This window comes from Triticum urartu, chromosome 5, assembly GCF_003073215.2.
Source record: "Triticum urartu cultivar G1812 chromosome 5, Tu2.1, whole genome shotgun sequence".
Taxonomy (NCBI): domain Eukaryota; kingdom Viridiplantae; phylum Streptophyta; class Magnoliopsida; order Poales; family Poaceae; genus Triticum; species Triticum urartu.
The window spans coordinates 234,592,309-234,736,487 of record NC_053026.1 but is presented as its reverse complement, the minus strand read 5'-3'; positions in this window follow the sequence as shown (position 1 = coordinate 234,736,487).

The window sequence follows — 144,179 nt, the reverse complement described above, 5'->3', positions numbered from 1 at the left end:
CTCCAGGAGCAACGTTGGGGACATCGCGATCTATCTCTCCCTTTCTCCGGCACGGACCGCTTGCACGTTAAAAGGGGGGCGCCTGAGCATCGCGACTCATGGGCTCCTACTGGCTCTCCAGCCCTCACCCCCTGGCCTTGACCCATGGCATCACGACCTGTCATACCAGCGGCGGCTGAGCTTGCTCGAGGGCCGGGACCTGAGGATGTAGAGCATTAAGGAAAGTGTGGGGAAGTGGGAAGAAGCTCGCGAGGACCTAACCCAGCCGCGCCTCAGCTACCGCCACTCGGGTCGAGCGCCCCGTCGAAGAACTACCCCAAACTAAAAAGAAAAGTCACGCCCTTACAGGAGTTGGACCAACGCAGCACCAAACCCTCGCCTAGTGTAGCTCTGTCACGACGACGTTGCCTTCCTTTCTCGCCCAGCGAAGGCTGCTCGAGCGCTAAAGGGGACCTCCCAAGCATCGCGACTCGGGGGCTCTTACCGGACCTCGGGCCGCTCACCTCCTGGCCTTGACCATGGCATCGCGACCTGGCATACCAGCGACGCTGAAACCTACCTGGGGACTAGGACCTGTCAGCGTAGAGCGCCAAGTCCTCGTGAGGATAGAAAGGGGGAGCCGAGCCGGGACAGGACAAGCATCTCGCATCAATTCATATTAGGGATATAATGTTCAAAAAAGACATGGCAGGCGCCTTACATACCCCCGCGGGGTGTTGCTTCGATTCCTCGCAGGGAACAAAAGGTGCTAATCCTAAGGAACATTGATTGCCCGCGCCTTTGCAAGCGACACCATCATCAAAAGTGGACTGCCCGGCGCCGGCGCCAACCCCACCTAGATCAGTGGTGTCGGCGGCCCGATGCAGTTGCCCTACTCCGAGCACGGCGCGAGCTCGGAGGCTGGTAGCTATCGTCGCTCGTCTTCGGAGTCACGAGAAGCTCGGGGGAGCCGCTGGACTCCCCAGCTCCTCCGCTGCCGCCTGAAGAGCTGCTGGAGGGCCGATGGGCAGGCCAGGTCCTCGCCAGTCCGATGCCCTTGCCGCTTTCCTTGGGGCAGCACTCCATCCAGCGTCCGTCAGCATCAAAGAACTTGAAGAACATCAGGGAGGCGCCGTCGTATTCAAGATGAATTACAAGGGCACCCTCCGTGCGGCAGACCCGGGCGATCTCACCCCAGCCCCGGGTCATGTAGACCTTGCTCGGAGCGATGACCGTGACCTCCGCTCCGGTCGTGAGGGTGCTGCAGTCGGCGTGCTGCAGCCAGAGCTCCAGAGACCCGCTCGGTGGCATCTCGAAGGCAAAGGAGGGAGGATGACGGATCCAAGAGCATGGGGGCATTGCGGCGTGAAGCACGAGCTCACAGGAGGAACCCTCGGCGTGGACTCCAGGAGGAACGACGCGCACCTCCGTGACTCACCGGCGTCGGCGGCGGCACCGTCAGTGTCGCTCGACGCCCTCTTCCCCAGGGCCCTCGATTCGAGCGTACAAGGGCAGTGGAAACCCAGGCGGCGGCCGCTCGTACCAGGGCCTCGGCGCCTCCTGCCAAGCACCCTCATCTCTGCGGCAGGGGACTAGTCGTTTCTTCGGCGGAAGAGGGTCAGGGCCTTCTCGGGGGGCCTTTCCTTTCTCTTCTGCAGAAAACTGACGGATTGGTGCCATTGGCGTAAAGAGAAGCAATGACGAGGAAGAGGGAGGAAAGGAGTAGCAGGAAGGGATAAGCTAACGAGGCTCAAGCGCCCCGTACTTATAGCCGGAGAAGGCCAATAGCCAGCCACCACGATCACAGGTAATCATGACCCATTTCTCTGCATGTAGGGACTTGACAAGTCGAGCGGTTGTTGAGGCGTCATGGGGAAGCGCAGACGCCCGCGTCCAACCAATTGCCACGCGGCGCCCGAGGCCGCAGGCTATTGGGGCCTGCGGTGCTTCGCGCTTGCCCCTTAGCTTCTCTGCTATGCCAAGCCCGGGTGCGCCTTGGGCCCGGGGGCTACTGTCGGCGTTCTGGAAATGGGGGTCCCTAGACTTGCCTGCCTGCGGCCTGCGGCATGGCTCGAGTGGGGGCCCAGTGCGGCCCAGCTTCATCAACTCAAGCTCAAGACCCTCGCAAGGGGCCAAGCCTTGCGGGGCAGATGACAGGAGGCTACCTCAGGAGCAGCCTCATTAGGCAGGCTCGCGAGGAGGAGGAGAGATCAAGGCAGGGGTGCCTCGCGAGGAGCCCGTGACGCAAGCCATGATGATCGAGATTAGGCGGGCGCTAGGCGAGTGCCGGCTTGCACAGTGTCCTTGTTTCCCCTTCGGTGCAAAGGGAGCAAGCACAGGCCAAGGCATCGGGCAAAGGTTACCATTCCGGTGCAACGAGACCATGACCAGCAGAGCGGCAGGATGGAGGTCATCGTGGAGCCCAAGACGGCGTCATCACCAGTGCTTTTGGCAGCCGAAGACCACCTTTGGTCAGGATAGCTTGTACTAGATGTTCCCCTTCAAAATGGCCAATTGTTGGCGCCCTTGCTGCTCGCATTTTGGGAAGAGGACCAGGGCCTCTATAAGTAGGACTAGCCACCATGGAAGGAGAAGATATAGAGAAAAGAAGAAGGAGGAAAAAGGAAGAGAAAGAAAGAGAGAAGAAAAAGAGAGAGAGAGAGAGAGATCCAGACAAAGCAGAACATACCACACCAGCTCAAGAACACCTCTCGGGAGGCCGTTCTTCCCCCTGTATTGTTCATCATCAGCCCCTGAGGCAATCCACAACACCACACACTGGAGTAGGGAATTACACCACATCGGTGGACTGAACCATTATAAACCTTGTGTCCTCTGTGTGTTCTTCTTTCCAGCCTAGATTTCTTGCGAGCCATAGAAGTGCGAGTCGGTAGGGGAAAGATCTCCGTGCGCACCCCGGAGTTCGAACCTTAAGGGTCTGCTGGAACCCGAAATCCGACAGCGAACGAAAAACCTGGCAAGCATCCCTTTTTCATTAAAAACGTCCCATACACGTACAGTTCGTGCGAGATGAAAAACATGAGCAAGGGGATTACAAGTTTGAAGTTTAACAAAGGCCCGCAGGCTTACAAACTAAAAAAGAGATAAGATGCTCATAATCCCTTTCTTGTCCCTCTCCTCAGGAGGCAGGTCAAGGAGGCGAAAGGGCAAAAGGGGCACCTAGGGGAGCTACGAGCAGTAGATAGCACCAAGAGAACATCTCGGTGGCCACCCACGGGCGGGCCAGTGATGACGGTGCCGAGAAAGGAGCTGGAAGACGAGGCGGCAGGACTGACAATACGCGATGAAGGTGTTGGTTCCCGAGTACTCCGAGTTGACAGCCTTGATGCCCGCCCTCTTCCTCTTCCACAGCCTCACGACGCCAGCCGCCCAAGGAGACAGCCCCAATAAGTTCAAGGAGCTGGCCCTGCCCCCGGCTAGCTTCTGCCAGAGGAGCGGCCAGGTGCAGATGCTGCTGCTGCCGCACCCGCCCAGGCGCGGGGCGTCCGATGCCTAGTCCGACTCGTCCCCGCTGTCCTCCTCATCGCTCTCGCTCGAGGACGAGCTTCCATCGTCAGAATCTCCATTAGAGGAGCTCTCCACGCATCCTTTCAGACGAGTTCCAAAATCTCTGAAGACCTTGATGGAGAGCAGGCCATCCTCCATTAACTTGAAGTAGAGGACGAGCCCCGCCGTCAGGCTGTGGATGCGGGCGAACGTCTTCCATCGACGGCGGAGATACATAACTCGAGGAGCCGGGAAGTCGACGTCGACCCGCGTGCCCCCATTCCCGCAGCCCCTCATGTGCAACCTGAGGGTCTTGGGCGGGGCACGCTCCATCACCCGAGCGAACGGAGTGGGGAGACGAAGACAACGACGCGGGGGCCGGCGGAGCCTGATGAAGAACTCGCAAGGCTGGTCTTCAACATGGCCCTCTATCGGGAAGGGCATCATTGGCAGGGGCGAGGCCGGCGCGTCGCCCCATCCTCCTCTTCCCCGAGCGCTACGGCCTCTGCCCCGGCCTCGCCCACGGCCTCACCCCCTCCCCCTCCCCCTCACGGTCGGTTCCACCACCACGGGTTCAGAAGGGGGAGGGACGCACAGTTGAGCGGCAACCCTCGCCGCCACCGTCGAAGGACCGGGATTCCCTTTCTCCATGGCGGGTGAGAGGAAGGAGCAGAAGCAGGGGGAGATAGAAGATGGAAGAATGCGGGGTGCCATCCCCCCCTTTCCTCCTCTTTATAAAGGAACAGGGTTGAGGCTCGGCCGCCCCGCTCGGCCAATCCAGACACCCGAGGCGCGGGGAATCAGGACCGACCAGCCGCCCCAACCAGCGGCAGCCCGGTTTCTTGCCTCCACCGTTTGCCACCACAAGCGCATGTAAGACGCATGGCAGACGTGCAGAGCTGAGGGGACGGGTGAGGCGACCTCTTCCCACCCCATGATCGTGGGGAGTGGATGCCTTGAAGACCGCACCCCGACCCCGCTCAGTAAATGAGCCGCACCTCCACGCCTCCCTCTTTTTACGGGGAAGACGTGAGCCGCCTCTTTACTGCGATGTGACGCATGTGTGTGGAAACCGCCCCACGCATGCCTCCCACGTCACGCACACCCCTCCACGCCACGCCACGCGCGCGGGTCGTGGGGCGCGGAGCGCGTGAAGAATCTTACCACGATAAAAAACGCCCCACCTGCCCGCGCACCGTTTTGGGCCTGGCCCAACAACGTGTTGCGCTTATGTGTGGCCCAGGCCCGGGGGCTCCTGCCGGTGTACAAAAATAGGGGTGCATCTTTGTACCCCTTTTTCCTGTGCACGGGCAGTCAGAGCCGCGCCCACGGCCACACCAAGCAGAAGGAGGGAGGTGAGCCAAAGTAAGATTGAAGCCCAAGACAATCAAAGCAATGCCAAGGCCTAGACCACAAAGAGCAGAGGGACGAAGAAAGTTCCCCCGGTGAGACCCTTGTCAGGTGGCCTCAGCAGCCCCGGCAAGACTCTTGCCGGGACAGCTCGCCCCGCACCAACAGAGTGAGCCACCCTTGAGACCACGGCCCCCAGTGCCATCATCAGCATGGGGCCTGGGCTCGGGAAGGCACCCCTGTGGTGGCGTGTAGATCTTTGTGAAGACATATTCAAGATCAGATTAGAAGATGACGATTCTCGGCAAGATCCTTGCCAAGGAAGGCCACCAGACCCCCGGCAAGATCCTTGCCGGGGACGACAACACGCCATGGCGAGACCCTTGCTGGGCCACCCGACAAGGCCCTTGCCAAAGACGTCGGTAAGCCCAAATCAACCAAGCTTCCATCGCCGTTCACATGCAGCTGCCAGCCCAACCAGCTGGGCAGGCACCTGCGTAGCAACATGCAGCTCCCAGGCCAACTCATCAAGCGCCTGCGTGGCGGCATGCAGATCTTCGTGAAGGCTCCACCACTGCACCAACTCAGCTGCTCGCCTGCCTGCCTACATGGCACCGCACGCATCCCTGGCCAAGGCGCATGTCGAAGCGAGGAGCAGTGGCGACGGACGGGACAGCATCGCCCCCGTCCCCAATAAAGCAAGAGGACACCTAAGCGATGCATTAAATGCACCTTGTCCTGCAATACGAGGGATAACCTCATGTCACTGTAGACCTTTCCACCTCCTGTGTGCCACTGTGGCAACCCCTTTTTCCTATAAAAGGAGGCCTGAGGCGACGAGGAGGGGGATTCGGCTCTTTCGAACCACACGCTGACCACATCTAGTTCGAGAGCTTAAGAACTCTCAGAAATACACCCACCAAAGCAGGACTAGGGTTTTACGCATCCTCACGGCCCAAACCTGGGTAAACGATCCTTGTGCTTTCTACTAGCCCTGCTCTACTCGCAACCCTGCACCCCGGCAACCATAGTAGGGATTCTTGTGATCCCATAGGTGTCGTTCCACACCAACAATCGGTCACTCACGATAGTACATACTCCGTGCCATAGTACCCTCTCTAGCTAGGCTGTTTTATAGATTGTCGTTGTGATGGACGATATACATGAGCAAGGCACCGAGTCACGAGTATGACCATTGGTGTTGAGCCAGGTGAATACATGCTCGGTGTTCATGGAGGCCTCTAGCAAACATCTAAACAGTAATGTCACGCACCACCGGGGTGTGCAGGTGATGGGCTCGCCGTTTGCGTTGCGCCATGAGCAGGACCTTGATTGAGAGGGTGACGTGCATGCATTGGTTTGACAGCGTGAGTGTGAGTGTCTGCACGCGTACATGCTACTTTCCTCTATGGACGGTGTGCGCTAATGTGTGCATCACGTATAATATAAAAAAACCATTTGTGCATTTAATGTAAAGTATTTCATTTTCATTTGGATGATGAGTGTGCGTTGTAGTGACGAGTCTTTGGTTTTGTTCCTCACATAAGCATAATTTTGGTTTTTATTTCTTTCTACGCTGACAGGTAGGCCCGCATAGATAGATAGATAGATAAAGAACACGAGCTGAGGAGGCGCATGCGGACTGTTTGACTGGTCAACCAGACAAATACGGAGCTATACGCTGAGCGAGTGACCGTATAATCACCATATCTTGTATACAATGATCAAAGTGAGCTATCAAGACAAGTTCAACGACCGCCAATGCATTTTACTCGGTAATAAATGACCAGGATTGAAGGGGAATCCAAACTTCCTTCATCTTCTGTCCTTGAGCTCTTGACAAACCAATGCACTATGTGGTTTTCCGGCCACTCCACCCAAGAGTTGTCACCAAGCATCGTTCATGCCACCGCGCCGCACACTAACCGGTAAGGAAGTGATGGCATCCCACTGCGCCGTGTTCCTCACCGCCCACGACCGCACACAGAATGGTAGGGAAGCGATGGCATTCCGCCGTGCCAGGTTCATCGCCGCTCGCGACCTCACACCTATATGGGCGGAATTTGAAGCTGCCATGGCCGAATGGGAGGTAGAGCAAGAGGCGGCCAAAGTCATACAGAGGGAGCGGAAAATTCAGAAAGCACTCAAGAAGAGAGAGGCCTGCCGCCGCAAGAAAGAAGAGGATGCACGCGCTGCTGCGGAGAGGTCGACGGAGATCCAAGCACGGTGGGGTGTCGCCGACAAAGCCGAGTAGGAGAACGACGGTGTCTGGCCAGCATGTGAGAAGTAGTAGTACTAGTAGTTAGTGTGTGTGTCTGTGTCGCCCGTACATTTGTTTAATTAATTACGAGCATGTACCAATACTAGTTACTACTGTAGTTTTTAGAGCAAATTGCCAGTACATTAGCCTAGACTCAATGGAAAAATTCCTATCCTAGGCATCAAATGGCATCTCTTTCTCTATAGGAATTGAGATGCATGTCATCTCACTTCCTATGGTTTTCATATTCCTATAAAATTCCTATCCTATGAACCAAATGAGGCCTCTGCGGGAGTAACTACGGTAGCTAGCAGTACTAATGGTACAGTAGTTTCCTTCAAGAAGCGGAATTCAACGAAGTCACGATGGTTCCTTCGTTTGAGCAACTTCACAGTGGGAAAGGTTGGGCCTGTGATTTGATGGCTCATTAATAATTATTGTGGCGTGACGACCGAGGTGACTCTCCCTTGCAGTTCTGCGGGCATGGCAAGTGGACCAGGATGGTCGACGTCCCACATGTCGGTGAACGGAAGTATTCTTTCCGATATCGAGGAGCAAGTAAACCGTGTGGTATAGTATCACTACTGATTTATATTTATTTTCTATTTCTGATGAATGCTAGCATTTTAACTCTTACGACGAAGGAGTGCCAAACACGGCATGTGCTGGATGTCCCACATGTCAGCAAAAGGAGTGGGACATGAACAGCGTGGTAGAGCGTCTCCACTTCTTCCACTTCTAGGTTGGAGACCACACGTAGTAGTACTAGTGGTATGAACGATACAAAGTGCGACCCGGAGAGAAAGACAAATCTAGTTGGAAGGTCTCAGGGCGTACACGTAAACAAATATAAAACCTAATATGTGCCTCCAATTGATATAGTAGTAGTAGAGTACTTAGGCACGTACCACATAACATCACCGGGCATTGCACGTACAACATTTAGTGGTAGTAAGAGACAAATGCCTATATTCCACGCATGTTCATACTATTTGTGCCTTTCTACTTTACTTTTGCGCTACATTACTCAGGTTCATACGTCCACTCCTAGGTACATGTCCGTCTCGTAGTTCCAGTCCCGCGTGTTCTTCATAGATGGAACGATCCATAACTATGGGCAATGGGAGTCCATATCATCACTGTTAATGTGGCTCCCCACGATGGAGACTCATCCAAACTATGGCCAGCGTCGACGCGGAGCAGTTGCGTGCACCGGGAAGCGGCGCTCTCTCAGCCGCCGCGCTACTTCAAAGCCGGCGCCAGTGAGAGGTCGCCTCCTCTCTGGCCGGGCATTAATGCGGCACTGATGTTCCACGGCGACGCTGACCATTACACACGGGAAGCGCGCACCGGCAAGGGAGGGGGGTTGGGTTGGCCAGGGCGGTCAGACGCGGGCGTGGTGGTGGTATTGGTTTTGAACCGTTTCAGGTGTAGTACTGGTAGTTTACAAAACTACTCAATTATTGCACTCAGTTTCCTAAGAAAATGTGGTAAAGAAAGGTTACTCCACAGCCCGCTTCCCTTCTCCTTCCTCTTCCACCGCCCGTGCACGTCCGCGGAAAGCGACCAATCAACCCTTATATAGGAGTGCTAGCACAAAAAGATGCATGCATGACCACTAAAATTTCCAGATTAAAGCGCCGCTCCAGCGGGAGTATGGCATATGTCATTACCTTCAGTCGGACCATGGCTACCGGGCTACGGCAACTAGAGAAGAGGCGGAAGGAGGGGAATGAATGCAGCTTCTGTTTGGGTTCGTCGTCCAGCTTAAATAAATACGCACCATCATGTGTACCCGCGGGTGCACAAATTGTAACATACGTGTCTGCTTAAGTGGGCGTCACGCAACTTGTGTGTGAGAGACATTCTGAGAGACAGAGTGTGTGTGTGCGCCTCTACTCTTCGGACATGTACTCAACCTTTTGCATCGGGATATAAGTATAATGGCATTACACTTTAGCTAGTGATTTACATGCCATGTTGACGTGGTTGTGTAAAAAAATGTCACTTCCTTCTCGTGATTTGCGTTATATAAGTACTTGAAAGATGCTCGTGCATTGCATGGAACATCAATATGCATTTTTTTACAAAACACCTGTTGTGACTGACCCATTCAGGAGTAATCCCATGTGTAAAAACTAAAGATATCTCGAGAATTTTATCGAAAAACTGGTATCTCGACAATTTCATCGAAAAAAATGAAAGATGAGAGATAAGGTGAGGAGGAGTGGAGCGTGGTGGTGACTAGAGGTCGGACTGGGCTGAGGCATGGGGATGGACGGCGCCGGTAGGCGGCAGTGGCCACCATGCTAGATTGTTCCAGAGATTTCCTTTTTTAATTGCTTAGCAATGAGGTTGTGGGAGATAAGGATGAACGAGGCAAGGCCTTGTTTGTGCCAAATATAGACATGCCAATGTTTGGCACTACGCCAAATATTCGCTACTACTTGGTTGGTTACCGAGTTGTCTTGCCTATCTCACATAAAGTTGCCAATATTTGACAAGTATTGGTATTGCCAATATTTGGCTAGCCAAATATTGGCAGCAAACCAATCATGCACTAAATGTGGAGAGAGGTGCGGGTATCTTTTGTAAAATTGTCATAGTTTGCTTTCTACTCCTCAGATATAGATCGGACGGTGTATATTACAATATGGCAGGCACACCATCATAAACAACTCGTTTCTTTATAAGAGTAGAGATGATAAGTTTGCTAACTACTAAAGTAAAGTGGAATTTGTCCATGTTATACAAGTAAATTAAGGTGATTTCTTATCATACGGGTAAGGTTGGACGAAGGGTGGTAGGAACAAATGCTCCGCCTAGAGCATGTGTGTGTGAGAGATGGAGTCTTAGTGTGTGTGGGGGGTGCGTGTGTGTGTGTGTGACGCGGGGTCCTCGGTGGCGGATGTAATTTAAGTGTGTGTGGCTTCATCATAGAGAGGTGATTTGTATGGCAGAGGCCACCAACGAGGGGGTGGGAGAGAGAAAAGGCTCGTAGAGAGGGAAGGTGTGTGCGCGTGAGAGGAGTCGACATCGAGAGAACGTGTTTGTTCGAGAAACCCCGAGGAAGACTACTATATATCAATGGTGCATGTAGTAGGGAATTAAAAGAAGGGATGGTCTTATTGGTTTTGGGGATATAGGGGAAGAGTGAGAGAGGGGGGTAGCTAGAAGGAGATTGTTAAGTGTGAGTGTGTGTTTTGCCCATCTAGGCGGAAGTTATGTGCACACAAGAAGAAAACAATTCGATGTGGCATTAGGGTTGAGGGTAATTAACTACGTATGGAGACATAGGAGACCTTGAACGTGCATGTGCGAGAGGTGTACATGTATACGTGGGATGTGTGTGTGCGCGCGAGCATGATCGAGATAAAAGAAAGAAGACATAATTTATAAGATCAACAACATGGGAGAGACGGATCGGTGTGACAATACGCATGCATGTGAGGGTGCATGGAAGAAGGCTCGATAATTGAGCATGCATTTTTGTCTTTAAGAGATAGTGGTGTGGGCTGGAGCATGTATCTATGGCGAGTAGGGAGCGAGACACAACGATTGTGCAAAAGAGATCAACCTATAAATGCATGTATGGAGAGACATATATAATGTGGGTGATAGGAAGCAAGAGTGCGTGCGAGAAAGAAATGTTGACGGAGAATCTACAGATAGATACAGAGATAGAGATGCAAGCTAGAGGGACATCAGCTAGTTTGAGCATTGGAGATGACCGTCGGATGGTTCAGAGGGTGAAGTTATGTGTATGTGAGAGAAAGATAAAAAGAGGGCACTTGACTGCATGTAGAGAGAAACATATATAGTGTGCGTGATAGGAAGCAAGAGTGGGGGCGAGAAAGAAGGTTAATGCAGAAACAGATAAATAGAAAGATAAAGATGCTAGCTAGTGTGTAGGAGTCGAGTGGATTAGAAGGCTGAGTTATGTGTGTGGGTGTGAGAGAGATAGAGAGAGGGTGCATGTGAGTCACATACAAACAAATATCAGAGAGAAATGAGATCCTGACAGACGGAGTTTTGTGTCTACGAGAGACAAAAATATTTCACAACGAGAGTGATAGCTAGAGAGACATATGAGGGAACGCAAGATATCTCCACGGAGAGTGTGTGTGAGCGACATACAAGAGAATGGCGGAGATATATGACACCCTGGGAGACGGAGTTTGTGTTTGTGTGTGAGAAAGAGATATTTAAGAGGAAGAGTCGTAGCTTCTCATACCGAAGGAGCGAAAGACATCTCTGTGTGAGAGGGGGTGTGCGAGTGGCACACAGGGGAATAGTAGAGAGAAATGAGACCCCAGGAAACAATGTTTGTGTTTGTGTGAGAGAAAGAGATTTCACATGAAGAATCATAGTTAGAGACACATAGCAGGGAGCAAGATATACTTAGAGAGAGATAGAGAGATGAAGGTCGAGGGAGAGAGTACCGTCAGTGTGTTGCGAAGATAAAAGATCATTGTCGACATACAGGTAGCGCAGCAGATACCCGACAGACAATGAACACGTATAGGTCTAGAGAGATACTCCTATATAAGCATGGGTGATAGCTATATGAGACAAATATCTGGACTAAAGGGGATTGAAATATTTAAACTAGAGATCACGACATCGATAATATCATAATGCAAATTGGTGTATCAAACATGCATATTCATTTGAATTTGGGGACACGTGTAATGTTATATAGTTTATCAATATTAGTGATCCATAGATTCTTTAATTAGAGACAATGCATGATTTATATGCAATTAATGTCTAAACAGGATTACACTATATGTTGCGTGTGTGAAACACATTATACATGTTTGAGAAGTAAAAAAACACATGAAACACACATTAATTGGAGACAGTTAGCGAGGAATGCATACATTGGATTTCAACATAAAGTGGTTTCAAATATTTGGAAATCCAAATTAAGATGGATACAGCCTTATGAATCTGAGATCATGCCATTTGTAAACCATATTTATGTATAAATGGTGTTGTGCTTTTGAAAGTATATATAAAAACATGATGTATATAGAATTTTATTCCAATCGAAAATGGATCCTGCCCGAACAAAAATAGAATACAAACTGGATTCGAATTGATTTGGCACGGTAAACATGCACTCTTGCTCTGCAAAAATTTGAACGAAGCGGGGGAAGTCACAGTAACCGCCAGAAACTAGAATCTGCGAGATTGAAATTACTGCCTATCCCTGACACGCAAAGCCTATCGGCTTGATTTCGATATGTTTCGATAGGGGTAGGTTTGTAATTTCACTCAAACGTGACATAACCGCCTCTCACTCGGATTCATACACAGTGGGTGCCAAAACACAGTGTCTCCTCGGCCGAAATTGACTCCCTCCCCGATTCATACATGGTGGGCGCAAAAAACAAACTCTCGTTGACAAATATTTGGTGTATGCGAGATTACGGTCCTATCCCCAACCAACTAATATTGCTGTGATGTAGGAAATTTTAAATGGGGGCTAAGTTTGTAAATTTCCTCGCATTTGAGACAAGCGCGCCCTGAAGACATGGTTCCCCCTTCCTCTGTCCCTCCATTTCCCCATTCGTACTCCGTGGGTGCCAAAACACCCTCTCCACCCCAGCCTCCTCCGCCTGCCACCCCATGCACCGTTGTCCTCCTCCACCATGCCGGAGCTAATACCCCGACGCCATCGTCCATTTCAAGAGATCGACCTCTCTCATCCATAGCTTTGGACCGGGATCCTTGCATCCCGTCCTCTCGCTTCATCCCCGCCGTCGTCCACCTTGCCGGCGCCTCTCCTACGACCATCTCGTCCACTGCGCCCCGCCGCCACCGCCTACCCTCCTAGATATGCTTCCACGCCACCGACAGCCATCATGTAACACCCTCGATGCGGCTATATCTCCTATGTGTCGAAGCACGACTTAGAGGCATAACCGCATTGAAAGCAATGTCGCAAGTAAGGTAATCTTCACAAAAACCCATGCAAATAGATAAAAGGGGAAAAGGTACATAGTTGGCTTACACTCGCCACGTCACACAAATACATGAATACCATTACAATCATCCAATACACTCATGGTCCGACTATGGTACCAAAATAAAGATCAACCCCTACATGCGACAAAGTCCCCGATCGCCCCAACTGGGCACCACTACTGATCATCTGGGAAAGACACATAGTAACGGCGACAGTCTTCATCGAACTCCCACTTGAGCTCAAGCGCATCGTCTGGAACCGTATCATCGGTCCATGCATCTGGTTTTGGAAGTAAACTGTGAGTCACGGGGACTCAGCAATCTCACACCCTCGCGATCAAGACTATTTAAGCTTATAGGTAAGGCAAAGGTATGATGTGGAGCTGCAGCAAGCGACTAGCATATATGGTGGCTAACCTATTCGCAAAAGAGAGCGAGAAGAGAAGGCAAAGCATGGTCAAACAACTATGATCAAGATGTGATCCTAGAACAACCTACGTCAAGCATTACTCCAACACCGTGTTCACTTCCTGGACTCCGCCGAGAAGAGACCATAAAGGTTACACACGCGGTTGATTCATTTTAATTAAGTTAAGTTACAAGTTATCTACAACCGGACATTAACAAATTCCCATCTGCCCATAATCGCGGGCACGGCTTTTGAAAGTTCAAATCCCTGCAGGGGAGTCCCAACTTAGCCCATCACAAGCTCTCACGGTCAATGAAGGATATTCCTTCTCCCAAGACATTCTGATCAGACTTGGCATCCCGGTTACAAGACATCCTCAACAATGGTAAAACAAGTCCAGCAACACCGCCCGAATGTGCCGATAAATCCCGATAGGAGCTGCACATATCTCGTTCTTAGGGCACACTCAGATGAGCGCTCCATACAACTAAAACCAAACCTCGAGTTTCCCCGAGGGGGTGCTGCACAGGGCTCTAGTTTGGACCAACACTCAGAGGAGCGCTGGCCCGGGGGGGTTTAAATAAAGATGACCCTTGGGCTCCGGAAACCCAAGGGAAAAAGAGGCTAGGTGGCAAATGGTAAAACCAAGGTTGGGCATTGCTGGAGGAGTTTTATTCAAGGCGAACTGTCAAGGGGTTCCCATTATAACCCAACCGCCTAAGGAACGCAAAATCCGGGAACATAACACCGATATGACGGAAACTAGGGCGGCAAGACTGGAACAAAATACTAGGTAAAAGGCCGAGCCGTCCACCCTTTACCAAGTATATAGATGCATTAAGATAAACAAGATAATATGGTCATATCCCAACAATAAACAATGTTCCAACAAGGAACGATTTCCAGTCTTCACCTGCAACTAGCAACGCTATAAGAGGGGCTGAGCAAAGCTGTAACATAGCCAATCAACGGTTTGCTAGGACATGGAGGGTTAGAGGTTTGACATGGCAATTTGGGAGGCATGATAAGCAAGTGGTAGGTATCGTAGCATAGGCATAGCAAAAGAGCGAGCATCTAGCAAGCAAAGATAGAAGTGATTTCGAGGGTATGATCATCTTGCCTTCAAAGTTGTCAGAGTTGACTTGATCCTCGTAAGCAAACTCAACGGGCTCCTCATTCACGAACTCGTCTCCCGGCTCTACCCAAACAAGAACAACAAGCAAACGGAACACAATCAACCACGTGCAATGCTCAAACAACATGATGCAAACATGGTATGATATGCGGGATGCAGGATGTGATGCATATGCAAGATTTGACAAGGAATGATTGAACCTGGCCTCAACATGGAAATCCAAGAGTGCCACTGGAAAGGTGAGGTGATTTCGGTTGAAATCGATATAAAGATCACCGGAATCGGATGCACGGTTTGGAAATGGCAAGCAAACTAAATATGGCACCGGTCTGCGATAATCAGCAAGTGACCAACTAAATGCATCAAGGTAAATATTCTACAACACTCAAACATGACAACAAAATACATGGCAGGGATCCACTCATGAAGCTTAACAAAAGATGAACACTGAGCTACGGCTAATTCATCCATTAACAGGTTCAAACAAGCATGGAAAAAGTGCAAATGATAACAGGTTTCAGACTTAGTGAAATTAACACAAGTCTGGAATTTATCATCAGGAAGCACACTTTAGAGCATGAAAACTACATGCTACAGGAACTTAACATGGCAAAGCAAGGAATGGCATGAAGCAAGTGACCAACTAAATGCATCAATATAAATATGCTACAACACTCAAACATGACAACAAAATACATGGCAGGGATCCACTCATGAAGCTTAACAAAAGATGAACACTGAGCTACGGCTAATTCATCCATTAACAGGTTCAAACAAGCATGGAAAAAGTGCAAATGATAACAGGTTTCAGACTTAGTGAAATTAACACAAGTCTGGAATTTATCATCAGGAAGCACACTTTAGAGCATGAAAACTACATGCTACAGGAACTTAACATGGCAAAGCAAGGAATGGCATGAAGCAAGTGACCAACTAAATGCATCAATATAAATATGCTACAACACTCAAACATGACAACAAAATACATGGCAAGGATCCACTCATGAAGCTTAACAAAATATGAACACTGAGATATGGCTAATTCATCCATTAACAGGTTCAAACAAGCATGTCAAAAGTGCAAATGATAACAGGTTTCAGACTTGGTGATATTAACAGAAGTCTGGAATTTATCATCAGGAAGCACACTTTAGAGCATGAAAACTACATGCTACAGGAACTTAACATGGCAAAGCAATGCATGGCATCAAGCTACTCAAAGCACTTAACAAAAGTCCCTTAGTGACCTTGAGCCAAAAGGGATCAGAAAATACAATGGCAAGCATGTGAACATGGCAAAAATATTAACAGATTCAGATTTAGTGAAAAACTGGAGCATGCAAAACAGTTAACGAGTAGGCATGTTTACGAGCTCGATGCACTCACTACAGAGCATGGCATGACAAACTAAGAATACACCCATCAAGAAGACATGTCATAGGAGCTAGACATGGCAAGAACAATAACATAGCATGCACGGATCAATAGCAACATCATCGGCAAAATCGCTAAACATGTCAACAATCTGCCAGGATTCACTTTATAGCAAAAGTAGAGCTCGATTGACTCAAGCTAGGGTGCTCCATAAATGCAAAAAAAGACATGGCTGGATGCAGCACCACAATTTTAACAAATCATCCTTACTGATCATCCTCAAAAGAGGCACGGATCACTAGGGAACAACATGAACATATGGCATAACAACAAAATCAGGACAAGGACTTAGTGAAATTCTAAGTCCCTGAAATCAGCATTACCGATTACGCTACGTTGTAAGCTTGTGCTAGTCACCACAAATATCAAAAAAATACATGGCAAGCACCTCTGTAAAGAAGGCATGGCATATAACAAAACACATGTAGAGCTCAGGATCATAGCATGCACACATTAAACATGGCAAAAATGACAAATAGCTATTTGATGAAATAGATCTGACAAATTCATCACATAGCCCTCTTCCAACAGCATTTCGGGCATCAAGACAAGCTCAAATAAAAATAAAGTAGTGAGATGAAATTATGTACTCGTCGAGACGAACATTTTGATATGCTACACGCACAAATCGGAGCTACGGATGCAGAGTTATAGCATGCCAAAGTTTGCAAAGAAATTAGGGTTCGGGGAAGAAGTCAACCGAGGGGAGTTGACCAGATCTGGATCCAGGCGGTTACTGTAGCTTCGCGTGTTGCCCGAGAACTCCGGCGAGGTTGCAGGGCTCCGGCGAGAAGTAGAGGCGACGAGGAGGTCGAGGGGGCGCCGGAGAGGTCGACGCCGACCGGATCCGGGGCCGGTAAGGTGCGGCGGCGAGGCAGAGCTCGCCGGCGTCAGCGGGCGACAAGTACGAGGCGGAGAGGCGGCTGACTCCGGCGATGTCGACTCGAGGCGTGCAGCGGCGTGGCGGCGAGGTCGACGCTGACGCGAGGAGGCGGGCGGCGCGGGCAAGCCGGGCAGGCGGCGGGGCGGAGCGGGCCGCGGGGGCCGCGGTTGGGCCTGGCGGGCTTCGTCGATGTGGGGCGTGGAGGCTCCACGTGGCGGCTTGCGGTAGGTCGAGCGGCGGTGGGCGGACGTGTCTGGTCCGATCCGGACGCATCCGGCGGCGGGAGGAGGAAGAGGCTAGGGTTAGGGTGGATTTTGCCCGAAATTTCGGAGGGGGAGTCCTATTTATACATAGAAGGAGCTAGGAGGCTCCAAATGGAGTGCGGTTTTCGGCCACATGATCGTGATCGAACACTCTAGATGATGGGGGCGTTTTTGCTGGGTTTTGGGCCAAATTGGAAGGGTGTTGGGCTGCAAGACAAACGAGGCCTTCTCGGTCCCTCGGTTAACCGTTGGAGTATCAAACGAAGTCCAAATGGTACGAAACTTGACAGGCGGTCTACCAGTAGTAAACCAAGGCCGCTTGGCATGTCTCGGTCCAATCCGGAAATGTTTAACCCCCACACACGAAAAGAGGTAGAAAGGACCGCCGGAGGACATAGGAGCGCCGGAATGCAAAACGGACAATGGGGAAAAAGCTCGGATGCATGAGACGAACACGTATGCAAATGCAATGCACATGATGACATGATATGAGATGCATGACAAAGGCAACAAAACACGGAGACAAAAACCTGACACCGATGAAATAAAATAACTTAGCGCCGGAAACGGCAAGAGTTGGAGTACAGATAAGGTAAATTACATCCGGGGTGTAACAACACTCCACCACTACGAAAGGATCTCGTCCCGAGATCTAGGAATGGAAAAACGCCGGGTACTCAGAACGGAGGTGATCCTCGTGTTCCCAGGTGGCTTCAGGGTCGGAATGGTGTGACCACTTGACTTTGAGGAATTTGATTAACTTATTGCGAGTCTTGCGCTTAGTTTCTTCAAGAATAGCAACGGGGTGCTGACGATAAGAAAGGTCTTCTTGGAGATCAATGTCTTCGAAGTTGATGGTGCGGTCAGGGGTCTTGAAACACTTGCGGAGCTGAGAGACATGGAACACGTCGTGCACGTTTGCAAAGTTTGAGGGAAGCTCGAGTTGATTGGCGAGATCTCCTCTCTTGCTAATGATGTTGAAAGGACCCACGTATCTAGGGGCAAGCTTCCCTTTGATACCGAAGCTACGAGTACCTTTCATTGGAGAGACGCGGAGGTAAACATGGTCTCCGATCTCGAAAGCCAAATCACGATGCTTCCTATCATAGTAGCTCTTCTGTCGCGATTGCGCTGCTTTGAGGTTATCACGAATGACTTTGCACATCTCTTCTGCCTCTGTGATCAAGTCATTTCCGAGAAGTTGACGTTCACCGGTCTCTGACTAGATAAGAGGAGTACGACACTTCCTGCCATTGAGAATTTCAAATGGGGCCTTGCCTGACCTCGCTTGGAAGCTGTTGTTGTAGGAGAACTCGGCATATGGAAGACAATCTTCCCACTTCATACCGAAAGAGATAACGCAAGCCCTGAGCATATCTTCGAGAATCTGATTGACACGCTCGACTTGGCCGCTAGTTTGAGGATGAAAAGCTGTGCTGAAACGGATGTTGGTGCCCATGGCCTTCTGAAAAGAATCCCAAAACTTCAAGGTGAAGATGCTGCCACGATCTGAAGAAATAAACTATGGAATACCATGCAAAGAGACAATCCGAGAGGTATAAAGCCCTGCCAATTGAGCTGCTGTGATAGACTCTTTGATAGGCAGAAAGTGAGCCACTTTAGTGAGTTTGTCGATGACAACGAATATAGCATCATTGCCATGCTTGGACTTTGGAAATCCCGTCACGAAGTCCATCTCAATGTGGTCAAACTTCCATGCTGGAATGGCAAGAGGTTGGAGGAGACCAGCTGGTCGTTGGTGTTCTGCCTTCACTCTTCTGCAGACATCACATTCATTCACGAACTGAGCAATCTCGCGCTTCATTCGAGTCCACCAATACGACTGCTTGAGGTCCTGGTACATCTTTGTACTTCTAGGGTGGATAGAGAGGAGAGAATTGTGAGGCTCGTTCATAATGACTTTATGAAGGTCACCTTTAGGCACCACAATGCGATCCTCGAAGAAGAGAGTATCCTTGTCATCAAGGCGATAGCACTTATACTTGGATTGAATCTTGGCAATCCCAATCTTCACCTTCTTCACCATAGCATCAAGAAGTTGAGCCTCACGAATTTGATCTTCCAAAGTAGGAGAGACTTGAAGGTTGGCAAGGAAACCTTGAGGAACAACTTGCAGATTGAGTTTGCGGAAAGCTTCACAAAGCTCGGGTTGGTAAGGCTTGAGAATCAAACTGTTGCAGTAAGCCTTCTTTCTCAATGCGTCAGCAATTACATTGGCCTTGCATGGAGTATATTCAATACTCGGATTATACTCTTGAATCATTTCGACCCAACGAGTCTGCCTGAGGTTGAGATTAGGCTGAGTGAAGATGTACTTGAGACTCTTGTGGTCAGTGAAGATGTCCACTTTTCTTCCCAATAAGAGATGTCTCCAAGTCAAAAGAGCATGCACAACTGCCGCCGACTCGAGGTCGTGAGTGGGGTAGTTCTTCTCGTTGGGCTTCAACTGGCGAGAGGTATAGTCACCACAAATATCACAAAAATACATGGCAAGCACCTCTGTAAAGATGGCATGGCATATAACAAAACACATGTAGAGCTCAGGATTATAGCATGCACACATTAAACATGGCAAAAATGATAAATAGCTATTTGATGAAATAGATCTGAAAAATTCATCACATAGCCTTCCAACAGCATTTCGGGCATCAAGATGAGCTCAAATGAAAATGATGGAATGAGATGAAATTATGAACTCGTCGAGGAGAACATTTTGATATGCTACACGCACAAATCGGAGCTACGGATGCAGAGTTATAGCATGCCAAAGTTTGCAAAAAAATTAGGGTGCATGGAAGAAGTCAACCGAGGGGAGTTGACCAGATCTGGATCCGGGCGGTTACTGTAGCTTCGCGCGTCGCCCGAGAACTCCGGCGAGGTTGCAGGGCTCCGGCGAGAAGTAGAGGCGGCGAGGAGGTCGAGGGGGCGCCGGAGAGGTCGACGCCGACCGGATCCGGGGCCGGTAAGGTGCGGCGGCGAGGCAGAGCTCGGCGGCGTCAGCGGGCGGCGAGGACGAGGCAGAGTGGCGGCTGACTCCGGCGATGGCGACTGGAGGCGTGCGGCGGCGGGGCGGCGAGGTCGACGCCGGCATGAGGACACGGGCGGCGCGGGCAAGCCGGGCAGGCGGCGGGCCGGAGCCGTCCGCGGGGGCCGCGGTTGGGCCCGACGGGCTTCGTCGATGTGGGGCATGGAGGCGCCACATGGCGGCTTGCGGTAGGTCGGGCGGCGGCGGGCGGACGTGTCAGGTCCGATCCGGACGCGTCCGGCGGCGGGAGGAGGAAGAGGCTAGGGTTAGGGTGGATTTTGCCCGAAATTTCCGAGGGGGAGTCCTATTTATACATAGAAGGAGCTAGGAGGCTCCAAATGGAGTGCGGTTTTTGGCCACGCGATCATGATCGAACGCTCTAGACGATGGAGGGGTTTTTGGTGGGTTTTGGGCCAAATTGGAAGGGTGTTGGGCTGCAACACAAACGAGGCCTTCTCAGTCCCTCGGTTAACCGTTGGAGTATCAAACGAAATCCAAATGGTACGAAACTTGACAGGCAGTCTACCGGTAGTAAACCAAGGCCGCTTGGCAAGTCTTGGTCCAATCCGGAAATGTTTAACCCCCCCACACAAAAAGAGGTAGAATGGACCGCCGGAGGACATAGGAGCGCCGTAATGCAAAACAGACAGCGGGGAAAAAGCTCGGATGCATGAGACGAACACATATGCAAATGCAATGCACATGATGACATGATATGAGATGCATGACAAAGGCAACAACACACGGAGACAAAAACCCGACACCGATGAAATAAAATAACTTAGCGCCGGAAACGGCAAGAGTTGGAGTACAGATAAGGTAAATTACATCCGGGGTGTTACACATCACTACTGCAGCACTGTCAAATTCTCAGCAAATGCATATACGGCACCGCACCAAAGGCGGTACTCTTTCGTATATGCTCAACTTATTTATCGCATCAAGAAAATAGATCACCACTGCTTTACTCTGATTTCTTGTCCATCACTTAATTTTTAGTTGAAAGCAAACATTGGTTGTGAAGTTGCCTTTGTCCGGTTTGCACCTTCAGATCCGCCATGGCACGCTCAACACTATACTAGCAATGCTTATGGTTTTCCCCTTTTATATTCCACACTAGTTAAATGACAGTACACTAAATTTCAAAATTGGGTCAGTCGATTTTTGAGAGCTCGCCGGAGTTTGCCGGTGCGATGGAAGGGGCTTGGGTGGGGACGGTGGTTGTGGGGTCGGTGGTGGGGCCTCGCCGAACAAAGAAAACTCGACGCGGGTGGGGGCAGGGGTGGGGGTGGGGTGGCGGAGGTACACAGGCGGTGGGGGCGGTTTAGGGGAGGGCGGGGGGGGGGGGGGGGGGGGGGGGGGTCGGGGCCGGTGGTTCGGCCAGCGGCCCGTGTGGTGTTCTGTATGGGAAGAATTGGAGACAAGGAAGAAGAATGGCTAGGATACGTAGGATTTTCATCCAACTGCCTGAAATGGTCGACTGACCCAAATGACAAAAGTCACGCGACTTGCATACAGACATGCAGAATATGCTTCCTCTTATGTTCTTGAACATGTTCCTCTTCTGTTCTTCTTTAGTAAGCACAGTATGTTCCTTGTCAGGAAGGGGAGCAGGGACATCTATAGCCGACACCTCTATTGGGCCGGTTCTGCTAAATGATTTCGCACTTCGAATTGGTCCGCCATAATACCCTAGAAATGGTGGGAGCCGCGTGGTCTTTGATAGAGTAAACTAATAGTAACAGTTGTGCGCCTTCAAATGAATAGAGCTGGCCTGTAGGTGATCGATAGGCTGCATATTAGTAGCGGCAAAACCCTATGTTTTCCAGCCAGTTCTGCTTTCCCAGTTTATTTATGGTGGTTATGGTGCGCCCCTATTATGTACACTATGATCTGCCTACTGGCTATGCGCTCTCGTTATCATGGTTTGGCAATAAACTTTCTATACGGTATATTGTGAACCTATCGTCTGCCAACTATCCTTACATCTGGGGGCCCCAACTGGGAGCTTATTTTTTGTGTAGTTGTGCCAGATTATATTAATCTACACACCATATTACAGCATACATGGGCTCTCTCATCAGAATCCACTGATAGCACACAAGGGTTTACAGGAGCCTCTATTATATTACAATATCCTCTGCATTACAAAGATAATCTCACTACTATTTGTGTTTTCATGCTTAACAGATATTGTACGTAATCACAATGAATATAAGAATGTGCACATCAGAAGAATATTGCGGAATATTTCAACGGGTAACAAACTTGGCATCAAGGGATTGAGGTCCATTGTGGATGAAATGAAACCCACATGCTCCCAACCTATAGATTCGTATTCAGAATATGATCCTAATGACTATTCTGAGCTCAAGGAGTCAAAGGTAGATGGCCTATCCTGTTCACCCAATAAGGTGCTTGTTCTAATTTGGCAAGGTTTTATTGGTTGCACATATCTTACATAAGGTGTCTTGCATTTCTTTTTCTTTGTTGCAACGCCATCTGCTTAATTTACTCATGATATATGTGATGATGCCTGATGTCTACTACGCAACTTTATTCTTGTAGACACGTGTTGGGCCTCCAAGCGCAGAGTTTTGTAGGACAGTAGCAATTTTCCCTCAAGTGGATGACCTAAGGTTTATCAATCCGTGAGAGGTGTAGGATGAAGATGGTCTCTCTCAAACGACCCTGCAACCAAATACAAGAAATCTCTTGTGTCCCAAACACACCCAATACAATGGAAAATTGTATAGGTGTACTAGTTCGGCGAAGAGATGGTGATAAAAATGTAATATGGATGGTAGAAATATATTTTTATAATCTGAATAAATAAAAACAACAAGGTAGTGAATAGTAAATAGGCACCAAAACGGTGTTTCAATGCTTAAAAACAAGGCCTAGGATCCGTACTTTCGCTAGTGCAATCTCCCAATAGTGCTAACATAGTTGGATCATATGATTATCCCTCAAAGTACAACAAAGAATCACTCCTGAGTTCCTATTAGCGGAGAACAAAAGGTAGGAATTGTTTGTACGGTGTGAAGCCACCTCAAAGCTATTCTTTACGATCGATCTATTCAAGAGTTCGTACTAAAATAACACCAAGCTATTGTTTCCGTTCAATCTATCCTAGACTTCGTACTAGAGTAACATCAAAGCATATTCATATTCATAATACTCAATCCACACAAAGAACTATAAAGAGACCGCAAATTTTCCGTCGGAGAAAAACGTGCATCAACCCCTATGCATAGATTACCCCAATATCACCACGGGAATCCGCAAGTTGAATGCCATAACATATATCAAGTGAATCAATAAGATACCCCAATTGTCACCTCAAGTATTCATACTACAAGACATATATCATGTGTTCTCAAATCTGAACATTCAATCCGACATGACCAAACTTCAAAGGGTAAAGATTCAATTCATCACAACGAGAGTATAGAGGGGAGAAACATCATATGATCTGACTATATTAACAAAGCCCATGATATAGATCATGAGAGAGAGAGAGATAAAACACATAGCTGCTGGTACAAACCCTCGGCCCTGAGGGTGGACTACTCCCTCCTTATTGTGGTGGCCGCCGGGATGATGAAGATGGCCACCGGAGATGATTTCCCCCTCCGGCAGTGTGCCAGAACAGGTCTAGATTGGTTTTCTGTGGCTACAGAGCCCTGCGGCGGCGGAACTTCTGATCTAGGTTACCCCCAAAGGGTTTCGGATTATTTGGGACTTCATAGTGCAAAGAGGGGGTGCGGGAGGCCACCGAGGTGGGCATAGCCCACCTGGGCGCGCCAGGGGGGCCCTGGCGCGCCCTGGTGGGTTGTGCCCCCCTCGGGGCACCCCCCCAGGTGCAGCTCTGGCCCATTGGGTTCCTTCTATTCCAAAAAAATCTCAATAAAGTTTCGCGGTGTTTGGACTCCGTTTGATATTGATTTCCTGTGATGTAAAAAACAAGCAAAAACCAGCAACTGGCACTGGGCAGTGGGTCAATAGGTTAGTCCTAAAAAATGATATAAAGTTGCTATAAAGTGATTGTAAAACATCCAATAATGATAATATATGGGCATGAATACTTCATAAATTATAGATACGTTGGAGACGTATCAGCATCCCCAAGCTTAATTCCTACTCGTCCTCGAGTAGGTAAATGATAAAAGAAATAATTTATGAAGTATGAATGCTAGCAAAGTGCACAAGTTTGATCAATGATAATTTCAATCACTTTTCCTACCATCATAACAGCAATTCTTTCTTATGGAACTTCTCATGTTATAGTGGCAACCAATTCACGTGTTAAGGTTCAAACAATGAATTCTCTTGAATCTCAACAATTTATGTTCTTAGTCACCAAGCAATTGCAATTCAACTTATTCAATAGAGTTTAAGTAAGAGCTCCACATACTCAACCATCATATGGTCTTCTATGATTTCTAACACTCACCTTGTACACATGAGCAAAACATTTCAACTGGACACATAGAAAGATAGGGGCTTATTGTTTTGCCTCCCAACGTATTCACCTCAACGGTGATGTCAACAATAATAACTCATGCCACCCATATTCAACTGGACATATGTGCCTAGATCTTTCCTCACCACATGATGCTTACCAAAAGAGAAAATAAAAAGGAATAGAGAGGAATATTGTGACTCTTTGCATAAAAGTAAATACTGAAAAGTAAAATATAGGCCCTTCGCAGAGGGAAGTAGGGATTTGTAGAGGTGCTAGAGTTCAAAGCGAAAATTGAGAGATAAAAACATTTTGAGAGGCATACTTTTCCCACCAACGAAAACTACTTAAAGCTCCAAACACTTTCCATGCTAGATATATCATAGGCGGTTCCCAAACAGAAAATAAAGTTTATTCCTTTTTCCACCATACTTTCACTTTCCATGGCTAACCGTATCCACGGTGCCCTCCATACCAACACTTTCCAAGGAATTTATTATTTGACAACATAAAGTAAATTCATCTTTCATTTCGGGACTGGGCATCCCTAATACCTTTCCCATACTCTCGTGCAATGACAAGTGAATAAACACTCATTGTGAGAATAACACATCTAGCATGGAAAATATTGGCCACCCCTCACCGCCTCACGAGTACGAGCACACAAAATAGAAATTTATTTTGAAAATTAGAGATGGCACATGCAAATTTTCTTAGAATGGCAAAAGAATACCGCATATAGGTAGGTATGGTGGACCCTTGAAAATAAGATTTGGGTTTAAGGGTTTTTGGACGCACAAGTAGTATCTCTACTTGGTGCGGAATTTTGGCTAGCAAAGATGGGGGGCAAGCACCACATGTTGAAGGATCTATGACAATATAACTTCTGTGTGAATATGAACAAACATAAATGATTATGTTGTCTTCCTTGTCCAACGTCAGCAATTTTGACATATAATATTTTGATGGGGCTCACAATCACAAAAGATTTCCATGATAGTGTATTTATATGTGAAAGTTCTCTTCCTTATACTAATTATTCATGAATTGCTTGTATGACCAATATTGTGATTGTCAAGCCTCAAAAGGTTTCACTTTCTAAACCCAATGTGAAGCTACCAATAGGCATGATATGATTTCAACTTCATGACATTCAATTTATTCAACAATTTACTCATAGGATATAAGTGAAGCACAAGAGTAAATGACATAGAAAAGAGCTTCATTGACGGGATGTGAATGCCGCTTACTTAGCCTCTCTGGCAACTATTTGAGGACTCTATTTTGTTTAGAAACTTTCAGATCTAAGTATTTTATTAAAACAGCAAGCAAAACAAAAATGAAATGAATTTCTAACAATATCACAACTCATGTGAAGAAGCAAAAACTTAGGCTCAACTGATACTAACCGATTATTGTTGAAGAAGAAAGGTGGGATGCCTACCGGGGCATCCCCAAGCTTAGATGCTTGAGAATTCTTGAAATATTATCTTGGGATTCCTTGGGCATCCCCAAGCTTGAGCTTGTGTGTCTCCTTAATTCCTCTCATATCACGGTTTTCCTAAATCTCAAAAGCTTCATGTTGGGGAACGTAGTAATTTCAAGAAATTTCCTATGCCACACGCAAGATCATGGTGATGCATAGCAACGAGAGGGGAGAGTGTCGTCTACGTACCCTCGTAGACCGTAAGCCGGAGCGTTATGACAACGCGGTTGATGTAGTCGTACGTCTTCACGATCGACCGATCCTCAGTATCGAACGTAAAGCACCTCCGCGTTCAGCACACGTTCAGCTCGGTGACGTCCCGCGAACTCACAATCCAGTAGAGCTTCCAGGAAGAGCTTCGTCAGCACAACGGCGTGTGACAGTGTTGATGAAGCTACCGATGCAGGGCTTCGCCTAAGCACCGCTACGACATAACCGAGGTGGATTATGGTGGAGGGGGGCACCGCGCACGGCTAAGAGATCTAATGCGGAGGATCCTATGTTCATCTCCATGTACACCTTCATAGCACATCAAGCCCCAAGTGGACCTACCGGACTTAAGGTGAACCCGCTCCTCTTCAAGATTTACATGAATATCTATGGGACTTGGTCGCTACCTCACCACGGAATGTTGTGCATCATTAGGTACGAGGGCGACCGCCGCCAAGCTGCTAGGGAGCTTCCCGGAGGCCAAGGAGAAGCACCCCAAGGCCGAAGAAGAAGGAGTGCACGAAGATCAACTCTGCACTTCCCAGGCGACCCCGTGCCCACGTCCTTCGAAGACAACGTGCGCACGGGCTACACAGAGAGCTGGCTCTGGAGCACCCCATGCGCACGGGCCTGTACCGTGCCCACGGGACCCCCGTGTGCACGGGCCCAACTTACCCCGTGCGCACGGGCCCTGCAGGATGGACAGCTATGATTGTTGTTTGTGCCTCCTCTTCATCCACCTCGTCCCTCACCTCCATCCACTTATATATTCCGTACCTTGACCATTTGTTAGGGTTAGCAAAGGATATGACATGATCTATGTGAGCTTTGCTCCTTGTACCACTCCTCCTCTTGAGAGAGAGAGACCTCTCCATTGGAGATCAAGACCTCCTATGGAGAAGATCCCTAGTGGATAGATCAAGACCTCCTATGGAGAAGATCCCTAGTGGATAGATCCCCATCGTAGGATCACCAAGACCTCATTCCTCATAGGATTGGGATGAACTAGTACCTTGTATCTTTCCTTTGTTGTCTTTGAATCATTGTATCTCTGTTTGTGTGATTGGATCTAGCATATGTGTGATTGGATCTAGTCAATTGAGTGTTTTCCCTCTTGTGTTCATCTTGTTCCTGGGGATTCCCCCTCCAATTCATGAAAGATCTCCACTTAGGGTTCCACCCTATACCATTTTGGTATCATGAGCCATGGTTTCTCACTAAATTGGAACCCCCCTCTTTGTTTTCTAGCCTAGTTTTGTTGATTTTGTCATAATTCGAAAATTCCCCACCAAAAATAGCCCCAAATTTTTTTGTGATTTGTTGGTTTTGATGATGTTTTGTTGGATTTGATCCATGGATTTTCTTGGTTTCAAGTGGATCTAGCTTTCCCACATCTTTTCTCCACCATCCATGCCCAAAAAATCTCCCCACGGCTTTCTCACATTATGATTGCCTTGTTGCACCTATTTCCATGTCATCCCTGATATATGAGCTTGTGCATTTCCTTAGCAAATTTGTTGTGATCTTTCTTGATGTCATATTCATACATCATGATCATATTGCCTACCATCACTTGCATGATAACTCATTCATATTGAGCATTCATTACCATATTCATGTTATTGATAAACCGTCTAACTATGACATCATTTTGCACCATGGTTGCATTGACCATATTCACAACACATTTGTGTGCACAATGAATGCTTTTCCTCCCATGAATGCTTTACATGTCATTTTGCATAATCTTGATAAGCTTCATGCGCTTTGTCCCGAACAATCTTGCCGCACGGACTTATACTTATTTGATGGACACCTTGTGTGTGCTAACCATTGTATTTCCGAGTGTCGCCTGTGTTTGCTCTTTTTGCATGTATACCACTTAGGAGACACCTTGGAGTACATGGATTGTGCAATGTCTTCAAATCCGTCCAACTTCAAGTCCGTCCACGACAACTGTTTCCATGGTGATGTGGATCATGATCCGAGGTCGGATCTTTCCCACGGGAGGGGAGATGATGCGGAGCATCCTACGTTCATCTCCATGTACACCTTCATAGCACATCAAGCCCCAAGTGGACCTATCGGACTTAAGGTGAACCCGCTCCTCTTCAAGATTTACATGAATATCTATGGGACTTGGTCGCTACCTCACCACGGAATTTTGTGCATCATTAGGTACGAGGGCGACCGCCGCCAAGCTGCTAGGGAGCTTCCTGGAGGCCAAGGAGAAGGACCCCAAGGCCACAAGGAAGAAGAAGGAGTGCACGAAGATCAACTCTGCACTTCCCAGGCGACCCCGTGCCCACGGCCCTTGAAGACCCCGTGCACACGGGCTACACAGAGAGCTGGCGCCGGAGCACCCCGTGCGCATGGGCCTGTACCGTGCCCACGGGACCCCCGTGCGCAGGGGCCCTACAGGATGGATGGCTCTGATTGCTGTTTGGGCCTCCTCTTCATCCACCTCGTCCCTCACCTCCAGCCACCTATATATTCCATACCTAGACCATTTGTTAGGGTTAGCAAAGGATATGACATGATCTATGTGAGCTTTGCTCCTTATACCACTCCTCCTCTTGAGAGAGAGAGAGAGACCTCTCCATTGGAGATCAAGACCTCCTATGGAGAAGATCCCTAGTGGATAGATCAAGACCTCCTATGGGAAGAACCCTAGTGGATAGATCCCCATCATAGGATCACCAAGACCTCATTCCTCATAGGATTGGGGTGAACTAGTACCTTGTATCTTTCCTTTGTTGTCTTTGAATCACTTTATCTCTCTTTGTGTGATTGGATCTAGCATATGTGTGATTGGATCTAGTTAATTGAGTGTTTTCCCTCTTGTGTTCATCTTGTTCTTGGGGATTCCCCCTCCAATTCGTGAAAGATCTCCACTTAGGGTTCCACCCTATACCATTTTGGTATCATGAGCCATGGTTTCTCACAAAATTGGAGCCCCCCTCTTTGTTTTCTAGCATAGTTTTGTTGATTTCGTCCTAAATTCGAAAATTCCCCACCAAAAATAGCCCCAATTTTTTTTGTGATTTGTTGGTTTTGATGATGTTTTGTTGGATTTGATCCATGGATTTGCTTGGTTTCAAGTGGATCTAGCTTCCCCACATCTTTTCTCCACCATCCATGCCCAATAAATCTCCAATTTCCGCCACGAAATCGCAAAATTTCCGCCCACCCTGTGCCCACGGACCCCAGACCCCGTGTGCACGGCCCCCCTGAAAACTCTCTGGACACCCCGTGCCCACGGACCTGTACCGTGAGCACGGGACCCCATGCCCACCGGCTCCTACCCCCGTGTGCACGACCCCCCAGGACAGTCACGAGTGCTTCACCGTTTCGGCCATAACTTCCACATCCGGAGTCCAATTTTTGCGTTCTTTAGCTCATTGAGTAGCTATTGACATCCCCATCCACCTAGATAGGCTCCAACACCATTTTACTCCATCAAAGTTTTGAAATTTTGGCATCTTTGCATAGGCCTTACACCATACCATCCGCAAAATCCACCATAGCCTTCCGCAACCTAACCCATTGTGCTCCATTTAGCATTTTTGGTTGTTTGAGTTGTGACTTGAGTCTCGTAAGGGGTTTCGGATAATTAGGGACGGTTGTTTTTTCATCAACCACAACCACCACTTCCGCATAGGCTTGACCACTATACTCTTCCGCCACCCCAACTTAACCCAATTTTGTTTGTGTTGTGACTGGTGTCTCCTAAGGTGTTTCGGCTACTTAGGGACCGTGCTTCCAACTCCGACTCACATAACCCAATAACCCTCCACTTCTGCATTGCCTACTCGCATAACCCATCATTGCATTTCTGCAATCCCATTGAGCTTCCGCAACACCACCACCGCATCCCTCTACTGCCATTTGACATTTGAGATTTTGAGTTCGCGGGTTTTTACCATTTCCTAAGGTGTTTCGGCTACTTACAGACGAGTCTCCATCATCTTGGTATCTACATCAAGAACACCGCAACTCACCATCTTCATGGACGGTAACCTCGACGACACCATTGTACATTCCCCTTGCAATTGCATTGATAACCCTTAGCCATTTTTGCGTCACTTGCCTATCGAGACTAGCCATTTAAGTATTGCCGGCAACGTTACTTGTGCACATTAGTGATCTACACCTCCCATTGCATACATACCATATCATATTGGTATCACATCATTTCTTGTGTCACAAGATTGTTCCCGCATATACACAATTGCTATCTTGGTTTGTGCATTTCGCATAGTGTCCATATCAAAAAAAAAGAGCAAAGAGCTTGCAAGCAATAGCCATAGCATCTTACCACATTGCATATAAGATTGTCATATCCAATCATCTTGGATCATCTTGAGAAGAACAATAGGAACATCATACACATTGCATACTTGGGATAGAAAGCTCATACATTTTGCATCTTATAGGTTGTGGACAAGTGTCGTATCCGCCTATTGAGCAATCGTGCTAGCGTCTCTCTTGAGTTGTGCAACACGAGTGTTTTCCGTGGATTCCACATTTTGTGCTCATTCATTGGTTGCACGACCCCACTTATCTATCCGTGTGTGTGTTTCCGTGTGCCACATATTGCTATTGGTCTACTTGTTTCACTTGCGAATTTGTGAATCTTTTCCAACATTATTGACTCTTGCTAACATTTTGCATCAAATTTTTGTGCCACTATCCTCACCGAGCTCCACCATAAGCCTTATTTGTGTAGGTGTGAGAATTGACAAGATCCGGTACCAATTGTGCTATTTCCTTGATACATTATTGAGTGATCTTTGATCCATCCTCAACATTGGATAAGGTACATTGGTCTAGTTCCTTTCTTCCACTCATATTTGCGCGAGTCTTGTGATGGATAGGCAAGGCATTTCATCTCCGGTCTTCGACAACAACGATGGCGTGAACAACTAAATCACCAAAGCGTCCATCTTCAATCTACAACGACAAATGCAAGGCATGCAATCTACCTTGCGAGATCGCCTCGACAACCTTGCCATCGACATACACCACTCTGAAGCAAGGAAAAGGGACTACATCGACACCAAGTTGGGTGAGCTAAAGGATCAACTACGAGACTTGGTGGCCGACTACAAGTCTTCTTCGCCTTCATCATCCTCAAGGCGGTGGCGAGCAAGTCGATCATCTTCGGAGCACAAAATAGATACAAGTGCAAGTCGTCCACGTCCACATCTCCATGGCGACCATCACCAACATCGTCATGAAGGACAAGACACCTCCAAGCATCATGTGCACAACGACAACGAACGACATCTACTACGAGCTCAAGCACGACAAGGACATCATCAACAGGAAGATGCTCAACAAGCGCAAACGTACAAGTCCGAACAAGCCCTACTTCATGCCAAGGACAAGCTCCATGAGCATAAGAGAATACCGCGAGACGAGCACCACCAAGATGGCGCTACGACTACTACCACGACCACTTTGGCATCTTCGCCAAGTGCTATCAAGGCATCTTCGCCTTTGGACGTACGGCATCTTTGCCTACTTCCCGTGAGTTCACCTACATCGACATCTTCACCAACGAGGCGACCACCTACAAGCGAGGGTGACACTTCCAGCTTCGGAAGCCCCTCAAGGAAGATGGCCGAGCATGGGAATTTCCCTTCGGTCATGGAGACGAGCTATGAGGTGCCACATCATATGGACCTCCTACAACAAGACGGCGACAAGAAGGTCGAGCTAGGGCCATCCCCTTCGACCACGGCGACGAGCATGAACCTCTTCAACAACATGAAGACGGCGCCCATATTGGACTCATACTCCGAGTCAAGCTACGAGACCGCACATGAGACCTTATCTTTGGTCTTGGAGGAGAGTGATGATGTGCCATCTTCGGCCTTCATCCACGGCTACGACCACGACATGATTGAGCATGGAGACATTTGCACCTACATCTCTCCGACACCCACATATAAAGAGATGCCCCAATTCCCATGTGAGGAGAGCCACCCCACCATGAGTGATATGAGTGACTCCACCATTTTTAACATTGAGTGCATTTCCTATGAGAGGATGAGTGTGACCACCACTAGCCCCACACTTGAGAGCATCCAAGAGGGAGTGAGTGAGCCACCACACTTAGTGAGTAAGGTAGTTGACACGGCACGTGAGGCCACTATGATTTCTAACAACTTAACCTCTACTCCGAGTGTGTTTTCTTTGGTGCTAGGTCTCCTACATGACGACACGCCTATCCTCGACGAGTCCATACCTACAACGATGACGATGGCCATGGTGAATGATGATGCACCCCCCACATGGTTCCATCAAGATTAAGATGACCACGACTTGGTCTTCGACACCTCACCTACAACACATGAGCGATGCTCCAAAGGTAACATAGGTGATGGTGCTTCTCTTGTCCAACTAGTGGACTATTTTACGAATGATTGCTTGCATGATGTTGACACACCTATACCCATGCTTCATGCTAGTGCGACTTCTTCATGTCATGACTTACCTATTTATGATAAATATGATGATGAGCATGTTGAGTTGCCTAGTTGTGATGCTATGCCCCATAGGATATCATGTGAAAATTCTTTTGGTCACATCATGTTTGACAATCCAATAACCTTGTCATATGCTATGAGTGAGATATCCCATATTGCATCATTTCAATCTCAACATAGTAGCTATGCATGCCCCATTAAAATCAATCCCATTTTCACTTATGGCATAGATGACGAGATGTTGGCCATTGGCTTTTTTTTCTCTTGCGATGATATTGCTATGCTTCCTTTACATGATTTGCGCAATTCATCTACTATGCCATGCCATGATCAAATTGTTCCAAATATGCATTGTTTGGGATGTTGTCAATCTTCTCCGTGTGATGTTTCCATTAATGCTCATGAGGAGACCCCCATAGTTTCCTCATACATATTAGGAGATTTTGATGCATTCCATACATTGCATGATTATCATAATTGCTTGCACCATATGCATTCCATGAATAACAATGCTCTACATATTTCTTGTGATGCATTGCACAATTTGAGTCTCCATTATGCTATACATAACAAGAAACCTATAATGGTGGATGACATGTTTCTATATCATGCATCTCATTTATTTGAGCATTGGCTATTTTGCGCTAACCAACACAAGCACGTGCGCATCATGATGGATGATGTGTACATCTACCACGCACACACAATTTTCCCTTTGTCTTTGTTTTGTGTAGGTACTCACGCATACTCATCAACCTCTCAATCCCAAGAGTTTACGAAACGAGCTCTTGAGAGCAAAGATGACTTGGGATCCTGTGAACTATCCTTTCCACCACTCTCTTCACGCAACGACTACGCACATCTCTTTCACTTGGCTCTCACACGGCTATGGTCTATATACCGCTTCTCGCTTCTTGCTCATTTTACCGTGTTCACTTTGCATGCTATGCTTGCTTCTATGCCTTTGCCATGCAATTGTGACCCTTGCTTGCATCTACCCATGATTCACAATTATGTTACTCCTATGTGTATTTGCATGCTTGGTGGAGATCCTTGTTGCTATTTCCATGTTTATCATGTGCCTCATGCTATTGATGCTATTTTGCTCATATCCTCCTTTCATGCTTGTGATATGTCTTGTGAATTATTCATGCCCACCATTTTCACACATGACATACTTGACAATATTCTTTCTAGTATGTTGCATCTTCGCAATACTAGCTTGCTTGCCTTGATTCACATGATTGCTTGCTTTGTCGCATCACCCATGTTCCATTTTTCCTTGCTTTTCTTGGGTTGATGGCGTATATGTTCATGCCTCTCACATGATATATTTTGTTCATTGTCGCTTGCCTCCAATTGTTGTGTCTATGCTTATTGATCGTGGAGACTTGGACACTTTACTTGTGATGCATGCTTGCTTGATTAAGCCTATTGTATTTGCTCGTCCTCGCATCATCATATGCCTCCATACTATGAAATGCTCCCTTGTACATTCTTATGATGAGCATGATGCATCCACTTGTTGGGTATTTTACCACACAAATGATAGGTTTTGCATCTCTGCTAACCTCATTTGTTTTTCCGAGTGTTTGTCATGTTCTTTCATGTTGAAGGATTCACAAGGCGATACCATCATGAGACAATTTGGTCATGTGAAGGCATACACGATGTGCAACACCAACATTTGCGAGAATCTCCTAATGGTGAACTCCTTCCCTTTGAGCCATCCTCAAATATGCATATTGGATGGGTCACTCTTTCATTGTTGTTTCCTTCTTCTTGTCTACATGTTACATCTATTGGATGGAGGACCGACATTTGAGATGGAACCCATGAACCTTCAAGTTGAGGAGCGCTCAGACTTATTGGATGCACCTTCGAACCTCCACTCATGCAACGACATCGAGCATTGGTACGCCAACACCTCCATACTTGTGGATTGTGCTCACCCATGTCATGCTCGATGGACATATCATACACATGACAAATTTGCATCTTATGCATGGATTGACTCAAATTATGATTGCCTTGTTGCACCTATTTCCATGTCATCCCTGATATATGAGCTTGTGCATTTCCTTAGCAAATTTGTTGTGATCTTTCTTGATGTCATATTCATACATCATGATCATATTGCCTACCATCACTTGCATGATAACTCATTCATATTGAGCATCCATTACCATATTCATGTTATTGATAAACCGTCTAACTATGACATCATTTTGCACCATGGTTGTATTGACCATATTCACAACACATTTGTGTGCACAGTGAATGCTTTTCCTCCCATGAATGCTTTACATGTCATTTTACATAATCTTGATAAGCTTCATGCGCTTTGTCCCGAACAATCTTGCCGCACGGACTTATACTTATTTGATGGACACCTTGTGTGTGCTAACCATTGTATTTCCGAGTGTCGCTTGTGTTTGCTCTTTTTGCATGTATACCACTTCGGAGACACCTTGGAGTACTTGGATTGTGCAATGTCTTCAAATCTGTCCAACTTCAAGTCCGTCCACGACAATTGTTTCCATGGTGATATGGATCATGATCCGAGGTCGGATCTTTCCCAAGGGAGGGGAGATGATGCGGAGCATCCTACGTTCATCTCCATGTACACCTTCATAGCACATCAAGCCCCAAGTGGACCTATCGGACTTAAGGTGAACCCGCTCCTCTTCAAGATTTACATGAATATCTATGGGACTTGGTCGCTACGTCACCACGGAACGTTGTGCATCATTAGGTACGAGGGCTACCGCCGCCAAGCTTCTAGGGAGCTTCCCGGAGGCCAAGGAGAAGGACCCCAATGCCACAAGGAAGGAGTGCACGAAGATCAACTCTGCACTTCCCAGGTGACCCCGTGCCCACGGCCCTCTAAGACCCCGTGCACACAAGCTACACAAAGAGCTGGCGCCGGAGCACCCCGTGCGCACGGGCCTGTACCGTGCCCACGGGAGCCCCGTGCGCACGGGCCCTACAGGATGGACGGCTGTGATTGTTGTTTGGGCCTCCTCTTCATCCACCTCGTCCCTCACCTCCAGCCACCTATATATTCCGTACCTAGACCATTTGTTAGGGTTAGCAAAGGATATGACATGATCTATGTGAGCTTTGCTCCTTGTACCACTCCTCCTCTTGAGAGAGAGAGAGAGACCTCTCCATTGGAGATCAAGACCTCCTATGGAGAAGATCCCTAGTGGATAGATCAAGACCTCCTATGGAGAAGATCCCTAGTGGATAGATCCCCATCATAGGATCACCAAGACCTCATTCCTCATAGGATTGGGATGAACTAGTACCCTGTATCTTTCCTTTGTTGTCTTTGAATCATTGTATCTCTCTTTGTGTGATTGGATCTAGCATATGTGTGATTGGATCTAGTCAATTGAGTGTTTTCCCTCTTGTGTTCATCTTGTTCTTGGGGATTCCCCCTCCAATTCGTGAAAGATCTTCACTTAGGGTTCCACCCTATACCAAGATCAATGATCAATTGTTGTGTCTCCAAGGGGGGCCCCCTCCCCATATATAAAGGAGTGGAGGAGGAGGAGGGGTCCGGCCTCCTATGGCGCGCCCCATGAGGAGTCCTACTCCCACCGGGAGTAGGACTCCCCCTTCCAAGTAGGAGTAGGAGAGGAGAAGGAAGGGAGAGAAGGAAAGGGGGCGCCGCCCCCCTCCTTGTCCGATTCGGACTAGAGGGGGATGGGGCGTGCGGCTGCCCTAGCTGCCCCTCCTCTTCTCCCACTAGGGCCCATTAGGCCCAATATACTCCCCGGGGGGTTCCGGTAACCCCCCGGTGCTCCGGTATATGTCCGAAACCTCCCGAAACACTTCTGGTGTCCGAACATAGTCGTCCAATATATCGATCTTTACGTCTCGACCATTTCGAGACTCCTTGTCATGTCCGTGACCGTATCCGGGACTCTGAATTACCTTCGGTACATCAAAACACAAAAACTCATAATACCGATCGTCACAGAACTTTAAGCGTGCGGACCCTACGGGTTGGAGAACTATGTAGACATGACCGAGACACGTCTCCGGTCAATAACCAATAGCGGAACGTGTATTCTCATATTGGTTCCTACATATTCTATGCAGATCTTTATCGGTCAAACCGCATAACAACATACGTCGTTCCCTTTGTCATCGGTATCTCAATACCAAGTTCAATCTCGTTACCGGCAAGTCTCTTTACTCATTCCGCAATGCATCATCCCGTAACTAACTCATTAGTCACATTGCTTGCAAGGCTTGTAGTGATGTGCATTACCGAGAGGGCCCAGAGATACCTCTCCGACAATCGGAGTGACAAATCCTGTTCTCAATCTATGCCAACTCAACAAACACCATCAGAGACACCTGTAGAGCACCTTTATAATCACCCAGTTACGTTGTGACATTTGGTAGAACACAAAGTGTTCTTCCGGTAATCGGGAGTTGCATAATCTCATAGTGATAGGAACATGTATAAGTCATGAAGAAAGCAATAGCAGTAAACTAAACGATCAAGTGCTAAGCTAACGGAATGGGTCATGTCAATCATATCATTCTCCTAATGATGTGATCCCGTTAATCAAATGACAACTCATGTCTATGGCTGGGAAACTCAACCATCTTTGATCAACGAGCTAGTTAATTAGAGGCATACTAGTGACACTATGTTTGTCTATGTATTCACACATGTATTATGTTTCCGGTTAATACAATTCTAGCATGAATAATAAACATTTATCATGATATGAGGAAATAAGTAATAACTTTATTATTGCCTCTAGGGCATATTTCCTTCAGTCTCCCACTTGCACTAGAGTAAATAATCTAGATTATATAGTAATGATTCTAACACCCATGGAGTCTTGGTGCTGATCATGTTTTGCTCGTGGAAGAGGCTTAGTCAACGGGTCTGCAACATTCAGATTCATATGTATCTTGCAAATCTTTATGTCTCCCACCTGGACTTGATCCCAGATGGAATTGAAGCGTCTCTTGATGTGCTTGGTTCTCTTGTGAAATCTGGATTCCTTTGCCAAGGCAATTGCACCAGTATTGTCACAAAAGATTTTTCATTGGACCCGATGCACTAGGTATGACACCTAGATCCGATATGAACTCCTTCATCCAAATTCCTTCATTTGCTACTTTTGAAGCAGCTATGTACTCCGCTTCACACGTAGATCCCGCCATGACGCTTTGTTTAGAACTGCTCCAACTAACCGCTCCACCATTCAATATAAACATGTATCCGGTTTGCGATTTAGAATCGTCCGGATCAGTTTCAAAGCCTGCATCAACGTAACCATTTACGACGAGCTCTTTGTCACCTCCATAAACAAGAAACATATCCTTAGTCCTTTTCAGGTATTTTAGGATGTTCTTGACCGCTGTCCAGTGATCCACTCCTGGATTACTTTGGTACCTCCCTGCTAAACTAATAGCAAGGCACACATCAGGTCTGGTACACAGCATTGCATACATGATAGAGCCTATGGCTGAAGCATAGGGAACAATTTTCATTTTCTCTCTATCTTCTGCAGTGGTCGGGCATTGAGTCTTGCTCAACTTCACACCTTGTAACACAGGCAAGAACCCTTTCTTTGATTGATCCATTTTGAACTTATTCTAAACTTTATCAAGGTATGTGCTTTGTGAAAGCCCAATTAAGCGTCTTGATCTATCTCTATAGATCTTGATGCCCAATATATAAGCAACTTCTCTGAGGTATTTCTTTGAAGAACTCTTATTCAAGTATCCTTTTATGCTATCCAGAAATTCTATATCATTTCCAATCAACAATATGTCATCCACATATAATATTAGAAATGCTATAGAGCTCTCACTCACTTTCTTGTAAATACAGGCTTCTCCAAAAGTCTGTATAAAACCATATGCTTTGATCACACTATCAAAATGTTTATTCCAACTCCGAGAGGCTTGCACCAGTCCATAAATGGATCGCTAGAGCTTGCACACTTTGTTAGCACCCTATGGATTGACAAAAGTTATATCATATACAACTCTTCTTCCAGAAATCCATTCAGGAATGCAGTTTTGACATCCATTTGCCAAATTTCATAATCATAAAATGCGACAATTGCTAACATGATTCAGACAGACTTAAGCATCTCTACGGGTGAGAAATTCTCATCGTAGTCAACCCCTTGAACTTGTCGCAAACCTTTCGCAACAAGTCGGGCTTTTTAGATAGTAACATTACCGTCAGCGTCATTCTTCTTCTTGAAGATCCATTTATTCTCGATGGCTTGCCGATCATCGGGCAAGTCAACCAAAGTCCACACTTTGTTCTCATACATGGATCCCACCTCAGATTTCATGGCCTTAAGCCACTTTGCGGAATCTGGGCTCACCATCGCTTCTTCATAGTTCGTATGTTCATCATGGTCAAGTAACATGACTTCCAGAACAAGATTACCGTACACTCTGGTGCGGATCTTACTCTGGTTGACCTACGCGGTTTGGTAGTAACTTGATCTGAAGTTTCATGATCATCATCATTAGCTTCCTCACTAATTTGTGTAGGTGTCATAGAAACCAGTTTCTGTGATGAAATACTTTCCAATAAGGGAGCATGTACAGTTACCTCATCAAGTTCTACTTTCCTCCCACTCACTTATTTTGAGAGAAACTCCTTCTCTAGAAAGGATCCATTCTTAGCAACAAATGTCTTGCCTTCGGATCTGTGATAGAAGGTGTACCCAATAGTTTCCTTTGGGTATCCTATGAAGACACATTTCTCCGATTTGGGTTCGAGCTTATCAGGTTGAAGCTTTTTTGCATAAGCATCTTTAAGGAACGACAACTTTGGTTTCTTGCCAAACCACAGTTCATAAGGTGTCGTCTCAATGGATTTCGATGGTGCCCTATTTAACGTGAATGCAGTCGTCTCTAAAGCATAACCCCAAAACGATAGCAGTAAATCAGTAAGAGACATCATAGGTCACACCATATCTAGTAAAGTATGATTACGACGTTCGGACACACCATTACGCTGTGGTTTTCCGGGTGGCGTGATTTGCGAAACTATTTCACATTGTTTCAAATGTAGACCAAACTCACTCAAATATTCTCCTCCACGATCATATCATAGAAACTTTATTTTCTTGTTACAATGATTTTCCACTTCACTCTGAAATTCTTTGAACTTTTCAAATGTTTCAGGCTTATGTTTCATTAAGTTGATATACCCATATCTGCTCAAATCATCTGTGAAGGTGAGAAAATAACGATACCCGCCGTGAGCCTCAATATTGTTGGGGAATGTAGCAGAAATTCAAAATTTTCCTACGTGTCACCAAGGTCTATCTATGGAGAAACTAGCAACGAGGGGAAGGAGAGTGCATCTACATACCCTTGTAGATCGCTAAGCGGAAGCGTTCAAGTGAACGGGGTTGATGTAGTCGTACTCGTCGTGATCCAAATCACTGATGATCCTAGCGCCGAACAGACGGCACCTCCGCGTTCAACACACATACCGAGCAGGGACGTCTCCTCCTTCTTGATCCAGCAAGGGGGAAGGAGAGGTTGATGGAGATCCAACAGCATGACGGCGTGGTGGTGGAAGTAGCGGGATTCCAACAGGGCTTCGCCAAGCGCTGCGGGAGGAGGAAGATGTGTCGTGGGAGGGAGAGGGAGGCGCCAGGGCTTAGGTATGGTTGCCCTCCCTTCCCCCCACTATATATAGGGCCAAGGGAGAGGGGGAGGGCGCAGCCTTGCCCCTTCCTCCAAGGAAGGGTGCGGCCAAGGGGGGGAGGAGTCCATCCTCCCCAAGGCACCTCGGAGGTGCCTTCCCCCTTTAGGACTCTCCCCTCCTCTTGTCCCTTTGGCGCATGGGCCTCTAGGGGCTGGTGCCCTTGGCCCATGTAGGCCAAGGCGCACCCCTACAGCCCATGTGGCCCCCCGGGGCAGGTGGCCCCACCCGGTGGACCCCGGGACCCTTCCGGTGGTCCCGGTACAATACCGGTGACCCCGAAACTTGTCCCGATGGCCGAAATAGCACTTCCTATATATAATTATTTACCTCCGGACCATTCCGGAACTCCTCGTGACGTCCGGGATCTCATCCGGGACTCCGAACAACTTTCGGGTTACCGCAGACTAATATCTCTATAACCCTAGCGTCACCGAACCTTAAGTGTGTAGACCCTACGGGTTCGGGAGACATGCAGACATGACCGAGATGACTCTCCGGTCAATAACCAACAGCGGGATCTGGATACCCATGTTGGCTCCCACATGTTCCACGATGATCTCATCGGATGAACCACGATGTCAAGGACTTAATCAATCCCGTATACAATTCCCTTTGTCTAGCGGTACGATACTTGCCCGAGATTCGATCGTCGGTATCCCGATACCTTGTTCAATCTCGTTACCCGGCAAGTCTCTTTTACTCGTTCCGTAACACATCATCCCGTGATCAACTCCTTGATCACATTGTGCACATTATGATGATGTCCTACCGAGTGGGCCCAGAGATACCTCTCCGTCACACGGAGTGACAAATCCCAGTCTCGATTCGTGCCAACCCAACAGACACTTTCGGAGATACCCATAGTGTACCTTTATAGCCACCCAGCTACGTTGTGACGTTTGGCACACCCAAAGCACTCCTACGGTATCCGGGAGTTGCACAATCTCATGGTCTAAGGAAATGATACTTGACATTAGAAAAGCTTTAGCATCGAACTACACGATCTGTGCTATGCTTAGGATTGGGTCTTGTCCATCACATCATTCTCCTAATGATGTGATCCCGTTATCAACGACATCCAATGTCCATGGTCAGGAAACCGTAACCATCTATTGATCAACGAGCTAGTCAACTAGAGGCTTACTAGGGACATGGTGTTGTCTATGTCTCCACACATGTATCTGAGTTTCCTATCAATACAATTCTAGCATGGATAATAAACGATTATCATGAACAAGGAAATATAATAATAATCAATTTATTATTGCCTCTAGGGCATATTTCCAACAGTCTCCCACTTGCACTAGAGTCAATAATCCAGTTCACATCGATATGTGATTAACACTCAAGGTCACATCCCCATGTGACTAACACCCAAAGAGTTTACTAGAGTCAATAATCTAGTTCACATTACCATGTGATTAACACTCGATGAGTTCTGGGTTTGATCATGTTATGCTTGTGAGAGAGTTATAGTCAACGGGTCTGAACCTTTCAGATCCGTGTGTGCTTTACAAATCTCTATGTCATCTCCTAGATGCAGCTACCACGTTCTATTTGGAGCTATTCCAAACAACTGTTATATGAATCCAGTTTACTACTCAGAATAATCTGGATTAGTGTCAAAGTTTGCATCGGTGTAACCCTTTACGACGAACTCTTTTACCACCTCCATAATCGAGAAAATCCTTAGTCCACTAGTTACTAAGGATAACTTTGACCGCTGTCCTGTGATCCATTCTTGGATCACTCTTGTACCCCTTGACTGACTCATGGCAAGGCACACTTCAGGTGCGGTACACAGCATAGCATACTGTAGAGCCTACGTCTTAAGCATAGGGGACGACCTTCGTCCTTTCTCTCTATTCTGCCGTGGTCGAGCTTTAAGTCTTAACTTCATACCTTACAACTCAGGCAAGAACTCCTTCTTTGACTGATCCATCTTGAACACCTTCAAGATCATGTCAAGGTATGTGCTCATTTGAAAGTTCCATTAAGCGTTTTGATCTATCCTTATAGATCTTGATGCTCAATGCTCAAGCAGCTTAATCCAGGCTTTCCATTGAAAACACTTTCCAAATAACCCTATATGCTTTCCAGAAATTCTACGTCATTTCTGATCAACAATATGTCAACAACATATACTCATCAGAAATTCTATAGTGCTCCCACTCACTTCTTCGGAAATACAAGTTTCTCATAAACTTTGTATACACCCAAAATCTTTGATCATCTCATCAAAGCATACATTCCAACTCCGAGATGCTTACTCCAGTCCTCAGAAGGATAGCTGGAGCTTTGCATACTTATTAGCATCTTTCATGATTGACAAAACCTTCTGGTTGTATCACATACAACCTTTCCTCAAGAAAAATCGTCGAGGAAACAATGTTTTGACATCCTATCTACAAGATTTCATAAATAATGCAGTAATCGCTAATATAATTCCAACAGACTCTTAGCATCGCTACGAGTGAGAAAGTCTCACCATAGTCAACTCCTTGAACTTGTCGGAAAACATCTTAACGACAAGTCGAGCTTTCTTAATGGTGATACTTACCATCATTGTCGTCTTCCTTTTAAAATCCATCTGTACTCAACAGCCTTACGACCATCGAGCTGTTCCGCCAAAGTCTACACTTTGTTTTCATACATGGATCCTCTCTCGGATTTTATGGCCTCGAGCCATTTATCGGAATCCGGGCCCACCATCGCTTCTCCATGGCTCGTAGGTTCATTGTTGTCTAGCAACATGACTTCCAAGACAGGATCACGTACCACTCTGAAGTAGTACGCATCCTTGTCATCCTAAGAGGTTTGGGAGTGACTTGATCCGAAGTCTCATGATCAATATCATAAGCTTCCACTTCAATTGGTGTAGGTGCCACAGGAACAACTCTTTGTGCCCTGCTATACACTAGTTGAAGTGACGGTTCAATAACCTCATCAAGTCTCCACCATCCTCCCACTCAATTCCTTCGAGAGAAACTTTTTCTCAAGAAAGGACCCGATTCTAGAAACAATCCCTTATTGCTTTCGGATCTGAGACAGGAGGTATACCCAACTGTTTTGGGTGTCCTATGAAGATGCATTTATCCGCTTTGGGTTCGAGCTTATCAGCCTGAAACTTTTTCACATAAGCGTCGCAGCCCCACACTTTTAAGAAATGACAGCTTAGGTTTCTCTAAACCATAGTTCATACGGTGTCATCTCATCGGAATTACGTGGTGCCCTATTTAAAGTGAATGTGGTTGTCTCTAATGCCTAACCCATGAACTATCGTGGTAATTCGATAAGAGACATCATGGTATGCATCATATCCAATAGGGTGCAGTTATGATGTACGGACACACCATCACACTATGGTGTTCCAGGTTGTATTAGTTGTGAAACGATTTCCACAATGTCTTAATTCTGTGCCAAACTCGTAATTCAGATATTCATCTCTATGATCATGTCATAGATATTTTATCCTCTTGTCACGACAATCTTTCAACTTCACCCTGAAATTACTTGAACCTTTCAATAATTCAGACTCGTGATTCATCAAGTAAATATACTCAACATCTACTCAAATCATCTATGAAGAACATAATGATATCCACTATACGCCTCAGCACTCATTGGACTGCACACATCAAAATGTGTTACTTCCAACGAGTTGCTATCTTGTTCCGTCTTACTAAAACGAGGCTTTCAGTCATCTTGCCCATGTGGTATGATTTGCATGTCTCAAGTGATTCAAGATCAAGTGAGTCCAAACGGTCCATTTGCATGGAGTTTCTTCATGCATATACACCAATAGACATGGTTCGCATGTCTCAAACTTTTCAAAACGAGTGAGCCCAAAGATCCATCAACATGGAGCTTCTTCATGCGTTTTATACCGATATGACTTAAGTGGCAGTGCCACAAGTAGGTGGTACTATCATTACTATCCTATATCTTTTGGCATGAACATGTGTATCACTACGATCGAGATTCAATAAACCATTCATTTTAGGTGCAAGACCATTGAAGGTATTATTCAAATAAACAGAGTAACCATTACTCTCCTTAAATGAATAACCGTATTGCGATAGACATAATACAATCACGTCTATGCTCAACGCAAACACCAAATAACAATTATTTAGGTTTAACACCAGTCTCGATGGTAGAGGGAGCGTGCGATGCTTGATCATATCAACATTGGAAACACTTCCAACACATATCGTCAGCTCACCTTTAGCTAGTCTCCGTTTATTCCATAGCTTTTATTTCGAGTTACTAACACTTAGCAACCAAACCGGTATCTAATACCCTGATGCTACTAGGAGTACTAGTAAAGTACACATCAACACAATGTATATCCAATATACTTCTATCGACCTTGCCAGCCTTCTTATCTACCAAGTATCTAGGGTAATTCTGCTCCAGTGGTTGTTCCCCTTATTACAGAAGCACTTAGTCTCGGGTTTGGGTTCAACCTTGGGTTTCTTCACTAGAGCAGCAGCTGAATTGCCGTTTCATGAAGTATCCCTTCTTGCCCTTGCCCTTCTTGAAACTAGTGGTTTCACCAACCATCAACAATTGATGCTCCTTCTTGATTTCTACTTTGGTGTCAAACATCGCGAATATCTCAAGGATCATCATATATGTCCCTGATATATTATAGTTCATCACGAAGCCCTAGCAGCTTGGTGGTAATGACTTCGGAGAAACATCACTATCTTATCTGGAAGATCAACTCCCACTCGATTCAAATGATTGTTGTACTCAGACAATCTGAGCACAAGCTCAACAATTGAGCTTTTCTCCCTTAGTTTGCAGGCTAAGAAAATCGTCGGAGGTCTTATACCTCTTGACGTGGGCACGAGCCTGAAATCCCAATTTCAGCCCTCGAAGCATCTCATATGTTTCGCGACGTTTCAAAACGTCTTCGGTGCCTCTCTAAACCATTTAGCATTACGCACTGAACTATCTTGTAGTCATCAAAACGTGTATGTTAGATGTTCGCAACATCCACAGACGATGTTCGAGGTTCAGCACACTGAGCGGTGCATTAAGGACACAAGCCTTCTATGAAGCAATGAGGACAATCCTCAGTTTACGGACCTAGTCCGCTTAATTGCTACTATCAACTTTCAACTAATTTTTCTCTAGGAACATAACTAAACAGTAGAACTAAAGCGCGAGCTACGACATAATTTGCGAAGACCTTTTGACTATGTTCAGGATAATTTAGTTCATCTTATGAACTCCCACTCAGATAGACATCCCTCTAGTCATCTAAGTGATTACATGATCCGAGTCAACTAGGCCGTGTCCGATCATCACGTGAGACGGACTAGTCAACATCGGTGAACATCTTCATGCTGATCGTATCTACCATACGACTCATGCTCGACCTTTCGGTCTTCTGTGTTCCGAGGCCATGTCTGACACATGCTAGGCTCGTCAAGTCAACCTAAGTGTTTGCATGTGTAAATCTGTCTTACACCCATTGTATGTGAACGTTGGAATCAAACACCCGATCATCACGTGGTGCTTTGAAACAATGAACTGTCGCAACGGTGCACAGTTAGGGGGAACACCTTCTTGAAATTTTAATGAGGGATCATCTTATTTACTACCGTTGTTCTAAGCAAACAAGATGCATAAACATGATAAACATCACATGCAATCAAATAGTGACATGATATGGCCAATATCATATTGCTCCTTTTGATCTCCATCTTCGGGGCTCCATGATCATCATCGTCACCGGCATGACACCATGATCTCCATCATCATGATCTCCATCATCGTGTCTTCTTGAAGTTGTCTCGTCAACTATTACTTCTACTACTACAGCTAACGGTTAGCAATGAAGTAAAGTAATTACATGACGTTTATGTTGACACGCAGGTCATAAATAAATTAAGACAACTCCTATGGCTCCTGCCAGTTGTCATACTCATCGACATGCAAGTAGTGATTCCTATTACAAGAACATGATCATCTCATACATCACATATATCATTCATCACATCCTTTGGCCATATCACATCACATAGCATACCCTGCAAAAACAAGTTAGACGTCCTCTAATTGTTGTTTGCATGTTTTACGTGGCTGCTATGGGTTTCTAGCAAGAACGTTTCTTACCTACGCAAAGACCACAACGTGATATGCCAATTGCTATTTACCCTTCATAAGGACCCTGTTCATCGAATCCGATCCGACTAAAGTGGGAGAGACAGACACCCGCCAGCCACCTTATGCAACTAGTGCATGTTTGTCGGTGGAACCGGTCTCACGTAAGCGTACGTGTAAGGTTGGTCCGGGCCGCTTCATCCCACGATGCTGCCGAATCAAGATAAGACTAGTAACGGCAAGCATATTGAACAAAATCAACGCCCACAACTACTTTGTGTTCTACTCGTGCATAGAATCTACGCAATAGACCTAGCTCATGATGCCACTGTTGGGGAACGTAGCAGAAATTCAAAATTTTCCTACGTGTCACCAAGATCTATCTATGGAGAAACTAGCAACGAGGGGAAGGAGAGTGCATCTACATACCCTTGTAGCTCGCTAAGCGGAAGCGTTGAAGTGAACGGGGTTGATGGAGTCGTACTCGTCGTGATCCAAATCACCGATGGTCCTAGCGCCGAACGGACGGCACCTCCGCGTTCAACACACGTACGGAGCAGCGACGTCTCCTCCTTCTTGATCCAGCAAGGGGGAAGGAGAGATTGATGGAGATCCAACAGCACGACGGCGTGGTGGTGGAAGTAGCGGGATTCCAACAGGGCTTCGCCAAGCGCTGCGAGAGGAGGAAGATGTGTCATGGGAGGGAGAGGGAGGTGCCAGGGCTTAGGTATGGTTGCCCTCCCTTCCCCCCACTATATATAGGGCCAAGGGAGAGGGGGAGGGCGCAGCCTTGCCCCTTCTTCCAAGGAAGTGTGCGGCCAAGGGGGGAGGAGTCCATCCTCCCCAAGGCACCTCGGAGGTGCCTTCCCCCTTTAGGACTCTCCCCTCCTCTTGTCCCTTTGGCGCATGGGCCTCTAGGGGCTGGTGCCCTTGGCCCATGTAGGCCAAGGCGCACCCCTACAGCCCATGTGGCCCCCCGGGGCAGGTGGCCCCACCCGGTGGACCCCCGGGACCCTTCCGGTGGTCCCGGTGCAATACCGGTGACCCCGAAACTTGTCCCGATGGCCGAAATAGCACTTCCTATATATAATTCTTTACCTCCGGACCATTCTGGAACTCCTCGTGACGTCCGGGATCTCATCCGGGACTCCGAACAACTTTCGGGTTACCGTATACTAATATCTCTATAACCCTAGCGTCACCGAACCTTAAGTGTGTAGACCCTACGGGTTCGGGAGACATGCAGACATGACCGAGATGACTCTCCGGTCAATAACCAACAGCGGGATCTGGATACCCATGTTGGCTCCCACATGTTCCACGATGATCTCATCAGATGAACCATGATGTCAAGGACTTAATCAATCCCGTATACAATTCCCTTTGTCTAGCGGTACGATACTTGCCCGAGATTCGATCATCAGTATCCCGATACCTTGTTCAATCTCGTTACCGGCAAGTCTCTTTTACTCGTTCCGTAACACACCATCCCGTGATAAACTCCTTGATCACATTGTGCACATTATGATGATGTCCTACCGAGTGGGCCCAGAGATACCTCTCCGTCACACGGAGTGACAAATCCCAGTCTCGATTCGTGCCAACCCAACAGACACTTTCGGAGATACCCGTAGTGTACCTTTATAGCCACCCAGTTACGTTGTGACGTTTGGCACACCCAAAGCACTCCTACGGTATCCGGGAGTTGCACAATCTCATGGTCTAAGGAAATGATACTTGACATTAGAAAAGCTTTAGCATACGAACTACACGATCTAGTGCTATGCTTAGGATTGGGTCTTGTCCATCACATCATTCTCCTAATGATGTGATCCCGTTATCAACGACATCCAATGTCCATGGTCAGGAAACCGTAACCATCTATTGATCAACGAGATAGTCAACTAGAGGCTTACTAGGGACATGGTGTTGTCTATGTATCCACACATGTATCTGAGTTTCCTATCAATACAATTCTAGCATGGATAATAAACGATTATCATGAACAAGGAAATATAATAATAATCAATTTATTATTGCCTCTAGGGCATATTTCCAACAAATATTCATTGGACCGCATACATCAGTATGTATGATTTCCAATAAATCTGTTGCTTGCTCCATTGTTCCGGAGAACGGCGTTTTAGTCATCTTGCCCATGGGGCATGATTCACAAGTACCAAGTGATTCATAATCAAGTGATTCCAGAAGTCCATCAGTATGGAGTTTCTTCATGCGCTTTACACCAATATGACCTAAATGGCAGTGCCACAAATAGGTTGCACTATCATTATCAACTCTGCATCTTTTGGCTTCAACATTATGAATATGTGTATTACTACTATCGAGATTCAACACAAATAGAACACTCTTCAAGGGTGCATGACCATAAAAGATATTATTCATATAAATAGAACTACCATTATTCCCAGATTTAAATGAATAACCGTCTCGCATCAAACAAGATCCAGATATAATGTTCATGCTTAACGCTGGCACCAAATAATAATTATTCAGGTCTAAAATTAATCCTGAAGGTAGATGTAGAGGTAGCATGCCGACGGCGATCACATGGACTTTGGAAGCATTTCCCACACGCATCATCACCTCGTCCTTAGCTAATCTTCGCTCAATCCATAGTCCCTGTTTCGAGTTGCAAATATTAGCAACAGAACCAGTATCAAATACGTAGGTGCTACTGCGTGCTCTAGTAAGGTACAAATCAATAACATGTATATCACATATACCTTTGTTCACCTTGCCATCCTTCTTATCCGCCAAATACTTGGGGCAGTTCTGCTTCCAGTGAGCAGTCTGTTTGCAGTAGAAGCACTCAGTCTCAGGCTCAGGTCCAGACTTGGGTTTCTTCTCCTGAGAAATAACTTGTTTGTCGTTCTTTTCAAAGTTCCCCTTTTTCTTCCCTTTACCATTTTTCTTTAAACGGGTGGTCTTGTTGACCATCAACACTTGATGCTCCTTCTTGATTTCTACCTCTGCAGCCTTTAGCATTGCGAAGAGCTCGGGAATTGTCTTATCCATCCCTTGCATATTATAGTTCATCACGAAGCTCTTGTAGCTTGGTGGCAGTGATTGAAGAATTATGTCAATGACACTATCATCCGAAAGATTAACTCCCAGTTGAATCAAGTGATTGCAGTACCCAGACATTCTGAGTATATGTTCACTAACAGAACTATTCTCCTCCATCTTACAGCTATAGAATTTATTGGAGACTTCATATCTCTCGATCCGGGCATTTGCTTGAAATATGAACTTCAACTCCTGGAACATCTCATATGCTCCATGACGTTCAAAACGTCGTTGAAGTCTCGGTTCTAAGCCGTAAAGCATGGCACACTGAACTATCGAGTAGTCATCAGCTTTGCTCTGCCAGACGTTCTTAACGTCATTAGTAGTATCTGCAGCAAGCCTGGCACCCAGCGGTGCTTCCAGGACGTAATTCTTCTATGCAGCAATGAGGATAATCCTCAAGTTACGGACCCAGTCTGTGTAATTGCTACCATCATCCTTCAACTTTGCTTTCTCAAGGAACGCATTAAAATTCAATGGAACAACAGGATGGGCCATCTATCTACAACAACATAGACAAGAAAAATACTATCAGGTACTAAGTTCATGATTAATTTAAGTTCAATTAATCATATTACTTAAGAAGTCCCACTTAGATACACATCCCTCTAATCATCTAAGTGATCACGTGATCCAAATCCACTAAACCATAACCGATCATCACGTGAAATGGAGTAGTTTTCAATGGTGAACATCAATATGTTGATCATATCTACTATATGATTCACGCTCGACCTTTCGGTCTCAGTGTTCCAAGGCCATATCTGTATATGCTAGCCTCGTCAAGTTTAACTCGAGTATTCTGCGTGTGCAAAACTGGCTTGCACCTGTTGTATAAGAACGTTGAGCTTATCACACCCGATCATCATGTGGTGTCTCGGCACGACGAACTTTTGCAACGGTGCATACACAAGGAGAACACTTGTACCTTGAAATTTTTAGTGAGAGATCATCTTATAATGCTACCGTCAATCAAAGCAGAATAAGATGCATAAAGGATAAACATCACATGCAATCAATATAAGTGATATGATATGGCCATCATCATCTTGTGCCTTTGATCTCCATCTCCAAAGCACCGTCATGATCACCATCGTCATGGCGCGACACCTTGATCTCCATCGTAGCATCATTGTCATCTCGCCAACTATTGCTTCTACGACTATCGCTACCACTTAGTGATAAAGTAAAGCAATTACATGGCGATTGCATTTCATACAATAAAGCGACAACCATATGGCTCCTGCCAGTTGCCGATAACTCCGTTACAAAACATGATCATCTCATACAATAAAATATAGCATCATGCCTTGACCATATCACATCACAACATGCCCTACAAAAACAAGTTAGACGTTCTCTACTTTGTTGTTGGATGTTTTATGTGGCTACTACGGGCTGAGCAAGAACCGTTCTTACCTACGCATCAAAACCACAACGATAGTTCGCCAAGTTAGTGTTGTTTTAACCTTCAACAAGGACAGGGCGTAGTCACACTCGGTTCAACTAAAGTTGGAGAAACTAACACCCGCCAGCCACCAGTGTGCAACGCACATCGATAGAACTAGTTTCGCCTAAGCATACGCGTAATGTCGGTCCGGGCTGCTTCATCCAACAATACTGCCAAACCAAAGTATGACATGTTGGTAAGCAGTATGACTTGTATCGCCCACACCTCACTTGTGTTCTACTCGTGCATATAACATCTACGCATAAACCTGGCTCGGATACCACTATTGGGGAACGTAGTAATTTCAAAAAAAAATCCTACGCACACGCAAGATCATGGTGATGCATAGCAACGAGAGGGGAGAGTGTCGTCTAGGTACCCTCGTAGACCGTAAGCGGAAGCGTTATGACAACGTGGTTGATGTAGTCGTACATCTTCATGATCGACCGATCCTCAGTTCCGAAAGTACGGCACCTCCGCGTTCAGCACACGTTCAGCTCAGTGACGTCCCGCGAACTCACGATCCAGTAGAGCTTTGGGGAAGAGCTTCGTCACCACGACGGTGTGGTGATGGTGTTGATGAAGCTACTGACACAAGGCTTCGCCTAAGCACCGCTACGATATGACTGAGGTGGATTATGGTGGAGGGGGGCACCGCACACAGCTAAGAGATCAATTATCAATTGTTGTGTCTCCAAGGGATGCCCCCCTCCCCGTATATAAAGGAGTGGAGGAGGGGGAGGGGCTGACCTCCTATGGAGTGCCCCATGAGGAGTCCTACTCATACCGGGAAGACTCCCCCTTCCAAGTAGGAGTAGGAGAGGAGAAGGAAGGGAGAGAGAGAAGGAGAGAAGGAAAGGGGGGTGAGGGAGTCCTAGACTAAGGGGTCCTCGGGCGTCCGACCTGTTATCCATGGGCCAGACTGATGGGCTGAGAAGACATGAAGTACGAAGACTGTACCTGTGTCCGGATTGGACTCTCCTTGGTTTGGAAGGCAAGCTTGGCGACCGACTATGAAGATTCCTTCTTATGTAACCGACCCTATGTAACCCTAGATCCCCCCAGTGTCTATATAAACCGGAGAGGTTAGTCCAAAAAGGATATACTCATTACCATAGTCATATAGGCTAGGCTTCTAGGGTTTAGCCATCTCGTGGTAGATCAACTCTTCTAACACCCATATTCATCAAGATCAATCAAGCAGGACGTAGGGTATTACCTCCATAGAGAGGGACCGAACCTGGGTAAACATCGTGTCCCCCGTCTCATGTTACCATCGATCCTAGACGCACAGTTCGGGGCCCCCTACCCGAGATCCTCCGGTTTTGGCACCGACATTTGTGCTTTCATTGAGAGTTCCACGGTGCCGTCGACGAAAGGTTCGATGGCCCCTTCAATCATCTATAGTGACGGTGTCCAAGGAGGAACCTTCCTCCCCGGGCAGATTTTCATGTTCGGCGGCTTCGTACTGCGGGCCAACTCGCTCGGCCATCTGGAGCAGATCGGTAGCTACGCCCCTGGCCACCAGGTCAGATTTGGAAGCTTGAACTACGTCGCGGATATCTGTGGAGACTTGATCTTCAATGGATTTTTGACGGCAGCGATCGCTCCCCCTCTCCCCGATAAACATGACTTAAATCTGTCATCGGACCAGATTCAGGAGATGGCTCCTGTTGCTGCAATGGCCTTAGAACCAGAGCAGATCGTGCCATTCGAGGCCACAGAGTCCGCGGCGCTAGAACCGCATGCAGACTCAACAGCCTGCAATATTCGCGTCAATGGAACTCCGGACTTGTCTCGGGCTATAAGTTCCGGACCGGGTACGCCTGCGGACACCGAGCTGGATCGATTATTAATTTTTGAATTTAACGCCGCAGACATCTTCCAGCACTCACCTTTGGGTGATGTGCTAAACTCTCTAAATAATTTGTCCTTGGAGAAGGACTCACAGTCGAACTATGTTCTGTTCGAGCCAGAGGCTGATGATGGGCAATTTCGCTTCCCACCCGCCACCCACTTCATAAGCACCGTCGATGACTTAACTGACGTGCTTGACTACGGCTCCGAAGACATCGACGGTATGGACGACGATGCCGACCAGGAGCAAGGCCAAGACCCTCCATTTACTGGACGTTGGACGACCACCTCTTCGTACGATGTGTACATGGTCGACACACCTAAAAAAGCTAGCGACGATGACAAAGGAGCTCCAGTTGCGAATAAACCTTATGAGACACAGTCCAAGTGTCGGCGCCCTAAATGCCGCTCTAAGCCTCGTCGCTCAAGAGATGACGACACTGGCACCGGAGAAAATAGTACTCCGGGCGACGCTGAAATCAATGAAGACCCTGTCGGGACTGCATCCGAACAGGAGGAACAAGATAACGGGCAAGATAACCATGATAAACAGGCCATGCCCAATGACCAAGATGATGATAGTTATTGTCCAGTCCCCAAGGATGATGAGAGCCTCGGCAATGAGGACTTCATCGTGCCTTAGGCACCCCTCAAGCAGGAGCACTTCAAGGGCCAGCTAATAGCCACTGCAAGAAGCCTGAAGAAGAAGAAGCAGCAGCTCCAAGCTAATCAAGACCTGCTCATTGACAGATGGACTAATGTCCTGGCAGCCGAAGAATACGGCCTCTAGTGCCCAGCCAAGAGTTACCCAAAGCGCAGACTACTACCTCAGTTTGATGAGGAAGCACCAGATCCCATACCTTCCTCACGCAATGCGGACCGACCACCACGTGGTCGGGATAGTGCGGCGGACCGACCACCCCGCGGTCGAGATAAAACGGCAACTCATGTCGAACAACAGCCCGCCCCATCGCCTCGGAAAAACAGGGACAGAACAGCTCGGGACCATACATACGACCTTCAGCAAGAGCTGGGCAGTAGAGCAGGACACACCAGATCAATCTACGGATCACGAGGACACTTCCCAACTCGGGACGACAGCTACCTATTCGGACGTGACAAACCTAGTCACACCCGGGCCGATAACCGTAGATGGACTTCATCGGAGGTGCGCCATGACACGGCCCGATAGAGAGGCGCCGCACACCGTCTCTGCTTCAAAGATGAGGTGCTAGATCTCGAATTCCCCGAGGGGTTGAAGCCCGTCAATATTGAATCATACGATGGAACAACTGATCCCGCAGTATGGATTGAGGACTTTATCCTCCACATCCACATGGCCCATGGAGACGACCTCCATGCCATCAAATACCTGATAACCCACAAGTATAGGGGATCTATCGTAGTCCTTTCGATAAGTAAGACTGTCGAACCCAACGAGGAGCAGAAGGAAATGATAAGCGGTTTCCAGCAAGGTATTCTCTCCAAGTACTGAAATAAGTGGTAACAGATAGTTTTGTGATAGGATAATTTGTAATGAGCAACAAGTAACAAAAGTAAATAAAGTGCAGCAAGGTGGCCCAATCCTTTTTGTAGCAAAGGACAAGCCTGGACAAACTCTTATATAGAGAAAAGCGCTCCTGAGGACACATGGAATATCGTCAAGCTAGATTTCATCACGCTCATATGATTCGCGTTCGGTACTTTGATAATTCGGTATGTGGGTGGACCGGTGCTTGGGTACTGCCCTTACATGGACAAGCATCCCACTTATGATTAACCTCTATTGCAAGCATCCGCAACTACAACAAAAGTATTAAGGTAAACCTAACCATAGCATGAAACATATGGATCCAAATCAGCCCCTTGCGAAGCAACACAAAACTAGGGTTTAAGCTTCTGTCACTCTAGCAACCCATCATCTACTTATTACTTCCCAATGCCTTCCTCTAGGCCCAAATAATGGTGAAGTGTCATGTAGTCGACGTTCACATAACACCACTAGAGGAGACACAACATACATCTCGTCAAAATATCAAACGAATACCAAATTCACATGACTACTAATAGCAAGACTTCTCCCAAGTCCTCAGGAACAAAAGTAGCTACTCACAAAGCATAAACATGTTCATAACCAGAGGGGTATTAATATGCGTATATGATATGAACATATGATCTTCCACCAATTAAACCAACTAGCATCAACTACAAGGAGTAATTAACACTACTAGCAACCTACTAGCACCAATCCTGGACTTGGAGACAAGAATTGGATACAAGAGATGAACTAGGGTTTTGAGAGGAGATGGTGTTGACGAAGATGTTGATGGAGATTGCCCTCTCCTGATGAGAGGAGCATTGGTGATGATGACGACGATGATTTCCCCCTCCGGGAGGGAAGTTTCCCCGGTAGAATAGCTCCGCCAGAGCCCTAGATTGGTTCCGCCTCGTGGCGGGGGAGTTTCGTCCGAGAAGATGGCTTCCTATTTTTTTCCCATCGAAAGACTTCATATACCAGAAGATGGCCACCGGAGGGCCACCAGGGGGCCCACAAGGTAGGGGGGGCGCCCCCCACCCTCGTGGGCAGGGTGTGGCCCCCTGGTGAATTTCTTCCACTGAGTATTTTTTATATATTCTGAAAACGTCTTCCATGAAGTTTCAGGACTTTTGGAGCTGTGCAGAATAGGTCTCTAATATTTGCTCCTTTTCCAGCCCAGAATCCCAGCTGCCGGCATTCTCCCTCTTCATGTAAACCTTGTAAAATAAGAGAAAGTAGGCATAAGTATTGTGACATGATGTGTAATAAAATCCCATAATGCAATAAATATCGATATAAAAGCATGATGCAAAATGGACGTATCAACTCCCCCAAGCTTAGACTTCGCTTGTCCTCAAGCGAAAAGCCAAAATCGAAAAATATGTCCACATGTTTAGAGATAGAGGTGTCGATAAAAAATAAAATACGGACATGAGGGCATCATGATCATTCTTAGAACAGCAACTTATATAATTCTTGTCATATGATTTCTTATGCTAGGTTAATAATTCAATCACAATTTCAAGTATGAATCGTAAACTTCATTGAAAGCTAACAAACTATAATCTCAGTCATTGGAGAAATTGCAATTTATCATAACATAGGAAAGAGTCAATATATAAGATCTTTTCAGCAAGTCCACATACTCAACTATCATATAGTCTTTCACAATTGTTGACACTCACGCAATACTTATGGGTATGGAGTTTTAATCGAACACAGAGAAAGATAGGGGCTTATAGTTTTGCCTCCCAACGTTTTACCTCAAGGGTAATGTCAACAGTAATAGTTCATGAAAACTCACATCCAATTATCCATATATACCAAGATCTTTCCAACATACTGTGCTTGCCAAACGATAAAATGTAAAAAGGAAGGGTGAAGATCACCATGACTCTTATGCAGGGTAGGAGATAAAAGTAAAAGATAGGCCCTTCGCGGATGAAAGCAGAGGTTGTCATGCGCTTTTATAGTTGGATGCACAAAATCTTAATGCGAAAGAACGTCACTTTATGTTGCCACTTGTGATATGGACCTTTATTATGCAGTCTGTCGCTTTTATTTCTTCCATATCACACAATCGTATAAAGTTTATTTTCTCCCACACTAATAAGTCATGCATATTTAGGGAGCAATTTTTGTTGCTTGCACCGATGACAACTTACTTGGAGGATCTTACTCAATCCATAGGTAGGTATGGTGGACTCTCATGGCAAAACTGGTTTAAGGGTATTTAGAAGCACAAGTAGTATCTCTACTTAGTGCGATGAATTTGGCTAGCATGAGAGGGAAAGGCAAGCTCAACCATGTTGGATGATCCATGATAATATAATTTATCTTAGATGTAAGAAAACATAACCCATTACGTTGTCTTACTTGTCCAACGTTAACTCTTTTAGCATGTCATATTTTAATGAGTGCTCACAATCATAAAAGATGTCCAAGATAGTATACTATATGTGAAGACCTCTCTTTGTTTATTACTTCCTATTAATTGCAACGATGACCAAGACTATGTTTATCAACTCTCAATAACTTTTATTCATCATACTTTTTCTATGTGAGCTCATTACTCTCCATAAGATCCATATGATCTCTTTGTTTCTTTTTATTTCTTTCTCTTTTCTTTTATTCACTTAGGATCATGGCAAAACAATCAAGCCTTTGACTCAACACTAATCTTTATTATATATCTCACGAACTCGATTACATAGAAGTATAATAAAGCAAAACTCACAACTAGATCATACTTAGAGCTTTTATTCTACTAGATCAAGATATTACCGAAAGGATCGAACTAAGTAAAATGGTAAAGATAAAAGTGATGGTGCTACGATACGATACCGGGGCACTCCCCCAAGCTTGGAAGTTGCCAAGGGGAGTGCCCATACCCATGTGATTATGTATCCTTTGTTGGTGAAGAAGGTGGGGTTGTCTATGATGGATAGTCGCACATCGAGCATAGGAGGTCTTCTAACTTGCGGATAATGCCCTTGAGTGCGATGATATGCTCCTTCAACAAAATATTTTCACGTGTGAGATACTTATTTTGTATACAAGCTAACTCAATCATCTTTCAAGCTTCGATCTCTGTTGGGGTGAGAAGATTATGATCAAGTTGATGGGTGTCTTCTGTTGCCGGAACTTGGTCCTGCATGGCCTTCTTGATTCCTTCATCCTTGTTGACCTCCATGGGTTCTTCTCTCTTCAGCTCTATCTTCATTAGCCAAGAATCGTTGCCCTCATGGTTGGAGGAGGAGGGAGACGACATAATGCCTGGCCTTGACAACCCTGATAGAAAACAGCTCGAAACAAAGATGGGAGATTTTTGCGTGATACAGGAGTCAAAACCTCCGGGGGATTATATAATGAATTTTTACCGACCAAAATACGTGTTGTGTACGAAAACGGAGTCCGGAGAGCACACGAGGTGTCCATGAGGTAGGGGGCGCGCCCAGTAGGGTAGGGCGCACCCTCCACCCTCGTGGAGCCCTCGTGTCCTTACCAGACTGCCTCTTATTTTTCTATTTTTCTAAATATTCCAAAACGGAGAAGTATTGCCTTAAAAACTGTTTTGGAGTCAGTTTACTTACCGTACCACATACCTATTCCTTTTTGGAGTCTGAAATGTTCCGGAAAGTGTGCCTTATGTATTCCTCCGGGGTTATGGTTTCAATAACATTGGTTTCAACATTTATGGGATTACCTGAGATATAATGTTTTATTCTTTGACCGTTCAGCACCTTCAGATTTGTGCCTTCAAAGTTGTTGATTTTTATGGCACCGGAACGATAGACCACCTCGATAACGTAAGGACCTTCCCGTTTATAGAGAAGTTTTCCTGAAAAAAATCTTAAACGAGAGTTGTATAGCAATACATAATCACCTACATTAAACTCATGCTTTTGTATTATTTTGTCATGCCATCTTTTAACTTTTTCTTTAAACAACATGGCATTTTCATAGGCTTGGGTTCTCCATTCATCAAGTGAGCTAATATCAAATAGCCTCTTCTCACCGGCAAGTTTAAAATCATAATTGAGTTCTTTAATAGCCCAATATGCCTTGTGTTCTAGTTCGAGAGGTAAGTGACATGCTTTTCCATAAACCATTTTATGCGGAGACATACCCATAGGATTTTTATATGCAGTTCTATAGGCCCATAATGCATCATCAAGTTTCTTGGATCAATTTTTTCTAGATCTATTAACAGTCTTTTGCAAAATTAATTTGAGTTCTCTATTACTCAATTCTACTTGACCACTAGACTGAGGATGATAAGGAGATGCAATTCTATGATTAACATCATATTTAGCAAGCATTTTATGGAAAGCACCATGAATAAAATGTGAACCACCATCGGTCATTAAATATCTAGGGACTCCAAATCTTTGAAAAATAACTTCTTTAAGCATTTTAATAGAAGTGTTATGATCAGCACTACTAGTTGGAATAGCTTCTACCCACTTAGTTACGTAATCAACAGGAACTAAAATATGTGTATATCCATTAGAGGAAGGAAAGGGTCGCATATAGTCAAAACCCCAAACATCAAATGGTTCAATAACGAGTGAATAATTCATAGGAATTTCTTGATGTCTACTAATATTACCAATTCTTTGACATTCATCACAAGATAAGACAAACTTACGGGCATCCTTGAAGAGAGTAGGCCAATAAAAACTGGATTGCAATACCTTATGTGCAGTTCTATCTCCAGCATGGTGTCCTCCATAAGCCTCGGAGTGACACTTGTGTAGGATCTGTTCCTGTTCATGCTCAGGTACACAACATCTAATAACACTATCTACTCCTTCTTTATAAAGATGTGGGTCATCCCAAAAGTAATGCCTCAAATCATAGAAGAACTTTTTCTTTGGTTGGTATGTGAAACTAGGTGGTATAAACTTAGCAACAATGTAATTAGCATAATCAGCATACCATGGAGCAGTATGAGAAGCATTTATGACATTTAATTGCTCATCGGGAAAGCTATCATCAATAGGAAGTGGGTCATCAAGCACATTTTCTAACCTAGACAAGTTGTCTGCAACGGGGTTCTCAGCTCCCTTTCTATCAACAATATGTAAGTCAAATTCTTGTAGTAAGAGAACCCATCTAATAAGTCTAGGTTTAGCATCTTTCTTTTCCATAAGATATTTAATAGCAGCATGATCAGTGTGAATAGTTACTTTAGAATCAGCAATATAAGGTCTGAACTTATCACAAGCAAATACAACTGCTAAGAATTGTTTTTCAGTGGTAGCATAATTTCTTTGAGCATTGTATAGGGTTTTACTAGCATATTGAATAATGTTTAATTTCTCATCAACTCTTTTCCCTAGAACAGCACCTACATCATAATCACTAGCATCAGACATAATTTCAAAGGGTAAATTCCAATCAGGTGGCCAAACAATAGGTGCAGAAATCAATGCTTTCTTAAGTATTTCAAATGCTTCTACAAAATCATCATCAAAAACAAATGTTATATCTTTTTTTAATAAATTAGTCAGAGGCCGAGAAATTTTTGAGAAGTCCTTAATGAACCTCCTATAAAATCCGGCATGACCCAGGAAACTTCTTATACCTTTGATGTCCTTGGGACATGGCATCTTTTCAATAGCATCAACCTTGGATTTATCAACTTCAATACCACTTTCAAAAACTTTATGCCGCAAGACAATACCTTCATTGACCATAAAATGGCACCTTTCCCAATTCAAGACAAGATTAGTTTCTTCGCATCTCTACAAAACTCGATCAAGGTTGCTTAAGCAATCATCAAAAGAAGATCCATAGACGGAAAAGTCGTCCATGAAAACCTCACAAATCTTTTCACAAAAGTCAGAGAATATAGCCATCATGCATCTTTGAAAGGTAGCAGGTGCATTACATAAAACCAAAAGGCATACGTCTATAAGCAAAAGTACCAAAAGGGCATGTAAAAGTAGTCTTTGATTGATCTTTGGCTGACACGGGTATTTGTGAGAAAACAGAATAACCATCTAGAAAGCAAAAATGTGTATGTTTGGATAATCTTTCTAGCATTTGATCGATAAAAGGTAAGGGGTAATGATCCTTTTTAGTTGCCTTATTTAATTTCCGGAAATCAATTACCATCCTATAACCTGTAATAATTCTTTGAGGAATCAATTCATCTTTATCATTAGGAAAGACAGTAATACCTCCCTTCTTAGGGACACAATGGACATGACTTACCCACTGACTATCAGCAACGTGATAGATTATACCTTCCTCAAGGAGCTTTAGTATTTCCTTTCTTACCACTTCTTTCATTTTAGGATTCAGCCGTAGTTGATGATCATGAACTGGTTTAGCATCTTCTTCCAAATTAATTTTATGTTGACATAGAGTGGGACTAATGCCCTTAAGATCATCAAGAGTATACCCAATAGCAGCACGGTGCTTCTTCAGAGTTTTCAATAATCTCTCTTCCTCATGCGCTGAAAGGTTAGCACTAATAATAACAGGATATATCTTTTTCTCATCAAGATAAGCATATTTAAGAGTATCAAGTAATGGTTTAAGCTCAAACACGGGATCACCCTTGGGTGGAGGAGGATCCCCTAGGATTTCAACAGGCAAATTGTGTTTCAGAATAGGTTCATGTTTAAAGAATATTTCATCTATTTCCCTTCTTTCATTCATAAACATATCATTTTCATGGTCTAGCAAATAATGTTCTAAAGGATCATTAGGAGGTACGGCAATAGAAGCAAGACCAATAATTTCATCCTTACTAGGTAATTATTCTTCACGGTGTTGTCTACTAAATTTAGAGAAATTAAATTCATGAGTCATATCATCTAGACCGACAGTAACAACATCTCTTTTGCAGGGTCTACCAAATATAATGGGACAAAATCTATCTTGTGGGGAACCAGGAACAAGAAAATCAGCAGGATATTTAGTTTTCACACACAAGACTTCAAAATCTCTAACAATTCCCATTGGTGAAATAGTATCTCTATTGGCAAGTTTAATTGTGACATCAATATCTTCCATCTCAGCAGGTGCAATATCATGCATAACTTCTTTGTATAAGGAATAAGGTATTGCACTAGCACTAGCACCCATATCACATAAGCCATGATAACAATGATCTCCTATTTTAACAGAAATAACAGGCATGCCTACCATAGGTCTAGGTTTATCTTTAGCACAGGGTTTAGCAATTCTAGCAGTTTCATCACAAAAATAAATAACATGCCCATCAATATTATTGGACAAGAGATCTTTAACAATAGCAATATTAGGTTCAACTTTAACTTGCTCAGGAGGTGTATATGTTTTAATATTGCTTTTACGAACTACAGTTGAAGCTTTAGCATGATCCTTTATCCTAACAGGGAAAGACGGTTTCTCAACATAAGAAGTAGGAACAACAGGATCATTATAAGTGACAATCTTTTCTTCAACTTTAATAGGTGTAGCTACTTTTACTTCTATGGGAGGATGATATTTAAACCACTTCTCCTTGGGGAGATCAACATAAGTAGCAAAAGATTCACAGAAAGAAGCTACTATCTCAGAGTCAAGTCCATATTTAGTGCTAAATTTACGAAAAATATTGGTATCCATAAAAGATTTAACACAATCAAAACTAGGTGTTATACCTAACACCTTACCTTTGTCGAGGTCCCAATCTTCAGAGTTGTGTTTAATTCTTTCCAATAAATCCCATTTGAATTCAATAGTCTTCATCATAAAAGAGCCAGCACAAGAAGTATCAAGCATGGTGCGATTGTTATCAGAAAGCCGAGCATAAAAATTTTGAATAATCATTTTTCTCGAGAGCTCATGATTCGGGCATGAATATAACATTGATTTAAGCCTCCCCCAAGCTTGAGCGATGCTTTCTCCTTCGCGAGGCCAAAAATTATATATGTAATTGCGATCACGATGAACAAGATGCATAGGATAAAACTTCTGATGAAATTCCAATTTCAATCGTTTGTAATTCCAAGACCCCATATCATCACATAGCCTATACCATGTCGATGCGTCTCCCTTCGAAGATAAAGGGAAGACCTTCTTCTTAACAACATCTTCGGGTACGCCTGCAAGCTTAAATAGTCCACAAACTTCATCCACATATATTAGATGCTCATTAGGATGTTTTGTTCCATGTCCTAAAAAGGGATTAGCTAGTAGTTTTTCTATCATACTTGAAGGAATTTCAAAGCAATCATTTTCATTTCAATAGGTTCAGTAGGTTGAGGAGCAACTCATTGCTCTACTGGTCGGGGTGAAGATACCTCGAACAAGCCCCTCAGAGGATTACTTTCCATAATAACAAGTGACAATAAATTTTAGCAGACTATATAAATTTTTCCTTACCAAATTTCACCTACCAAAGGCGCTTCACTCCCCGGCAACGGTGCCAGAAAAGAGTCTTGATAACCCACAAGTATAGGGGATCTATCGTAGTCCTTTCGATAAGTAAGAGTGTCGAACCCAACGAGGAGCAGAAGGAAATGATAAAGCGGTTTCCAGCAAGGTATTCTCTGCAAGTACTGAAATAAGTGGTAACAGATAGTTTTGTGATAGGATAATTTGTAATGAGCAACAAGTAAAAAAAGTAAATAAAGTGCATCAAGGTGGCCCAATCCTTTTTGTAGCAAAGGACAAGCCTGGACAAACTCTTATATAGAGAAAAGCGCTCCCGAGGACACATGGAATATCGTCAAGCTAGTTTTCATCACGCTCATATGATTCTCGTTCGGTAGTCTGATAATTTCGTATGTGGGTGGACCGGTGCTTGGGTACTGCCCTTACTTGGACAAGAATCCCACTTATGATTAACCTCTATTGAAAGCATCTGCAAATACAACAAAAGTATTAAGGTAACCCTAACCATAGCATGAAACATATGGATCCAAATCAGCCCCTTACAAAGCAACGCATAAACTAGGGTTTAAGCCTCTGTCACCCTAGCAACCCATCATCTACTTATTACTTACCAATGCCTTCCTCTAGGCCCAAATAATGGTGAAGTGTCATGTAGTCGACGTTCACATAACACCACTAGAGGAGAGACAACATACATCTCATCAAAGTATCGAACGAGTACCAAATTCACATGACTACCAATAGCAAGACTTCTCCCATGTTCTCAGGAACAAAAGTAACTACTAACAAAGCATAAACATGTTCATAATCAGAGGGGTATTAATATGCATATAGGATCTGAACATATGATCTTCCACCAATTAAACCAACTAGAATTAACTACAAGGAGTAATTAACACTACTAGCAACCTACTAGCACCAATCCCGGACTTGGAGACAAGAATTGGATACAAGAGATGAACTAGGGTTTTGAGAGGAGATGGTGTTGATGAAGATGTTGATGGAGATTGCCCTCTCCCGATGAGAGGAGCGTTGGTGATGACGATGGCGATGATTTCCCCCTCCGGGAGGGAAGTTTCCCCGGCAGAACAGCTCCGCCAGAGCCCTAGATTAGTTCCGCCAAGGTTCCGCCTCGTGGCGGCGGAGTTTTGTCCAACAAGATGGCTTCCTATTTTTTTCCCATCGAAAGACTTCATATAGCAGAAGATGGCCACCGGAGGGCCACCAGGGGGGCCCACGAGGTAAGGGCGCGCCCAGGGGGTAGGGCACGCCCCCACCCTCGTGGGCAGGGTGTGGCCCCCTGGTGAATTTCTTCCGCTTAGTATTTTTTATATATTCTGAAAACGTCTTCCGTGAAGTTTCAGGACTTTTGGAGCTGTGCAGAATAGGTCTCTAATATTTGCTCCTTTTCCAGCCCAGAATCCCAGCTGCCGGCATTCTCCCTCTCCTTGTAAACCTTGTAAAATAAGAGAGAATAGGCAAAAGTATTGTGACATAATGTGTAATAACAGCCCATAATGCAATAAATATCGATATAAAAGCATGATGCAAAATGGACGTATCAATACCTCCAACTAAAACTCAAAGGGCCATCTTGACACTGGCTAGATAGCCTACCCGAGAATTCCATCGGCAGCTGGGAGGAATTGGAAGAGGCCTTCCTCGACAACTTCCAAGGTACATATGTCCGGCCACCCGATGCCGATGACTTAAGCCACATAGTTCAACAACCTGGAGAATCAGCCAGAAAATTCTGTACTAGGTTCCTAACCAAAAATAACCAGATCGTTGACTATCCGGATGCCGAAGCCCTAGCGGCCTTTAAACACAGCATCCATGACGAATGGCTAGCACGCCACCTTGGCCAAGAAAAGCCGAAGTCCATGGCAGCCCTTACGACACTCATGATCCGCTTTTGCGCGGGTGAGGACAACTGGCTGGCTCGTAGCAAAAACACAGCCAGCGAGACAGGCCCCTCCGAGGCCAAGAACAGCTATGGCAAGCTCCGGCGCAATAGACACAAACGCCGAAGCAATGGAGACAACACCGATGACACCACCGTTAACGCCGGATTCAGCGGCTCCAAGTCCGGCCAGCGAAAGAAGCCCTACAAAAGGAACAGTGAGGGACCATCCAGCCTGGATCGCATACTCGATCGTCCGTGCCAGATACATGGTACCCCAGATAAACAAGCCAATCACACCAACAGAGACTGTTGGGTTTTCAAACAGGCTGGCAAGTTAAATGTCGAACACATAGAGAAGGGATCACAAAGTGAGGACGAGGACGAAGAGCCCCGGCAGCCGAACACTGGGGTAGAAGAAATTTCCCCCTCAAGTCAAAACGGTGAACATGATATACACTACACACATCCCTAAAAGGGAGCGCAAGCGAGCACTTAGGGACGTCTACGCGGTAGAGCCAGTCGCCCCAAAATTCAATCCGTGGTCGTCATTCCCGATCACCTGCGATCATCGAGATCACCCAACTAGTATCCACCATGGCGGTTCAGCCGCACTAGTCCTCGACCCAATTATCGACGGGTTTCACCTAACACGTGTCTTGATGGACGGTGGTAGTAGGCTCAACCTGCTTTATCAGGACATAGTGCGGAAGATGGGCATTAACCCCTCACAAATCAAACCAACAAAGACTACCTTTAAAGGAGTCATACCAGGCGTAGAGGCCCGCTGTACGGGCTCAATCACGCTGGAGGTGGTCTTCGGTTCTCCAGACAACTTCCGAAGTGAAGAGTTAATCTTCGATATCGTCCCCTTCCGCAGCGGCTTCCACGCACTGCTCGAACGAACCGCGTTTGCTAGATTCAAGACAGTACCACACTATGCTTATCTCAAGCTCAAGATGCCCGATCCATGCGGCGTCATAACAGTCAATGGCAATAATGAACGCTCCCTCCGAATAGAGGAGCACACCGCCGCCCTAGCAGTAGAGGTACAGAGTGGTCTTGTCAAGCAGCACCATAGTATGGCTGTCGAGCCCCTGGACATCATTAAGAGGTTCCGGACTACACTGCAACAGGACAGCGCAGCTCGTCAAGAGCTCAATTAGAAATTCGGCCTTCGTCCCAGTCCTGATGAAGTAGTGGCATTCGTACCACACGTACATAATTACACACTCAAAATTCCATGGACATCGACGGAGGCACAAGCCAGCCCGAGATCTACAGTTCGGCTAGACCGATCCCGAACACACATATAACTTTACTATCTCCTTTTCCCTTTCTTCAGGTTTCTCTTATGCGGGCCTCCTTCGACGGCCTGATTAATGGTCCTATCAAAGGATAAACACACCGGATTGACATGGAGCACAGGCGTACATGGGAAGCCCTAGAGGCTAACTAAATGATTACTCTATCCGTTTTTAGGACACACACGCAGTTCTCCTTTGGTCGCGGCATGACAAACAGCCGGTTACTTATTGCATTATTTTGTACTAATATGCTTGGACGCATTAACCCAACTATAATGGAAACAGTTCATGATCAAAGTTCAAGGGCCCCAGATCCTATCTCTGTTCTTCCTCTGTTTTCCTTTAAATTACTTATTTTCTAGCAACCATACACTCTGGTACGTTTCATATTTGCCAGGGGCTCCCATAGCCCCACGATACGGCAACAAAGTCCGAACAATCCTTAAAGATAAGTTCGGCACCCTGAATTTAGCATTATATTCATTGGCTCCGAAACATGTCTTTGGTTAATTGTTGGGTTGCCCGGCTCCTATGCTTGCTACCCTACGTTCCGCTAAATCGGCTATGGTAGTAAAGGGAGAACTACTGCGATTGTGCCTTGGCCTTGACCAGATGAGCACCTCGGTAGAGAAAGCCGAAGACTGACTGCCATGATACGGCGAGAGAGCCGGTCAACTGTTCGAGGGTTACAAATCGTTGGAGATTTTTTCCGCATTATGCGAAAGATCGGCACTTTCCCGATCACATGCTGACAGCACCCTGTCTTGAACCAGGGGCTGCGCCCATGCTTTATTATAAAACTCCTATGGCTAAGTGAGGGCATTTAAGCCGTATAGTCTGATTGCCCTGTTCTTTGCGCTAAACAACTCCTTCAAGGACCATATAATTGGATCAAGACTGTTTAGATTCCATCCCGAGCACCTCCGTACTACCTACGTGAGGGCAGAAGCCGACGACTGGCCAACCCTCAGATTACATACAACACGGCCGCACAGGAGGAAACAATTAAAGCATAACAAAATCACATCACAAAACAGGCTTTGTTTTTTATAATACAAGGCAAAGGCAACATGAATACATTTATTCAAATACAATGTCCTGCGAACATTGTGCTGCCGCAAGGCAAGACCCCTCCAGGACATCCGCAAAATACCGTTCGGGTGTGCGGTGCTCCTTGCCCTCCGGTGGCCCTCTGGTCACCTCGACGGCATCCATCTTTGCCCACCACATCTTGCAATGGGCGAAGGCCATGCGTGCACCTTCAATGTAGGCCGAGCGCTTGATAGCGTCCAGCCGAGGACAGGCGTTCACCATCCGCCTCACGAGTCCGAAGTAGCTGCTTGGCATAGCTTCGGTTGGCCATAGCCGGATTATCAAATCCTTCATGGCTAGTTCGGGCATCCTATGCAGCTCCACCAGCTGTTTTAGCTGATCGGTGAAGGACACGGGATGCTCTGGCACCGCATACTGATGTCTACTACACAACCTTCTTCTTGTAGACGTTGTTGGGCCTCCAAGTGCAGAGGTTTGTAGGAGAGTAGCAAATTTCCCTCAAGTGGATGACCTAAGATTTATCAATCCGTAGGAGGCGTAGGATGAAGATGGTCTCTCTCAAGCAACCCTGCAACCAAATAACAAAGAGTCTCTTGTGTCCCCAACACACCCAATACAATGGTAAATTGTATAGGTGCACTAGTTCAGCGAAGAGATTGTGATACAAGTGCATTATGGATAGTAGATAAAGGTATTTGTAATCTGAAAATATAAAAACAGCAAGGTAGCAAGTGATAAAAGTGAGCACAGACGGTATTGCAATGTGCGGAAATAAGGCCTAGGGTTCATACTTTCGCTAGTGTAAGTTCCCTCAACATATGCAAACAATGCAAACATAACAGCAATCTGCCTAAACAGGATAGTCTGTAAAGAATGCTGCAACATCCATACTTCCCTAACTCCAATAATTATGAAAGAAAATTCCCACTGTAGTAAATTTATCAGAGCTTAATATGCAAAAGGTTTCAACACTTTATCACATTCTGACTTTTCTAGGGAATTATTGCAACAGCGGTAAACTTTCTGTTTTTAAAAAGCAAAATGTGGACTTCTAAAATAGGCATAGTAAAGGCTATCAATGCCACTTTTATTGAAATAAAAGATGCAAAACATTTTTCTAATTAAAAGCAAGCAATTCCTAACAAAATAAATTGACGCTCCAAGCAAAACACATATCATGTGGGGAATAAAAATATAGCTCCAAGTAAAGTTACCGATGAACGAAGACGAAAGAGGGGATGCCTTCCGGGGCATCCCCAAGCTTAGGCTCTTGGTTGTCCTTGAATATTACCTTGGGGTGCCTTGGGCATCCCCAAGCTTAGGCTCTTACCACTCCTTGTTCCATAGTCCATCGAATCTTTACCCAAAACTTGAAAACTTCACAACACAAAACTTAACAGAAAACTCGTAAGCTCCGTTAGCAAAAGAAAACATAACTATACTTCAAGGTACTGTAATGAACTCATTCTTTATTTATATTCGTGTTAAACCTACTGTATTCCAACTTCTCTATGGTTTATAAACTATTTTACTAGCCATAGATGCATCAAAATAAGCAAACAACACATGAAAAACAGAATCTGTCAAAAACAGAACAGTCTGTAGTAATCCGGATCAAACGTATACTTCTGGAACTCATACAATTCTCAAATAAATTTCTGGACCTGAGGAATTTATCTATTAATGATCTGCAAAAAGAATTAACTAAATAGCACTGTCCAAATAAAAATGGCAGCTGTTCTCGTGAGCGCTAAAGTTTCTGTTTTTTACAGCATGATCAACAAGACTTTCCCCTAGTCTTCCCAAAGGTTATACTTGGCACAAACACTAATTAAAACAATAAAACCACATCTAAACAGAGGCTAGATGAATTATTTATTACTAAACAGGAAAAAAAGCAAGGAACAAAAATAAAGTTGGGTTGCCTCCCAACAAGCGCTATCGTTTAATGCCCCTAGCTAGGCACGATGATTTCAATGATGCTCACATAAAGGATAAGAATTGAAACATAAAGAGAGCATCATGAAGAATATGAATAGCACATTTAAGTCTAACCCTCTTCCTATGCATAGGGATTTTGTGAGAAAACAACTTGTGGGAACAATAATCAACTTGCATAGGAAGGTAAAACAAGCATAACTTCAAAACTTTAAGCACATAGAGAGGAAACTTGGTATTATTGCAATTCCTACAAGCATATATTCCTCCCTCATAATAATTTGCAGTAGCATCATGAATGAATTCAACAATATAACCAGCACCTAAAGCGTTCTTTTCATGATCTACAAGCATAGAAATTCTTCTCATGAATAATAGTGGGAGCAAACTCAAGAAAATAATTATCATGTGAGGCATAATCCAATTGAAAACTAAAATCATGATGACAAGTTTCATGGATATCATTATTCTTTATAGCATACAAATCATCACAATAATCATCCTAGATAGCAACTTTGTTCTCATAATCAATTGGAACCTCTTCCGAAATAGTGAATTCATCACAAAATAAAGTCATGACCTCTCCAAATCCACTTTCATCAATATAATAATCATAAATATGAGGCATGCTTTCATCATAATAAACTTGCTCATCAAAACTTGGGGGACAAAAAATATCATCTTCATCAAACATAGCTTCCCCAAGCTTGTGGCTTTGCATATCATTAGCATCATGGATATTCAAGGAATTCATACTAACAACATTGCAATCATGCTCATCATTCAAATATTTAGTGCCAAACATTTCATAGATTTATTCCTCTAGCACTTGAGCACAATTTTCGTTTCCATCATACTCACGAAAGATATTAAAAAGATGAAGCGTATGAGTAAACTCAATTCCATTTTTTAGTTTTCTTTTATAAACTAAACTAGTGATAAAACAAGAAACTAACAGACTCGGTTGCAAGATCTAAAGATATACCTTCAAGCACACACCTCCCCGGCAACGGCGCCAGAAAAGAGCTTGATGTCTACTACACAACCTTCTTCTTGTAGACGTTGTTGGGCCTCAAAGTGCAGAGGTTTGTAGGACAGTACCAAATTTCCCTCAAGTGGATGACCTAAGGTTTATCAATCCGTAGGAGGCGTAGGATGAAGATGGTCTCTCTCAAGCAACCCGGCAACCAAATAACAAAGAGTCTCTTGTGTCCCCAACACACCCAATACAATGGTAATTTGTATAGGTGCACTAGTTCGGCGAAGAGATCGGGATACAAGTGCAATACAGATAGTAGATAAAGGTATTTGTAATCTGAAAATATAAAAACAGCAAGGTAGCAAGTGATAATAGTGAGCACAAACGGTATTGCAATGTGCGGAAATAAGGCCTAGGGTTCATACTTTCGCTAGTGTAAGTTCCCTCAACAATAATATCATAATTGGATCACATAACTATCCCTCAACATGCAAGAAAGAGTCACTCCAAAGTCACTAATAGCGGAGAACAAACGAAGAGATTATGGTAGGGTACGAAACCACCTCAAAGTTATTCTTTCCAATCAATCTGTTGGGCTATTCCTATAAGTGTCACAAACAGCCCAAGAGTTCGTACTAGAATAACACCATAAGACACAAATCAACCAAAACCCTAATGTCACCTCGATACTCCAATGTCACCTCAAGTATCCGTGGGTATAATTATACGATATGCATCACACAATCTCAGATTCATCTATTCAACCAACACATAGGACCTCAAAGAGTGCCCCAAAGTTCTACCGGAGAATCACGACAAAAACGTGTGCCAACCCCTATGCATAGGTTCATGGGCGGAACCCGCAAGTTGATCACCAAATCATACATCAAGTGAATCACGTGGTATCCCATTGTCACCATAGATACGCACGGCAAGACATACATCAAGTGTTCTCAAATCTTTAAAGACTCAATCCGATAAGATTACTTCAAGGGGAAAACTCAATCCATTACAACAAAGTAGAGGGGGAGGAGAAACATAAGATCCAACTATAATAGCAAAGCTCGCGATACATCAAGATCGTGCCAAATCAAGAACACGAGAGAGAGAGAGAGATTAAACACATAGCTACTGGTACATACCCTCAGCCCCGAGGGAGAACTACTCCCTCCTCGTCATGGAGAGCACCGGGATGATGAAGATGGCCACCAGAGAAGGATTCCCCCTCCGGCAGGGTGCCGGGAAGGGTCTAGATTGGCTTTCGGTGGCTACGGAGGCTTCTGGCAGCGGAACTCCCGATCTATTGTGCTCACGGATATTTTTAGGGTATATGGAGATATATAGGCAGAAGAAGTACGTCAGGGGGTCCATGAGGGGCCCACGAGGGTGGAGGGCGTGCCTAGGGGAGTGGGCACGCCCTCTTGCCTCGTGGCCTCCTCGTAGGTCCCCCGATGTGCACTCCAAGTCTTCTAGGCTTATTTCCTTCCAAAAATGAGTTTCGTGAAGTTTCAGGTCAATTGGACTCCGTTTGATTTTCCTTTTCTTCGAAACCCTAAAATAGGGTAAAAACAGAAACTGGTCCCAAAAATGATATAAAAGTGTATAATAAAGCCCATAAACATTCAAAACAGTAGATAATATAGCATGGAGCAATCAAAAATTATAGATACGTTGGAGACGTATTTGGAACATTTTTAAAATGCTATTTTTATTGGGAAATCTCTAACAACTTTGAAAAAACACAAAGAAAAAGCGGAACATTTTTTTAAATCTGAAACAATTTTGGAATGACAACCAAGATGTAATGTTCTGAACATTTTCAAAATAGAATATTTTTTAAAATGCTAAACATTTGTAAAAATTCGATTTTTTTTTAAATCATGATTTTTTTAACAAAAGATACAGGAAAGAAAAGGAGAAAGGAAGGGAAAAATAAAAATAGAAACATAACACAGAACAAAGTAAAGGAAACTGGTTCAACCCAGGTTGGGCGCCCTGTGCGAATTTGCGACTATTTCACGCTCAATGCGATAAATAAGGTCGTATTACGTGCGTGGGTACGAAAATAAATGGGTTGGCTCGGATGGGCCATACTGTGGGCGGCCCATGTATGAAATTCTGACATTTTTCCTTTTATAATAAACGAACGTACACAAATTTAGTACCACCTCGAATAGAAAAAAATCTTTTCGATGTTGAACGGATGAAAAAATAGGAGAAACACACCTTGCTTTATTAGTAGGTATAGATAAAAACAGAATTTTTGATGCGGAGTGCTACTTGGCATAATTTCATTATAATTCTTCTTAATTGTGGCATGAATATTCAGATCCATAAGATTCAAGACAAAAGTTCATATTGACATAAAATGATAATACTTCAAGCATACTAACTAAGCAATTATGTCTTCTCAAAATAACATGGCCAAAGAAAGTTCATCCCTACAAAATCATATAGTTTAGTCATGTTTCATTTTCGTCACACAAGAATGCTCTCATCATGCACAACCCCGATGACAAGCCAAGCAATTGTTTCATACTTTAGTAATCTCAAACTCATAAACTTTCAGGCAATACATGAGCGCTAGCCATGGATATAGCACTATGGGTGGAATAGAATATAATGAGGGGGTTATGTGGAGAAGACAAAAAGGAGAAAGTCTCACATCAACGAGGCTAATCAATGGGCTATGGAGATGCCCACCGATTGATGTTAATGCAAGGAGTAGGGATTTCCATGCAACGGATGCACTAGAGTTATAAATATATGAAAGCTCAACAAAAGAAACTAGTGGGTGTGCATCCAACTTGCTTGATCACGAAGACCTAGGGCACTTGAGGAGGCTCATTGTTGGAATATACAAGCCAAGTTCTATAATGAAAAATTCCCACTAGTATAAGAAAGTGATAACATGATAGACTCTCTACTATGAAGATCATGGTGCTACTTTGAAGCACAAGTGTGGTAAAAGGATAGTAGCATTGTCCCTTCTCTCTTTTTCTCTCATTTTTTTATTTGGACCTTCTCTTTTTTTATGGCCTTTCTTTTGGGCCTTCTCTTTTTTATGGCCTTTCTCTTTTTTTATTCCTCACTTGGGACAATGCTATAATAATGATGATCATCACACTTCTATTTATTTACAACTCAATGATTACAACTCGATACTAGAACAAAGATGACTCTATATGAATGCCTCCGGCAGTGTACTGGGATATGCAATGGACCAAGAGTGACATGTATGAAAGAATTATGAATGGTGGCTTTGCCACAAATACTATGTCAACTACATGACCATGCTAAGCAATATGACAATGATGAATGTGTCATGATGAACGGAATGATGGATAGTTGCATGGAAATATATTTCGGAATGGCTATGGAAATAACATAATAGGTAGGTATGGTAGCTGTTTTGAGGAAGATATAAGGAGGTTTATGTGTGAAAGAGCGTATCATATCACGGGGTTTGGATGCACCAGCGAAGTTTGCGGCAACTCTCAATGTGAGAAAGGGCAATGCACGGTACCGAAGAGGCTAGCAAGGATGGAAGGGTGAGAGTGCGTATAATCCATGGACTCAACATTAGTCATAAAGAACTCACATACTTATTGCAAAAATCTACAAGTCATCAAAAACCTCGGCACTACGTGCATGCTCCTAGGGGGGTATATTTGTAGGAAAATACCATCGCTCGTCCCCGACCGCCACTCATAAGGAGGACAGTCAAATAAAACCTCATGTTTCAAATTTGTTACACAACGTTTACCATACGTGCATGCTACGGGACTTGCAAACTTCAGCACAAGCATTTCTCAATTTCACAACTACTCAACTAGCACGACATTGATATTATTACCCCTATATCTCAAAACAATCATCAAGAATCAAACTTCTCTTAGTATTCAACACACTAATAAGAAAGTTTTATTATTCTTGAATACCTAGCATATTAGGATTTTAAGCAAATTACCATGCTATTTAAGACTCTCAAAATAATCTAAGTGAAGCATGAGAGTTCATCTATTTCTTCAAAATAAAACTACCACCATGCTCTAAAATATATAAGTGAAGCACTAGAGCAAATGACAAACTACTCCGAAAGATGTAAGTGAAGATCAATGAGTAGTTGAATAATTATGCAACTTTGTGAAGACTCTCTAATATTTAATAATTTCAGATCTTGGTATTTTATTCAAACAGCAAGCAAAGCAAAATAAAAATGACATTCTAAGAATGGCAAACATCATGTGAAGAAGCAAAAACTTAGGATCAACCGAAACTAACCGATAGTTGTTGAAGAAGAAAGGTGGGATGCCAACCGGGGCATCCCCTAGCTTAGATGCTTGAGACTTCTTGAAATATTATCTTGGGGTGCCTTGGGCATCCCCAATCTTGAGCTTTTGTGTCTCCTTAATTCCTCTCATATCACGGTCTCCCTAAATCTCAAAAGCTTCATCCACACAAAACTCAACAAGGACTCGTGAGATAAGTTAGTATAAACCATTGCAAAAATCTTATCATAATCTACTGTAGCAAATCACTAAAATTATTATTCAACATTGAACACTAAATGCCTCTGCATATTTAATAGTCCTATCCTCAAATAGAATCATTAAAGAAGCAAACATATGCAAACAATGCAAACATAACAGCAATCTGCCTAAACAGGATAGTCTGTAAAGAATGTTGCAACATCCATACTTCCCTAGCTCCAAAAATTATGAAATAACATTCCCATTATAGTAAATTTATCAAAGATTAATATGCAAAAGGTTTCAACACTTTATCACATTCTGACTTTTCTAGGGAATGATTGCAACAGCGGTAAACTTTCTGTTTTTAAACAGCAACATGTGGACTTCTAAAATAGGCATAGTAAAGGCTATCAATGCCACTTTTATTGAAATAAAAGATGCAAAACATTTTTCTAAATAACATCAAGCAAATCCTAACAAAATAAATTGACGCTCCAAGAAAAACACATATCCTGTGGGGAATAAAAATATAGCTCCAAGTAAAGTTACCGATGAACGAAGACGAAAGAGGGGATGCCTTCCGGGGCATCCCCAATCTTAGGTTCTTGGTTGTCGTTGAATATTACCTTGGGGTGCCTTGGGAATTTTATTACTCTCCACACAAGAAAAATTATTTTCATGAATAATAGTGGGAGAAAACTCAACAAAATAATTATCATGTGAGGCATAATCCAATTGAAAACTAAAATCATGATGACAAGTTTCATGGATATCATTATTCTTTATAGCATACAAATCATCACAATAATCATCATAGATAGCAACTTTGTTCTCATAATCAATTGGAACCTCTTCCGAAATAGTGGATTCATCACAAAATAAAGTCATGACCTCTCGAAATCCACTTTCATCAATATAATAATCATAAATATGAGGCATGCTTTCATCATAATAAATTTGATCATCAAAACTTGGGGGACAAAAAATATCATCTTCATCAAACATAGCTTCCCCAAGCTTGTGGCTTTGCATATCATTAGCATCATGGATATTCAAGGAATTCATACTAACAACATTGCAATCATGCTCATCATTCAAATATTTAGTGCCAAACATTTTATAGATTTCTTCCTCTAGCACTTGAGAACAATTTTCTTTTCCATCATACTCACGAAAGATATTAAAAAGATGAAGCGTATGAAGTAAACTCAATTCCATTTTCTTAGTTTTTTTATAAACTAAACTAGTGATAAAACAAGAAACTAAAAGACTTGATTGCAATATCTAAAGATATACCTTCAAGCACTCACCTCCTCGGCAACGGAGCCAGAAAACAGCTTGATGTCTACTACAAATCTTCTTGTAGACGTTGTTGGGCCTCCAAGTGCAGAGGTTTGTAGGACAGTAGCAAATTTCCCTCGAGTGGATGACCTAAGGTTTATCAATCCATAGGAGGCGTAGGATGAAGATGGTCTCTCTCAAGCAACCCTACAACCAAATAACAAAGAGTCTCTTGTGTCGCCAACACACCCAATACAATGGTAAATTGTATAGGTGCACTAGTTCGGCGAATAGATGGGGATACAAGTGCAATATGGATAGTAGACAAAGGTATTTGTAAGATGAAAATATAAAAACAGAAAGGTAGCAAGTGATAAAAGTGATCACAAATGGTATTGCAATGTGCGGAAATAAGGCCTAGGGTTCATACTTTCGCTAGTGTAAGTTCCCTCAACAATAATATCATAATTGGATCACATAACTATCCCTCAACATGCAACAAAGAGTCACTCCAAAGTCACTAATAGCGGAGAACAAATGAAGAGATTATGGTAGGGTACGAAACCACCTCAAAGTTATTCTTTCCAATCAATCCGTTGGGCTATTCCTATAAGTGTCACAAACAGCCCTAGAGTTCGTACTAGAATAACACCTTAAGACACAAATCAACCAAAACCCTAATGTCACCTAGATACTCCAATGTCACCTCAAGTATCCGTGGGTATGATTATATGATATGCATCACACAATCTCAGATTCATCTATTCAACCAACACATAGGACCTCAAAGAGTGCCCCAAAGTTCTACCGGAGAATCACGACGAAAATGTGTTCCAACCCCTATGCATAGGTTCATGGGCGGAACCCGCAAGTTGATCACCAAAACATACATCAAGTGAATCACGTGGTATCCCATTGTCACCATAGATACGCACGGCAAGACATACATCAAGTGTTCTCAAATCTTTAAAGACTCAATCCGATAAGATTACTTCAAGGGGAAAACTCAATCCATTACAATAGAGTAGAGGGGGAGGAGAAACATAAGATCCAACTATAATAGCAAAGCTTGCGATACATCAAGATCGTGCCAAATCAAGAACACGAGAGAGAGAGAGAGAGAGAGAGAGATCAAACACATAGCTATTGGTACATACCCTCAGCCCCGAGGGAGAACTACTCCCTCCTCGTCATGGAGAGCACCGGGATGATGAAGATGGCCACCGGAGAAGGATTCCCCCTCCGGCAGGGTGCTGGAACGGGTCTAGATTGGCTTTCGGTGGCTACGGAGGTTTCTGGTGGCGGAATTCCCGATCTATTGTGCTCATGGATGTTTTTAGGGTATATGGAGATATAAAGGCGGAAGAAGTACGTCAGGGGGGCCACGAGGGGCCCACGAGGGTGGAGGGCGTGCCCATGGGGGGTGGGCGCGCCCCCCTGCCTCGTGGCCTCCTTGTAGGTCCCCCGACATGCACTCCAAGTCTTCTGGGCTTCTTTCCTTCCAAAAATGAGTTCCGTGAAGTTTCAGGTCAATTGGACTCCGTTTGATTTTCCTTTTCTTCGAAACCCTAAAACAGGGTAAAAACAGAAACTGGCACTGGGCTCTAGGTTAATAGGTTAGTCCCAAAAAATGATATAAAAGTGTATAATAAAGCCCATAAACATTCAAAACAGTAGATAATATAGCATGGAGCAATCAAAAATTATAGATACGTTGGAGACGTATCACATACTGCGACCGGAATAACTTCTCCATAGAACCCCCTCCTTTGGCTTGATAGAACTCCACGGCGTCTGATACACTGCATGGTAAATCCGCAAAAGCTCCTGGGGAACTCCGAACCCGGGTTAGTAAAAGGTATTGCTTCTCCGCATACTTGCTTTGCATCTTAAATGCCTTACTCGCCGTGATCTTCTTGGCCTCCTGGATATCCTGAAGGGCGGCCTGGGCCTCATTCCGTGCGGTCTCCGTGCTCTGACGAGCCTTGGCGAGCTCGGCCCCTTGAACCGACGCATAATGCTCCAAGGCCTCGCATTTTTTCACCGCATCCTGGAGCTCCTGCTAGACTTCTTTGACCCGGGCCTTGAGGTTCATATGGGCGGCTTGCTGCTGGACAGCCTTCTCCTCAGCCTCGCCCAGGGCCTTCTTCAGGGCCTCGACCTCGGTCGCGGCTCCTGCACATATTATGACACCACGGTCAATATACCGCGCCTACTCCTTCCGAACACACAGCAAGTCGTCACTCACCTTGCTTCTCCTGGAGCCGAACCCTATCCTCGCCGAGGTCGTTCTCGGTCCGCTCCAGCCTCTGCCTCAGTTCAGAGACTTCGGCAACATGCGAGGTTGTGGCCAACAGCGACGCCTGCTTATACGTCCATATTATGTTAGTCTCCTTCAAAGGGGGTTGCTTGCCCGACTCCGGAGCCATATGGGCCTCCAGAATCATATTCGGCTGAGGGCCGAACTGGATGCGGCCCTCTTCGCCAGTCTCCATGGGGATCAGCTCCTCCATGTGTCCGGCAGTGGAGGTCTCGCCTTGTGGCGCCTCCCGGGCGGTGTCCTGGGCTCCTCCCCGGTTCGGAGCGGTCCTCTGGGATAACACTTCGGTGTCGTCCCTGTCCCCGGGGGAATAAGCAGGCGGTGCCGACATGCTCGCCATCTCCGACGGATCCAACGAACCTCCAGATGAGGATCGGTGGATAAGGTCGCGGTCTGGACTTAAATAGTACAATTAACTATGTCAAGATAATGAAGAGAAAGCGCCGGATGCACGCATGAGCGAGCCGTGTCACTTACGATGCAGCCTGGGGCTTAGTGCGGGGGCGTCGTTCCGGACTGCTGTCAACATCCCACGCGGTGTTGATCACTGGGGCGCCCTTCCCCTTCTAAGGCGTTTCCGTCTCCGGATGCGCCGAAGCCGCCCTCTTCTTCTTCCTCTCCTGAGGGGGAGGATTGTTTTCCTCCTCCTCCTCTTCGTCTCCATTGTCCTCAGGAATAGAGGAATGACCTTTGTCATCTTCGGATGTCACGTCCGAAGTGCCCTTGTGATAGGGGCCACTCTTGGCCCCCTTGGCCTTCTTCTTGGCCTTCTTCTTGGCCTTCTTCTTGGCCTTCTTCTCCGGCGCCTTATAAGGCACCGGCACCAGCATCTTCGCTAGATGAGGGATGACCGGTTCTTTAGGCAGTGGAGCCGGAAACTGGATCCTCTTCGCCCTCTCCATACAGTCCTAAAAAAGCAACAATAAAAGCTCAGACATCATCCTTGAAACAAACAAGTGGAGAATGCATCAAAAAAGACATACCTCGCTAGCGAGGTGTTTAGCGTTGTGCCCACGATCTGAGTCTGCGGCTGGTAGTTTCTCGTTGCCCTTAAAGAGCAACTCCCATGCACCTTCGTGAGTAGTCTCGAAGAGCCTCACCGGGGTCTGGTGCTTCTTCGGGATGAAATCCCACAGAGGATGGCTTCGGCGTTGGCACAGAAGGATCCGGTGAACTAGCATCACCTGGATCACATCAATGATCTTGATGTTCTTGGTTACCATGCTTTGAATGCGCGTCTGCAGCGCTATTATCTCGTCAAGGGAACCCCAGTCCCGACTCTTCTTGACCCAGGAGGTGAGTCGCATGGGAGCGCTGGAGCGAAATTCGGCAGCTGCGGCCCAAGTGGTGCCGCGAGGTTCTGTGATGTAGAACCACTGCTTCTGCCACTCCTTTACCATATCCACAAAAGTACCTTTAGGCCAGGAGACGTTGGACAGCTTGCTCACCATGGCTCCTCTGCACTCCGCGTGCTGGCCATCCACCACCTTCGGCCTCACGTTAAATACTTTGAGCCACAGCCCGAAGTGGGCTTGGATGCATAGGAAGGCCTCACACATGATGATAAACGCCGAAATGTTGAGGAAGGAATTCGGGGATAGATCATGGAAGTCTATTCCGTAATAATACATCAGCCCACGGATGAAAGGGTGGAGTGGAAACCCTAGCCTGCGGAAGAAATGGGGGATGAACACTACCCTCTCGGTGGGCTTCGGCATGGGGACGACTTGTCCCTCGGTCGGCAGGCGGTGAGTGATCTCCTTCGCCAAGTATCCGGCCGCTCGAAGCTCCGTAATGTTCTCCTCCTTGACAGAGGAGACCATCCACTTGCCTTGACCTCCGGATCCGGACATGGTTGCTTGAGTGGAAAGGAGATGAGAACTTGGGCGCTAGAGCTCGAGATTGGAAAGGCGGAGACAGAGAGAGGGCGTGGGAGAGGAAGAGGGAATCATTATCCCCTTATAAAGGCAACGAATATTAAACGCCTCCTCACTCGCCTTAAGATTCGCCTATTCCCAAGGGAAGTATAAATGGCATGGTTGGGTTACCCATACAAGCACTGATGAGAATCCCGCGATAAGGGGACACAATCTCTGCTTTGACAAGACGTGCCATTGGCAACCGCGTCTCGAGACATGGGGCGTCGAAACATGAAAGTGGTTTGGAACTATGGCCGGTCAGACATAATATTGTGCTACGAAAAAGTTGTTAGCGGATGGAACTCATGTAAGAATATATTCTCTCTGTGGTTGTGTATGGTGTGTGTGACAGGTCCGGATACTATCATCGCATCTGAAGACTATCTTGAAGTTTGGATAGAAGGGAACCCGCCTTGCAATGCCGAAGACAATCTGCATGCCGGACTCCTCGTCATTGAGGCCACTGAGGGAGTCCTGGACTAAGGGGTCCTTGGGCGTCCGGCCTGTTATCCATGGGCCAGACTGATGGGCTGAGAAGACATGAAGGCCGAAGACTGTACTTGTGTCCGGATTGGACTCTCCTTGGCGTGGAAGGCAAGCTTGGCGATCGACTATGAATATTCCTTCTTATGTAACCGACTCTATGTAACCCTAGATCCCCCTACCCCCGGTGTCTATATAAACCGGAGAGGTTAGTCCAGAAAGGATATACTCATTACCATAGTCATACAGGCTAGGCTTCTAGGGTTTAGCCATTATGATCTCGTGGTAGATCAACTCTTCTAACATTCATATTCATCAAGATCAATCAAGAAGGACGTAGGGTATTACCTCCATAGAGAGGGCCCCAACCTGGGTAAACATCGTGTCCCCCGTCTCCTGTTACCATCGATCCTAGACGCATAGTTCGGGACCCCCTACTCGAGATCCGCCGGTTTTGACACCGACAGGGGGCGCCCCACCCCCACCACCCCCCCTCCTTGTCCAATTCAGACTAGAGGGGGAGGGGACGCACGGCTGCCCTGGCTGCCCCTCCTCTTCTCCCACTAGGGGCCATTAGGCCCAATATACTCCTCAGGGGGTTCTGGTAACCCCCCGGTACTCCGGTATATGTCTGAAACCTCCTGAAACACTTACGGTGTCCGAACATAATCGTCCAATATATCGATCTTTACGTCTCGACCATTTTGAGACTTCTCGTCATGTCCGAGATCATATCCGGGACTCCGAACTACCTTCGGTACATCAAAACACAAAAACTCATAATACCGATCGTCATAGAACTTTAAGCGTGCGGACCCTATGGGTTCGAGAACTATGTAGACATGACCGAGACACGTCTCCGGTCAATAACCAATAGCGGAACCTGGATGCTCATATTGGTTCCTACATATTCTACGAACATCTTTATCGGTCAAACCGCATAACAACATACATTGTTCCCTTTGTCATCGGTATGTTACTTGCCCGAGATTCGATCGTTGGTATCTCAATACCTAGTTCAATCTCGTTACCGGCAAGTCTCTTTACTCGTTCCTCAATGCATCATCTCGTAACTAACTCATTAGTCATATTGCTTGCAAGGCTTGTAGTGATGTGCATTACCGAGAGGGCCCATAGATACCTCTCCGACAATCGGAGTGACAAATCCTATTCTCGATCTATGCCAACTCAATGAACACCATCGGAGGCACCTGTAGAGCACCTTTATAATCACCCACTTACATTGTGACGTTTGGTAGCACACAAAGTGTTCTTCTGGTAATCGGGAGTTGCATAATCTCATAGTCATAGGAACATGTATAAGTCATGAAGAAAGCAGTAGCAGTAAAATAAACGATCAAGTGCTAAGCTAACGGAATTGGTCACGTCAATCACATCATTCTCCTAATGATGTGATCACGTTAATCAAATGAGAACTCACGTCTATGGCTAGGAAACTCAACCATCTTTGATCAACGAGCTAGTTAAGTAGAGGCATACTAGTGACACTATGTTTGTCTATGTATTCACACATGTATTATGTTTCCGGTTAATAAAATTCTAGCATGAATGATAAACATTTATCATGATATGAGGAAATAAATAATAACTTTATTATTGCCTCTAGGGCATATTTCCTTCACTTCATCCACACAAAACTCAACAAGAACTCGTGTGATAAGTTAGTATAAACCAATGCAAAAAACCTTATCATTCTCTACTGTAGCAAATCACTAAAATTATTATTCAATATTTCATACTAAATGCCTCTGCATATTTAATACTAAATAGAATCATTAAACAAGCAAACATGTGCAAACAATGCAAACATAACAGCAATCTGCCAAAACTGTACAGTTTGTAAAGAATGCAATAGTATCAATACTTCCCTAACTCCAAACATTATGAAAATTTACCACACTAAAGACAATTTATCAGGTCTCATTTTGCAAAAAGCTTCAACATTTTATCGCATTCTGACTTTTCTAGGGAATGTTTGCAACAGCGGTAAACTTTCTGTTTTCAAACAGCAACATGTATACTTGCAAAATAAGCATAGTAAAGGCTATCATTGCCACTTCTATTGAAATAAAAGATGCAAAACATTATTATAAATAACAGAAAGAAAATCCTAACAAAATAAATTGATGCTCCAAGCAAAACACATATCATGTGACGAATGAAAACATAGCTCCAAGTGAGGTTACCGATATTGTTGGAGACGAAAGAGGGGATGCCTTCCAGGGCATCCCCAAGCTTAGTTGCTTGGATCTTCCTTGAATATTTCCTTGGGGGTACCTTGGGTATCCCAAATCTTAGGTTCTTGTCACTCCTTATTCTCCTCATATCGATATCTCACCCAAAACTTGAAAACTTCAATCAGACAAAACTTAACGGAACATTGTGAGATACGTTAGTATGATAAAGAGCAAACCATTCCACTTTTGGTAATTCAAATACAAGAGACATAATTGTTATCACACAATGCCTACTGTGGAATATCATTTCCACAATTTAAATTAAGCAATATAAGCCATGGAAACTAGAAAACAAGCAAACTATGCATTGAAAACAGAATTTGTCAAAAACAGAACAGTCTGTAGTAATCTGTACTCAAAGCATACTTATACTACTCCAAAAATTCTAAAAAATTAGGACAACCTGATAAATTTGTATATTAATCTTCTGCAAAAATAATAAACTCAAATTCACTCTTTTGTTAAAAATTAGAATTATTTTCGTGAGCACAAAAGTTTCTGTTTTTCAGCAAGATCAAAGTAACTATCACCCAACAAGATCCTAAAGGCTTTACTTGGAACTTTATTGAAACAAAAGCAATAAAACATGATTACTACAGTATCCTTATCATGTGAACACACAAAAAAAGTAGGTAAAAGTGTTGGGTTGTCTCCCAACAAAGGCTTTTCTTTTATGCCTTTTAAGCTAGGCATGATGATTTCAATGATGCTCGCATAAAAGATAAGAATTGAAATGTAAAGAGAGCATCATGAAGCATATGACTAGCACATTTAGGTCTAACCCACTTCCTATGTATAGGGATTTTGTGAGCAAACTACTTATGGGAACAATAATCAACTAGCATAGGAAGGCAAAACAAGTGCAACTTCAAAACAATCAACACATAGAGAAGAAACTTGATATTATTGAGATATGTAAGAGCATAAGCTCCTTCCTCACAATAATTTTCAGAAACATTGTGAATAGATTCAACAATATAGCTATCACATACAGCAATCTTTTCATGATGCACAAGCATAGAAGATTTATCACTCTTTATGGCATACATGTCATCATAATAATCATCATAGATTGCAACCTTATTGTCATAGTCAATTGAAACCTCTACCAAAATAGTGGATGTATTACTAAATAAAGTCATGACCTCTCCAAATCCACTTTCATAAATATTGTAATAAAATTCAACACCTTCCAAAATAGTGGGATCACTACTACCTAGAGCTGACACTCTTCCAAACCCACTTTCATCAATGTAATCATCATAAATAGGAGGCATGCTATCATCATAATAAATTTTCTTATCGAAAGTAGAAGGAATCAACGGATCATATTCATTAAGCAAAGCATCCCCAAGCTTAGGAAAAGCATAATTTCTAGCAAATAAATCTTCAAACATTTCATACTCATCAAACATAGCATCCCCAAGCTTGTGGTTTCGCATATCATCACAATCATTCTTATCAATAGAATCAATGGCACCAATAGTATAGCAAACATTATTACCATATTCCTCCATGCAAGTGCTAAAAAGATTTCCAAGATTATAAGAAGTATCAATATGTTCCCAATCATAATCATCACAACAAGCAATAGGCATAAGAAAATCATCAGCAAGTGCATCATCTTCCACAATTAATTTTAATTCATTTTCATGAGGCACAACAATAGTAGGAGCAACATTATTTGGGGGGATACCTTTTTACCTTTCTTCTTTCTTCTTTTCTTCTTCTTCACCACACCATGTGTGGGTTTAATTAATTCTTTCAAGCTTCTTGTTGAAGAGATTGACTGGATAGGAAGCTCCTCCTTGTTACCTGATTCATCATAATAAACACTAAGAGGGTATTGGGAAATATTTTCCCTTTCATTAGTACTCTCTTCATATTCCATTTGTTTTCTTGACTTTAGATAATTGGCAATATAAGGATTCTCAATGCAATTTACCGTACAAAACATATAAATTTCCTCTAGGTCAAAATCAAGAAATCTCTCAAGATTAAATTTTGGAATACCTTAGTTATACGGTTCATTTCTTCATACCCCAAAAGAAGACCAAGCTCTTTATGATGCTCAAGGGTAATCAAGTTATCACAATTTTTGGACATGATTTGATCATGAAAGAATTTGCATTGGAGAGTTAAATGACCATGTTCATTGCAAGGTTCACAAGGATGGCAAAAAAATTAAATCTTTCAGCACAATCATCTAGCCTCTCTTGCACCTTTTTTGTTTCTAAATATTTATTCTTCTTACAAAATCTATCTTCCCTTTTTGGTGTTCAAATTCACTCCCAATTCACTCCGCAAAAAGTGACATGCTTATAAGAAACATATTTGCCATGACTTGTGCAATCATCATTAGTATTTTGGATATTCAAAGAATTCACACTAGCAACATATTACAATGATGAAGTTGATAACCTTTAACAACAAAGGATGGTGCTCCCACCTCCCACCACGACGCTGACCCCTCCTCCTCCGGCGATCTACACCCTCTCCCACTAATTTGTGGATCCTTTCCAATCATCTTCTCCGGCGTCTCCTAAGGATCAAGGCAATACCCATCTCACATGGGTTCCTCTAGTGGATCTACCCTTGGCTTGGATTTCTCCAAGGGTAGCATTTTCTCAGATGAGGTTTTCAAATCTACTGGTCACACGATCCATCCACTGGGTCGACGGAGGGCTTTTATTCTGATTATGTCTTTTAGCCGTCATGCCTTCCGTTTGTCAGAGGATTCGGTGGCGGCGGCCTTGGAAGCTGCGATTGGTGGCTCGGCAATAGATCTTCGGGTTTCTCACATCAAGGATAAGGTGTTCTCTTTCCAAGTCTCCTGCAAGCAAGTTGGTCTTCTTATTATGGATCTACGTTCTTTTGCTTGTGATCTGTTTAAATGCTACTTTAATCTTTGGGGCAATGGTGGACCAAATTGGGTTAGAGAAGTTAAGATCTGGCGTAAGGAATGTGACGCTAAATGGAATTTAATTAGTCCAACCAAGCGTAGATCTTCTTTGGGTTTGCTAGCCATGCATAAGCCGCCTATTAGATCTTCTTTTAAGTCGGTTGGTTCTTATAAGAAGAAATTATCTTTGCCACTTTTGAGAAGTATTCGGCTTGCAAAGGTTATAGATACCCGGCAACACAAAATTGTATTGACACGATCACTGATGGAGGTTATGATCTTTCTGCGCATGAGCGTGCTGTTATTCATCAGCCACCACCTCCTGATTTGCATTGGACTGTGGCTAGGCCACCTATTGCGTTTGGATCGGTCGTCCCTATGCCGGAGTTGCGCCGTCCAGCCGCCTCGTCGCCGGTGTGCGATCCGGTTTCGATGGATTTGCTTCCTAGTAATCTTTCCGCGAGTTCTGTGGAAGCGGGAATTCCTCCAGTTCAAAATGCTTGCCCAGCCACAGGCCCACTGCCCTCGGGGACCCAGCGTGTTCAAGGCCCAGTGCTACAGCCTAGCCCAATTTCTGGTGGTAGCCCAGTTTCTGATGGGCAGGCCTCTCCTCCAATCTCAAGTCCATTTTTCGTCACAAAGGAAATTCCTACGTCCCAAGAGGCAGCTCGACAATTTGAGTGCATGGTCGATGACATGGTGGACCGGGTGCTAATTTGCACCCAGAGGGGACACTTAGCAGCTGCATGTGGAATGCGAGCGGTCTGCTCGGCTTGCTCTCGCTCGGGTCACGCTAGGAAAGACTGCACTGATTTCACGCGCTCCAATGGATTGGTTTGGAAGCAAATTTCACTGCAACAAAAAACGAGTATATCGGAAACCTCTGCCTGTCATGGGAAGGGAGCCGGAGTTATTGGGATAGCTAGTCCAGTCCCATCGCCGCCGCCCACATTATTCCAATCTCCTCCTCTTCCTGCCGAAGAAAACCCCAAGCCAGCTCCTCCCACATTGTCCATGGCGAACTACGAGCTTGATCCGCATCATTTTGTGCCGGCGGGCCATCACATCATCGATGGTGGCGACCGGCGTCTTCCCCGCACTTTCTTCACGCCTGCTGCTCGCCCTCCCCGTCGCCATGAGGACTTCATGGTCGTGGAGGTCATGCCCACGTCGGAGGGCCCGCTGGGGCCTGTGCGGGAGGAGATTGTTTAGTTTCTTCAGGACAGAGGTACCTTGGTGCGTTTTGCTCAGCCCTGGTTTCACGGAGTTGGATTGTTTCAAGTTAGGGATCCTACTATCAGATATTCTTTGATCCAGCATGCTCCCTTTCCTTTGGGAAATGATCGTTTTGTTAGATTTATGAAACATGACGAGGGGGAAAATTTTAAGGGCACCCATGGTTTTCGCAAAGGCTGGTTTATGTTCATTGGAATCTCTCTTGATTATCGTACTCCTGAGTTTATCTCGCAAGCGGTAGGCACATTTGGAAAGTTTCATTCTTGGGACAGTGAAGATCCATACTTGGTCCGTAATTTGGTTGAGGCCAGTTTTCCAGATACACCCTTGGTTCCACGTGATGTTGTGTTTGGGGATTATGCTGAACGGGGTGGCACTCAAGTCTCATGGACGGCTGCGTGTTATGTTCTTGGGGCGGATTTTGCTGACCAGATGCCAAATGATGAGGACCCAATGCCTCTGGATGGCAATCCTCATCCTATGCCGGGGAATCTGATACCACATATTCTGATGTTTGTTCTCCCCCCCTACCCAATGCTGGGGTGGAACGATGCACCTGTCGCTCCTCCACCACCACCCGAAAACATCCCGGCTGCGGGTTGGGGAAATGCTCTCTGGGGGATGAGGTGGAAGTTGATCAGCACCCTCCGCCTGTTCAGCCCGAGCAAGATCAAGTTTCCATTGTGATTGAAGAGCCGGAAGGATCAGTTTCAGCTGAACAGCAAGTGCAGGAGCATAATGAGCATGATCAGCAGCTTCAACCTATTCTGGAGCAACAGATGATAATTCATGGTCAGCATGTTCAAGATGAGCAACCTGCCCTGGTGGGAAATCCGCTCGCGATTGTTCCCTACCAGCCTCCTGTCATTCAGCATCACCAAGTATTTATTAACATGGCTAGGATTGTTGCTGGACCACCTCTCCCTACTGAGATGATCTGGAAAAGGTCGTTCGAAAACTTAATGTCTGATTTCACTATCAAGGAGGTTCCCAGGTCAATCTACTTCAAACCCTTGGGTATGGTCACTTACTCCAAGTGTACATGGTCGATCGCTTTTGATGAGTCCAGCAAGCTATCAATGTTGGTTGCAAATTTGTCAATCGTTTCCACTGCCAGGAAACCTTTTGTGGCCAAGCGCCCTGTGGCTAGAGCGTTGTTTGGAGGTTCGTCCATGGATGTGATTTCTTGCTCTGAAAATGGCACACTTGTTGTCACCATGTCTGAAGATGTTTCCCCTGACTCTGAAGGAGTTACTCCGGACTCTGATGTTGTCCTGTCTGAAGCTGTGCAGCCTGCAATATCGGAGGAAATGTCCTCTATCTCTTCTATGATCTTTTCTTTAGATTCACAGGTTAAGGAGAAGAAACTAAGGGGGAGAAAGAAGGCCTCTACACCTCTGGTGGACATGTCTGTGAGGCGATGCACCCGCAGCGCGGCAAAACGGGATGGCTTCAAACCGGTGCTATTTGAACAACTTTCTCTCCAGCCCACGAAGAGGTGTCTGCGGTCCAAGCCCATGGAAGCTGTGGCCCAGCCCACTCCTGTAACCGTTGCTGAAGATGACAAGACTGAAGCTGTGCCCCCCAACACTCCACTCAAGGTGTTGCAGGCGATTGGTGCTGAGTTGGAGATCGACCCTTCTCTACTTTCCAAGGAGAAGCTTATGTCTAATCCCAAGGACGACTCAACCTCCACTAGTGTTTAAATGGTGAACACCAAATATTTCTTTAGATGTTGCGTGCAGGTTACTTTTGCTACTCTTTATGAGGTTCTGGAACTTGTGTTGTGTGTTAGAGACTGGGCGTATCCCTTCGGCTGTGTTTTGGGATGTATGGCATTGCATGTCATATTGTTATTGCTGCAACTCTATATATGCTTCTATGAATCGAATACATACGCGTAGCTGGAAAATCCTTTGTTGGAATGTCAGAGGTTTAAATTCTGATGCTAGGCAACGCTCGGTCAGAGAGAAAGTAATTGAAAGTCAGTGTGCAATTGTTTGCTTACAGGAAACTAAGCTCTCCTCTTGTGCTCACACTTTAATTAAGAGCATTTGTCCAGTGGGTTTTGATAGTTTCATTGAATCTCCTTCGAGAGGAGCATCTAGAGGTATTCTAACTGTACGATGTTTTTAAAGGAACGCTGTTGGATGTGCAATCTTTTGGTAATGTTATTAGCTTCACCTCCATACATAACAATGATCAATGGTTTTTGGTAAATGTGTATGGACCGTGTCAAGGAGAATTAAGAGATGATTTTGTTAGCTGGCTATACAACCTTTAGGTAGAACCTGATCAGAAGTGGTTGCTAATGGGGGATTTTAACTTCATTAGATCAAGGGAAAATAGAAATCTTCCTGGTGGAGATGTTAATGATATGTTCATTTTCAATGAGATCATTAGTCATTTGGGGTTGTTAGAAATTCCACTAAAAGGCAGACGATTTACCTGGTCGAACATGCAAGATTTGCCACTACTTGAACAACTTGATTGGGTTTTTACCTCTGCTAGCTGGATTAATCAGTATCCTATGACTCAAGTCAAGCCTCTTGCAAAAACGGCTTCTGATCATGTGCCCTACTTAATCTCTATCATTACCACAATTCCAAAGGCACATATCTTTAGATTTGAGAACTACTGGGTGCATCAGCCTGGTTTCATGGAATGTGTGCAAGAGGTTTTGGCTGAACCTTCTCATGAAACCCACATTTCAGCTATTATTGTGGACAAAGTGAAAGCTTTGAGGTTTGCTCTAAAGAAATGGCAAAAATGGCTATCACAGATTAAAGGAATGATTGAGAAGTGTAATTGGGTTATCATGTGGCTAGATAACTTGGAAGACATGAGACCTTTGTGCAAAACTGAATTTAACTTCAGGAAAGTAGTTAAGTTGCACCATGAACATCTTTTGCATCTCCAGTTTCTATACTGGAAGAAGAGGTGTACAATCAGATATAACAAAGTGGGTGAGGAAAATTCCAAGTTTTTCCAGGCAATGGCAACAGAAAGGTACAGAAGGAATTCCATTGCTAGCTTAGTTCTGTCTGATGGTTCAGTTTCTTCAGATCATGACATAATGGCTCAGGAATCCTTGGGTGCTTTCAAGAGCAGAATGGGAACTATAAAGCCAATTGTGTTGGGGGAGGACATTATTTCTTTGATACCAAAAGTGCAGGGGTTTGAGGTCCTCACAAAGCAATTTGAGGTCAAAGAAATTGAGAAAGTGATTAAAGAGTTGCCCATTGATAAGGCAGCTGGGCCTGATGGTTTTAATGGGCTTTTTATGAAGAGTTGTTGGCACATCATTTCCAGTGATTTCATTAGGTTGGTGAAGGAATTTCATGTAGGGACAGCTCAGCTGGAGAACCTCAATGATGAGTTCATTACATTGATTCCTAAGAAGCAAACTCCTGTTAATGTGGGTGACTTCAGGCCAATATCTCTCACCAGTGTGGGTCTTAAGTTTCTCACCAAACTTGCAGCTAATAGGTTCCAGGAGGAAATCATCAAATGTGTTCATAAGAATCAATATGGGTTTATTAAGTCAAGAACAATTCAAGATTGCCTTGCTTGGACTTTTGAATACATTCACTAGTGTAATCAATCAAAGAAGCCAATCTGCTTACTGAAGCTTGATTTTGAAAAAGCTCTTGATTCTATTCAGCATGAGGCAATCATAAAAATCCTTCGAGGAAAAGGTTTTGATAGGAAATGGATCATCTAGATTCAGCAACTGTTATCTTCTGGCACTTCTTCTATTCTACTGGATGGAGTCCCTGGTAAGCACTTTAAGTGCAAGTGTGGTGTAAAGCAAGGACACCCTATCTCTCCCTTGCCTTTTGTGATTGCTGCTGACCTCTTGCAGACCATGATTAATAATCTCCTCAGACAGGGATTACTTAAACTGCCCCTGCCAACACATGATCCAGATTATCCAGTGGTGCAATATGCTGATGACACATTGCTCTTTGTGAATGCTGACAGCTCTAAGTTGGAGGTTCTTAAATCATTATTGCATTCTTTCTCTTTGGCTACTGGTTTGCAGATTAACTTCCACAGGTCCTCAATGTACCCAATCATGGAGGCCTCTGTTGCTTCTGACCTTGCTACTCTATTTGGTTGCCAGATAGGCACAATGCCATTCACATATCTAGGTCTACCTGTGGGTACCACTAGGACAAAAATCATTGATCCGTTACCTCTAGTGGATTGCATGGAAAGAAGGCTTACTGCTAGTTCTTGGTTTCTACCTCAAGGCAGTAGGTTGCAGTTGGTTAACTCTGTGATTTCATCCCTGCCAATTTACTTCCTTTGTAGCCTGTCCATACCACTGGGCATTCTAAAGCAACTGGAAAGAATACAGAGACAGTGCCTTTGGAGGAAGTATGGTCAGGAAAAGGGCCATTCATTGGCTGCTTGGCCCCTAGTTTGCAGGCCAAAAATGAAGGGAGGACTTAGAATCTTGAATCTGGGGTTGCAAAATGAGGCTTTGGTTCTCAAGCACCTAAACAAATTTTATAACAGAGCAGATGTTCCATGGGTACACTTGGTTTGGGACTCTTATTATTTTGAGAGAGTCCCTCATGATACCACAGTCTGTGGTTCTTTTTGGTGGCGAGACATTTGTAAGTTAATGGACAAATTTAGGGTTGTAACCTCTGTCACAATCAGAAGAGGGGACACAGTACTTTTCTGGTCTGACCACTGGATGATTAACAACTCTTGTGCCCCTCTTCAGGATAGGTTTCCAAGGTTGTATTCTTACTGCTTGCAAAAAAATCTTTCGGTCATGGAAATGTTTCAGGCAGGCAATTTGCAGCAGATGCTTTCCTTGCCACTGTCTGAATTGGCCTTTCATGAACTCAACCAGCTTTCCTCCATGATGGGAGAGATCTCTTTGGATGTTGATGGAAATGATATCTGGTATTGGAGGCATGGAAAGAAATCTGAATATTCGGCCAAGAGGTTCTATGACTTTGTCCACCAACCTGTCATGTTTAACCCTATACTCAATTGGGTATGGAGGTGTTGTTGCACCATGTCCATAAAAATGTTTGCCTGGATGGTAATAATGGACAGAATTAACACCATGGATATGATACAACGCAGACATTGGAAAATCAATGAGGGGCCGGAATGTGTTCTCTGTTTGTCCAGAGTGCTGGAAGACAGAAATCACCTTTTCTTTCAATGCAACTTTAGTGTACGCATTTGGAACTATGTTCAAATCAGTTGGCTGAATAGTGATGACATGGTGGAAATTGCCCTTCACGCCAGGAAAGAGTTTGATAAACCTTTCTTTTGTGAGGTGGTCTTTCTAGCTTGGTGGAACATTTGGAAAGTCAGGAATGATAAGGCTTTTCAGCACGTCAGGCCTTCTTTTAGGCAATGGAGAAATGGCTTCATACATGATATTACCCTCCTTTCTCACAAGATTAAGAGAAGGTATAAGGAGGCTCTGCTCAAATGGATTGATGTCTTGCCTCCTTAATGTACTTTCAGCTATTTTTTCTTTTCTTTTCAGGTCTGTTTTAGTGTAGCCTGCCCTGTATAGTTTTCTTCTTTCTTTCTTTTTCTTCTCTTCTTTGTGTCTGTTCCTCCTCTTGAGGAATCTTTTGTATTCTCTGTTTTTCAATAAAACGCTGTGTGGTCTAAGCCCTGCAGTCTTCAAAGTAAAAAAAAACATTACAATCATGCTCATCATTCAAATATTTTGTGCCAAGCATTTTATTGACCTCTTCTTCTAACAATTGAGCATAATTTTCTGAACCATCATTTTCAAGAAAGACATTATAAAGATGATAAATAATATGATGCAACCTAAATTCTATTTTGTTTGTAGTTTTCTTTTTATAAACCAAACTAGTGATAAAACAAGAAATTGAAAGATTCAATTGCAAGATCTAAAGATATACCTTCAAGCACTCACCTCCCCGGCAACGGCGCTAGAAAAGAGCTTGATGTCTACTACGCAACTTTATTCTGATAGACACGTGTTGGGCCTCCAAGCGCAGAGTTTTGTAGGACAGTAGCAATTTTCCCTCAAGTGGATGACCTAAGGTTTATCAATCAGTGAGAGGTGTAGGATGAAGATGGTCTCTCTCAAATGACCCTGCAACCAAATACAAGAAATCTCTTGTGTCCCCAACACACCCAATACAATGGCAAATTGTATAGGTGCACTAGTTCGGCGAAGAGATGGTGATAAAATTATAATATGGATGGTAGAAATATTTTTTTTAATCTGAATAAATAAAAATAGCAAGGTAGCAAATAGTAAACGAGCACCAAAAATGGTGTTTCAATGCTTAAAAACAAGGCCTAGGATCTGTACTTTCGCTAGTGCAATCTCCCAACATTGCTAACATAGTTGGATCATATGATTATCCCTCAAAGTACAGAAAGAATCACTCCCGAGTTCCTATTAGCAGAGAACAAAAGGTAGGGATTGTTTGTAGGGTGCGAAGCCACCACAAAGCTATTCTTTCCGATCGATCTATTCAAGAGTTTGTACTAAAATAACACAAAGCTATTGTTTCCTTTCGATCTATCTTAGAGTTCGTACTACACCAAAGCATATTCATATTCATAATACTCAATCCACACAAAGAACTATAAAGAGACACCGAAGTTTCCATCGGAGAAAAACGTGCATCAAGCCCTATGCATAGATTACCCCAATATCACCGCGGGAATCCGCAAGTTGAATGCCATAACATATATCAAGTGAATCAATAAGATACCCCAATTGTAACCTCAAGTATTCATATTGCAGGACATATATCATGTGTTGTCAAATCTGAACATTCAATCTGACATGACAAAACTTCAAAGGGTAAAGATTCAATTCATCACAATGAGAGCATATAGGGGAGAAACATCATATGATCCGACTATATTAACAAAGCCCATGATATAGATCACCAGAGAGAGAGAGAGAGATAAAACACATAGCTACTGGTACAAACCCTTAGACCTGAGGGTGGACTACTCCCTCCTCATCGTGGTGGCCGCCGGGATGATGAAGATGGCCACCGGACATGATTCCCCCCTCCGGCAGGATGCCGGAGCGGGTCTAGATTGGTTTTCGGTGGCTACGGAACCCTGCGGTGGTGGAACTTCTGATCTAGGTTAACCCCGAAGGGTTTCGGAATATTTGGGAATTTATAGTGCAAAGATGGGGTGCGGGAGGCCACCGAGGTGGGCACAACCCACCTGGGTGCCCCAGGGGGCCCTGGCACGCCCTAGTGGGTTGTGCCCCCATCGGGGCACCCCCCAGGTGCAGCTCTGGCCCATTGAGTTCCTTCTATTCCAAAAAAAATATCTCCTTAAAGTTTAGCGGTGTTTGGACTCCGTTTGATATTGATTTTTTGCGATGTAAAAAACAAGCAGAAATAGCAACTGGGTCAATAGGTTAGTCCCAAAAAATGATATAAAGTTGCTATAAAATGATTGTAAAACATCCAATAATGATAATATATTGGCATGAATACTTCATAAATTATAGATACGTTGGAGACGTATCAATGCCATGCCCATCCATTATCAACACCTATTCCATTTGTCGTCATACCATGTTTTTCCATTCAAAGGTTGTTCTTGTGTTTCAGACATCCAAAAGGAAGAGGGTGATTGCAAAACCTGAAGGAGTACAAGCAAAGTCCTTGAAAAAGGTGGTGCTACCAGAGAAATCACATAGCCCCCGACGTATATTGGCGATAGAACCAGTGCCGCAAAACCTAGGATATCGCAACTATGTTGGTCGCTGCTTTGATATTGTGAGTACCTATTGTCCTATCGATGTCCTTACATTCATACCTGGTGGATTATGTGACATCATTGTGCATTATAGCTTTCTTATCCACTGTTCGCTCCAAATTATCAGATCTATATTAATGCTTAAATTAATGTAGAATAAACCCAATGCCTATGAAGAAATTTAGTTCTGCATTGTTCTTGTAAGTATCTATTGTACATCATCACTGTACTTATATTTGTCAGCTAGTTCCTCATCTACACTTTGCAACTTATTTTCCCTTGTCCTCCATCTTTCTGCACATCAGATCTACATTTACTCTTGCCAAAATATTGAATAAAACCAATGTTACTGAAGAAGTTTAGCTCCACATTGCTCTTGTCAGTGCCTTCTGCCTATATGTTGTATTTACATTTGTACTCTGCATCTTAAGTTAAATAATCGCCATTTGTTCCTATTTTTTCACATCTATATTTACTCTTAACAAAATGTAGAATAAAGGCAATACTCTTGAAGAAGAGTGTGCGGTAAACTACTTGAATTGCCCCCCCCCCCACATCAATATGGACAAGGCCTTTATAGAGTCTGTCTTCACTACTAATGTAAGTTTGTGCTACTCAAGCCTTCAAACTTGGTTGTTTATATTTGGATAGCTATGAGTGCAAATGTTGTTTATTTTTGCCGTCTGCATCAAATTGCTTGTTCCAAGTTTATAAAGTAGAAGTACATAAACATAAATTTTTCGTTCTCAATTTCAATCTTTAGTTGTAAAATTTAGTTCCTTATTCGTACCATGTAAATTAAACTAAACATAGCAAGTTATCTTCTTTAGCACTATGTGTATGCTTGTGTTCTTGATCTGTAATCCAGTGGTGTGGTGAGACTACCAACAACAGCACAATGTCATATCCTGCTATGTCTCAACTATGAACAATGCCATATTATATTAATGTTATTTAAATCGTGTCTCTTTACCAATCTGAAATGGTATAAATTGACAGTACACTCACCATTCATGCTTATACGTTGTTTAGAACTACATATATGCTTGTGTTCTTGATCTATAATCTAGTGGTCTGGTGAAGCTGGTCGCTCCTGCACAATGCCATTTCCTGCTGTCTTAAGTATGAACAATGCCTATTATGTTAATGCTATTTTAAACCATGTCTCTTTATTTCTGACAAAGAAATGAGATGAATTGACTGTGATGATGCTTATACATGCAAAACTGTTGTCTACCTACTTGTTTCTATTTCAAGGTGACAACACTGCTGCTAGGAAGAACTACCACAATGATACTGAGACAAACCCATTGTTTGTCCCTCTAACACATATTCTAGAGGAGAAGGCAACACGTATTGAGGGTAGGGATACAACCACGAAGTCACATCTTGATGCAGTGTCAAACTTACTCAGTGACACAAGCTCGATGAAGTCGCCGCCTGAATTTGTTTGACTTCTTCAGTCTGAAATTCAAGCAGAAATACATGCTTCCGCTCAAATACGACTAGAACTCCAATCTCTATGCAAGATTAACCGTAAGTACAGGACGTTTATTGATGCTATACAGCTTAAGTTGCTGGATATGAGCACCAAAGAAGCACAGTCTCATCAGGTTGCTAGGCTGCTTGCGCTGCAGCTCCTGGGCTGGGCTAACCTTTCTTGAACTGTGTTGAAGTGTTGTTGGTTCTGTCTATTATTTTGTTTGCCGGCTAACTTCCACTAGTGGCGACCTGCCCAGTTTATGTAATCTGCTGTCTGGTTGCCCTTTACTATCACTGGTGGCAAACTTTGATGCCGAGGGGATGTAATATGCTGTAATTTCTTTGTTGTATATTCTAGGTTTATTCTTGGTCGGTATGCTGTAATTTAGGCCGGAAGGTTCAGTGGATCTCAGTGTTGTCGGTCTCCAGGCTGTCCCGTTACTCATATGGGCCAAAACGTGGGCCTATAATCATCTTGGGCCATTAGAAGGTAAAAACCTATAGTTGTTTCCTGCCTTTAACAGGCCGAGTAAAGTTCTGTCCAGCACCATGGGCTTTTAATAGGCTAAAACCTAGATTGGGCTAGCGTTGAGCTGAAAATTTCACAGGCCAATACAGGCCGAAACTGCCTAAGGCCCATGTTTGGCTCAAATAGGACAAGCAGTTAACAGGCCAAAATATATCTCGGGCCTGTTTGGCCCAATAAAATTATGGGCTTTAAGCAGGTAGGTATCTACATGGGCCATAGGCCTAAAAGTGTCACGGGCCATTATCAGATGGGCTGTAAGCAGGCCGGATTCAATGCGGGCTATAATTAGGCCCAGTTGTTACACGGCCCATTAAAAGGCCGATAGGCTATTTGGGCTAAAATTTATTCACGAAGACTACGGGCCGTTAAGAGGCCTAAAGTTACTTCGAACAAGTAATAGCCTAGTTTCTGCATGGGCCGTTAAATGGACTAAAGTTAAACTAGGCCGACAATGTCTCAGATGCACCATGGGCCGCTAACATGCCGAAACTATTATCGGGTCGAACTAGTAAACGGGCATTTAACAGGCAGAAATACGAACATGTCTTAGTATGGGCCCAAAAGAACAGTGGCCTGTTAATAGGCCTGATTCGATATGGGCCATAATTTGGCCCAAAACACGGCAGGCTGTGAACGGGCCTGATCTGGTATGGGCCTTAATTTGACCCAAACACATGGTACGCTGTTAACGGGCCAGCCCACCAGTGTGTGAAAAAACATGGCGGGCCTTTAGCTGGGACGGCCTTTTCACCGGAATGGGCCTCTGTTGGGCCATGCCACGTGTCCGCATATCATAGGCGCCTCGTGTCCAATGAGTGGATGACATCTATCCCAATGTTGAGCCAACACATGTTTCTTCCGGCCAATGAGAATTTTACACGTGGAAAATCCCCATTGGTCTGGGCTGTTAACGGGTTATCGGATCCAAAACCAGACCCGATAGCTTAACCGTGACCCGTTACGGTCGATGCCACGTGTCGGTCACCCTTGACAAAAGCACTTCTATGACGCGCGATTTATCATCATGGAAGTGGACACTTCCATGATGATAATTTTGGTAATGTCATGGAACACTTCTACAACAGCACATCTATGACTATCTTGATTCTGTCATAAAATCATCATGGATGTACATGCATGACAGAAAACGTGACCTACTATGACAAACATGTATCATCACGAAAGTGTATTTATTTTTGTAGTGTCTGCTCGTGTCCGTCCGCGCGTTTTGCTCGCCATTGAGGCGGTCGCAGCGCGTTCCGCTCTGGCGTCCCTGCGCACTCTGCTCGCCATTGAGGCAATTTTACAATGGCAACAATTAATAATTATCTTACGTACATATTCAGGATAATTTAAAATGCCACATGTGGCAAGGCCCAAAACACTCACGACCTACATATGCATACAATAAAAATAAAATATAGGCTAAAAGGCTGAGCTGGCGGCCTTCTGACGACAATCTTCTCGGACTCCATGATCAGCATAGCACCCTTGCTGTCATTCATTCCAAGTGTCCCAGCCCGCCTCCACCTACAAAGCTGCTGGCGCTGGGAGGCTCTTGGGGCTGTTGGACCTCTTCCAGAATAGCTTGACAGCGTGCAATCGCGCGCATGATATCTCCGCAGAACCGCACCATTTCCATGTGTCTGGCCTGGTAGCAAATTTTGTCCATCACTTGCATCCTTAAGATATCATGTTAGCAATGTTCTACTTCGTCGGGGACGTCAACTCCGCCAAGGATGCGCTCGAGCCTAGACACCACATCATCGGGGTCAAGGTTGACACGGCCGCCATGGGAAATGATGAAGCCGCAGGGTGCCTGTGTCTTGACTGAATCGCAGAGGTCCTCTGCCCATTCCTTGCGGGGCATCAGGCTCTCGACGAGCACTAGCGACGACGGCTCTTCGGGTGGGTCATCAATCATGTCGCCGAGCAGCTCTGGATATTTTGCACAGTGGATGGAAAACTGCTCATCACACCTCCTCTACAATATGTCGGTGTGCGCCCAAGGACTGTCACGCCGATATTGCTGCCAATGGGCCATGGTGCCTACACCGGCCGATGAAGCTCTTTCTCCCCGACCTGCTCCGGCTTGTTCTCCTCGCCAAAGATGTAACGCACGTAGGGGTCGACGTTGAAGCTTTGGTTGTTTCCTGGCATGCTTGGAATAACTAATGGTAGATGGGTGAGGACTAGATCTGTGCAGAGTGTCACGACAGTGCATTGCTGCCTGGGTTATATGCAGCAAGCCATTAGTTGGTGGTGGGAAACCGATGAGGGAAGAGGCGTGGATTTTACAATTCACCCATGTGGAGCGTGGGAAGCATTCGTTGTAGCGCGGGAAGACTAAGTGGAGCACACACACAACCCGAATACCGTATGCGGTGCCACATGTTATTTATCACACACGTGTTCACATAAGGAAACGTATGTGTAACTTACTAATCATTGCACATGAGTACTCGCAGATGCATCATGTGCGATACTCCTAGCCACTGCAAGCAACTAGTTTGCATTTTTCAAAGTTTTTTGTACGAACAGAATCGCACATGAACTTACTATAGTAACTGTCTGTGTTATAATTTCTCATCGCAAACAGTTCATCCGAGTGGGCTGTTGCTGTGTATCACACACATCTTGTTTACGCGAATCATTTGTGTTCTTCTGGCTCATCGCAAATGCCGCATATCACACACATATTGTTAAGTTGAACTGTTTTTGTTCTCTTCCCTAATCGAAAACAGTTCGTTCGAGTGAACCGTATGCCGTATATCACACACACACACCATGATCTGGCTGACCGTTTCTGTTGCATTCCCTAATAGCACATAGTTCATTGGAGCAAACTGTATGCCGTATATCGCACATGCATCGATATGGCTGCCCATTTCTGTTGTTCTGCCTCATCGCAAACAGTTCTTCTGGATCAACCGTGTGCCCCACATCACACACGGAACAAAAATCTGAACCGTGTTTGATGTCTCTACCATCACAAACATTTTGCATCTTTTTTGACGGTTTTTTACATCTCCGTTTGCGATTATTGCATCGCACACAGTTTCGTCGAAGGGTCTCTGATCGTAGTGCGCGTTAGTAGCATCCTGCATTAGTGGAAGCTTGTCATAAGACCAGTCATTCTTCATTTAGAAAACCTTCTCGCATGCTATTCCATTAACGTGAAGCTTGTCATAAGACCATACATTAATGTATTCAATTAACAAATCATGTCTTTAGTTTATCTTTCCCTAAATTCCAGGAGAGAGAGTTTCCACAAAGTATATTTCCCTTTGGGTAAAGACGGAATAGCAAGAGTGACAATTTAATATTCCAATGAGCCAAGTTTCCTAATAAATAAATAAAACACTTACAAATGATGGGCTTGTGGTTGTTTGCTATGATTACTAGATGAGACCCTGCGCGTTGCTGTAGGAACTCTTAGTCCTATGCGTATGAGAATACATAAATTGAAGAAATTTGTTCGCATGTTGGGTTTCTTATATAGCATAAAAAACTGCCCTGTGGACAATACTTGGTGTATAGTTGTAAAGATGGCAGTGTATCATATTTTTAACTAAATACAGTGATATGACAGAACTAATCTCATAGGTTTTACATAAGTCTAATGTTTATTAAAAATAAAGAACATGGATTTGAAATGGAGATGCCATGAAAGGATATGTACATATTGCCATTTTGAGATACTTCTGTATTATGTGAGACTTGTTGTAAATCAATCTTCTGCACCTCGGTACATAGTTCTACATACGATAGCCAAGTAGTTCATACCAGCAAGTGTAAAAATAGTTGTTACATTAAATAGTTGTATCTTCTCATAACCATAATATGAGATTACAAACAGTTGGAAACGATGCTCTGGAAACACCGATGGTAGTAGGGCCTTGCCTTTGTTAATCAAACGATGCTCCTATTTCCCCTTTAAGTGAAAAGGGTATGTTTTGACTTTTGAGGCTAAGCTAATATAAATAGTAGTCACTAATGCTTGACAGGAAGGGACAATAGAGTCTTCAGGCTTCATCTTGCGAGTGACAATATGGAGTACGTCTCTACAAAAATTATTAAAATGAGATAATGAATGTGGGCATTGTGCAAGCTATATAAATTTTAAATTTATAGCACATTAAGATCGAAGACAAATCAATAACATTGTGCCTCTAGAGTAGAGTAGAGAATATGTCACTTCTAAATTGAGAGACCCAATGAATGTTACAATTGAAAAGAAAACAAAAGGAGGTGCATTCAAGAAATGATGATGAAGATGAGTGCAACATAGGAGTCACCTATACTTGAGAAGCTAAAGGACTATAACCATGTACTGCTAAAGGTTTGTTAAAAAATGTATAGCTCAAGGTAAAAGGAGAGGGAATTGCCCGCATTTCATAGCAAGTCCCTGCTCTAGAATGAAACAATGACATAAGTTTTATCTGTAGAAGAAAAATTATCTCTAGAAACTATAAATGTTTCGGGACTAAACATGCTAATGGAGTAATGGTCGTGGAAATGAAATAGCAATATTTCCTGCCGTGGAAGTATGGAACAGTTAGAACAACAAATGAACAAATTTAAGCAAAATTAGTTGAGTATGTAAGAACAACATAAAGATTACGGAAAGTTAATCTTGGTAAGGTGAGATGATTCATGGTATGGGCCACGGAGATGGATCCCAAATCAAGAATTTCTTACTTCGAAAAATATGGGCAAGAAATTAGTTATAATATTTTTATTAGCTTTAACAGGATAACCTCATGACATCACCTTAATTCTAGGACTTCCCTCCGATCGTCGGGAGCATGGAGTGACACCAGTCGTGAAACTTTGAGGCAGGTTTTGTACCTATAACATGCATGGTCGAGTTAGCTATGTAGGTGAAATTAGATTAATTACTACCGCGAGGCAAGCTGAGGCTGAGACCGAGAATGAAGAGCACCTATTATTCCTCTCCAACTACAAGCCATGCCCACTGGCTTGTCGGGCTCCACGCTAGAGCAAAGGGAGGTAGCGCTATCTTTGGTGGAGCTCCTATGACTCTGGGTGCGTGTGGAGTGCAACCGCGGACGGCCAGGCAAAGCCGATGTGGGGCACCGGAAGATGCTGCTCGTGTCGTCGACCTTCTGCGGAACTATGGTGGCACAATCCAGCCGTGGCGTCGCGGTCAGGCAAAGCCGATGTGGGCCAAGGGGGAGGCGTCGTGGGTGACGTCGACTTGGTGCGGTTGCCGCCGACGCGCTGCAGGCATCGAGCTCCATCTCATGGTGATGTGGTAAACCGGCTGGCGAGAATACCATCCTGTTGAGTCACGGCGAGGCCCTGGCTTGGGCATGTTCACAAGGCAAGGAATGTGGGAGGACTGCGACGGGGAAGGGATTCATCCTGTGGAGTATATAGGAAGGGCAAATGATATATGTGAGCATTGGAATAGGAAGGGGAGAAGCTAGCGCAAATCAGTGTGGTATGCTTCCATCAGTTTTGGTGAGCACTTAATAATGGGATGCCTGTTGGCTCGAGTAATGGGCTGCATGTGCTTGCTCGCGTGCGTTCATTTTTCTAGTTGATTTTGTGGAAGTCTGCTGATTTATTATTGGGCTCCATGTGCTTGCATGTGCCATTTTTTTCTAAGGTAGAAATTTTGAGAGACGGTGATGTGGCAGTGTTGCTTATGTGGATAGCTTGCATGTTGAGATAGAAAAGATAGTGGGGATGAATCTCTTAGGTATATAGGATAAGTTCCCTAACAATATATTTCCTCATTGAATTTGTTCATTCCCGCATTTCTTCCACCCATAGTTGACATTGATGAAAACTTTAAGCCTTCTTAGTAGTCTTCCTCTAGTATTTAGAGTGACTTCCCCCCAAAATCACATAAAAATTATCCAGAGTTTACATTCCAAGTTAATTCCTCCCACTTATCCTAAGCATGTCATGTTAGGAGTGTCACTTGTAGTTTCCTTGGGGTCAAGATTATATTCCATTATGATTGTCAATAATTCCATCCTTGATCATAAACATAATTGGGTTCCTACTTTCCACCAGTATTTATTTTCCAGATAACTAAGGAAACACCCTTTGATCCACTAGAATAACCATGAAAAATTCTTGGTGTCCACTTTGTAGTTACTAAGAATTTCATGCCAAAATAGAGTATCTCCTTCCAGTCAAGTGACTGTGGTAGATGAAGAGTGATATAAGCAAATAGCAGTACGTAATGCTTCCTTAAAAAACAAGGATGTATAGAAGACATTCAATTCATCCATTCAACTGTGGACTGTAAGGTATATTACAATGGTGAATAATTCCATGATCTTTACATGTTCGATTGATATATTACTGAAGTGTACTTCCCCCACCAATCCGTTGTTAAAACTTTGAAATATTTTAATCAACTGATTTTTCACGTCAGTACATAATATGACAGGTACAATAAAACATTCCGACTTGTATTTTGAAATAGTATAAACATAACCATATCAAGTGCAATCATCAATGATGAGATAAAACAAATAACCCGGCCTCTAGTGGGAGTGTAAAGAAAATACCATAAGGGTACCAAAATAATAATGATGTGAAGATTTTTGTCTCTTCCCACCTTCGAAAAAGGGTGTATATAAACCAAAAAAACTAGTATATATGTGAAGCTTCACAAGTACCATACTCCTCCAACTAAAGTTTAGAATTCTAGAATTAATAAAAGCACTTAATCATGCTCCAAGATTTGTGACCAAGTCATACATGAGATAAATATTGAGATTCCAATGTTCCCATTGTTAGTATTACTCGATGTGGAGTTATTTTCCCAAATAAACAATTTGGGTTGCTAACTTCCAATGGACCATCAAGAAAGAAGAGACCATTGTGTAAAATTCAATAATACACTAATTTTACTATTGAGTAACCTTTCCACTCCTCCTTTTCCAAATAGTATAGCATAGTCACTAGGTTCCAAGGTAAAACAATAAATCAAATCCCTTCTCACCGAAGTTGCACAGAGTGTCCTATAACAACAATAGTTTTCCTCCACAAGGGAGTTTCATGGCAAAATTTCCAATTCGAGAGTGTAGAAGATTTAACAGCAATGACAAAACACATAAACATTATAATTTCCTTTGAAACCATTTGTATGTCAATAAAATTGCTATTGTATTCCATCAATAAGACATGGCCACAATCCAACTACTTGAAAAAATAGCCCCAAATAAATAAATATAGTCCAAATATTATCATTAAACATACCGACAAATGAAGAGCAATTTTCCTTGTCCATAAAGTGGTTTCTACCTTCCTCCATAAATAAGTGATGTTCCATAATAGACACTTCCTCTTAGCCAATTCTATTTGAAATATTGCATCTTCCTCTTCAAGGTGTAGTCAACTATATTTGACCAGATCGTTCCCTCAAAGAGTTTTCTGTCTTCCTCCATAGAACAAATAGTATCCCATATTGCATAGATTGAATGACCACTCATGGTGACAAGTGTATACAAAATTATTTTAACAATTTTTTAGGAAAACAATGGCTTTTATCTCCAAAAAATAATAATAGCCAAGAATCTATATTTCTAGAGAGATATTCCACCCAAAAATGGTGCTCCATATTGGACATAAATTTCCATGCAATACATTCACTCTAAGTCTCCAATATACAATAGCCAAAGAAAAATAGACTGACTCAGACATAAACACAAGTCATTTACTATCCATAATCCAAGTCCATATTACTGAACATATCCTTTCCTCGACAGTGGCACTTCAATTTAGCATTTTCGGTTTGTTCTTGTCAATAATTTAATCAATTTTCTCCATGGAAAATAAAACTATAATTCTCCATTTTCCAAACCGTGATAATATTTGCTAAATCGGTAGGTTCCGAGAAATTCAGAAAACATATTTTTGATGCCATTGAAGAAAAGTTTAACGGTCAGAAGATCTGATCAGGGGGACAGCCGATGCTGTGAAATTTTCCATAAATAAATAAGGAACCTTCAAGTATGTGATTCTCTTTCCCACATGGGTGCACTCCTTCCTTGATCCACACACATCAATGCAGCGGGATCACATGGGCCGTGATTTTCAACATAGTTGGCAAAGAATTTGGTAGGTACACATACCCCGCGAGAGAGAGAGAGAGCTCCGACGAAGCGACGACCTTCGAATTCCAAACAGCGGCCTTCTTCAATCACTGTTGGGGGTGTTGTGCGACATACGCCAATGGATGGATTATCATGGAGGGGGCTACTAATAAGTCGCCGGTGCCAGGAAACGGGATAAGGCGCAAACATGCCTGCCGGTGAAGCTTACCCAGGTTCGAGGCTCTCCTAGGAGATAACACCCCTACTCCTGCTCTGCGGGGTCTCCGCATGATCACTCAAGCAATAATGGTGGCTACAAGCTTGCTCCTTGAGCTGTTTCTCTGTAGGGGGAGAAGAACAATGCTAGCCCTAGCTTCCTTCCTCTATATGCGTGTGTGGGTGTGTTAAGGTCTCAGTCAGGCTAAAACCTTTGCATGGGTGCCCTGGGGGGTTTATATAGGCCTACCCCCTAGGGGTACAATGGTAATCCAGCTGGGTGCGGACCCGACTATCAGTGTCTATAGGTGCCGGCTTCTTTGCCGACCGCTGGGGCCCACCGCCTAGTGGTCCCACCGGCTGTCTTGTACTTCATCGACAGGCCGCGCCCGCCGCTTCCAGGTCTCGCCAGCTGTTCATTAATGGGGCAATGCTGCAGATGATGCATGCTTTGTCGGAGATGGCGTGGCTACAGTGCCACCGCCTGGTGGGCGTTTACTATAGCAACTCGTCGTCCCTTCTGGTTAATGGCGCAGAAACTCTGAGGGAAGAAGAGGGCTGCCTGCCGGGAGTCGGCCTCCCCTCATGCCGATTGGTCTGAGTTCACTGCCTTCCGGCTTCTCACTGTCAGGTAGGGCCTGCCTCCTAGGGCCGTACGGACAGCTCGTAGTGGGAGCATGGCCTTCTCTATCATGGTGATGTCATGGGCTGTGTGGCAACAGTGCCGTGCCGGGCGAGGGATGTTCGCCCAGTACGCCGCACTATGGCCACGCTCCGCCCTGGATTCGAGGGTGGCAGGCATCGCTGTAGCCGCACCCTGTCTCGTCGTCATAATGTGGTGCAAACTTTCAGGGCGATTGGGGCCGCCTGGTAGGAGCCGGCCTCTCTTGAGGCCGCCTGCTAAGAGCTGGCCCACCTTGGGGCCGTCTTCTGAGCCTTGCCGTCTTCTGGAAGCCGGCCGCTTGGACCAGCAGCTGCAAAGAAGGTGGTGCTTTGGTCTTTGATTCTTGAGGGGCGCAGCCGGCCCCGATGTCTTGAAACACCATGGGAGGCTGATGAGGCTACCCATGGTCATTTACTTCGATAGTAGTCCCCGAAGCTGGTGGGGCGCCGCGGCTGAAAAAGGCGAGAAGCCTCATCAGCTTCATATTCTAACTGACTCGATGATCTTGTTCTGTCTGTCGTTTGAGGTGCCGATTGGTACGAGCCGGCCGCAACCTGGTGGACCGTCAGCTTTTTTGAAATGTCGCGGCGGGAGCAGGGTGGCGCGCCAGCCGGCTGGCAGCCTGGACACTCGCTGTCTGCGCGCCACGCGGCGTCTGCCGGCTAGACCGGCCTGCCAGCCCACGTGTATGACGGGACATTGCCGCAGGCTAGGGCCCGCCACTACCGTGCCTCGGCGCGCGCGCGGATCCGGTGCGGCCGAGGCGAACGGTTGGAATCCTGCCGCGCAGTAACTTTACATTGTTACTACGCGGTTAAAGCGGGATCGTGGGGGCGTGGGCGCAGTTAATCCCACGACCCCCATGTTCTTGCCCCTTCGGCTTCGCCGCCTGAGACTATAAGTATGGGGAGGTGAGGGGTGGCAGATGAGGGAGTCCTGGACTAAGGGGTCCTCGGGCGTCCGGCCTGTTATCTATGGGCCGGCCTGATGGGCTGTGAAGACATGAAGGCCGAAGACTACACCGTGTCCGGATTGGACTCTACTTGGCATGGAAGGCAAGCTTGGCAACCGAAGATTCCTTCTTATGTAACCGACTCCATGTACACCCTAGATCCCCTCGGTGTCTATATAAACCGAAGGGGATAGTCCGGAAAGGACACCACATATACTCTTTACCATACCCACATAGGCTAGACTTCTAGGGTTTAGCCATTACGATCTTGTGGTAGATCAACTCTTGTAACACTCATATTCATATATATCAATGAAGCAGGACGTAGGGTCTTACCTCCATAAAGAGGGCCCGAACCTGGGTAAACATCGTGTCCCTCGTCTCCTATTACCATCGATCCTAGACGCACAGCTCGGGACCCCCTACCCGAGATCCGCCGGTTTTGACACTGACATTGGTGCTTTCATTGAGAGTTCCACTGTGCCATCAGCAAAGGGCTCGATGGCCCCTTCGATCATCAGTAATGATGTTGTCCAGGGAGAAACCTTCCACCCCGAACAGATCTTCATATTCGGCGGCTTCGTACTACGGGCCAACTTGCTTGGCCATCTGGAGCAGATCGACAGCTATGCCCCTGGCCATCAGGTCTGATTTGGGAGCTTGAATTACGTTGCGGACATCCATGGAGACTTGATCTTCGAGGGATTCGAGACCGCGACAACCGCTCCCCATTGCCCCAATGAACATGGCTTAAACCTGTCATCAGGCTGCATCCAGGAGATAGCTCCTGTAGCAGCTCCGACCTCAAATCCGGAGCAATTCAAGTCGTCCGAAGATGGGAAGCTCAACCCCATCACGGGCACCATCGATTCCGCGGCACTGGAGCCACACGCGGATTCCACTTCGTACGGTATCTGCATCAACGGAACCCTGGACTCGCCTCCGATGTCGAGCTCCGAACCCTGCGAGCCTGGCGTACGCCGAACTCGATCGGTTATCAATCTTCAAGTTCAGCGCTGCAGATGTCTTCCAACACTCGCCCATGGGTGACATACTAAATTCTCTAAAAAACCCTATCCCTGACAGGCGACCCATCTCCGAACTATGTTCGGTTCGAACTTACGGCGGACAACGGAGAATTGTTGCTTCCCACCCGCCACCCACTTCATAGCCACTGTTAAAGATGTAACCAACACACTGATCCCCGCACCAAAGACATCGACGGTATGGATGACGGTGAGGGGCAAGGGCGGAGCTTACTACCCGCTAGACACGGGACAGGCATTTCCTGGTATAATGTGTGTATGATAGACACACCTTACGGTGCTCTTGACGATGAGAAGGAGAATCCGGTCGAAGAGAAACCCTGGTACACAGCCCAGACATCGGCGCTCTGGGCCTCATCGCCCAAGAGAAGACACTGCTAGCACTAGAGAAGACGATACTCCGAACAACGAAGACCCTGTTGAGGTAGAATCCAAGAAGGAGGAACGAGAAGACGGGCAAGATAGCCCTGACGAACAGGCCACATGTGGGGACTCGGAGGACAGCAACTATCCCCCCCTCTCCCAGGAGGAGGAGATCCTCGGCAACAAGGATTTTACCACGCCAAAGGAACCTCTCGAGCAGGTGCGCTTTAAACACCGGCTTATAGCCACTACAAGGAGCTTAAGAAAGAAGAAGATGCAGCTTCAAGCAAGCCAAGACTTGCTCAATGATAGATGGACCGAGGTCTTGGCCGCCAAAGAATACGGCCTTAGAAGCCCAGACAGAAGCCACCCCGAGAGTAGGTGGCTCCCTCAATATGATGGCAGGGCAATGGAGCCCATACCACCATCGAATAAAGCGGCAGGGCGATCACAGTTCGGTCCAGACAAAGCAGAAGCCCAAGCGGAGCACCATACCAACCCATCCGGCACGAAGGGTAGAGCAGGACGCACAAGATCGATGTACAGATCACGAAGATATACCCCGACCGACGATGATTGACGCCTATCCGGACACTACAGTGCTGACCACGCCCGGTCCGAGCACCGTAAACGGAGCCCGCCGGAGGTACTTCATAGAGTGGCCCAACATAGAGGAGCCTCACACCCCCTCTGCTTCACGGACGAAGTAATGGAACACGAATTTCCAGACGGGTTTAAACCCATTAACATCGAATCATACGATGGGACAACAGACCCCGCGGTATGGATCGAGGATTACCTCCTCCATATTCACATGGCCCGCGGAGGCGACCCCCACGCCATTAAATACCTACATCTCAAGCTTAAAAGGCCAGCTCGGTACTGGCTAAACAGTTTTCCAGAAAATTCTATTGGCAACTGGGAAGATTTTGAAGACGCCTTTCGAGACAACTTCCAGGGAACATATGTCCACCCATTATGCGCCGATGACTTAAGTCACATTGTCCAAAAGCCCGGCGAGTCAGCTAGGGAGCTCTGGACCAGGTTCTTAGTCAAAAAGAACCAAATTGTTGACTGTCCGGACGTAGAAGCCCTCGCGGCCTTCAAACATAGCATCCGGGATGAATGGCTCGTGCGTCACCTCGGCCAGGAAGGACCCAAATCCATGACATCCCTCACCGCTCTAATGAACCGCTTCTACGCGGGAGAAGACAACTGGCTTGCTCATAAAAGCAACGACACCAGCGGCCCGGCCACTTCTGATATTCGAGATGGCAACGACAAGCCACGACGAACCGAACATAACAACATACGCGACATAACGGTGAATGTCGGATTTCACAATCCGAAGCCCAATCAACGGAAGAAGCCACTAAAGGCAAACCAGGATGGAACATCCACCCTTGATAGGATATTGGACCGACCTTGTCAGATTCACGGTCTCCCTGATAGGCCAGCTAATCATACCAACCGTAACTGTTGGGTCTTCAAGCAGGCAGGCAAGCTTAACGCTGATCACAAGGGGAGGAGGCCACCGGGTGCCAAAGACGACGGATCAGCTCGCCAGCAGAACACCAGGGGCCAGAAAAAGTTCCCCTCCGACATTCGACCACTCCCGGAACGCAAATAGCAGTTCGGCTCCCGCCACCCACCTACTGTACTGGCGAAATTTGCACCACGCGCACATCACTACGCACTCAAGATACCATGGGCATCGGCGGAAGCACAACACGGACAACCCTACAAGCATTCCCGTAATGATTTTTATATGTTTTTCTCATTTTTTCTGTATCATGTTTAAAGAACAGGTGACCAACTGGAAAGCATCTACAGCGGACTCTATCGGAGTTCGGATCCATACACTCACCTAAGGGGTTACTTCCTTTAAGGATCCCACTCCCCGAGGATGGGCTACGCAGACGTGCGACAGGAGGTCCAAAATTACCTTTTGTAGACAGCACTCTTTACTCCGAGCCTGTACTATGCCCCTTTTCCTCTGATCCCGACCACGAGCATGTCAAATAGCCGGGTCCGTGGTTTCTCTTATATATATATATATATATATACATATATATATACAAATATATCTTTACATATATATATACATATATATATATAAACATACATATATACATAAACACTATTCTGATCACGGGATCAGAATAATATTCTGATCACAACCTGACCTGCCCCGCTAGTAGTACGTTGAACTTCCCTGTGAACTAGGTTGAACTTCTGCCAACATTGCCGAAATGGGGCTTGCGATATACCATTGGAAAGCTATGGACACCAGTATCATGACCCAAGTTAAATTTTTGACAAAATGTAAGCGGTTTAAGAGCAGTTTTGAAAACCGTTTTCTCTTCGTACAAAAAACGTGAATCGTATTTTCGATCGCATTTCTAAACTGTTTATCGGAATGAGGCATATAATATGGTGTTGGAAAGCTGCTACAAAACCGCTCCTTCCACATGTTGAAAGTTTTTCTCTAATTCCCTGTGGTTAAAAAGTAATTTGAAAAAACGTAAAATTTCGTAAACCGAACAGCTGAGTTCGTTTTTTCGATGTCATTTCTAAACGGCTAATCCAATGGAGGCATATGATATGGCATTGGAAAGCTTTTGAAAATGCGCTACTTTTTCATCTTGAAAGTTTTTTTCTAATTTTGAATGGTTTAACAGTAATTTAGAAAATGGTCCAAGTCCTACCGAGTTCGTATTTTTGAGCTAATTTTTTAACCGTGTGTCCGAATGCAGCAAATGATATGGCGTTGGAAAGCATGAACAAATGCGAACCTTTTTGGTATGTATTGTTTCTCCCAATTCTTTACAGTTTTAAGTCAGTTTCGAAAATGGCGAAAAACGTATTTTCGCCATAATTTCTACAAACTTTATCGGAATTGGACAAATAATATACCATTGAAAAGCTACGGAAAATGCGAAACTTTTTCATGTTGATGGGTTTCTCTGATTCTTTGCCGTTTTCAAGTAATTTGGAAAATGGCGGGATCATTCGTTATGCCTCTATCGCGAAACAGATTCTTTGAAAATGCACCGCGTGAAGAACCTGAACTTCTCGGCGCGTGTACCTGAACTTCACTCTGTTTTTCACGTGATTTTTTTGCTCGTAGGTCTCCATCCACTGCTCGTAACTCTCCATCCACTCACCGGAATTGAGCAAGTGATATACCGGTGGAAAGCTGCTGTAAGCACATAACTTTTCCGTGTTGATCATTTTTTCATACTCGCGATGGTTTTAAAAGTTTTTCATCTGAAATTCATTCGGTGTATGTGACACCCCATAAAAATTTGGCCTTGTTTTATTGAATTAAAATTTTGCCAGGAATTAAAACTTTGAATTTCTGAGCTCCATTTTGATTTTTTTAAATCATTTCCTTCCCTGTTATGATGAGTTTTTCCCAAAGTGAAAACCTTTCAAATATGTTATTGGGCTTGTTTAACCTCTCAAGAAAAACTTCCCTTTTATCAGTATAACTAATTACATAATTAATTAGCTTAATATTTATTTTCTTGAAAAATGGTTCTTCAAGGTTATATGGCCATATTTGAACTACAACCATTTGATAAATTCACCTAAAATTCTAACCAAAATTTGGAGATGTCATGTGATGTTTTTAAATCACTTTTATGCAAAAATATTTTTTATTCATGAAATATTTTGAGCTCTGCACTCAATTTTTCTTCTCTGGTCCAGAGTGCAATTTGCACTACAACCCATTTAAATATTTCTTTCTGGCCTCCACCAAAATTATGGGATGTTGGTAGTAGCTTATGAATCAACTTTATGCAAAAACCTAGTGCTGTTATTTGAAAATTTTGAGTGAATCAACCTCATCTTCATTCTGGTCCAACATGATGGTTTGTACAGCAACCATATTCTTGCTTGCTCTTTAGCTCTTGATTCTTTTTCCTACTTGTAGACAGCCCTACCAAACCCCTAAATCCAGGAGCATGCACCCATTGGCATATTTTTGGTTCATGAAATAATGTCATTTATTTCCTGTCCAGAATTGTGGTTTTGCAAAACTTGCACTAGCAAGTTTCTGCTTTTGGCCAACTAACCTCACCACTCTCTCTTGCATCTAAAGAGACCACCATCTGGAGTTTTTGGCCACTCCAAGACCTGCCTAAGTGCCCTTAGCATTTTGTCAAACACCTTATGGGCAAGACCAGTTTTGACATGAGTTTTGGCATTGCACTGTGAACTTGCACCTCTGATCAAACAAGCATGTCCACTAGACTCCCTGTTACTCCTAACCTAGTCCTGTTTCTTCCCAGCCTCAACCTCGACCTCTAGCACGCTCTGGCATTGCGTCGAGCACGTCCCGCGCACGCCCGGAGCGCGAGCAGAGCGCACGTATTGCACGACTCGCGCCCGAACCGACACGCTAGCCCCCACGGTTTTGGCTTGCTCCGCGGCATCACGCCACGCACTCCCCTTCTCACAGCTACGCGCCAAGCCGCCCCTCGCCGCGCCCGGCAGGCCAAGCGCTAGCCGCCGCCACCGCCCGACAGCCTCTGCCCATATCGGCGCCGCCGAACCTTCCTCCGCTCGCCACCTGGCCCCTGGAACAGCGCGTGCTCATCCGCGAGTGTGTCCACTAGCGCTCGTCGCCGCCACGTCGCCCTGGCTATAGAGAGGCGGTTCGCCGGAGGGCTTATCCACGGCCGCCGCGGAACCGACCTCGACGAGCTATAAAAAGAGGTCCCCGAACCCATTCAAGCACACATGCAATCTTAGAATGCTCCCCTAGTTCTCCCGTGGCAGCCAATCGACCCGGGGAGGCCTCCTTCCTCATCTCCGGCAACTGCAGCCGCCGCCACTGCCCTGGCCAATTCGGCACCACCAGGACCTCCCACTCTCCGTTCTCTCCACCAAGAGCTTCCTCATCTTCCCGTGAACCATTCCCACTACTCGATGTTGATCAGGAACCACCGTAGCCCCAAAATCACCTTGCTCCCGAAGCTCCCCTCCGCCGCGAAGCTCACCGCCGACGACCCCGTCCACCCCCGAGACCGTAACACCCACCGGCGGGACCGCCTCGACCCCCTGAGCCCGTGGATGGCTTCGGTTTCTCGAATGGAGCCGCCAATCACCGGCGGCGATCACCGGAGTTCCGCCTCCGCTCGGGACTGAGAAAGAGGAGGGATAGACTGGTCAAACCTGACCAGTGGGCCCTCTGGACCCACTGTCAGTGACCGCGTGCCTGTCCACGTGGGATCAAGTGAAGGCGTATTTCCCCCAGTACGTTTTCCCCGCTCCGAAAGCGTATTCCCCTCCGAAACGTTTTCTTTTCAGTTTTATTTTATATAACAGATTTGACCAGAACTTTGACTGGCTATAACTTTTTAAATATAACTCCAAATGAATTGGTTCTTTTTCCTATATCTCTCAAATAATGTCTAGTTTATTTTAAGATTTATTTGAAAATTTTCCAAACAACTTTTTTGTACTGTTTTTGAAATGTGTGTTAATTCAAATATATTTTAAAATAGGATTTTGGAGAGAGAGAAGAAACTTTCAAAAGTTTTGGAGAGCACCTCACCCCTCCACAACTTAGAGGCAAGCATTCTGAACCCTGGCATAATGTTTTTGGTGTGTTATTTGACACGTTTATAACACCACCTTACTTCAAAGGACTTGTTATTTCATGTTACATGATCATTTGCATGGAAGCATATTAGTGATTTCCTCGCTGTTGGAAATGAATATAATTGTGATGGTAATCATCCTCATGTGCCTTGCATGCATGCCGGAAAGGAATCCGGGAAAGCCTCGGCCTTGGGTAGGCGTGAGCTTGTCGCTGGTCCCCGTCGGGACGGTTATGTCCGGTATGGCATGGTAAGGTATATTGAGTGGTGTTTTTGTTGATTGAAATATATTTGTTTACATGTCATGCAGGGAACTTATAAACCTCCTGAGTCGACCATAGACCGAGTCTTGTTTCCAGTAACCCCCATACTTGCTATGTACTACCACTTGTCCCTGCCGCAGGTAGGGTATGGTTCAGTAAGTCGTCAACCCCTTTCAAGCACACACCGTACAGAGAGGCCATGGTGGAAGATATCGGTTGTAGCCGGTAGGCATGCCACCTGGTCTGGGGGCATGGGTGTTTCCGGTTGGGACCGAGAGGGGAGGCCACCCCTTAGAGCGCGCGATATAAATTTGATCCCATGCTACGCAAGGTTGTAGCCTCCCCACTTAGAGTTTTGCTTAACAAGTGTCGTGGGTGATTCCAGACACCGATGAGTTAAGCTGGTGTGTGCAAGTTAGGCGTGTTTTCAACTAAAAAAACCGTAAACGGAATTAGTCCCGATGGACTAAAGGAAATCCGTTACTCGTGGGTAAAGAGTACACCCTCTGCAGAGATTAAAACCTATTCGAATAGCCGTGTCCGTGGTTAAGGATTACAGTCTGGGATGGGTCAAGTGTTTGTCTTAGTGTCGGTCTTCGGAGGAGAAATTGTTAAACCAGAACTTGGACCGTGACTTGTGACTTGTGAAGATTATGATTATTATCTTGTAATGGACTAACCCGTTTCATTAATTATATTATTGAGTATCCCTGGGATGGTTCTACCTCCTGGATATTCATTGTGATTATTTATCTTGTAAGCCCTTTATGTGGCGTCGCTCAGATGCCCGACTGTGGCACTTCTTTTAAAGCCCTTTATGTGGTGTCGCTCAGATGCCCGACTGTGGCATTTCTTTTAAAGCCCTTTATGTGGTGTCGCTCAGACGCCCGACTGTGGCATTTCTTTTAAAGCCCTTTATGTGGTGTCGCTCAGACGCCCGACTGTGGCATTTCTTTTAAAGCCCTTTATGTGGTGTCACTCAGATGCCCGACTGTGGCATTTCTTTTAAAGCCCTTTATGTGGTGTCGCTCAGACGCCCGACTGTGGCATTTTTATTCCCACTCTATTACCGCTTATTCACGTTGCATGATAATAACCTGCTTGCATGCATAAAAGATATTTTATTTATGACTGACGATGTGATCATAAAAAAAATTTCGCGCATGATTATCAATTATATTATACGTGTGTTCCTAATGTTTGCGAGTACATTCAAAGTACTCACTGGCTTGTCCCTGGCTATTGTCTTGGCCAGATTGCTTGCTTGGAGAGGAGCGTGGCGATGACAGCCTCGAGACTTAAGCAACGGTGATAGCAGTCTCGCGAAGATAGGAGTTAACCTGGTCAGCTGTTCCCGTGGGGAATGGAGTCCCATACACTGATGATTCACAAACCGCTTCCGCCATCAACCACTAGAAACCCAATTGTTGTACTCACAGGCCAGAATGGTCTTGTGCTACACATTTTGTACTTTTGCTTGGAATTTCTGTATCCAGTTTGAGCCTCATCAGCTAACAGTAATCCTGGGGCTAATGAGCACGACGGTCTTTTCTGGAAATTTATACCCGGAAAACCCGGTCGTGACAGTGTAGTAGTTGAACTTCATGCTGTTTTCACATTAAACTTCTATGATGTATTTTCGTTTGTAATTTTCATATCCATTCGTTAGTGTTAGACAAATGATACTCCTTTTGTACAAACCCCTCTCACAATAATTTTTAACTTTCTTTGACCGAGGAGTTGCACTTATAACAACAAAAATTTTAGTCTTTGCTTTTTTATTCTTTTTTAATACAAAATGCACATCGTGTAGTACGTGAACTTCTGGCAGTTATCAATCGAACTTCTCTCGATTACGTGAAAATATCTAAGTTTTTTATAAATATTTATCTGAATTTCTTAATCCTTTTTTATAAAATTTTGAAGCGCGCTATTTTTAAAAGTTGAAATTCTTGTTTTTTATTTTTGAACTTCTTGTTTCCAATCTTTAATAACGAGGAAAATATGAGTTTTCTATAATCATCGAACTTCTTCATCTTTTTAATATGGACTTCCTGATTTTATTTCCTTAATCTTTTTATGAAATTTTGAAGCACTCTATTTTTAAAAGTTGAACTTCTTGTTTTTTTATTTTTGAACTTCTTTTTTTCATTCTTTAATAATGAGAAAAATCTAAGTTTTCTATAATCATCGCACTTCCCGTTGTTTTCAGTTGAACTTCTACCATGTGTTTTTGTTCGTAATTTCTCACCTGTTAATCAGAGTTGCACAACTGATATATAGTGCCGATTGCCTCTCATACAAGAAGTTTTTGAACTTCCCCATGTTGAGCACCTGAACTTCTAGCAGTGAAATTTTTATACTTTAACTTTTTATTCTTTTTTCTCATATGAAAACACACACCATGTAGCACGTGAACTTCTCGCCATTTTCAATTTGAACTTCTCTGTAAAAAAGTTGTCCTTAAGTCCCAAAGCACTCGTCGAATTTGAGCAAATGATAGCATTGGAAAGGATTTTTTTAACAAATCATGACTAGTTAAGAGCCTTTTTTGAACATTCTAAGACTTGTTTTGAACATCTTTTTCATGTAGACATACGTTACAAATTTTTGTCGTTTGAAAGCAGTTTTAAAAATGCCAAAAACAACATCGTTTTTTGCTTGTTTTTACATGTAATTGAAGGTCGGGCGTCTCGCACTAGAGATCTTGAACTTCACCGGGAGGAGCACGTGAACTTTTTGCAACAAACCTTTTAAGCTTTTTGTTTTATATTCTTATATTCCTATCTGAAATGCATTTTGTGTAGTAGTTGAACTTCCTGCTATTTTCATCTTAAACTTCTGTCACGTATTTTTGTTCAACCTCTCTCACAAGAATTTTTGAACTTTCTCGGATCAAGCACTTGAACTTCTAGCAACCATTTTTTCCATTTATGAGTTGTTTTTAAGAGTGCAAAAAAAATTGTTATCAATTTTTAAATAAACACCAAATTTGACTACCTTCTCAATATGAACTTCATCATTGATAATTTAACAAAAAAGGATATCTATGAAAATCCTATATTTTTTAATAAAGATCAACAATTTGTAAACTTTTTTTAGTTGTTCCTTTTATTTTAATTTGAAGTTCTTCATTTTATTCTTTAGTAAAGAGAAAAAATCTGAGCTTTTTATACACGTCGAACTTCTCAGTTTTCTTAATTTGAACTTTTTAGTCTTATTCTTAGAAAAAAAATATGTTTTCAAATAAGCATCAAACAAATTTTTTAAAATTGAACTTTCATACTCCTATTTTTCCTAGAAACGAAAATAATTTTTTTCCGTATACATCGAACTACTTTGTTTTTTTATTTTAAAATTCTCAATTTTTATTTGTTTGGCACAAAGGAAAATTTGAGTTTTTAAATTCGCACTTCTTTGGTTCCTTAAACTGAACTTCTCGGGGTTTTTTGAAACGATGAAAATCAAATGATTGTTTTTTCTAAATTGAACTTCTAGGATTTTATTTTTTTGAAGCAAAATTTTAGTCTTTTTAACTTTGAACTACACTATTATTTTAATTTGAACTTCTATATTTATTTAATGGGTAAATCATTCTTTGCTCAAAATCCTTTTTTGCAGACATCGAACTTCATGAAAGTTTTGAATCGATAAACAAACAAACTAGAACCCCATGCAAAATCTTTTTGTAATCCATATATGAAGTTTTCAATCTGCCTTGGCATGATTTATTTTGTGATAGAAAAACATAGATAGCTTGGTTGCCCAAGTGTGTGTTTTAAATTATGTTCTCGGTTAAAAATAACATGTTTTCTTCCTTGGGGCATAAACACAAACACTTGTAGTCCACATGAGCAGGAAACAAGATCAGAAACTTTTCCAATTCGTGTGCACAGACATACATCACGTACTCACACCATCAGCACATGCACACATCGCTAGGACACGAACTCACCAGTGGCAACAGGCCACAGCCCTGCGGACATGCTTAGCGTAGAGCCATTTCACATAAGAGTTGCGGAAACCAACAAAATACGTATGAACATGTACTGAACACATATGAACACTGACTGAAAGAAGATGAACACACTGCCATTTTTCACTTACTAGGTAATTCTAATACACGACCTTTCCACACAATAATATATGAACTTCTCGGAATATAAATTTCATTGACCACTTTTCCTAAACAAAAAAGATACATGAAGGAGGTTGAAGATGTGCATGCGAGATACATCAACATGTAGGAAAGCTTCGGAAGCTCTTCACGGTGACGATTTGGAGTAGTCCACGGTGACGGCTAGGCGCAGTATGCACGAGGATCCTATCCCGACCCAACGGGAGTGACCTGGGAGGAGGAGGCACATGAGAGGTGGCCATGGACAGCCAGAACAGGAGGAGATGCAGGGCAGCGTCGGAGACTAACCAAGGCGATGCACCGGTGACGGATCCGACCGGAGCTCTGATCGGTGAACTTCCACGACGGCATAGTCGACCTGCAGTAGCAAGGGGAGACCTGCATGGGAACTGCTTCGCGGTGGGGATCTGAGGCGCCGGGGCTGGTGGCGGATCTGAGAGAAAGGGCGGCAGAGGAGGTGTCGGGGCTGGAGGGTGGTGACAGGAGTCGTGACGGAGAGAGGTGCGGGAGGGGGGGCGACGACTGGCGACGGCCGTTGGGGAGGAGGAACGTCGGCCGTGGGGGAGGAAGCCCGCGGCCGTGGCGGCGAGATCCAGGGAGGGTGGCGATGTCGGCGAGATGCATGGTGGCGGTGCGTTGTAGGGTGAAGGAACGGGGGCGGCGAGATGCAGGAGGCGGTGGGAGGAGAGCCACGCCTAGGCCGAGGAGACGGTGGTGAGAGGCGCCGGATCCAGGGGAGGGAAGCCCCGTCGCGGTGGATAGTAGTGGATCAGGGGATGTTAGGGACGAGCGGTCGTGGGATGGTGGGGTGGTTTTTTTTTCTATAGCGGGTTGGGCAGTTCGGGAACAACCCGATCGCTCTATATAGGGCCTGACATGATCCAAATAACTATTCTAATCCCGGGATTAGAATAGTGTTGTCCTATATATATATATATATATAGACACACACACACATAAATTTATCATTGGCACATCGCTCCGTTCTTAGTAAGCCTCACCCGAGCCAAACTCTCATACCCTTTCAACAATAAAGTATGGCCTCAACGGCTACTTTGCAGATGCACCTCGGCACACCCTGCCAGGGGCTCAGCATGGGAACAAATGAGTTGCCAGTAAAAGTCCGAACAACTCTATAGCGTACTTCGGCGTTGCAAGTTTGGCCTTATATGCATCAGCTCCGAATCATTGTCTTGGGTCAATAGTTGGGTTGCCCGGCTCCTGTGTTTGCTACCCTACATTCTGCTCTATCGGCTAGGGTAGTAAAGGGAGAACTGCTGCGATTGTGCCCTGGCCTAGACCGGATGAGCACCTCAGTAGAGAAAGCCGAAAACTGACTGTCATGATGCGGCGAGAGCTGGTCAACCACTTGACGACTTATTGGAATCTTTAGCGATTCTTCGCGTAATACGAGGGATCTTTTTCAGATCAGATATGTAAGGCACCACACGCCGCATACATACTAGGGGCTATGTCGTAACCCCACCATAAAACTCCTATGGTTAAGTGAAAGTGTTAATGCCTTATAGTCCGATTGCCTGGTTCGCCGCATTATCACCTCCTTCATGGACCAAGACGTTGGATAAACAGTGATTAAATGCTTTTCTGAACACCCCCGTACTTCCTACGAGGGGGCTGAAGCCGACGACTAGAAAACTTTCAGATTATATTAAAACGACCGCATAGGAGGAATTCAAGATTTTCGAGCAAAACATGAATAGATTAACTATAAAGTTGTCTTTTACAATCATCATACACCTCACTCGAACATTATGTTCTTCGAGCATTGGCCCTCAATTCAAGCTTTTCGAGCAAAACATGAATAGATTAACTATAAAGTTGCAGACGGTCCTCGCATTTGGGCGGACCCTTCGTCGCGACATCAATGGCCTTCATCTTCCCCCAGAATGTCTTGACTCGGGAAAGGGCCATCCGTGCACCTTCAATGCACGCCGATCGCTTCATAGCATCGATGCGCGACACTGCATCAACAAGCTTCTGCACCAAACCAAAATAGCTATTCGGCGCAGGCTCGGTCGGCCATAGCCGGACTATGACATCCTTCATGGCAGCGCCAGATACCCTATGAAGTTCGGTCCATTGGGACATCTGTTCATTGAGCAGCAGCGGGCACTTTAACACACCAAACTGTGACCAAAAAAGCTTCTCCATTGCATATCTAGCTTGCGCTTGGTAATACCGCGCTGCACCGGAAGAACTCTTCGGCAAGTCCAAATACTCGTCCGAAGAACTCCACACTTGGTTCAACTGAGCATAGTCCGGGTCACCGAACTTAGTATGCAGCAGAAAAGGCTTTCCAGCCAATATCTCTTTCGCCTGCCGAACCTCCTCACAGAGTGCTCTGGACTCTGATCGCGCTTCTCTCGCCTCCTGTCGGGCCTTGTCCGGTTCAGTCGTTAAGGCTTTATTCTCCTTCTCAAGAAATTCGCAGCAGCCAGTAGCATTCTCCAAAGCGAGTGTCATCGTGGATATCTTCTCCTCGCCCTGGCATCGCGCAACTCATTCGGCCTGCAGTTCAACCAATGCTCCTTCAGCAGCAGCATCACTAAACTGGGGCCGCTCCTTGGCCAGGATTAGATCCGCCCGAAGAGCCTCCATGGCGGCAGCACCATCTGCATTTCATGCACATTTCATATGAAGTTCTTTCCCGCGTCAAGCACGCTGGTGTAAAGAATGCTCGAAATACATACATTGCAAGTCGTCAAGACGCCTGTTGATCAACGCAACGTCATCCTCCGCACTATCCAGCTTTCGCTGCAGTTCGTCCACTTCCGTATTCCGGGCAGCCACAGGAGGGGAAACAGCCTATATTTCAAATTAAACCAAGGTTAATACCTGAGCATATCTCTTTGATCCTCCGATCGCTCCCTTCGGAAGACAATCCGAGTCTCAGGGGCTACTGCATATACAACAGGTGCATTCTGTCAATGAAATTCAATTGACAAAGCTACATCACAAACCTCAAAACCTCTTAGAAGGCTCGTGAAGGCCTCGTTCAATCCACTCTTTGCGGATAGAACCCTTTTGACCACTGTAACCATCAAGGAACGATGCTCTTCTGAAATGGACGCTCATCGTAGCATGTCCGTCAGCATTTCCGGCGCTCCTGGGTCTTCGGAAACCACCGCCGGAGTACGGCATTCCAGTGAAGGAACCCGCTTGCTTGCCTCCAGAATCGTCTCCGACTGTAAACCGGACGGTTCGGGGACGCCAGTCTCAATCCCGAAACCTCAAGGGACGGAGGCACCACCTTCGGGCACCCTTCGGGACGATACCTCGGTATCATCTCCTCTGTTGGACGATGAGGCCGGAGGAGGCGTGTCACTCTCCATCATCTCCGGAAGAAGATCTCCTGAGGAGGAGGACGATTGAGAAACACTAGTCGTTAACCTGTGTGGATGAACATACGATCGCTTCACTAGTGGGAAAAGAACGAGGTACGTTCAAAGTGCCCCAGCTTCACTTGCGGTTTGCCTCGAGGTTCGTCCTCGTCATCAAGCTCTACGGCGACCTCACTCGCCCGGCCCAAGCCACTCGACGATGGCTTTTTTCCTCTCTTGGAAGGCTTCCCCTCCTGATCTTCAAAAGCAGCCCTTTTCTTGCCATGGAGGACTCCCTCTGCACCCTTGCCCTTGGGTAAAAGGATTTCGGTTTCCCTGAATGCAGCCACTTGGTACGGTGCCGGAATCAGCATTCTCGTCAGCAGGGCGGTCGCAGGGTCTTCGGGAAGAGGCGCCGGACACCAGATTAGCACCGCTTTCTTTATCTAGTCCTGAATAGGGACGGGTTGTTCAATATCTCATTAAAAGATGCTCGAATGGAAGGTGCTCGAGTACTTACCGAAGTAGCTGGACTATTGCAGTCAAGGCCAACATCTTCGGTAGTGTCCGGCCATTGCCCTCGTTCCCCAAAATACAATTTACACATTCCTTCGTGCGTAGTGCCGAAGAAGTGTTGTAGGGTCCGCCGCCCTTCTGTGTTAAACTCCCACATACGAAGAGGCCGCCGCTGACATGGCAGGATCTGGCGGACCAGCATTACTTGGACAACGTTCACAAGATCGATGCCCTTCTCGGTAAGTCTTAGGATGCGACTTTGCAGAGTCTACACTTCATCGACGGATCCCCAGTCCAATCCCTTATTGACCCATGAAGCGAGCTGAGTTGGAGGGCCGGGTTAGAACGCAGGTGTGGCCGCCCACTTGGGGCCCCGCGGCTCATTGATATAAAACCACCCCTACTGCCATAAGTTGGAAGATTCGGCGAAAGATCCTTCAGGCCAAACCGCGCCAGCTAGCTTGCCTATTGTGACACTGCCGCACTCTGCCCGCTCCTTCTCTGCCACCTGCAGCCTCACATCAAAGGTCTTGAGCCACAAACCAAAGTGCAGAGGAGTCCGGAGTAAGGCCTCACACCTAACGATAAATGTCGAGATGAGGAGAACAGAGTCCGGGGCCAGATCGTGAAAATCTAGCCCATAGTAGAACATGAGCCCCCGGACAAAGGGGTTAAGCGCGAACCCTAGCCTGTGAAGGAAGTGGGATACATATACTACCCTCTCACCAGATTTGGGGGTCGGTATGACTTGCCCTTGTGCCGGAAGCCGATGAAAGATTTCTGGGGTCAGATACCTCGCTATGCGGAGCTTCGCAATATCCTCCTCTGTGACAGAAGAAGCCACCCACCGGCCCTGACGGCTGGATCCGGACATGACTAAGGCTGGTGGCGATTGGAACCCGAGGGTTGGAACTTGGGGTGCCCGAGGTTGAGGAAGGAGCGAGCGCAATGGAAGAAGACGAGACTAGGATCTCTGTATAAAGGCCCCGAATACTGGGTGTTTCCCCTTGGGTCTTTAACTTACCTATCGCCAAGGAGTTGTACCAAGGGGACGGTTGGGTTACCTATGCCTGCATTAATGAAAATCCCATAAATAAAGGGACATGATTCCTACCTTGACGAGACGTGCCAGTAAAACCGCACCCCGAGACGTGGGGCGGCTCACTAGCCGACGGTTGGAAATAGCAACCGGGCAGGCGTGATATGATGTCATGGACAGTTATCAACAAGTTGGGCTCGTGGGGTATTATGTCCTCTGCCATTATATACACAGGTCCGGATATACTTACTTTGTCCGAAGACTATTCTAGAATTCGGAAGGAGGGAACCCGCCTTGCAATGCCGAAGACAAATCTGCGTGCCGGACTCCTCGTCATTGAAGCCAGGTTCAGGGGCTACTGAGGGGGTCCTGGACTAAGGGGTCCTCGGGCGTCCGGCCTATTATCTATGGGCCGGCCTGATGGGCTATGAAGACATGAAGGCCGAAGACTGCACCGTGTCTGGATTGGACTCCACTTGGCGTGGAAGGCAAGCTTGGCAACCGAAGATTCCTTCTTATGTAACCGACTCCATGTAAACCCTAGATCCCCTCGGTGTCTATATAAACCGAAGGGGATAGTCTGGAAAGGACACCACATATACGCATTACCATACCCACATAGGCTAGACTTCTAGGGTTTAGGAATTACGATCTCGTGGTAGATCAACTCTTGTAACACTCATATTCATCAATATCAATCAAGCAGGACGTAGGGTCTTACCTCCATAGAGAGGGCCCGAACCTGGGTAAACATCGTGTCCCCCGTCTCCTGTTACCATCGATCCTAGATGCACAGTTCGGGACCCCCTAATCGAGATCCGCCAGTTTTGACACCGACAGCAGATGCACGCGCACCCCCACTCTCCCCTCTTTCTTCCTCCTCCCACTGCTGTTGCCTCACTCCGGCAACTCTGCCGAAGCACCGCCGCGGCTCCCAGTAGACGAGCGCGTCTCGCCCGTGGAGCCACCGCGCCATCGTGGGTCCGCTTGCTTCACCAAGCTCTTCGCCTCTGTCTAGTCCGAGCCTCATGGCGCGGGCCGGATCATGGGATGGCTCCAACGTGCATGATGGCCACATCACGTACCTCCGCCGAACGCAGCGGCTGCCCGAAGAGAACCACGTCCGGGCACGCCCACCGCTCGAGGAGGAGATCTTCCCGGCACCGCGGGAAGGCGAGCAGGTCGTCTTCCACTCGCACTTCATCCGCGGCCTCGGGCTGCCGGCAAGCAATTTCCTACGGGCCTTCCTCCACTTCTACCGCCTTCAGCTGCACCACCTGACGACCAATGCGATGGTGCTATTGTCGGCCTTCGTCACCCTCTGTGAGGGCTACCTTGGCATTCCCCCCACCCTCGAGCTGTGGGGGGGGGGGGGGGGGGGGGGGATTCTTCCACACCAAGCTTGGCACCGCCGCAAAGAACGAGGCGGCATAGTGTGGCGCTTTTATCGCAGTGCGCTGACTGGGTGCCGGGAACTGCTTCTCGGCAATCTGCCTGACGCAGTCAGTCAAGCTCTGGTTGTTGGAAATATGCCCTAGAGGTAATAATAAAATGATTATTATTATATTTCCTTGTTCATGATAATTGTCTATTATTCATGCTATAATTGTGTTATCCAGAAATCATAATACATGTGTGAATACATAGACCATAACATGTCCCTAGTGAGCCTCTAGTTAACTAGCTCGTTGATCAACAGATAGTCATGGTTTCCTGACTATGGACATTGGATGTCACTGATAACGGGATCACATCATTAGGAGAATGATATGATGGACAAGACCCAATCCTAAGCATAGCACAAGATCGTGTAGTTCGTTTTCTAGAGCTTTTCCAATGTCAAGTATCATTTCCTTAGACCATGAGATCGTGTAACTCCCGGATGCCGTAGGAGTGCTTTGAGTGTACCAAACGTCAAAACGTAACTGGGTGACTATAAAGGTATACTACAGGTATCCCCGAAAGTATCTGTTGGGTTGACACGGATCGAGACTGGAATTTGTCACTCCGTATGACGGAGAGGTATCTCCGGGCCCACTCGGTAATGCATCATCATAATGAGCTCAATGTGCCAAGTGTTTGGTCACGGGATCATGCATTACGGTACGAGTAAAGTGACTTGCCGGTAATGAGATTGAACGAGGTATTGGGAAACCGACGATCGAATCTCGGGCAAGTAACGTACCGATTGACAAAGGGAATTGAATACGGGATTGATTGAATCCTCGGCATCGTGGTTCATCCGATGAGATCATCATGGAACATGTGGGAGACCACATGGGTATCCAGATCCTGCTATTGGTTATTGACCAGAGAATCGTCTCGGTCATGTCTGCGTGTCTCCCAAACCCGTAGGGTCTACAAACTTAAGGTTCGATGACGCTAGGGTTGTAGAGATATTAGTATGCGGTAACCCGAAAGTTGTTCGGAGTCCCGGATGAGATCCCAGACGTCACGAGGAGTTCCGGAATGGTCCGGAGGTGAAGATTTATATATAGGAAGTCCAGTTTCAGCCATCGGGAAAGTTTCGGGGGTAATCGGTATTGTACCGGGACCACCGGAAGGGTCCCGGGGGTCCATCGTGTGGGGCCACCTATCTCGGAGGGCCCCATGGGCTGAAGTGGGAGGGGAACCAGCCCCTGGTGGGCTGGTGCGCCCCCCATGGGCCTCCCCCTGCGCCTAGGGTTGGAAACCCTAGGGGTGGGGGCGCCCCACCTGACTTGGGGGGGTGGTCCCCCTTGGCCGCCGCCCCCCCTTGGAGATGGGATCTCCTAGGGCCGGTGCCCCCCTAGGGGCCCTATATATAGTGGGGGGGAAGGAGGGCAGCCGCACCCTAGCCCTTGCCGCCTCCCTCTCCCCTCGTAACACCTCTCCCTCTCGCTAAGCTTGGTGAAGCCCTGCCGAGATCACCGCTGCTTCCACCACCACGCCGTCGTGCTGCTGGATCTCCATCAGCCGCTCCCTTCCCCTTGCTGGATCAAGAAGGAGGAGACGTCTTCCCCAACCGTACGTGTGTTGAAGCGGAGGTGCCGTCCGTTCGGCACTCGGTCATCGGTGATTTGGATCACGATGAGTACGACTCCATCAACCCCGTTCTCTTGAACGCTTCCGCTCGCGATCTACAAGGGTATGTAGATGCACTCCCCTCTCCCTCGTTGCTAGATGACTCCATAGATTGATCTTGGTGATGCGTAGAAAATTTTAAAATTCTGCTACGTTCCCCAATAGTGGTATTAGAGCCAGGTTTATGCGTAGTTTCTATGCGCGAGTAGAACACAAGATTGTTGTGGGCGTTGATTTTGTCAATTTACTTGCCGTTACTAGTCTTATCTTGATTCGGCGGCATCGTGGGATGAAGCGGCCCGGACCGACCTTACATGTACACTTACGTGAGACAGGTTCCACCGGCTGACATGCACTAGTTGCATAAGGTGGCTAGCGGGTGTCTGTCTCTCCCACTTCAGTCGGATCGGATTCGATGAAAAGGGTCCTTACGAAGGGTAAATAGAAATTGGCATATCACATTGTGGTTTTGGCGTAGGTAAGAAATGGTCTTGCTAAGAAACCTATAGCAGCCACGTAAAAAATTTGCAACAATAATTAGAGGACGTCTAACTTTTTTTTTGCAGCATGTGCCGTGTGATGTGATATGGCCAAAAGGATGTGATGAATGATATATGTGATGTATGAGATTGATGATGTTCTTGTAATAGGAATCACGACTTGCATGTCGATGAGTATGAAAACCGGCAGCAGCCATAGGAGTTGTCTTAATTTATTTATGACCTGCATGTCAACATAAACGTCATGTAATTACTTTACTTTATTGCTAAACCGTTAGCCATAGTAGTAGAAGTAATAGATGACGAGACAACTTCATGAAGACACGATGATGGAAATCATGATGATGGAGATCATGGTGTCATGCCGGTGACGATGATGATCATGGCGCCCCGAAGATGGAGATCAAAAGGAGCAAAATGATATTGGCCATATCATGTCACTATTTGATTGCATGTGATGTTTATCATGTTTTACATCTTATTTTCTTAGAACGACAGTAGCTTAAATAAGATGATCCCTCACAATAATTTCAAGAAAGTGTTCCCCCTAACTGTGCTCCGTTGCGAAGGTTCGTCGTTTCGAAGCACCACGTGATGATCGGGTGTGATAGATTCTAACGTTCGAATACAACGGGTGTAAGCCAGATTTACACACGCAATACACTTAGGTTGACTTGACGAGCCTAGCATGTATAGACATGGCCTCAGAACATGGAAGACCGAAAGGTCGAACATGAGTCGTATAGAAGATACGATCAACATGAAGATGTTCACCGATGATGACTAGTCCGTCTCACGTGATGATCGGACACGGCCTAGTTGACTCGGATCATGTATCACTTAGATGACTAGAGGGATGTCTGTCTGAGTGGGAGTTTGTTGAATAATTTGATTAGATGAACTTAATTATCATGAACTTAGTCTAAAAACCTTTGCAAAATGTCTTGTAGATCAAACGGCCAACGCTCATGTCAACCTCAACTTCAACGCATTCCTAGAGGAAACCAAGCTGAAAGATGATGGCAACAACTATATGGACTGGGTCCGGAACCTGAGGATCATCCTCATAGCTGCCAAGAAAGCATATGTCCTAGAAGCACCGCTAGGTGAAGCACCCATCCCAGAGAAACAAGACGTTATGAACGCTTGGCAGTCACGTGCTAATGATTACTCCCTCGTTCAGTGCGGCATGCTTTACAGCTTAGAACCGGGGCTCCAAAAGCGTTTTGAGCAACACGGAGCATATGAGATGTTCGAAGAGCTGAAAATGGTTTTCCAAGCTCATGCCCGGGTCGAGAGATATGAAGTCTCCGACAAGTTCTACAGTTGTAAGATGGACGAAAATATTTCTGTCAGTGAGCACATACTCAAAATGTCTGGGTTGCACAACCGCTTGTCCCAGCTGGACATTAACCTCCCGGACGAGGCGGTCATTCACAGAATCCTTCAGTCGCTCCCACCTAGCTACAAGAGCTTTGTGATGAACTACAATATGTAGGGGATGGTGAAAACTATTCCTGAAGTATTTTCAATGCTGGAATCAGCGGAGGTGGAAATCAAAAAGGAACATCAAGTGTTGATGGTCAATAAAACCACTAGTTTCAAGAAAGGCAAGGGTAAGAAGAACTTCAAGAAGGACGGCAAGGAAGTTGCCGCGCCCGGTAAATCAGTTGCCGGGAAGAAGCCAAAGAATGGACCCAAACCTGAGACTGAGTGCTTTTATTGCAAGGGAAAGGGACACTGGAAGCGGAACTGCCCCAAATACTTAGCGGACAAGAAGGCTGGCAACACTAAAGGTATATGTGATATACATGTAATTGATGTGTACCTTACCAGTACTCGTAGTAGCTCCTGGGTATTTGATACCGGTGCGGTTGCTCATATTTGTAACTCAAAATAGGAGTTGCGGAATAAGCGGAGATTGGCGAAGGACGAGGTGACGATGCGCGTCGGGAATGGTTCCAAGGTCGATGTGATCGCCGTCGGCACGCTACCTCTACATTTACCTACGTGATTAGTTTTAAACCTCAATAATTGTTATTTAGTGCCAGCTTTGAGCATGAACATTGTATCTGGATCTCGTTTAATACGATATGGCTACTCATTTAAATCCGAGAATAATGGTTGTTCTATTTATATGAGAGATATGTTTTATGGTCATGCCCCGCTGGTCAATGGTTTATTCTTAATGAATCTCTAACATGATGTGCACATATTCATAGTGTGAATACCAAAAGATGTAAGATTGATAATGATAGTCCCACATATCTGTGGCACTGCTGCCTTGGTCACATCGGTGTCAAACGCATGAAGAAGCTCCATACAGATGGACTTTTGGAGTCTCTTGATTTCGAATCATTTGACACGTGCGAACCATGCCTCATGGGTAAAATGACCAAGACTCCATTCTCCGGAACAATGGATCGAGCAACCAACTTATTGGAAATTATACATACTGATGTGTGCGGTCCAATGAGCGTTGAGGCTCGCGGTGGCTATCGTTATGTTCTCACTCTCACTGATGACTTAAGTAGACATGGGTATGTCTATTTGATGAAACACAAATCTGAGACCTTTGAAAAGTTCAATGAATTTTAGAATGAGGTCAGATCGTGGGGGAGAATATTTAAGTCACGAATTTGGTACACACTTAAGGAAATGTGGAATCATTTCACAACTCACGCCGCCTAGAACACCTCAGCGTAACGGTGTGTCCGAACGTCGTAATCGCACTCTATTGGATATGGTGTGATCTATGATGTCACTCACTGATTTACCGCTATCATTTTGGGGGTATGCTCTAGAGACAGCTACATTCACTTTAAATAGGGCACCGTCTAAATCTGTTGAGACGACACTGTATGAATTATGGTTTGGGAAGAAACCTACGCTATCGTTTCTAAAAGTTTGGGGATGCGATGCTTATGTCAAGAAACTTCGACCTGAAAAGCTCGAACCCAAGTCGGAAAAATGCGTCTTCATAGGATACCCTAAGGAAACCATTGGGTATACCTTCTACCTCAGATCTGAAGGCAAGATCTTTGTTGCCAAGAACGGGTCCTTTCTGGAGAAAGAGTTTCTCTCGAGAGAAGTAAGTGGGAGGAAAGTAGAACTCTATGAAGTACTGCCTCTTGAACCGGAAAGTAGCGCAGCTCAGGAAGATGTTCCTGTGGTGCCTGCACCGACTAGAGAGGAAGTTAATGATCATGATCAAGGTACTTCGGATCAAGTTACTACTGAACTTCGAAGGTCCACAAGGACACGTTCCACACCAGAATGTTGTTAGACAACGGTGAACCTTTGAGCTATGAAGAAGCAATGGCGGGCCCAGATTCCAACAAATGGCTTGAAGCCATGCAATCCGAGATAGGATCCATGTATGAAAACAAAGTATGGACTTTGACAGACTTGCCCGATGATTGGCGAGCGATAGAGAATAAATGGATCTTTAAGAAGAAGACGGACGCGGATGGTAATGTTACCATCTATAAGGCTCGACTTGTCACTAAGGGTTATCGACAAGTTCAAGGGGTTGACTACGACCAGACCTTCTCACCTGTAGCGAAGCTAAAGTCCCTCCGAATCATGTTAGCAATTGCCGCATACTATGATTATGAGATATGGCAAATGGACGTCAAAACGGCATTCCTTAACGGCATTCTTAAGGAAGAATTGTATATGATGCAGCCGGAAGGTTTTGTCGATCCTAAGAATTCTAACAAGGTATGCAAGCTCCAGCGCTCCATCTATGGGCTGGTGCAAGCATCTCGGAGTTGGAACATTCGCTTTAATGAAATGATCAAAGTGTTTGGGTTTATGCAGACTTATGGAGAAGCCTGTGTTTACAAGAGAGTGAGTGGGAGCTCTATAGCATTTCTCATATTATATGTGGATGACATACTTTTGATGGGAAATGATATAGAACTTTTGGACAGTATTAAGGCCTACTTGAATAAGTGTTTTTCAATGAAGGACCTTGGAGAAGCTGCTTACACATTAGGCATCAAGATCTATAGATAGATAGATCGAGACGCCTCATAGGTCTTTCACAAAGCACATACCTTGATAAGATATTGAAGAAGTTCAATATGGATCAGTCCAAGAAGGGGTTCTTGCCTGTGTTGCAAGGTGTGAAATTGAGCTTAGCTCAATGTCCGACCACGGCAGAAGATAGAGCAAAGATGAGTGTCGTCCCCTATGCCTCAGCCATAGGGTCTATCATGTATGCCATGCTGTGTACCAGACCTGATGTAAACCTTGCCGTAAGTTTGGTAGGTAGGTACCAAAGTAATCCCGGCATGGAACACTGGATAGCAGTCAAGAACATCCTAAAGTACCTGAAAAGGACTAAGGATATGTTTCTCGTAGTGATGAGGAGCTCGTCGTAAAGGGTTACGTCGACGCTAGCTTCGACACAGATCTGGATGACTTTAAGTCACAAACCGGATACGTGTATATTTTGAATGGTGGGGCAGTAAGCTGGTGCAGTTGCAAGCAAAGCGTCATGGCAGGATCTACATGTGAAGTGGAGTACATGGCAGCCTCGGAGGCAGCGCATGAAGCAATCTGGATGAAGGATTTCATCACCGACCTAGGAGTCATACCCAATGTGTCGGGGCCGATCACTCTCTTCTGTGACAACACTGGAGCTATTGCCCTTGCCAAGGAGCCCAGGTTTCACAAGAAGACTAGGCACATCAAGCGTCGCTTCAACTCCATTCATGAAAATGTTCAAGATGGAGACATAGATATTTGCAAAGTACATACGGATCTGAATGTCGCAGATCCGTTGACTAAACCTCTTCCGCGAGCAGAACATGATCAACACCAGAACTCTATGGGTGTTCAATTCATCACAATGTAACTAGATTATTGACTCTAGTGCAAGTGGGAGATTGTTGGAAATATGCCCTAGAGGCAATAATAAAATGATTATTATTATATTTCCTTGTTCATGATAATTGTCTATTATTCATGCTATAGTTGTGTTATCCGGAAATCATAATACATGTGTGAATACATAGACCATAACATGTCCCTAGTGAGCCTCTAGTTAACTAGCTCATTGATCAACAGATAGTCATGGTTTCCTTACTATGGACATTGGATGTCATTGATAACGGGATCACATCATTAGGAGAATGATATGATGGACAAGACCCAATCCTAAGCATAGCACAAGATTGTGTAGTTCGTTTGCTAGAGCTTTTCCAATGTCAAGTATCATTTCCTTAGACCATGAGATCGTGTAACTCCGGGATGCCGTAGGAGTGCTTTGGGTGTACCAAACATCACAACGTAACTGGGTGACTATAAAGGTATACTACAGGTATCCCCGAAAGTATGTATTGGGTTGACATGGATCGAGAGTGGAATTTGTCACTCCGAATGATGGACAGGTATCTCTGGGCCCACTCGGTAATGCATCATCATAATGAGCTCAATGTGACCAAGTTTTTGGTCATGGGATCATGCATTACGGTACGAGTAAAGTGACTTGCCGGTAACGAGGTTGAACGAGGTATTGGGATACCGACGATCGAATCTCGGGCAAGTAACGTACCGATTGACAAAGGGAATTGAATACGGGATTGATTGAATCCTCGACATCGTGGTTCATCCGATGAGATCATCATGGAACATGTGGGAGCCAACATGGGTATCCAGATCCCGCTGTTGGTTATTAACCGGAGAGTCGTCTCGGTCATGTCTGTGTGTCTCCCGAACCCGTAGGGTCTACACACTTAAGGTTCGGTGACGCTAGGGTTGTAGAGATATTAGTATGCGGTAACCCGAAAGTTGTTCGGAGTCCCGGATGAGATCCCGGACATCACGAGGAGTCCCGAAATGGTCCGTAGGTGAAGATTTAGATATAGGAAGTCCAGTTTCGGCCATCGGGAAAGTTTCGGGGGTAATCGGTATTGTACCGGGACCACCGGAAGGGTCCCGGGGGTCCACCGGGTGGGGCCACCTATCCCGGAGGGCCCCATGGGCTGAACTGGGAGGGGAACCAGCCCCTGGTGGGCTGGTGTGCCCCCCATGGGCCTCCCCCTGCGCCTAGGGTTGGAAACCCTAGGGGTGGGGGCGCCCCACCTGACTTGGGGGGCAAGTCCCCCTTGGCCGCCGCTCCCCCTTGGAGATGGGATCTCCTAGGGCCGGCGCCCCCCTAGGTGCCCTATATATAGTGGGGGAGGGAGGGAAGCCGCACCCTAGCCCTTGGCGCCTCCCTCTCCCCTCGTAACACCTCTCCCTCTCGCTAAGCTTGGCGAAGCCATGCCGAGATCACCGCTGCTTCCACCACCAAGCCGTCGTGCTGCTGGATCTCCATCAACCTCTCCCTTCCCCTTGCTGGATCAAGAAGGAGGAGAAGTCTTCCCCAACCATACGTTTGTTGAACATGGAGGTGCCGTCCGTTCGGCACTCGGTCATCGGTGATTTGGATCACGACGAGTACGACTCCATCAACCCCGTTCTCTTGAACGCTTCCGCTCGCGATCTACAAGGGCATGTAGATGCATTCCCCTCTCCTCATTGCTAGATGACTCCATAGATTGATCTTGCTGATGCGTAGAAAATTTTAAAATTCTGCTACGTTCCCCAACACTGGTAGCGGTCGTATTTCTACGTGAAAAACGTCGACTCGGACCATGACTTCGTCAACCTGCCGGCATACAAGGCCGGCCCGCCAGCCGAACCCCGCATCAACTGGGCCTTCAAGCCGAAGGCACTGTCGGCTGCCTCCCTTGCCGCCATCGCCTTGCTCCGGGAGATGAAGGATCTAGAGGGCCTGAAGGCTTTGGATCTGCTGACCGCCTTCATGGCACGCTGGGTGCTCCCCCTCCAAGCCTAGCCGCACCTGATCAGCCAGATGAGCGGGTGTCGGTGTCAAAACTGGCGGATCTCGGGTAGGGGGTCCCGAACTGTGCGTCTAAGGCGGATGGTAACAGGAGGTAGGGGACACGATGTTTTACCCAGGTTCGGGCCCTCTTGATGGAGGTAAAACCCTACGTCCTACTTGATTTATTCTTGATGATATGGGTATTACAAGAGTTGATCTACCACGAGATCGGAGAGGCTAAACCCTAAAAGCTAGCCTATGGTATGATTGTATGTTGTCCTATGGACTAAACCCTCCGGTTTATATAGACACCGGAGGGGGCTAGGGTTACACAAGGTCGGTTACAAAGGAGGAGATATACATATCCGTATTTCCTAGCTTGCCTTCCACGCCAAGTAGAGTCCCATCCGGACACGGGACGAAGTCTTCAATCTTGTATCTTCATAGTCCAACAGTCTGGCCAAAGGTTATAGTCCAGCTGTCCGGATACCCCCTGATCCAGGACTCCCTCAGTAGCCCCTGAACCAGGCTTCAATGACGATGAGTCTGGCGCGCAAATTGTCTTCGGCATTGCAAGGCGGGTTCCTCCTCCAAATACTTCATATAAGATGTTTGAACACGAGGATCGTGTCCGGCTCTGCAAAACAAGTCCCACATACCATCATAGAGAGAGTAATATTTTCACAAATCTAATCTGCTGATGTATTCTGCAACGTGACATCACACCACAACCAAGCCTGAATCATTTTTTACTGTCCCACCTCAGCGCGTTCTGCGAGGCGGTTTCCTTGGCACGGCTTGTCGAAGCAGAGATCGTGTCCCCTTATTACGGGATTCTCATCAATACAGACGTGGGTAACCCAATCGTGCCCGTTGGTATATCTCCTTGATCGAAGGCAAGGCCCAAACGGCCACGAGGAGGATGCTTGATATTCACCCTCTTTATAAAGGGGACAAGGCTTTTACTTTTTTCCTCCCGTGCTCAATCGAATCCTTCCCCCGCCTCGAGTTCTAACACCCAAAGCCTAGGTCAGGTGCTTCGGATCTTCAATCATGTCCGGATCCAGCCTCCAGGGTTGGTGGATGCCCTCCTCCATCACGGAAGAGGATATCAAGAAATTGAGGGAGGCAAGGTACCTGACCGCCGAAGTCTCACATCGGCTGCCCGCCCGAGGGCAGGTCGTCCCTACTCCTGAACCCAACGAAGACGTCGTGTTCATCTCCCACTTCCTCCAAGGACTAGGCCTCACTCTGGATCCCTTCGTAAGGGGTTTGATGTTCTATTACGGGCTTGATTTCCATGATCTAGCCCCGGATTCCTTTCTCCACATATCGGCTTTTATTGTCGTATGTGAGGCCTTCCTCCGCATTACCCCTCACTTCGTCCTGTGGCTCAAGACCTTTGATGTGAAGCCGAAGACTGTCGAAGGGCAGCATGCAGTGTGCGGAGGCGCATTAATAAGCAAGATTGCAGGAGCTCCGTGTCCAAAAGGGACCCTTCCAGAGGTGTCCGGATTATGGCAACGGGAGTGGTTCTACATCACCGCTCCCAGAAGTGCCAAGTGGGTAGCTTCCCCCGCCTTTCGCTCGGGCCTCCACCACAACTGATGTCATGGATCGGCAGGGGGCTGAGCTGGGGTCCAGCCAAGGATGTGCCCATATTGCAAGGTCGCATCCGAGATCTCTTCGAAGGAGATTTTAGTTTGGTTATGGTAGTGCAAGTCATGCTGGTTCGTCGAGTCCAGCCATGCAAACGCCGGCCCCTCCGCTTGTGGGAATTCAACTCAGAAGGACCGCACGCTATTCAGAATTTCCTCGTCCTGACGCACGAGGAGATGTATAAATCATTCTTCAGACCTCAAATGGAGTGTCCGGATACTACCGAGGAAGTGGGCCTGAGCAGCAACCGCACCGCCGACCAAGTAAGTAATCCTCTAGCCGAACACACCGTCTTTCACTTATCATGACATCATTCTGAGAAATCGCCCTTCGACCAGGATTGGCTAACAAAGGCGAAGATGATTCGGTGTTTGGCCCCCCTTCCTGAGGGTTTGGACAATCCAGTACTGGAAAAGATGCTCGAGCTAGCACCTTGCCTGGAGCCCTCAAAGGAAGATAAAGGGGGGAATAATGAGGGCGAAAGCGGGCACCCATCACTACCAATTCCAACCAAGGGAATGAGCGCCTCCGTGAAGGAGGATAACCAACGGGAAGATTCCGACCTTCTCTCGCTCCGGGGAAGGAAGAGGACTGCCTTTGAGGATTCGGAAACCAAGGCTTCCAAACGGGAGAAGAAGTATCTAACAGAGGGTCTTGCCTTGGGGGGTGCTCTTGCCGCACAAAGTCCGCGCGAGGATCAGCCCTCTAACGAGCCATAAGTGATCAAAAGATACTTAATAGTAAAGATATTCTACCTAATCTCCGAGGAAGATAACCGAAGCGTTTATCTTGCAGTTCGGATCTTAGCGCTTCTCAATTGATCTCGTCTTCAGGGGACCTTCTTCCAGAGATGATGGAGAGCGAAACGCCTCCCCTGGACTCCCGCGCTCAAGAAGCGGGCGACCTTGAAGTGTCGTCGCGGAGGGCCTCTCCGGATCCGGTGAGGCCAGAAGATAATCCTATAGTCGCCCGAAGTCCCCAGCATCCGGCTCTTGAAGAGGGCGAACAAGAGAGTCCGGCGCCGTTTGGTATGCGGTCGGACGCACTGAGGGATCTGTTGAAGCGAGCGACCATCTCGGAAGAACACCGTACGTTAATGAGTACGGTGCTGGAAAGGATTTCGTCCGCCGAAAGCGGGTTGCATGACGCCTTTATGTGTCTACTAACGGTCTTTGAGGTACGTAAAATGATATACCTTTGTAATAGTACCGCACATTTTTAGGTGTGCCCTATGTAGATAGTAGCCCCTGAGACTCTGGTTGTCACCGAGAACAGCGGCAAGCAGAGGATCGTAGTCCCAGGTAATAACCATACCGCTTTAATGTGCAGGTAGTGGAAGCTCCGGTGGCTAGCCGAACTCATGAGTTTGGCGAACTAAAGCGGCAACTGGATGCGGCGGATGCCGACATCGAGCTTGTTAACAAGAGGCTTGACGAGGCACAGGGTAAGTGATATTTTCTGGTGAATGTCACATAGTAAGAGTAGCGTGTTGCCAGTATCTTTAATATTTTGTGACTGCAGATGGAGCTTCCACCGTGGAAACCCTTCGGGCGGAACTTGCCCGAGCCAAAGAACAAGCAAGGAGTAGTAATGCGGCTGCTTTGAAGGCGGACGAAGAGTTGAAAGCCGAGAAGGCCGCGCATTGCGAGAGCAAAGAGAAAATGGCCAAGATGGCTGCAAAGTTAAAAGACACTGCCGACCGTTGCCAGTTCCTTGAAGAAGAAAACCGAGCCAAGGCGACGGACCTTGAAAAGGCCACGATGGCGACCAAAGACACCCGTTCTGCCATGAGAGCGAAGAAGGAGGAACTGTGTGAAGCCTGTGATATTGTGGCTGGGAAGCCCTTTTGCTGCGGAGGAAGTTAGGAGATCCGCGGTATGCCCCTCTGGATCGGCTGTGGAGTTCGGCAGACGCATATCTGGACTTGGCGGTGAGCGCTGTCGATGCGGCCGAATACTTCCGAGATCAAACAGATCGGGAAGTGGACAAGCTGTTCTGGTCGCAGTTCAACGTGCCAGAGCGTCCGCTTCCATTGACCGATCAGCTAGCTGAATGGGCTGAACTCAATAGGTTGTCCAGACTTGCCATGAGGTCCGTCGTAGATCATCTGTGGCCGGAAAAGCCGAAGCCGAACAGCTATTTCAGCTTAGTGCAGCAGTTCCTTGGTGCGGTGCCGCGCATCAATGCGATGAAGAGGTCGGCATGCATAGAAGGCTCGCGGATGGCCCTTGCCCGTGTCAAAGCAAACTGGGTGGAGATGGATGCTACCACTTTCGCAGCACAGGGTTCTGCCATAGGTCGAGTGGTTGTCGAGCACTATTTTGAAGAGGTTCTTGAGGGTGCTCGTTTGATAGAGGCCCAGTGCTCGAAGAATGTTATGTTTGAATGACATGTATTCCCATTGTAAAAACAATGTTTTTATTGAATTTATCAAGGCTGTATTTATACTTGTGCCCGAATGTATTGTGATGCCTCCTGTGCGGCCGTTTATGTATACATGTGTATAACCTGAAAGATTGCAGTCGTCGGCTTCAGCCCCCACGCGTATAATGCGGGGGTGTTCGCAGAAGATGCGTATTCACACTTAATCCAATGTCTTGGTCCTAATAAGGAGGTGATAGCGCAGCGAACTAGGCAACCGGACTATAATGCTTTAACACTTTCACTTAGCCATAGGAGTTTGACAGTGGGGCTACTATATAGCCCCTGGTGGGTCCGCACTCATCCGAATTCGGGGTGCGTACTTGCCCGGCCGGGAAACGGCCCTTCGTTAAGGCGGAGGAATTCTAAGATTCCGATGGGTCATCGAGTGGTTGACTAGTCTCGCGCTATATCATGACAGTCAGTTTTCGGTTTTCTCTACTGAGGTGCTCGTCCGGATGAACCAGGGCACAATCATAGTAGTTCTCCCGGTGCCGCCTTAGCCGATAGAGCAGAACGTAAGGCAGCAAAACACAGGAGCCGGGCAAACCCAACATTTGATCAAAGACATGATTCGGAGCTGATGCATATAAGGCCGAACTCGCGACGCCGAACACTCCCTAAGGTGTTCGGTCTTTATGGTGTAAACTGGGCCTAAACAGTGCCCTTTGTAAGAAGCCCCTGGTGTCCAGGTACGTGCATTTTTCTGACGTGGCCACATGCCAAGACGTCAACATCCTTCTCAATGGTACTGAGAATCTAAGGGACGTGTATCAACAAGAGACAGTAAAAAAGGTTGACGCAGGGTCTTAATCTAAAAAGAATCCTTTGAATGAGTCCCTGCTGCACGTAAGTGCCTGTGTCTCCGTTGTGCCGTATCCTGGACGGGTGTAGCACGATGGTCATCTGTAAAAGAGAGGAACTTGGGTGAAAATTTGTCGTGCAAAAAGGTAGGTTTTAAAGAAACCATGTATAGTTCAAGATGAGTAAAAGTTGCCACTTGTCTGCGCGCGTTGAGCCCCTTGTATTTGTAACAGGTGTGTGGTCATCAAACCTGTATGAATTACATATAGCTGCGCCGGACTCGTCTAACCGTGTCCGTGGTCTTAACGACCTATCGAATGTTTTAGTTGGTGAGGTCGTTTTAGTGTGCGGCTGCCAAGGCAGCCGCACACTCTTCGGCGTGCAGGGATCGCTCAATATTTCCTTTTACTATAATGATGCCACGTGGACCGGGCATCCTAAGCGTGTGGGAAGCGTAATGCGGTATTGCGTTAAAGCGGGCGAAAGCTTCGCGTCCGAGTAGTGCTTGATAGCCACTTTGGAACGGAGCAATGTGGAAGGTTAAATTTTCGCTACGGAAGTTGTCGGGGAAGCCGAATACAACCTCTAGTAGCAGGCAGCCTGTGCAATGAGCCCCTGGTCCTGGTGTTACTCCTCTAAAGGTAGTATTGCTGCGGCAAATTTTCATTGGGTCTATCCCCATTTTGCGGATTATGTCCTGATATATCAGGTTTAAGCTGCTGCCACCGTCCATCAGGACTCGTGTGAACTGGTATCCGTCAATTATTGGATCTAATACCAAGGCAGCCCATCATGCGCTCCGGATACTTGCTGAGTAATCCTGATGGTCGAAGGTGATTGGTTGAGACGGCCAGTGGCAGAACTCCGCGGTGATAGGCCGTTGGGCATGTTTATCTAGGAGTGCCGCTTTGCTTCTCCCCTTTATCATGGGTAACACATTTACTGTTTTGAGTTCTGGTGGAAATTTCTTCTGTTCCCCAGTGTTTTGCGTGCGAGGCTCATCCTCGTCTTTGCTTGGTGGATCATGCCCCTTATGTTCGGCGTTGAGCTTGCCGGACTGCTTGAAGACCCAGCATTCTCTGTGGGTATGATTTGCAGGTTTATCGGGGGTGCTATGGATCTGACATATTTAATCCAGAATTTTGTTTAAGCTGGACAGTTCATCTCTGGCGCCTTTAGGGGGCGGCTTTTGCTTACCTGGCCAAGAGCTTCTGAATCCGGCGTTTACCGTCGTGCTCTTCGGGTTGTCTTCTTTATTCCGATGCTTATTATTTTTGTTGCGTCATGATTTCCTGTTTCCGTCTCTAACTTCGGATGTATTTGGGTTGCTGGTGCTGCATCGGGCTAGCCAGTTGTCCTCGCCCAAGCAAAAGCGGGTCATGAGGCTTGTTAATGCTGCCATTGTTCTCCGCTTTTCTTGGACGAGGTGTCTGGCAAGCCATTCATCTCAGACGCTGTGCTTAAAGGCTGCCAAAGCTTCGGCATCTGGACAGTCGACTATTTGGTTCTTTTTAGTAAGAAACCTATTCCAAAGCTTTCGGGCTGACTCTCCGGGCTGTTGAGTTATATGACTCAAATCGTCCGCATCTGGAGGTCGGACATAAGTCCCTTGAAAATTCCCCCGAAAAGCGTCTTCAAGCTCTTCCCAGCTTCCAATGGAGCTTTCGGAGAGGCTTTTAAGCCAGTGCCGAGCTGGCCCTTTGAGCTTGAGGGGTAAGTACTTGATGGCCTGGAGATCATCTCCTCGAGCCATATGGATATGGAGGATATAGTCCTCAATCCAGACTCCAGGGTCTCTTGTTCCGTCGTATGCCTCTATGTTTACGGGTTTGAATCCCGCTAGAAATTAATGGTCCAGCACCTCATCAGTGAAACATAGGGGGTGTGCGGCACCCCTGTATTTGGGTGTGTCGTGTTGTTCGGATATTTGTTGTGTTGCATTGATTGCTAGAGTGTGATTTCTTGGCCCGTAGATAGATCTAGTTGGGCCATCTTTTTTATGCGAGTCCTCGTGTGGATCGCGTGTTGGATTGTGTGCGGCGCCATTTGCCGCTCTATGTTGTCCATGAGGTCGTCTATCCGACCAGATGGCTTCTTTGTTTTTTGATTGCGGGGGCTCTAAGGCCTCCTCATCAAATTCGGGCAGTAGCTTTCGCCTCGGGTAGCTCTTTGTGTGGCGACTGCCGCCATATTTGTCTGCGGTGTTGAGTACCTTGCTATGTCTGATTCTGAGTGCATCTTCCGTAGTCTTGAGCTTCCGCTTCTGCTTTTTCAGGCTATGCGCAGTGGCAACGAGCCTTTTATGGACATTCTTCTGCTCCAGGAACTTGTCCGGCATGAGGTCATCCGGACTGTTATCTTCGCCGGGGATGGGTTGTTCGGTTTGGTTATCCAAGTTGCCTTGTTCAGACGGTTGCTCGATGCATGTTCATCATCCGCCGGCTCGCCCTGCTCTGTGGCTGGGGTTGTATGATCGTTGTTTCTGTTGAGACGGGATTTGGGGTGGCGCTTATGCCGCCGCTTTGACTGCTTCTCGAGGGGACAACCCTTTGTTGCGTCCTTCCGTTCCTCGTCGTCGTTTTATTTTGGTGTGTCCACCATGTATACGTTAGGTGATGAAGTGGGCGTCTGATGCCCTATGAGCAGTTGTTCCTGTTCGTCTCCTGCATCGTCGTCCATACCGTCGATGTCTTCGGAGTCGAATTCGAGCATGTCGGTTAAATCCTCGACAGTGGCTACTAAGTGGGTGGTGGGTGGGCAGCGAATTTCTCCGTCATCCGCATCCCAATCCTGCTGGACGTAGTTCGGCCAGGATCCTCCTGACAAGGAGAGAGACCTTAATGAGTTTAGTATGTCGCCAAAGTGCGAGTGCTGAAAAATATCCGCGGAGGTAAACTCCATGATCAGCGCCCAATCGGATTCGATAGGAAAGGGCGCAGGCGGTTCGGAGTCCGTGGCCGGAGAAGGATCCGGCATTTTGACAACACGGCTCTCGTGCAGGGTAAGGTCGATGTTCGGCTCGATCGCCGCTGAGGATAAGGCCTCCGTGGCGGGGTCTATCCACCCGTCCATGGACGGCGCAACTGGCTCCGAATTGAGGGTCGGAGTGGCTGCCGGTGTGATCTCCTGAACACTGTCCGATGGTAGAGCTAAATCGTACTCATCGTGACCGTGTGACGCACAAGGCAGAGGCTCGAATCCGTCGAAGATCAAGTTTCCGTGGATATCGGCCGTGTAGTTTAAGCTTCTAAACTTGACCTGGTGGCCAGGGGCGTAACTTTCGATCTGCTCCAGATGGCCAAGCGAGTTGGCCCGCAGTGCGAAGCCGCCGAATACAACGATCTGTCCAGGGAGAAAAGTCTCACCCTGGACGGCATCGCTATCGATGATCGTAGGAGCCATCAAGCCTAACGGGGACGACACAGAGGAACTCTCAATGAAAGCACCAATGTCGGTGTCAAAACCGGGGATCTCGGGTAGGGGGTCCCGAACTGTGCGTCTAAGGCAGATGGTAACAGGAGGCGGGGACACGATGTTTTACCCTGGTTCGGGCCCTCTTGATGGAGGTAAAACCCTACGTCCTGCTTGATTTATTCTTGATGATATGGGTATTACAAGAGTTGATCTACCACGAGATCGGAGAGGCTAAACCCTAAAAGCTAGCCTATCGTATGATTGTATGTTGTCCTATGGACTAAACCCTCCGGTTTATATAGACACCGGAGGGGGGTAGGGTTACACAAGGTCGGTTACAAAGGAGGAGATATACATATCCGTATTGCCTAGCTTGCCTTCCACGCCAAGTAGAGTCCCTTCCGGACACGGGACGAAGTCTTCAATCTTGTATCTTCATAGTCCAACAGTCCGGCCAAAGGTTATAGTCCGGCTGTCCGGATACCCCCTAATCCAGGACTCCCTTAGCGGGCACCGAGACCCAAGCCGGACGAGCACCAAGGAGATGTCGGAGGCGGAGGTGTTGGGTACTACGGTAGGGTGCGTCGACTACAAATTAAAATTTTCCTACGCGCAGAACAACCAAGAACATGCTACGGGAAATGGATCACAGTTCGTTACCACTAGACGCGCAGTGCCGTGCAGCGGAAGAAGAGTTGGGGCAGCGCGTCCGCGTGGATCGTCTCCTCCTCGTCTGATCTCCTCGTACAGCCGGTAGTCAGTTCCCACATACAAGTTCGCCGGAGTGGCGCAAGTGCACCGCCTCTAACAGTATCCGCGCGTGCAGGAGGAACGTCGTGCGGTGGACTGCTAGGTCCGATCACACAACCAGCGGCGAGTGGAGGTGTCTATTCGAAACACATGCAAACCCTAGTGATAGTGCCGAAGCGATCAATCGCGTGAGTGTGCGGCATCTCCACTTTATATAGGCGTCCGTCGCGGGCTCAACACTTGGGCCTTGCATGGACCCTAAAGCCCATAAGTCTACTCGGCCACAATCCGAATGCAGCCCAGATCACATTCGACCAGTGTCCTCGGATCCGACCTCATAGGTTCCTTCCCTTAACCGCGTGACCCCTTAGGTTCAAGCCGGCTTGGTCGCAGTTCGGATCACCTCCGAACTGCACAGTTGGTAGCAGCCTCTAGCAAGGCATGCCGAACACCAAATAGACTATGAAGGTGGTCAGGTGAACCTGTACATCATACTTCCATTCCTTTTGCCACACGATATATGGTGTCGAGCTCAAGGCGAGTCTGTCATCCTTGTGCTAGCCCGACCTCTTTCTCGTTCCAGTGATGCCAACCACAAACCGGATTATCTCATAATCCTTGTCGCATAGCCATGCTTATCATGGTCGAATCACACGAGGGGCCCAGAGTATATCTCTCCTTATCTAAGGGGCAAATCCCATCTTTCTCGACCACGTCTCGCAGCATGGTTCTGGACAAACCCGAAACCTACCTTTATAACTACCCAGTTACCGAGTAGCATTTGGTCGGCCCAAAGCAAGTCTGTCACCATCCCGAGTACATGCGTCAGCTCAGGTCTTAGGACATAGAACATATGTTGTACTCGAGACTCACAGATGACATATCGCTGCGTCTCATAGTTGGGTCTGTCCGGCTCGGACCTTATCTTGACTCGGATCCGGCTACGTCAAATCCGACCAGATCCTTCCAAGTCCATATTATTCGGTTAGCATCCAATGCTCCATGGCTAGTGAGACCAAGCCATCGACCGTGTCATATGCTAGTCTAGTTGGCTGCGTCCACACAACCCTTTCGACTAGGGACCTTTTAGGACAGTCATCATACAATGCATAGTCCCACAAACAAGTCACGTACTTGCTGATACACATCGTTGATAATGTCCAAGGACTGTCTTTATTCATAAACACATAGGAAATATCATCATACATGATTGCCTCTAGGGCATATCTCCAACAGGAGGTGGCCCGCCTGGTGAACTATATCTCAAACTGCAAGCTCTCGGAGGTAGAGTGGCAGTTTGGCAAGCTGTCGTATTCCTGCGCAGACCCTCCACCTGCGGTAAGTCCTCGGCTCTTTTTCTTCTTGCGCGCCGAGTTCTTCTTCTAGCCATCTCATCAACCAATCACTTTTCGCAGATCCTCTCATCCCAGTTGGCAGCCAACGTCGTGGAGGAAGGCCAGGAATACCTACTGGACCGGGCGGTGAGTGACATGGACGACCCCGACTTGGGGGCGGCCGCCTTGGAGAAAGACGATGCCACAGGCGGTGGCAGCGGAGCAGGCGGCTCCGGAGGAGGTGGCGTTGAGGTGTGGTCGGACGATGACGAGGAGGAAGACGAGACACACCGCCCTCACG